Source organism: Tenrec ecaudatus, chromosome 2 (assembly GCF_050624435.1).
Source record: "Tenrec ecaudatus isolate mTenEca1 chromosome 2, mTenEca1.hap1, whole genome shotgun sequence".
In the NCBI taxonomy this organism is placed as follows: domain Eukaryota; kingdom Metazoa; phylum Chordata; class Mammalia; order Afrosoricida; family Tenrecidae; genus Tenrec; species Tenrec ecaudatus.
In genome coordinates this window covers 35135970-35280148 of record NC_134531.1, presented here as the reverse complement: position 1 = coordinate 35280148, position 144179 = coordinate 35135970, and the positions used below count along the sequence as shown (strand labels likewise).

The window sequence follows — 144179 nt, the reverse complement described above, 5'->3', positions numbered from 1 at the left end:
TTTAGAGGCAAAGATGGCAAGACTTGGTCTCACATACTTCGGAGAGATTGTCAGGAGAGATCAGTACCTGGAGAAGGACATCACACTTTGAAAAGTGGAAAAAAAGAAAAGGCCTCTATGAGATGGAGGGACCCCGTGGCTGAAATAATGGGCTCAGGCAGAGGGACAATCGGAAGGACGGCTCAGGATGCGGTGCTTCATCCTGTTGCCCGTAGGGTCACCATGGGTTGGAACCTACTCAGTGGCATCTAACAACATCACAGGAGGCTGCTTTAGAGTTTTCCAGATGAGTCTTAGGAGCAATTACAAGTGTCCCTATAAGAAGAAGGCAGGGATGTATTTACTACACACAGAAGAGAAGGCACTCTGCATACAGAGGCAGAGATCGGAGGGACGCAGTGTGCTGGCAGCCACTAGAATAATGTGGTCAAGTGATGATGATCCGGGTTCCAATATAATTCCCATCAATTCCTATAGAGCTCTGGTGATGTAGCGGGTGGTGAGTTGGGCTACTAATGATGAGGTCAGTTGTTCACACCCACCAGCTGCCGTGTGGGAGAAAGAAGAGATTTTTTGCGCCTGTAAAGATCTACAGCCTTGGAAACCCATGGGAAGAGTTATTCTCTGTCCTATAGGGTCGCTATGAGTTGGAATCAACTCAATAGCAGCGAGTTTGCATTTTTTAGTTTGTTTACTTGTTGGCTCTGCCAGCTAGGGCAAATAACAGTTCTGAGCTCCAGTTCTGATATCTGTAAAGTGAGAAGAACAATGCAGACCTCCCGGGTTGTTGCTATTGTTGCTAGGTACCGTGGAGATGATTCCTACTTGGAGGGAATCACTCCTGGTCCTGTGCCTTCCTCACAGCTGTTCTTATGTTTGAGGCCCGTGTGGGACCACTTTATTTTGACCATGAGGGGAGCTAGTGGTGAGACGAGGTAGCATGGGGCCTATCAATGTGGTACTTCAGGAAAATAAATGTGGTGCTGGTAAGTCTAGATGTTCCTGTGTGTTTGTTCACAGCCTGGATGTGGGTCTTCAGGGAGAAGAGTGAATCTACAAGAGAAGGAGCAGAGTGAAATACACCAGAAGGCATGTGGGCATAACTGTATGTATGTAAACTTGGATACAAATCTGTTAGGCATGGAAGGGAATCACATGTTTCTTCTGCTCACGTCTCTCCCTCTATTCCACTTCCTCTCTTGCTTCCTTATTCACCCTCCGCCCTCCCCCTCCCAGCCCTACACATTTCAGTCGTGCCAACCACTTTTTGCTCAAACTGTCATTGTGAGCCTCTTTTTGTGGAATCGGAGATGCCAGATACTCTTTAACACCAGACATTCGATGTCAGGCTTGGAATTCCAGGGTGGGGGCAAGAAGTCATTACAAGGGGTCTCCCAGCCCCCTTTTAAAGGTCCTTTGACATCATGGACTGAAGCCAATGCTCAGGGACACTGAGGATAGCCAGCCTTCTGCAATAGAACCATGTTCCACTGCTGCCTTGGCTGTGGGAAAGCTCTCCCCCTGGGTACTCTGTGTGGGCATAGTCTCTAATGTCTACAATAGCATAGTATCTCTTCCACTCTGGGCCTGCATTCGGCAAGCAGACGAGTGGCTAATAGATGAGACCTCATACCAATATGAAAACGCACCTTCTAATCTTAGGCTATGTGGGATTCAAAGTGCTATGACTATAGGCAGAGAGAGCCGTGTTCACAGCAAGAAAAGATAAGCAGCAAGTGTGGGGAGAACATTTTGTTAGCTTAAGTGGTACTCCATATTTTTATTATTATTATTATTATTATTATTTAAAAAAATTTATTGGGGCTCATACAATTCTTTTCGCAGTTCATACATATACATACATCAATTGTATAAAGCACATCTGTACAGTCTTTGCCCTAATCATTTTTTTTCTCTTTTCTTCTTTTACATTTTGTTAGGGACTCATACAACTCTTACCACAATCCATACATATACATACATCTATTGTATAAAGCACATCCATACATTCCCTGCCCCAATCATTCTCAAGGCATTTGCACTCCACTTAAGCCCCTTGCATCAGGTCCTCTTTTTTCCCCCTCCCTCCCCATTCCCCCCTCCCTCATGTGCTCTTGGTAATTTATACATCGTTATTTTGTCATATCTTACCCTATCCGGAGTCTCCCTTCCCCCCTTCTCTGCTGTCCCTCTCCCAGGGAAGAGGTCACATGTGGATCCTTGTAATCAGTTCCCCCTTTCCAGCCCACTCACCCTCCACTCTCCCAGCATCGTCCCTCACACCCTTGGTCCTGAAGGTATCATCCACCCTGGATTCCCTGTACCTCCAGCCCTCATATGTACCAGTGTACAGCCTCTGTCCTATCCAGCCCTGCAAGGTAGAATTCGGATCATGGTAGTTGGGGGGAGGAAGCATCCAGGATCTGGGGGAAAGCTGTGTTCTTTATCGATACTACCTCACACCCTAATTAACCCATCTCCTCTCCTAAACCCCTCTATGAGGGGATCTCCATTGGCCAACACTTGGGCCTTGGGTCTCCACTCTGCACTTCCCCCTTCATTTAATATGATATATATATACATATACATATATACATATATACACATACATACACACACTTATATCTTTTTTTTTTTTGCATGATGCCTTATACCTGGTCCCTTGGGCACCTCGTGATCGCACTGGCCGGTGTGCTTCTTCCATGTGGGCTTATTTGCTTCTGAGCTAGATGGCCACTTGTTCACCTTCAAGCCTTTAAGACCCCAGACACTAACTCTTTTGATAGCCGGGCACCATCAGCTTTCTTCACCACATTTGCTTATGCACCCATTTGTCTTCAGCGATCCTATCATGGAGGTGTGCAGTCAATGATATGATTTTTTGTTCTTTGATGCCTGGTAACTGATCCCTTTGGGACCACTCGATCACACAGGCTGGTGTGTTCTTCCATGTGGACTTTGTTGCTTCTGAGCTAGATGGCCGCTTGTTTATCTTCAAGCCTTTAAGACCCCAGTCACTATCTCTTTTGATAGCCGGGCACCATCAGCTTTCTTCACTACATTTACTTGTTCACCCACTTTGGCTCCAGCCGTTGTGTCGGGAGAGTGAGCATCATAGAGTTCCAATTTAATAAAAGAAGGTATTCATGCATTGAGGGAGTGTTTGAGTAGAGGCCCAAGGTCCTTCCGCCACCTTAATACTTGACCTATGAATATAGACACATAGATCTATTTCCCCATCCTCCTATATATATTTGCATGTACATGTCTTTGTCTAGACCTCCATGAATGCCCTTTGACTCCTAGCTCTTTCCTCCATCTCCCTTGACTTTCCTCCTGCCCTACTACCATGCTTCATCACCACCTGGGCTAGAGTATACCTCTTCTCTAAGCAACCTTACCCTTGATCATTTCCCACCAGGCCTACCACTCCCCCTTCTCTACCATTTGGGGTCCCATGGTTTTCCCTTGTCCCTGGGTTTGTTAACACCACTTCCTTACCCCGCCTACCCCCCACCCCAAGTCCCCCCGGAACTGTCGGTCCCGTTGTTTTTCCTCCAGATAATTCATCCAGCCTGTCCTATTCAGACAGACCTGTGGAGTCACTAACATGCACGAAAACAAGATAGAGGAAAACAAAGCAACAGTATACAACCAGACAACAAAACAACAAAAACAAACCACTGACAAAGAACAGAACAAAACAGTTCACAAGAGAAAAGCTTGTAGTTAGTTCAGGGATCGTTTGCTGGCCCTTAGGAGCGTTTTCAAGTCCAGTCTGTTGGGGCACCACGCCCTGGCCCCAAAGTCCACTTTCAGAATTCCCTGGGGACCTTGCCACTCCATTCCCTTGCTGTTCCGCTGCATTCCCCCAGTGATTTGCCTCGGTGTGGTGGGATCAGGTCAGGTGCAATTCCCACACTGTGTCTCCGGTGCTGTCCCCTGTATCGCCCTTAGTCACTGAGGGGCATCATGTCTCATAGTAGGGCCAGCCATGTTGTTCTCTCTGTGAACTGGCTGCTCTACTCAGGAACATCATCATCACGGCCTGGTGGGCCAGGCTGTGCTCCACTCTCTCCTCCTGCCCCTTCATCTAATCCCGTGTGCTCTGATCAAATATGTCCATCTCCCAGAGCTGCAGAGTCAATGTCGTCCTTTGGAACAAATTCTTTTCGGGGGAGGGGCAGGAATCCACTTAATTTATGGTGCTGGGGCCAGCCTCCCAGACCTCTCCACTGGTTCCCTACTCCACGCCGGGATATTGCATTCACACCTTGCGACACTGGGTGGTACTCCATATTTTTATGACCATTTATGATAGCAAAAGGAGCCCCGGGGGAATAGTGGGCTACACACTGACCTGCAAACCATATGGTCGGTGGTTCGTACCCACTGGCTGCTCCATGGGAGCATATTTCAATACAGATTCAAATTCTCAGAAACCCAAAGGGACAGTTCTACCCTGTCCTACAGGGTCGCTGTAAGTTGGAATTGACTTGACGGCAGTGAGTTTTTGGTTTATTATATCAGAATGTCAGCATGTGTTGATTCCTTTCTTGCCATTGTTGACTCTCTGAAAATGCCCAAGCCCATCTGTGGTAGTTACATAAGCTGTTGTCAATTTGAGAGGATTAAGAGTGAAGGGGTAGAGTTTCCCCTGTCAATCAGGGGATGACCTCATTTGGAGGCACTAAGGAGACAAATAGCTCACTGGAGGCAGAACACAAACTCACTCCCTGGGAGACATTACAGCTGACAAGACACATGGAACTATGCTAGTGCCCCGAGCTGGAGGAGCCACATGGAGACCCTGCCAGTGCTGAGATGCTTACAACGCCACTGGATCCACAAGACTTCCCACCCACTGGCCTATGATCTTCCTGCATTTGGCATCATTGCATGTGTTTCGTAAGTCTGAAGAGGACTTTGTAGATTAGTATCAGATATATGGGCTAATATTGGACTTATGGACTCAATCTGGACCGGGCTGGGATGTTTTCTCAATATTCAATTGCTCTTGTATAATAAGCTTTTTCTTATATACATAAGTGTCTATAAATTTTGTTTCTCTAGTCCACCCAGACTAATACACCATCAATGGCTGCAGAACCAGAAAAGGATATTTCAGCTTGTTTCTGATATCCTGACTTGATGATTTGGATTGACACGAAGGACCAGAAGTTCACAACAGAGCATGAGATCATGATCAGATACCAATCATTAGTCTGGAATGCACCACGCCAGTCTTAATTAGTATGGCTATTTGTGAAACTCCTATTTATTTCAGATTTCTATCACTAACGTAATCCTCCTTCCTTTCTTTCTGTAATCCCTCCCTTCCTTCTGTCTCCAGCAAGTGTATAACTGTGTCAGGTTCTGCCCGGGATGTCTCTGGATGGCACAAACTGGTAGCCAACTGTGCTTACCTGTTAGCCCAAATGGTTGAGAGTTATATCCCTCCCAGGGGTGCCTTGAAAAAGGTCATGACCTTGAAAGCCCATGAGCAAGCAGTCTTCTGTGCACCCACAGGGTTGCCACCATGGGCCACAGTCAACATAATACCATCCAGCAACGGCAGCATGCTCAGATTGGCTCGGGAGCTAAGATCCATGGAAAGGCAGAGCTCTGTTAAGAAGAAGCTGAGGCCACAAGCCCACGTGTCTGTGCTTCAGGTCTTAAAGAGTGGACCGATACGAAGTGTCATGAGGTGCATGACTGATGCAGCTTGCAACAGACTGACTGCAGTGTACAAATAAAACCGAACCTCACCTAACTCTGTTTTCAAATAGCTCTGAGTTGTTGCTTCAACCTCGGCTACCATCATTCTTAAAATGCTCCTGGCCAACTTTCATTCTGCACGTAGAAGCTGCCAATGGAAGCCTGCCAGATGATTTCTGCCAAGAGTTCCTGTGCCTGCTGCTAACCTTGGTGTGTTCAGGCAGAAGCTGTAATGTGTCCACACGCACCTGTCACTTGGGAATGCTACTCCTGGAGGCAGAGCCAGGAGTTTAACCAAGTCGAACCTGCATGCTTAGGCAGTGCCTCTGGAATGGAAAGGGAAGAGAAACTAGCCCTCTCCTGAATGTCTATGCTGTACTGGGTGCTCTGTGAATAACTTGCCTGCACATGATTTCATGTCATGTTCATGACAATCCTCCAAACTCGCCATGACTTTCCTAGTTCTGTGGCTGAAGAACATGGAAGCTCAGCGTGGTTAGAGTAGGCTACTCAAGGTCACACTGTTTATAAATCATAGGAGTTAAACCCAGCTGGCTGGTTTCAACGGAAAGGCCCATACCCCCATTTCAGACCGTAATGTCCCGTGGTGACCCACACCTCGGGAATCGCGGGCCTCCACTCTGCTGACAGGGGCGTGGTGTGCTGTGAGCTGTACCACCTTCTCTCCAATCTTGCTGTCTTCTCTCTTGAACCCTCTCCTACTCCTTGCTCTTATTTTTCTTTCCACCTTTTAGTCATTTTGTTCTCCTCTTTTGGTTTCTTTAAAACGATTAATTCCCTGGGTTCCCTGGTAGCACACACATTCCGTGGCCCTTTGGCACTGTCATGTCAATTCCAGTTATTTTGCATGTGTCTTTCTGTTTTGGTTTTTTGCCCTCCTCTGAATTTCCTGAGAGGAAGGACGGTGTCTTGTTTTTCATTTTGTTTCTCTCTGGTGGCTGCTATGCTGAGTGTGAAATAGACAATAAATGATTGTTTCTTGTGTGATTTTCCTCACACAAGTCATGACAGACTCTCCTCCTAAGGTGTTTCTATTGTACCCCGCTCCCAGTCCTACCCACCACTATCAGCCTACTGCATCCTGAGCTGAGACAAGGCACTGGATGCAGACCCTTGCCCAGGATGGCAATGTTCTCTATGGGCACTGTCCAGCATGGTGGCCTTTTGAGTCGGGACCAACTTGACAGTACCTAACAACAACAGTTGCCCAATGTAGGTAGCAATGTTGTGGCCACTGTGTCAATCCATCTCACTGTGGGCCTACCTCTTTTTCTCCATCCTTCTACTTTACCAAGTAGGATGTCCTTTTGCAGGGACTGGTCTGTCCTGATAACGTGTACAATGTACACGAGATGAAGTCATACCATCCTTGCTTCTAAGGATCATTCTGGCTGTACTTGTTCCAAGAGAGATTTGTTTGTTCTTCTGGCAGGCCCTGGTACTCTCAATATTCGTCATCAGCACCATACTTAAAAGGACATGAATTCGCCTGTGGTCTTCCTTCCTCACTCAGTTTCACATGCATATCAGGAGATTACAAACACCATGGCTTGGGTCAGGCGTACTTTGTCCTCAAAGTGACATCCTTGCTTTTGAACATTGTAAAGAGATCTTGACAGCAGATCTGTCCCATGCAATACCTAATCTTATTTCTTGCCTGCTGCTTCCATGAGCATTGCTTGTGGATTCAAGCAAGATGAAATCACTGACAACTTCAATCCTTCCCCCATTTGTCAGGATGTTGTCTCCTAGTCCACTTGTAAGGATTTTTGTTTTCTTTACACTGAGTTATAGTCCACACCGAAGGCTGCAATCCTTGATTTTCTTCAGCACGTGCTTTAAGTCTACCTCACTTTCAGCAAGCAAGGTGTGTCAACTGCACTTCACAGGTTGTTAATAAGTCTTCCTCCAATCCTGATGCTGTGCTCTTCTTCATATACTCCAGCTTCTTGGATTATGTGCCCAGCACAAAGATTAAATAAGGATTGTGAGAAATACAACCCCGACATACACCTTTTATGATTCTAACCCATTCAGTACTCTTATTTTGTTTCAATGACTGCCTCTTGGCTCATATACACACTCTGCACGAGCCTAGTGAAGTATTGTGGAACTCCCATTGTTCTCAAAGCTATATATAATTTGTTATGATAGACACAGCCAAATACCTTTGCATAGTCAATAAAACACAAGTAAATCTTTTCTAGTCTTCTCTGCTTTCAGCCAAGATCCTTCTGACGACAGAAATAATATCCCTTGTGACATATTATCTCAGGAACAGGGGCGAATTTCTGGCAGCTTCTTGTTGATGTACCACTGCAAGCGTTGCTGAATGACCTTTAGCAAAATTCTACTTGCATATTATGTTAGTGATCTTTCCCGGTGATTTCCACATTCTCTTGTATTACCTTTCTTTGGAATGGACACAAGTAGGAATCTCCTCCTGGTGGTTGACCAAGCAGCCACCTTCCAAATTTCTTGGCATTGGCAAATGAGTGCTTCTAGTACTTCTGGTAAGGTGGGCACTCAAACTATATTCAACTTTGGCCTCGTTATCATAACAGACAACTCCTTCCAAAAATGGGTGATGGCTATAAAGGTGTAAAGGTCAGATTTTACAGTATACCGCAAAAGGGAGGATTATGGCCAGAAGGGTCATATGTAGTCATTAATTCTCAAGGTCTGCGATTGGGCAGCTCATTTCCAGGCAGGCTGCTGTCCATGTTTGTTCTCAGGTTGTCTTGAACAAGGCATTGTGCAACCCGTCAGGGACTAACCGTGTAGACACTGTCTACATGGTCTATTGCATTAAAGTCACCTTTCCCGCTATGGGGTGGGAGTGGGGAGATGCTGAGTGGTCTCTTACTGAATTGTCCTAAAGTCCTTCCAGACACTAATAGTGTGACGGGGGAAAATTTTTTTCTTTTTTTCCTCCTCTTCATTCTTGTCAAATTTAATTTTCTTGTTTTCTTTTCCTGAAACTCAAATAACTGTCAAGAATGCTTTACTGAGAGCCAGATTTGTCATTTCATTGTCAGCAGTTGAAGAACTTCGATGCTTCTTTTCTTTCCAGGGGTAATGTTGCTCCACTTACACAGTGGCAAAGTGAAAACGGTTCATCCAAGACTAGATTTGTTCTGCTGACTTCCTCCAATTTGTCAAAAAGACAAAATTGGCACCAGCCTCACTTTGTAATAATGCCTTGAAATTACTTGAAATCATCTCTTACTGACTTTTCTTGTCTTTATTATCTAATATACGTAGCAGGAAAGAAGAAAACGAGCACATTTACAATGTAACGTTCTGCTTATACACGTAGTGTCAACGCTAATTGGTTTAAGCAAGGCGCTTCTATCTTTGATTACAATAAGCAGTGCCTATGAGTACGCAGGATGGTAGCTTTTTGCACGTTGTTTTCATAATAGAGTCCCATAATGATCATTTTTATGCTCTGACACTGATAATCAATACCCAAGACTTGGCTTAAGCAATAGTTATCTTTCAAATAGGAAAGGTGAATGAGTACAGTCATGAATGAAACTCCGTAATATTCCTCCTTGCTCTACCCAATGAGACAGAGAGGCACTTGCTTGTTGGTTTGTGGTTATGTTAATCTTTAAATTCCCATTTGCAGAGGAGGAAAAGAAGGCCATCCATTAGTCAAAGAATTTTTACTTTCCCAGCCCAACTGCATAGCAGTAATATTGAATACAGAACATAATTAGTAAATCTCCTACGTTTTGGCACCATCTCTTCCAGATAGCTAAGGAGTGTTGGTGACAGTGTAGGTTCTGCCTTGGACTGCTAACCACAAAGTCAGTGGTTCTAACTCACCAGCCAACCCTTGGGAGAACGGTGAGCCTTTCTGCCCCCGTAAAGATGAACAGTCTTGGAAACCCACTGGGGCAGGTCTCCCTTATCCACAGGGTTGCTGTAAGTCAGGATTGACTTGATGGAAGTGAGGGAATGAGGATAGCCATTTGTTCTGGACAGTGTCCTAATATCTGTTGCGTACATATTTGATGTTAAATGATGGATGCGCTTTTAATGGTCTTTACAAAGTAGGCCAAGTAGAGAAGGGGACAGTATCTCTTCCTTGCCCTGGAAATATGATCAATAATTCTGTCTTTTTATTTCCAGATTTCTCTTCTTCCTCATTTCCCATCCCTGTTATGGACAAGATTGTCATCACAACATTATTGCTAGGCAGCTCAAGTTCTCTGTCACTCAAGAGGGTCTCCTGAAGTGTCTACTATGTCTGAGGACCTGCCCAGTGCTGCTTTTTAATCCTCATATCAGCCCTGAGAGCAGGTGACATTTCAATTTCACAGATGAGGAAATTTGAGGCTTAGCAAGATGCAGTGAGTTTCCCGTGAAACAGATGTAAAGTTACAGAGTTGAGCTTGGGAGAACTGTTCTTTGCCTCTAAGGCACCAAGCGGTGTTTCCCTCACATCAGAAAAGAAAGCTCCATAGCATCCCTGGTCTCATGAAACTTCAAGGGACCATCCCATTCGAAGAGTAGAGCTTTAAGAAGGAAAATCCCTTGCAGGAGGAAATCTGGGCTAGGCTTGTCTGGTAGGTGAAATAATCCTCCACCAAAGATGTTCTCCTCCTTACATATGAATAAGATGCATGCTTATGTATGTTTTCAGATGTAATTAAGTTCAGGATCTTGAGTATTGCAGACATGATTAAGTTAAGAATTAAAAAAAATCATTGTATTGGGGGCTCATACAACTCTTATCAAAATCCATACATCCATCCATTCTATGTCAAACTTATTTGTACATTTGTTGCCCTCATCATTCTCAAAACATTTGCTTTCTACTTAAGCCTTTGGTATAAGCTCTGCTGTAGTGAAGAAAGCTGATGGCGCCTGGCTATCAAAAGACATAGCATCTGGGGTCTTAAAGGCTTGAAGGTAAACAAGTGGCCATCTAACTCAGAAGCAACAAAGCCCACATTTAAGAAACACACAATTCTGCATGACCATGAGGTGTCGAAGGGATCAGGTATCAGGCATCAAAGAACAAAAAATCATATCATTGTAAATGAGCACGAGTGCAGAGTGGAGACCCAAAGCCTATCTGTAGGCAACTGGACATCCCCTTACAGAAGAGTCTCGGCTCGGGGAGGAGACAAATCAGTCAGGGTGCAGGGTAGCAATGATGAAACACAACTTTCCTCTAGTTCTTAAATTCTTCCTCCCCACCACTATCATGATCCCAATTCTATTCTACAAATCCGGCTAGACCAGAGGATGTACGCTGGTACAGATAGGAACTGGAAACACATGAAATTCAGCACAGATGATCCCTTCAGGACCAGTGGTGCGAGTGGTGATACCGGAAGGTGGAGGGAAGGTGGGGTAGAGAGTGGGAAACAATGGCAAGAATCTACATATAACCTCCTCCCTGGGGGATGGACAACAGGGAAGTGGGTGAAGGGATACACCAGACAATGTAAGATATGACAAAATAATAATAATTTATATGTTAAGAATTAAAAAAATATATATGTTGGGTTATCTGAGTGGCCCAGAATAATCACAAAGGTCTTCCATTTAAGGAAGCAGGAAGATCAGAGTTAGTAGCATCAGTTGTGGCAATGAAGCAAGAGGGGTGTGAGGAAGAGGCCAAGGAATGTGGGTACCCTCTAGGAACTGGCCAGGAAGCCATTCTTCCCTGAAGCTGTCAGAAGGAACACAGCCCTGTCAATTCTTTGGTTTTAGACTTTTGACATCCAGAACCTAAAAGAATAAACTGTGCCAGTTTAAGCCTCCAAACGTATGGTAATCTGATGTAGCCGCCAGAGTAAATGAATCGTCTGTTAGCAAAGCTGTCTACTACCAGGGAGAGCACTGTCTCCCAACTGTTGACCCAGACTGCCGCCAGCCTGTTTATCAGGGATAAGGACTCCTGCACTTGCTCTTTGCCCAAAACCCAGGAGGGCTTCTTGTATTAAATGTACGTGTGCTTAAGCCCTGCCACAGTGGGAACTATGAGTAAAGGCCTGCATAGATCCACAGGCTAAACTGCTGAAAGAGGGAAAGGGAGCATCCCCACCCCAAATGCATGTGCATATGTATAGTATTTGACAAAGGTTATTTGTATATGTGTATTTACTTTTGCTGCAAATATGCCTATGAACGTGGTGGGGCATACAGGAGATAGAGTGATGAAAATGTGTTGTTGTGGTTGCTGTTGGGTGCCATTGAGTCAGTGATGACCCATAGTGACCTTATGCACAACCGACTGAAACACCGCATCATCCTGCATCACCCTCACAACTGTTCCTCTGCCTGAGCCCATTGTTGCAGCCACTGTGTCAATCCATCTCCTTAAGGCCTTCCTCTCTTTCTTTGCCCTTCCACTCTACCAAACACGATGAAAACTTCTTAGACGTAACCAAAGACCTTGAGAAAAGGAATCATTGGGCTTGGGGGATCCAGAGTATAGTCTTGGGGTCACCAGGATAAATTGTCAGATCCTAGTTCACAAGGACCATGTTTTAGGTGCAAATTTGGTGAGTTGTGTGTGAGCAGCTATTCATCTTTCCCTGTCTAGGGCGCCACAAGAAGGAGACGAGAATAACTGGCTGGAGCCTGGCCACCACTACTAGCTACTACTCTGAACAAGATCACATTAGAAGGTTCCCGATAGAGTGGGAGAAAAATGTGCAATGGACTCCAAGTCATATGAGAGACCAGGTTTATTGGCCAGATAGAAACTGGTGGGACCTTCAAGATGGTAGCCCTTACCCTTCAGGTCTAGAATGGAGCTTACTTCATCAGGACCATCAATCTTTTAAGATCTAAAGGACAGCACTTTTACGAGGACAAAGCTCAGAGGTTTAGGAAGGAATGACGACTGGAAACAGGAAACACAGAGAAGGAGTGGAATAAGTGATGTTACATTGAGGGGATTAAAAGGGATGAATCGAAGCAGAATGTGGATCAATTGTTGACTGTAAAACTATGATCTGCTCCGTAAACCTTTACTTAATTCACAATAAAGAAGTCTCTCTCTCTCATACACATGCACACACACACACATACACACTAATATATGCACACATATTATATATAAGTGTTGTTATGGTTAGGTGCTATTGAGTTGGTGTCTCCTCATAGTGTCCCTATGTACAATAAAACAAAATACTGCCTAGTTCTGTGCCACCTCATAGTCTCTCCTGTGTTCAAACCCACTGGTGCAGCCATGTGTCAATCCACCTATTTGAGAGTCTTCTTTTTCTCTGACTCCCTACTTTACCAAGCATCATGCCTTTTACTTGTCCAAAGTACATGAGTTCAAGTCTTGTCATCCCAACTATAAGGAGCATTCTGGCTGCACTTCTTCCAAGACAGATTCATTTGTTTTTCTGGTAGTCCATGGATAGTCAATATTCTACAGCCACCTCCTGATGTAAACGTGTGAATTGTTTTTTCTGCAATTCTTTATTGTCTCTCTTTCAACAGCCAGATTTGGAAGAGGATATGTCATGAGGGCTATCCTTGCTGATGTCAGTTGTATACTCTGTGCATACTAGTACATACCGAATCGACCAAGTGGACCGAGGAAAGACCCTGAAGGCAATACAAAAGGAACCAAATTGATCTCTAAGTTTTAGTTCTATGATTTCACAAAAGAACACAGGCTCTTGCATGGTTTCATATATCTTACACAGTAGACAGGACACAGTGCCAGGCTGGAAGGAGCTTGCAAATGTGAGGTAACTAACAAAGGGGTTAGAGATGGAATGTAAGGATACAATGACCATTGTGAGGGCTTGATTCAGAGGAAGTATATTTCTCCCAAATCAAAGCCATCTTTCTCGATCTTGGGAAGGTCCTTCCCAGGAGTCATTAAAAATGTGTGACCGTTATTCTTGATTGTGACAGCAATACGGCTGGAGGTGGAGAAATGAGGAGGGATGGTGATCAAGGGTGGGGGATGGGCACAGAAAACTACCAGTATTCGGTGCCAGCCCCCCCCCCCCCCAAGTCAAACCCACCGTTGTTAAGTGGATTCTGACTCCTGGGAACTCTATAGGGCAGAGTTGCGTTACCTTATAGCAGTGGTTCTCAATCTACCTAATGCTGCGGCACTTTAATACATTTCCTCATGTTGTGGTGACCCCCCCAACCATAAAATTATTTTCATTATTAATTTTGCTATTGTTATGAATTGTCATGTAAGTATTTGATATGCAAGATATATTTTCATTGTTACAAATTGAACACAATTAAAACATAGTGATAAATCACAAAAACAATATGTAATTCTATATTGTGAAATATTTTTTCTAATGACAAATAAATGAAATGTTATCTTGAAGCATGGTGTAGCATGGGTAACGGTATTCACACAGGGTGCTCCTATGTGGGCGTATCTGCATGTGGGAGGACCCGCCTGGAGATGGAGAGAGGAGCCGTGTCTCCGTTCCTAAGACCATCGGAAAGATGTGCTTTCTGATGGTCTTAGGCAACTCCTGTGAAAGGGTCGTTCGACCCCCAAAGGGGTTGCGACCCACAAGTTGAGAACCGCTGCCTTATAGGGTTTCTGAGGCGTACGCCATTACAGAAACAGACTGCCTCATCTTTGTCCTGAAGAGTGGCTAGTGGGTTCAAACTGCTGACCTTTTGGATAGAAACACTTAACCCACTGTGCCATTAGGACTTCACAGAGATGTCAAATGGATGTAGTTTTCAGGAAGCCCCACCCCATGGAGAATTGTCTCATCAAAATACTAATAAGGCCCAGGCTGAGAAACATTGAAAGAAAAAATGCCCAGATAGATAGCAACCCTGGCTGTTTGGAATTCATTTTATATCGATGAATGTAAGTGTATATTAAGAGTTGGTTCTGTGGTAGGATTTTCACTGTCCATGTGGGAGACCCAGGGGAGAGTGCTGGTCAATGCCCCTGTCAGAGGAAGCGTGGGTATTACTGTGATGCTGAGCAGGTTTCAGCAGAGCTTCCAGACTAAGTCAGACTAAGAAGAAAAGCCTGCCAATTGATGGAAAACCAGCTCTTAAAAACACCAACTCAAGATGCACACCGATCATGGGGAGGGGCGGGGCTGGGCAGGGTTGGGTTTCGGGTTGCACAGGGTCGGCATGCATTGTAGTGAGCAATAACAATAGCAATATATGTGTTGCTTGCTCTATGCCTGGCACTGGGAATGTCATAGTGAACAATAGTCAACTTTGCCCACAAGAGGTGGGCGAAGGAATTTAGTCATGGACCCACCAAGAGTTGTGTCACCCAGAAAAGACCCCTACATTGATGCGAGAGCCCGCCAGAAGAAGGTGGGTAGAGTGGTCTAGGGCAGTGGAGGCAACTCAGATGGTGGAGTTTAAGTTTTAGTTTTCTGACCCCATGATCTTGGGCATCTTGCTGAAACTCAGCCTGGAGCCTTTTCCTCATCAGTAAAACAGGGGTTGGCAACAGTCCCTACTTCAGAGGGCTGAGATGACTTGATTGTATGTAACCTGGTAAATCTAGTAAAACATAGTTTCCCAAACTTATTTGGCCTACCACCTCTTTTTCAGAGAAAAAAAAAGAGACAACATTCCCCTGGCAATGAAAAGCCTATGTATTATAGCACACGGTCCATGTGCTTTCGCAGCGTCCCTGGATTGTTCCAGTGACCCCGAGGGGCCTGTTTTGCAGGACAGAGAGAAAGTGGTCCATAAACATTAGCTGCTGTTGTGGAGTGAGCCAGGCCAACAATGACAGGAAAGAAGTAGCAAAGTGTATGTGTATGAGGGGGCACCCCCACCCCAAACTGGAATTGCCCTAGGAAGACCTTTTGTAGTATGCATTTTTCCCCGCTAGGCGAGCATCTCACTCTGATTGAGTGCATCCAGTGGCATTGCCTGGGAAGGTTCTCTGGTCACAGTGAATTTTTTCATAAAAGCAGCTTCCCTCCAACCTCATTTTTTTGTGATGGTTGATTTAAGAGAACAGTGTGTGGCTGAGAAATTTTGTTTCCTGCTCAGGAAAAATGCTGCAGAAACTGTTGTGATGTTGACCACAGCCTACAAGGGCAGCACTATGGGGACAACTCAAGTGTACAAGAGTGGTTTTCTTGTTTCAAAAAAAGTGAAATGTCAATGGATGGCAAACCTCATTGTGGACATCTGTTGACTTCCCTAATAGATGAAGATGTTGACTCATAGTGCAATTTTAGTTCATTCAACCAGGGCAGACTGTTAATCAAGCTTTCTATTCAGAGGTTCTGAAAAGGTAGGTAATAGTGTATAACAAAAAAGTCTGATTTGTGGTAGATGGGGGACTGGTTTTGCCACCATGACAATGCACCTGCTCATGCAGCCATCTGAGTGTACTTGTTTTTGCCCAAAACAGCATGCCTCTCTTGCTCCATACACCTTACTCACTTGACCGCTATGTAATTTTTTTTATTTGTGCAAGTGCAGAGGGACATGAAAGGACAGCAATTTGATGACATAGAAGGAGTGAAAAAAATGAGGGAAGTTGCTGTCAGCCATCCAAACAGATTAGTTTGAAAACTATTTCTAAGAAAGGAATTACAGATTTGACAAATGTATTAAGTGTAATGAAGAGCACTTCGCAGGTGATAAAGTTGTTTTGTAAAAAAAAAAATTTAAATACATAGCTTAGGAAAAAAAAATTTTTTCTTTTTTCTTTTTATATTCCCCCCTCCCCACATGTGTGGCATGTGCGCGTGCACGCACATGTGTTTGTATGGAATTTTCAGTTTAAAATCAAAGAATTTCTTTGAGGATTAAATAAAAATGACATCTTGATACCCACTGTTGATTCCAGGGTCTCTTACCTCACTTATGAAGCTGAGTCTAAATATTTTGCCAGGTTCCCATGATAGGTGAATCCTGGCTTTGCCTGATTCTAATCCCTGGTTCTTTCCTTCCACCTGTCCGAGTCTAGCTGGGGAGAGAAGAGAGATGGCTCAGAAAGGGTGTGGGAGACAGGAGGAATACATTCGGCTGATGTCTGGGTCGCTTCCTGGTTAGATGCTTGGCTTCAAGTTCAAGATGTTGTCATGCTGACATCTCGATGACCACCAGGTGTCAGTGCTAACAAGGAATTTTCCCTCCTGGTTCTTTTTCCACAGCTAAGTCCTGGGGTGCATTTCTTTTGGCAAAAGCACCAGGTGATCCCTAGTGTTATCATAAGTAAGTGTCTGACTCCAAATGGAAGGTCAGCAGTCTGGACCCAAACAATCTATCACGGGAGAAAGAAACCCTTACAGTCTAGGAAACCCGACAGGACAGTTCTATTTAATCCCATCTGGTCACTCTGAGTTGCAAGACATTTCCCAATCTCCTTCCTAAGCTTAGCATGCTTGGAGAACTGGTCACAGGAGTTGATATGAGGGAGATCACTGTAGGAAGGGCTGTGAGCGACAGGAAACCCATCTCTACAAGCCAGGTGTGTGGAAGAAGGGAAGCCAAGAGCAAGGGTGTGTGTCAGCCCAGGAGAACCCGGTGAGCAGAGGGCTGGCTCTCCCTTGCCTGGTGCTGGGCTGTCCTGAGCGGAGGCTGGGGGAGTTTGTCTGGAGGAGTCTCGCCTGCTTCCTGCAGTGAGGGCGTTAGGTGGAGGGGCCGCAGATGGGACAGATGCCCTAGTGTGGTGGAAGCAAGTTCAGGGGCCAAGTGGAGAATATGGACAGGCTGGGAGGAAGTTGCATAGCTAGGAGAGTCTAATGCTTAAATAGAAATGGGCTAATTCAACATTCCCCCTTCCCCCGCAAATAGATTTTATTAAAATGGATAAAGACAAGATTGCCAACCTGGAGACAAAACAGAGAAGTTAGAGATACAATAAAGAAACTCTTGGATCTCAAAGTCTTAATAGAATTCTATCTCTCTCTCTCTCTCTCTCTCTCTCTCACACACACACACACACACACACACACACACACAGTCTGGAGTCTTCATCGTGGTGTGGAAAACCTTAGCATCCATACTCTTCCCCCTCTCGGCAGTTAGCAGCCCACTTGTAAGCACTTTGGCACGGGGCTCCTATGTAGATGCAAACCCGGGTCTGTGAACTCCATGGGTCTGTTTCTCTTTAGACTCCACACCAGTGGTTCTTCTGGTATCAACCGAAATGCTTCGGATCTCTCACTGCCGCCGAGTCCATAGGTCTTATAAGGACCCTCTAGGACAGGGCAGAACTATTCCTGTGGGTTTCTGAGACTGTCTCTTTACATCAGAGCGCAGAGTGGTTTTAAACTGCTGGCCTTGTGTTTCACAGGGAATTGTTAAATCGGAGTGTGGGAAGTTACCCTCCCCCTTTCTGATTTGGTGGGGCTGAGGATCTGCATTTGTATCAAGTTCCCAGGAGGTGCAGAAAAGCAGGGCTCTAGATCCGGGATGTTCCCAGTGCTTTTTTCCTTCCGTCTTGGAAGCTATTTTCTGCCTCTGTAACCTGAGCGAGTCCAACAGTAATAACTTTCCAGTTCCAGGCTGGGTGCTCCCACATGGCCTGATCAGCAGCGCGGTGGGCCACCTGGAGCCCAGAGACAGATGTTGGCCGCAGGGTGGCAGCAGCACCCCAGGCACAGAGTGACATCCCCCCCACCCCGCGGCCTCCCCCAAACACACACACACACACACACACACACACACACACACACACACACACACACACACACACACTCTGTACAACTAACTCATTAGCACACGGGCCCTAGGTTCCCACGCGCTGGTCTGGCCGCCCTGGCTCTGTGTCCCCTTGGCAGGGAGGAGGATGGCCAGAAAGGGCCTGGCAAACGGGAAGGTCGCTGGCACTCAGAGGGGCAGTTTTGTTCTCCGGGAGACTAGGGAGGAAGCTGGGTGGTCTCCCCAGAGCATCGGATTGTGTCCTTGACAAAACCACCACGCAGCGCAGAGCTGCTGGGAGAGCTGGTCTAACAAAGGGCGTCAAGCCCACTGCCAGGGCCCGCGTCCTGCCCCAGGGAGGCCTGGACCGCTCTGAGAGGCCGGCTGGCATTTTCTCATGTCGCCCGTTACCAGGGGAGACGGCCTTCGCAAAGCCTGCCTCCCAGAACATGGAGCTGTGTAGCCGCCTGGGGGGTCCGTCTTGCTCGCAGCTTGCCTCGATGGCCCCAGACCAGAGTCCCCCCAAGGTCCTTTCCATGCCCCTGCCTCTATCTGAGTCAGTTCGAAATACCCAAAGAACTTTTCCACATGCCAAAACTGTGCTGAGAATTATACACTGTGTCATCTGCTTAGGGAGAAAGAGGAGGCTCTCTGCTCCTGTGAAGAGCCACGGTCTCAGGAACCCACGGGGCAGTTCCACCCTGTCCTAGGCTATAGGGTCACTGTCAGTCACAACCGACTGAGGGCAGGGGTGCGGTTTTGTTTTTGAGATCATCTGCATCGTTCTCCTTCTGCCCACAGAGGAAGCCATTGTTGTAACCATTTTCGTTGAGGACATTAAGCGTGACCTATCATTTGCCGATCTTATTTGACCACGAATTGTCATTCTCATGTCCCTCCCCTCCCCCCTTTCCCATCTGACTCCGAGGAACCCTCTGAGACAGCATAGAGCTGCCCCTGTGGGTTTCCTGGACTGGAACTCTACCAGAATAGAAGGCTTTGCTTTTCTCCCATGGAGCGGCTGGTAGTTTCAAACTGCTGACCTTGTGGTTAGCAGCCCCAGGAGTAACACCACATATGGCAACTTCATATGCAAATTGGGCTGGAGGTTGTGGGTTCAAATCCAATCTTCAAGTACCGAGGAAGATGCTGTGTTTCTGGGGGAGGGACTGAAGGATTAAGCCACAGTAGCGCAGTGAGGGCCCCTGTGGTTTGATAGTGACATTCTCTGCCCCCTCCACGGGGAGACCAGGCTGGATCCCCAGCCCGTGCACTCCTGCGCAGCCACCACCCGTTTGTCAGGAGACATTTGCACGCTGCCATCGTGCTCACAGGTTTGAGTGGTGCTCCCAGATTAAGGTAGACGAGAAAGAAAGGCTTTGGTACTCTGCTTCTGAAAATCAGCCAGTGTGGACCTGGTGGGGGCACCACTGATCGTGGGGGTGCAGCTGGACCGGCGGGGTTCTGTTCATTTGCTTATGGGCTGGTCCTGAATTGGTTGCCAACTCGGTGAGAGCTAGCAACAACAGCAGCAGCACTTGGTAAGCTGATACAAAAAATTGGGGTGGCAAACGTGGGCTTAATCCAGCCTTCGTAAAACACATCAGGACACGGAATTCCAGGAAGGTTGTGTGCTTAAACAAACCTCACAGTGACAGGCAAGCCAAGCCCCGGGCCGGGAGATTGTGTTCTGGGACTTAGCAAGAGCGTCCAGGGACCCTGATGAGAATTCAGGTGTCGCTGGCGGAAATGGATTCTACCCAGATCTGCGTGTAACTTTGAGCTCAAGCACCAGTCCCGAGCTGAAAGCCCTTGCATTTCAGGATGCTTGCAGCTATCTTTTAAAATTTAAAACACTCTCAGTTCATTCTGATTTTCCGGATTTTGTTTTCTCCTTTGGCGATTGAGGAAAAAGTCTGGATGTCACAGTGGTTAAGGTGCTAGGCTGTGAACCGAAATACGAGTGACTTGGGTCTGTGTCTGGCGAAGACAGAGGTGTCTGTCTGCTTCCATAAAGATTTATACCCTCCAGGGCAGTTTGATAGGATCCCTGTACGGCAGAATGGCTATTTTGGTTGGTTTGTTTGGTTAAACTAAAGAACGCCTCATGGAGGCAGTAAGATTTGGGTGATGGTTTTCAGACTCTTGTTGCTGACAAAAATCTTGTGTTATGTTCTCCCCAGGACAAACCCAGCATCCATTCAGTGCCCTGGGCTGTGCAGACGCCTGAAGGCGCTTTATTTTTGCCAGTGTCTGGAAGCTCCTGGCTGGCTGCCTTTAGGATGTTTTATGATCCTCTGAACCTACAGAGTTGGAAAAGCAATCTGCACGCTGTAACCCGACACTGTCTGGGAGAAGCCTCCTCCCCAAACCCTAAACACGGCTACACATAGGTGATCATGGGCTAAGAGTTTATTATTTTAAGAGGCACATTTTGTCCTCCTCCCGTGGCATCAGTTGGACCCTGCTTTCCACATCCTTCAGCCTCAACCCAAAGAAGGAATCCTTGGATTGAGGCTGGAATTCCCTGAAGAGGCTTTAAAAAAAAAAATCCTCATTCCCAACTTCACAGTGCCTGGGAAAGGATCATATTTGAATGGCATGATATGAAAAAAATATGGAGGTTTCTCAAAGGAGCACCCCTGATTGAAAAAAAAAGTGCATGCCTCATTGGAAACCAGTATGGGAATATAAAACTTTTTAGCTCTGTAATGGATTATAGGAAATAGTTTATGCTGTGTGTGTGTGTGTGTGTGTGTGTGTGTGTGTAGGGGGGATGATGGAGGAATGAGGAATGAGTGAGAGAAAGAAAGGAGGGAAAAAGGAAAGAAAAGAAAACCAGATGTGAATATTGAAATGTTTCAAGGATGAATAAGGGAAATGCTAGTTAATGTATCTCAGACAGTTCTCTGAACTCTTTAAGAGGATTGATCAGGTTTCCTTAACTGTAGCCACATGGTTTCTGAGCACAGAATGAATGATAGCATTCCTAGAACAAATAAATAGGACAGGTCCCCAATTTGGACTGCCTTTTTTGAGGCATGATTTTGCCTGCAGAGAGAAATTATAAACGGGATGATTCTTTTATAATGAGGACTCTCCTCATACAAATTCTTTTAGGTTCCTATAATATCCACTTTGTTGAGACAGGGGTGGATTGCCTTGAATTTTTTCAGTTTACTTCTATGAAGGTTTAACAAATAGAACATGTAAGAACATATAACATATAAGAACACCTAACTGTGCTCATATGGAACCTGTTCATGGATCAAGAGGAGGTTGTATGAACAGAGCAAGGGAATGCTGCTGCGTGGCATGGTATCAGGAAAGGCGTGTGTCGGGTTGTCTCCTCTCACCGTACTTGTTCAGTGTGCATACTGAGAAAAGAATCCGAGAAGCTGGAGTTTATGAAGAAGAATGTAGCATCAGGGTTGCAGGAAGGCATGCAGTTGAAACAACCTTCCTTGCTGAAAGGGAGAGGGTACTTGAAGCACTTGCTGATGATGATCACGGATTGCAACCTTCAGTATGAATCCCAACTCAATGTAAAGAAAACAAAAATCCGCTCAACTGGACCAATAGACCGCACCCCATCATGATAAATGGATAAAAGATTGAAGTTGTGAAGGATATTGTCTTGCTTGGATCCACAAGCAATGCTCATGGAGGCAGCAGTCAAAAGCTAAGAGGATGGATGACATGAGGTCCATCTGCCGCACAAGACCTGTTTCAAGTGTGGAAGCGCAAGGTACCCCTTTGAGGACTGAAGTACCATGATGGCAAAAGAACAACCAAATCTGTCTTGAAAGAAGTGCAGCCAGAACGCTCCTTAGAAGCAAGAAGGGCAAGATTTTGGACACATGCTGGACCTGTTCCTGGGGAAGAGCCTCGTGCTTGGTACGGGAGGTGGGCTGAGAAAAAGAGGAAGCCGCTCCACAAGAATGACTGGCACAATGACTGCCACGGTGGGTCAAACACAAGAACAATTGTGAGGCTGGCTCAGGACTGGGCATTGTTTCGCCCTGTTGTCCGCAGGGTTGCTAAGAGGTGGAAATGATTACACAGGACTCAACTACAACAAATAACACCGGGGACCTATGCAATCTTTGGGGACATGTTGTAGGTTGATGTTGCATTGACTCTGACCATGGCAATCCCATATGTAACCCCTGCTCCATCCCCACAATCTTACTCCTGAGAACACGGTTGCCCCTACTGTGTGTTTCACAAGCTTTCCAACCTACGGCTCATCTTCCGGAGTGATATAGGAAAACACTGTTGTGATCCATCGGAATTTCACTGGCTGATTTTCAGATAGAAATCCCTAGACTTCTTCCTAGTCTGGAAGCGGGGTTGAACCTGGTATTGGAAATACTGGTGGCATACTTGTAACTTATAACTTGCAAACCACCCTAGTCGGCACACTGGTTTAGGAGATTTTTGATATTGAAGATATTTGCACCATGGTGTCCTGGGTATCCAGTGTTACGAGGACGTTCGGCTCCTACTCGCTCTGGGGTGGGGTGGGGGTTTCTCCACGGAAACAGCCGGGGCTGAACCCGGGCTCCCCTTGGGGGCCCCGATCACTCATGTATTGCATTCTCCCCCCCCCTCCCCCCCCCCCCCCCCCCCCCCCCCGCCGTTAGAAACACGGCGCATCAGCGCCCTTCTCCCTTCCTTCCTCTGTCCTTTATTCATTCGGAGACTGCCCTCCACGTGACACCTTCCAACGGCTCTGCTCCCCAGGACGAGGCCACACAGAGCTGGGCATTGTTGCCTCTGTCCTGGGACCACCCGGGTGGGAGAAGAGAGCGGCTGAGTGACAGCAGCGGGGTCAGGGCCAACAGCGGGGGGCCTCGGAATGCAGCCTCGTGCGCTGCGGGGGCGGCGGGAGGGCGGGTTAGCAGCAAGACCGTCCCCTCCAGCAGGAAACCGGCCCTTCCTCCCACCTTCTTCCTGACCCGTGCAATTAACAACACTCAACTTTCTGTTTCAATGTGGTGTTTATGAACAAAGGCTTAGAGAAAAAGACGGATTTTACTGGGCAAGGGGATTTTATTTTTTCCCCAATCTGGGCCGGGGAGCCTACTTGGGGTGGGGGCAGAGGTGGCAAAGGGATGAGGATGGCAAGTGGAGCACCCAGATGCCCACTTCTCAGTGGAGGGACTGGATTTACTTATCAGGGTATGTAAAATGTTCACTTGGGATCTTTTATAGTCCCGTTTGTGAACAGATGGGTGACGACAGTAAGGGCTCGAGTCCCTTCCACCTCATCACAGGCTGACAGAACTGCCCTGTCCCAGACCCTAATGGTGTCTTCATAGATTTCCCACGGTGAGCCCCCATCGAGTAGTGGGCAACACGCTGGGCCGCTGACCTCGTCCAACTCAGCAGTCCAAGCGGGAGAAAGAGGAGCTTTCTGCTCTCATAAAGATTTACAGCCTCAGAAATCTAAAGGGCCATCTCTCCCCTGTCCCATTGGATTCCAATTTATTTGCAATATACCCTGAACTGGAATCCACACGGTGTTAGAGGCCTGTGTCTCCAGGACAAGGGCAAAATCCAGTGTAGGCTGCAAACCCGAGGACCAGTGGATTGGAATCCTAGCAAGGCATTGATCTTTCGGGGTGCTTCTCAGTGTCAATGTCTCTCAAGTACCCACCGCTGTCCAGAAAAGAATCCCCTCTGCTTGACCAGCGCTGATGTGGTCCCTCAGAACACGGGCAACTCTTTTCTGTGAGTGGCCACAAAGGGGACATGTGGATTCTAAAGTTTGGATGCATTTCCAAAGTAGAGCTATTTGCAATTTAATTTTTCCCCTTTAAATCCTAGAACAGGATCCTTTAGAGAATCTGCTGGACATGAAAGATTTCATTCTAAGGAGAAGGCAAATGAACATCACTCTGCCCATCCTTTCCAGGGCTCGATAAACCGACCCACATCTTCCTGCGGGTGGCGGAGGCATCCTAGGAACTTCTTTAGGTGGCTGCCACCTGCAGGGAGAGGTCCAAAGGCTTCCTGGACTCAGCTCCTCTCTGGGGCTGGGGGCCGTGATCACGCTGCCTCTGCCAATTCTTCATTAAAAAGCACCATGGGAAAGAGTTCATCTTACTGAACGGAGCAGTTTCCTAGCAGCGTGGCGGCTGCGGGATTATCCCTGGAGATCTTAGTGCGGCTCTTTTCACAAATGGCAATCGTAATCACAGTGCTGAATCTGCCTCATTTAAGGGCCAGACAGGAAATTACCTTTTTGGCAGAACCATCGGTGGCATTCCACTTTTTGAATCACAACATGGAAAATGATCAGCATGATTCAATTTATCTGAGAAATTTGAACCCGCGGCGGCACATAAGCACAGATTGTTGTGGCAAGACATTTTCTCCGACTCCTGTTTTCTGATCCAGCTCTAGGAACTGGGCCGAGAGGGCCCGCCTTTGCTCCCCTTCCTGTGGCCAACTCCTCCCGTGACTACGGGACCATTTTACCTCCTCCATCCCTTGGGCAGGAAGCTATCCCTCTGCCCTGCCCTGGGGTATCCCCCTGCCTGGCTGTGATGCATCCCTCTGCAGGGCCTTGAGCTCCATAGAGATGAAGAACAGCACCATGACACAGATCTAATGTAAAACTATTTCTTTTCTTTATTGAAAATACATCTACAAAGTAATGCTTCTCAGTCCACACCTGGGATGCGCGACTGTGCAGAGCCTGTGGTGGGCGGATGAGAGAATCACACCTAGAGGACCTGGCACGTTAGTATAAAAAAGATCACACTGTGTAAACGAGTTAATTCACCACGATTAATTTTGCTCTACTGGCGTCATAAAATGCCAGGCATGTGCATGGACTTTTGTAGTGCCTACACCAGAGCCTCAACAGTAAAGGTGACTCCTACCACTCTCTAATGTTAACTCGTAGACGCACAGAAGGCTTGGGAGCTATATAAAAATATCTCTAACTGTCTATCAGAGAATGTATGTCTAGGTTTCCAGTCTGTTAGCATAATTAAGCCCATGTGTCATTGTTTCTTGGTCACAAACTTAAACACAGATGGTGGTGTCCAACAGCTTCCACTTGACCCCTTAGACTAGGATATTCCTTAGGGGGTAAAAATTAATTCCTCTAAACCTGGGAGCTGCCGGCTAGAAATGAATGCCCTCCCCCCAAGCCCCTTGCTTTCACTTACAATGAAATTCCTTGACACTGCCTACTTCATACCAATTCCTCTTCTACCACTTCACTCACGGCAGACAAAACACAATCACCACAAGCCCACTCCCGCAGGAGCTTTGGAATCATTTGGTACATGGAACTCCAACACAAAGAAATACCTTGTTTCTAAAGAAAAAAAATTTTTTTTTCAAAGAAGAGACCACCCGTTCAGTTCACGGACCCCTGTGAGAGAGCTCATTCAATTTCCTTCACATATCTAGGGTGTGACCTCATGTTTTGATATGCACACTTCCAGGGGGAACGAGTTTAAACTGGAGAGAAGAGGGTTCTTGGTTAAAACACGGATGTTCTAAGGATTGCCCTCCCCCACCTCTTTTTAACCTCACCTAGTCTCCTTTCTTTCCCCACTAGCTCTTTAGTGATCCCGAGTAAGACCACGCACACCCTGCTAGCTGCTAGTCTTAACGGTTCATTTTCTACAAGTCTCCAGTCAGTTGTATGGGACACCGCCTCCCCAGAGCAGGCCCTTCTGTTTGGGGAAAGTTGAAAAGAAGGGCGTACGTACTTCCCCAGGTGGGAAGAATTGGGTAGTCTCTCTGCTCCTGGAATGAATGGCCTCCTCCCTGGTGACTAACATAAGTGATATTTTGGATCAGGACCTGGTGAGCTGCACAGGTACCCCACCATGTTCATTCTCAACTAAACGTCCTTTCCCTGTGTCTGGAGGAAGGAAACTTGGTCCAGGCTGTCCCAAGTGAAAATGGAGGGCAGGCCTTCGATGGTGTCCCGGATGTTGGTGCTAAAGAAAGCAGGAAGGGAACTCACTCATTTTACAGTTGAAAGACACTGCGGCCTAGAGAAAAGACCGGGCTTCTTCAAGGCCACATGGAAACATCATTGTATGCCTCTTCTCACACTGTGCTAGGTCTGCATGTCCGTTCCTGCGACTCAGACAATAAGGACCCAAGTCAGATAAAAAATGTGGGGGAGTGGAACCCCAAACTCTACTGTGCAACTGATCTCTGATTAGAGAGTATTCTGTTTGAGACTCAAACTCATTCTGTTATGAAGGGCTTTTAACTTGATTTAATGCCTTTGGCTCACTTTTTGTTTGACTCTCTAAGTTTGAGACAAACCAACTTCACATTTACAGTGCCACGTCAGAGTGTAAGAGCTGATCACGAATGTTTTTAACCTCACGTATCTTAGAGGTAAGAACCGAAATGGTTGCTGGTTTGGAAGTGAGGGATAAAAGCCAGACCCTTTGGCCACTGCACAATTCTCCCTTCTTTTTGGAGTAATACTTCCAATACTGTCACGAGTAAGGGGCTGGGGAAACCGAGCTCAGGGGCTTACTGGAGAAAAGGGGTTGTAATGGGCTGGAAGCATCATATCGGTTGCAAATCCCTGGTGCTCAAGAAAGCCTTTCTTTCGGTGTGTCTACATCTTGGTCTCGCTGTCCAGCGGTTTCTCATTCTCGTGCTCCTGGGCAATCAGCTGATAGGGCTTCTTCATTTCATTCTCCTCAATCACCGAGTTACCCATTTCCACATCTCGGTTCTTCAGTTCATGTCGAGACAAGTGCTCAACAATCCCAGCTCCAAGGGAGTCGCCCAGCACGTTGGTGGTGGTCCGGAGGCGGTCCCTGTGGGGCGGGGCAGGGAGGAAGGAAACATAAGGCTCGGGTGGACGTGAGGTGACTCCCGAAGATGCTATGCATTGGTCGGCTGCGCACTTGGAAACGTCTCTTAAGCCTCACCAGCTGTGCGGGTTGCACAAGGAACACATACCTTGAGGATAAAACCAGTTGCCATGGGGACCCAAAGAAGGGGCTTCAAAACGTTCACGAAAAAAAAAATGGAACTCAAAGATGATGGCATTTCCCCATAAACTTTGTGTGGAGCCCTCACCGGTGTGCCAGAGTAGAACTGAGCTCTGTGGCGTTTCCAAGGGCTGCTTTACCTGAAGCACACCGCCAGGCCTTTCTTTCCAGGTGCCTCTGAGTGGACTCAAACCACCAACCTTCTGGTGAGTAGTCGAGGGCGTGAACAATTTACATCCCTCGGGAGCACCCTTACTAATCAAAATGAAAGCAAAAACCGGTTGTCAATCCTTGGATTCTGACTCCTGGTGACCCTGATTGATGATCTGCTGCTAACCTGAAAGTGGACAGTGGGAAGCTACCCAGCCACTCTGCAGAAGAAAGACCTCGTGGTCAGCTTCCCTCAATATGACAGCCAAGTCTACCCTATCACCTGATAGGCCATCTAGGTCATGGCCATCCAGTCGATAGTGACTTGTAGTAACCTTATAGGACTGTGTAGACCTGCAGTTCACAGCCCAACAAGGAACCACACTGCCACCAGGGCTCCTGTGGAGTAGAGATCAACTTTGGAACACAGCGGGTGTGGGGGGGTTGGTGTGGGGGTGCCCTTCGTGGTACTCTCACAGCCATCGAGTAGATTCTGACTCATAAGTGACCTTATAAGGAGCAGGAGAGAGTTGCCTCTGTGGATTTCTGATACTGTGACTCTTTAAGGGAAGAGAAAGCTTTGCCTTTCTCCTGAGGAGTGACTAGTGGTTTCGAACTGCTGACAGCTATCCAATGCAGAACCACTAAGACACCAGGGGTCACTGGCCCTTTATGATAGCATCCATTTCCAGGGCTCCTTCCATATATGATTAATTTTTGGTTACTATCTGTTAACTAGCTCTTAAGAGAACAAATGGATCTGTGTTGGAAGAAGTAATGCCAGAGTGCTCCTTAGAGGCAATGATGGCAAGACTTGGTCTTACCTAATTTGGATATGTTGTCTGGAGAGACCAGTCCTTGAAGAAGGACATCCTGTTTGGTAAAGGGGAAGGGCACTGAAAAAGAGGAAGGTTCTCATGGAGGTAGATCGGCACAGTGGCTGCAGCAATGGGCTCAGACACAGGAACAATGGTGAGGATGGCACAGGAGTGTGCAGTATCTCACTCTGTTGTGCAGAGGGTCACTGTGGGTTGGAGCTGACTCAATGGCACCTAACAACAATAGCTGTAAACCAAAGGAGTCCTGGTGACATAGTGGTTACCCATTGTGCTGTTAAGTACAAGGTCAGCAGTTCAAAACCACCAGCTGTTCCTCTGGAGAAAGATGGGACTTTTGACTCTGTAAAGAGTTAAAGTTTCAGAAACTCACAGGGGTAGTTCTACCTGTTGTATAAGGTGGCTAGGAGTCGGCATCTACTCAATGGTAGTGCATTTGGTTTTAGAGAGTACTAAGAGTACAGAAGTACACTTCTGCTTATTTAAAATTCCTCTTCGATTCTCTTTCCTGTAATTTACTAAACTGATGATTCTGAAAGTATGATCGAGAAACCTTTGAAGGTCCCTGAGGTTACAATTATTTTCGTAATACTAGGAAGATGCTATCTACCCTTGTGTCACTCACTAGTGACCATGTCGTGGGTTTTGCAAAGGCTACATGTGTGACATCTCAAAGGGTTGAATGCGGAAGTCGCTGGGAGACTCCAGCTAACTTGTAGAAAGTTGGACAAAGGGATTGCCAAACATTTATAATGATGCCATTCCTTCTACCAATTTGGGGGCTTAGTTTTATTTTTTTGTGAAAAATGTTATTCACGTTAACATGCAACGTATTTATGATGGTAGCTTTTAAAAGAATTTCAAATTAACCAATTCACCGAAATACCAACTTTTTGGATTCTTTCAATCTTTTTGGGTGTAAAGGGTTCTGAGATCAAAACCAGTGACCAGCACAATGCCATTAGTGTGCTCACGTTACTCGGGTGTGGAATGTGGGTCAGAGAGCAAGCAAGCTGCTTGCTTCCTACGGTGTTGTGTTTGCATTTCTTCCTGAGAGCACTCCTGGGAGGTCGAAGACATTGCCACCCCCATTGGAGAGAGGAGGAAACCGGGGTAGTTGGGACACCTGTCCAGTGTCACACAGGCTCAGGATGGATGAAAACATCCATCCATCCTCATGGGTGCCCCAGCCACTGCTCAGGGGTCCCCTCACATCTGCACAGCGCCAGGCTGGTCCATTCCGACACATAACCACCCCGCAGGGCAGAGTACTGGGCCTTCAGGTTTTGAGACTGCGAATCATAATGGGAGCGGACGCCCTCTTCTTACTCTTTTGGATTGATGGGTGGGTTTGAATCGCTGGTATTTTGGTTAGTGGCTCAACGCTTAACCTGCAGCGCCACCGAAGCACCTCCCAAGGTCTTTCGCTCTAGTCACGTCAACCTGTGTTGACTCCAGTGCTGGAGCCTGGGGGGCGGGCAGACAGGGGAGCCCCTAGACCGCAGGGTGTGAAGGTGCTCAGGGCCTACTGCTCTGAACTTTCCCCACAGCCAAAGGGCGGTCCGCTTCTCCCACAGTAGCGGCCCCGCAGGCACGTGGGAGGCCCCCCCTGGGAGGCTCCCCCCTGGGAGCCCCCCTGGGAGGCCCGCCCCTCCCCCTGCCCCCCTACTGCCGGCTGTCCCTGCCTCGGTCCAGCCTTATGGTGCAACCCAGAGCCAGCCCAGCTGATTTATGTCGGCTTTGCAGACAGGAGGCTTCCGGCCTCTGCCGGGCTTTATGGAGGAGAGGTGTCACAGCCCGATGGGGCCGGGGTGGGCGTGGGGCCCCGTTAGAGGTCCGCTTCCGGATAAGATGAGGGAGCAGGAAATGAGGACAATTTCATTCCCGGGAGCTGGCCGGCCGCCTGGCGCCCAGAGTGACAGCGGCCGCGGGGCCAGCGCGGTACTCACAGGAACCAGTCCACGGCGATGATGAGCGTGATGTCGTCCGTGGGCAGCCCCACGGAGGTCAGCACGATGACCATGGTGACTAGGCCGGCCTGAGGGATCCCTGCAGCCCCGATGCTGGCAGCGGTGGCAGTGATGCTGTGGAAGGAAGGATGGCGTCAGAAGCGTTTTTTGCAAAACCTCCCCAAACAGAGGCTTCCCGGCACACAGGCTCCAGGCGCCAAGGGCCGTCCAGGTGTGTTAACCCCTAGCGGAGGTGCTTTGGTAAAAACCTAAATGAAAAATTTAAAAACATGACTGAACTCAGGATCACACTCCACGGATACTTACCAACACTTGTTACGTGTGTGGACCTTGGTGGTGTGGTGGGCTACAGGTTGGGCTGCTAACCGTAACGTCACTCGTTCGAAGCCCCCGGCAGCTCTGCAGTAAAGTCTTGGAAACCCAACGGCAGTTCTACCCTATCCTCCCTAGGTGTTGGAATCGACTCGATGGCAGTGAGGTTTTTTATTTTTATTACTACGTGTTGTCTTATATGCTAAGCCAGGCTTAGCTTATTAGACCTCACAACAACCCCTATTAAGTTGTTTTTATTATGTTAGTCATTTTTGTTAAATGATGAAACTGGGGACTGTAATTTTTCCTGTATAAAGTGTAGGGTAAGGTCTTGAATGCTACATTTCTTTCTAATAAGTCACCTATCCAAGTGGAAGTTTGAAGTGCTATTGGATTTGTATGATTCATGTGGTCAGAGGGGGAAAAATCAAATTTATGATTTCGAAAGTATAATGGCTTATGAACAATGTTTTGCATATACACACAGATTTATGGAGGCAGCGTTGACTTGGTTTGCAAGGTACTAAACGTTAACATTTAGCTGAATCTGGGACTTGGTCTGTGAAACATCGATAGAGTGTGAGGAGAACATAAAACCATTTCATAAATAGTAGAACACCACACAGATATGTCAATTTTTGGACAAAGTCATCCGTCTGTGGCCGAGGCTTGCTGGAAGGTTCTTATCTTCTCTAGTCCTACAATTCCTAGCTGTTGCATGAGGGGCCTTCATAAAAGCTGTGGGAAAATCCCGAGATGTTTTTGTTCCATCAACTTGTTGAATGGCCATGCAGAACAGACTGCATTTCCCAGCATCCCTTGCAGCTTAGACTAAGTTCTGACAATGCCAGGAACCCTGATGTGTCACGGTGAAGCATTCGGTTGCTAACAGGAGAAATCAGTGGTTCAAACACCCCGTCTCCCTGGGGATCTTCTTCCATAAGGATCACGCACACACAAACACCAAGCTCAAGTTGATTCTGACTCATATCCACCCGAGGATTCAGTACGGCAGGGTAGAACTGCCCCTGTGGGTTTCCGAGCTTTTAAATCTTTACAGGGGTAGACAGACTCATCTTTCTCCTGTGGAGGGCCTGGTGGGTTTGTAGCACTGACAATTTGGTTAGCAGCTCAGTGCATAACCCATTACACCAACCAGGGCTCACAAAACCCTGTGAGAAAGTTCTACATTATCCTCTAGGGTCCCAGTAGGAGTTGGAATCCACTCACAACACACGACAATATCAGTGAGACTTCAGTGGAAGTGACTGAACAACCTGCATCCTGTTGTAAAATTCTCCACTTAAATATGTATATGACAATTTTCATGATAAAACGTGGAACTAAATACTGAAGGGTCTGACTTGATTTCTAAAATAAGCTGTCTCAAATGGTTATCAAGGTCTGGCTTAACTGTGAGGAATAAAGTCCTCACAATAAGCACACTTACTTGTATACTTACACTTGTTTTGGATGATATTTGAGCATAGTAGCTGTCTACAAACAGAAAAGGGAGATTCTATTCACAGGTGCACATGGTTGTACAGGGGCGCGTGCTGGAAGGGTGGGGAAGAAACTGCCATGAACCCCTGGCTGCTCTGGGGAAGGAAACCACAGATGGGGAAAGACCTGGGTGGGAAAGTGACTTTTCCCTTGTTAGTGTGTGCTGTGGATGGAAGACAGCTCAAATATAACAATAAAAAAACTCTCCAGAGGAAGCAAACTCTCAACTGATCTTTGTTAAAGTTTGGTCATCTAAAAAGTGCAACCCAAAGAGAACAAGTGAGGCCAGTGTTCAAGTGTACTTTCATTTGAATATTAAAAAAGCGCCATGTGGCCCCAGTTTCTTTAAAAGAGAACTATCTATATATTCTCTCTCTATTTCTTTTTTTGAGTGACACTTTTAAAAAAGAGCAAGTCAGGTAGATTTGTAGATAGTATGCTGATAGGTAAATCAATCAAATGGAAAATTGTCTGACTGCATACATTTAGAAGCAATAAACTTATATGTAAAAGCCTGCACAGAGAGGAGTTTTCACAGAGCAAACCTAACCGGCAAGGACGGGAAGGAAGGGGTGGGTGGGTTAGTTTCACCTCTTGCTTATGTTTCCCTCTTTAATATTAGAATTTTGTCACTAATGAGTGTGCATACGTGTAATTAAAAAAAAAGGAACCCAACTACCAGAAAACAAAACTCTCCCCTCAAACTCCAACCTCTTGTTTGTGTGTGATCCCTTTCCCACCCGTTTCTTCACCAATCTCCGAGCACCATCTTTCTTTTAAAGTCATTCCCAAGAATAATGCAGTGTAGGACTCTTTCCTCCTACCTGATTGTGATAATCTGTCCAAAGTTCAGTTCAAAGTTGTTGACTTGAGCGATGAAAATGGCAGCCAAGGCCTCATAGAGGGCAGTGCCATCCATGTTAATGGTGGCCCCCACGGGGAGCACGAATCTGGTGACGCGCTTGTCCACGCCGATGTTCTCCTCCAGGCACTTGAAGGTGATGGGCAGGGTGGCGGAACTGAAACAGTGAGACAGTGGTGTCAGCTGGTGTCCTGGTAGTCCCCACCCTGCCTGTGTGTGTGACCCCTTGGACAGAGAGGCTCTTCCTCTCCGAAGACCCAGCTTAAAGGGACCAAGCACTTGGAGACAGAGGGGAGCAGACTCAGGAACACTGTGCTTCCCTTATGGGGTCCAGTTGGTAGTTATTTTGGGGATCCTCTGTGAAGTGGTGTAGCGGGTCAAATGTTAACCTGTTAACTGCAAGGTTGGCAGTTTGAACCCACCAGCCACTCCCAGGGAGCAAGATGAGGCTGTCTGTTTCATTAGAAATATACAACTCAGGAGACCCAAATGCAGCTGTCCTCTGCTCTCGATGGCAGTGGGTTTGTTGGGAAGGCACCACTTGTGACTCTGACCCATCACAATCGCCTGTGCCAAGTCACTTTGCCACTTTTCCTCAGGCAAATGTAACCTGGAAGATGGAGGTGCTAATGGGCTTTTACCCACGGCTGATTTCCGGTTTGTGCCCCCAGAAGGGTGTGTAGTTGGCCATGTCCCTGTATCCCAAGTAGGTCTGAACAGCATCCTATACCTGAGAGGTTACAACCCGAGACAAAATGCTCCCCTCTGCAACCAGCCTGGAGTTTCAGCTGCAAACTGAAAGGCGGGTGGATCGATCCGCTCAGAGACTCCTGGGAAGAAAGGTTTGACGATCTGCAACTAGTTTGGATTGTGGCACCTCCAACCAGCGGGCTGGGGTTCAAAGGGACATTCCAGACCCAGGCAAGGGGAGTAGGACGCTGCATCTGTAAGCAACCATACCTCGAGGAGGTTCCCAGAGCGGTGATGAGCGCCTGCAGCAAGCCTCCGATAAAAACCCAGGGGTTTTTGCGGGTGACCAAGAAGTAGAGAAGAGGCAGGACCACAACTGCGTGAATGAGTAAGCCGATGATGACTGTCACCGTGTACATGGCAAGCTGCCCCCCGATCACGCCCATGTCTTCCATCTCCACAATTTTCCCTGCAATCAGGAAGAGGATACCCAGAGGGGCGTACCTACAGAAGTAAAGACAGGGCACAATGGGAAGGCTACTCTCCAACAAGCTCTTCATGACATGTTGTTTACCCAGTGATCGGAAAAGCGAGGCTTGATTTGCAAACCTTTCTGTCCAGGACACTGTTGCTGTGAGCTGCCCTGCCCAGCACCGTCACATCCCATGACTGCTTGTTGTTCAGATGGTCGTGAGTGAGCTTTCATTGGCGAGTAGGAAGCCAGGCCTTTCTTCCTAGTCTGCCTTAGTTTTGGAGCTCTGCTGAAGCCTATGCGGCACCCCCACAACACCAGTGCCAGATAGGTGGTGCCCAGGCAAGTGGCGGGTCCGGGATGGAATGTGGGCCTCTGGCATGGAAGGCAAGGATTCTACCACCGAGCCACCAATGCCCCCAGAATATTGTTGGCATTTCTTAACACTGTGGGCTTCTTTTTAAATGTAAAGCCCCACCCCCTGATTATTGCTGAATGAAGCGCTCCTTTCACTCACAATTTTTTCAGGACATGTTACTGCCCGCTCTCTTCACTTTAAATCAGTGTCAAAAGGCAGATCCATATGTTTCCTTTATTTTTTTTCCTGGATAAGTCTTCTTTCATTCACTACACTCAGGTCATTTTGGGGGGCTCTCGGGTGTCCCCCCTTCTCCCTGCCTCCTGCTTCCCAGCAAGTGCCCAGAGAACCCCCTCAGAGCCTGAGTCCTACTTTAACTGGAGAGCCAATCAATGCCTCTGCAGTGTTTTCGATTTGCAGCCCCGGCCCGCTTCTTGGAGGATCACTTTAATTAATTGTGTTTCTACATCCACATACCACTTACCATAGAACTTAACATTATTCCAATCACTGTATGTACTTAAGTACTCTGAGGGAAGATATTATATTTGAGCACAAATGGAAGAGAATTCCACCTGCCGTAAATAGCAGGCAGTCATAGACTGAATTCAGAGCCATTAAAATGAGAAATGTGGTCATCTGTACTACCACCGAGGAGCCCTGGTGGCTCAGTAGTTATGCATTAGGCTGCTAACTGCTAGGTCAGCAGTTCAAAACCCCTGCCCTCTGAGGGAGAAAGATGTGCCTGTCTACTCCCACAACAAGTTACAGCCTTAGACACTCACAGGGGCAGTTCTACCCGCTCCTATAGGGTCACTATGAGTCAGCATTGACTCAATGGCAGTGTTTGGTTTTTGGTGAGTTTACTGCCATCAGCCTGCTAAGTCTTCTGATTGAAGCCATTATTATTCACGGCTACTGTCACTTGAGACTTTTCCCTTCACAACTGGGCTGAGAAGGAGCAACTGAGAGAGAGAACATGATTCGAACATATTGAAATAGTCCTGTTTTCCTAGGGGATGTCTTCCCTACCCCACCCCTCAACTCCCTTTACCCGACACGTTCAATGAACCAAACTCATGCTGCCCAAACCAGAGAAGCCGACCATTCAGAAGGAGGAAGCCCTGCTGGGAACACCGAGGACTTGGTTTAAGTGGAAATGTATAATGCTTCTTTTTAAAGGCCCCTTTAAGACACAGGCCAGGAAATTATAGGAGTACCTGTTTTCAGCAACGCAATAACTCAAGCTTGAATGTGCAGGCGCGGGTACGGCTAGCAGAGCTACATGTGAGGTTCATTCAGGGGCTGTGAATGGGCTTCTTTCATAGCAGAGGTGAAAGGTGGAGGCATTTTAATCATAGGAAGATAAATGTCCATTTTCGGCGCCACCAGGATTTCAAGGGAGCCTTCCAAGCGGGGGCTCCGGTGGAGACCACAGTCTGCTCAGCCTTTGTGCCCAAGATCATATCCATCTTGGATAAACCTCTGGAAAATGGATTTCCCTGAGTGCCGCTGGCCATAATGATGAGTATTTCTAATCATGTTGGCGAGGGAGTTCTTTTTTTAGAAAATGATGCCTTCCTGCCACAGGTGCCAAGGAGGAGTTTGGATGAAAAATCATGAATAAATGAAAATTATTCGCTGTCACCCCCCCAGCACATGAGCACGTGCGCGTACACACACACACACACACATACACACACACACGGCCTACTGCCATGAAAGGGAATGCTTCCTGTTGGGGAAAATGTATTTCTCCAAGGTTCATGTTCCTTTTTGAATTCAGTCTTCTCCTTTGTTTTCTTGTCTCCACTTTATTAAGGGAAGTTTGTTATAAATGGTCTCTTGGCATTCTTTCAGACTTCCCATGCATCTTTTAGGCTTGTGGCAAAACTGCCTTTTCTATTTCTTTCCTAGGGCTGAAGCAGAATAGGACGTCCCAGGCTTGCCAATGGCCCATGGCCTCTGTGAGGCATTCGTGGAATGCTCACCTTCCAAGCAGAAGACCCAAGTTGGAGTCCCCAAGAAGCCTATGGTTTTGAGCATACTCACCCCCTTCCTGTCAGTGGAGGGTTTCATGTTGCTAGAGTGCTGGGCAGGACTTGGCAGAGGTCTCAGACTAGGAAGAAAGACCTGACGATATACTTCTGAAGTTCAGTTAATAAAAACCTTATGGTTCACAGTGGTTGAGATAGTTAAAGTTTATTGTGCCAACCTGGTTGATAAGCACATGTGGGGTTAATTGTAGGGCAGAGGGATAAATGGCTAGGTGAACTTCACCTTTCTAGTTCTCGGGTCTCTTGTTTTGTGATGGTCAGAGCAGAGTGCAGCTGCCTTAGATAGTTACCTGCTTCAGCTGGCAAAGCTCACTTTCTGTAAGGCATCCCTGAGGAAAAGCCACATGGTCCTACCCCGATGCAGCCCTGGGTGCTGGAGAAGCCGTGTGGAGACCGCTGCCAGCGCTGAGATGTTTACACATTCACTGACTCAGCTTTCCTCCTGCAGTCGGCACCATAGTGTGTGTTTTGTGAGATAGAGGAGGACTTTGTGGACTGGTGTCAGATTATGGGCTAATGTTGGACTTGTGGGCTTGGACAGCACTGGGTTGGGATGTTTTCTTGATGTAACACTTACCCTTTATATAAAACCCTCTCTTATATACATGAGTTTCTGTGGATTTGTTTCTCTAATGTACCCAGACACAGTTGGCCAGTCTATAACTGGATGGGTTAGGGCTGGGCAGCATCTAGAAAAGTTCTTTTGTTGTTGCTGAAAATGCGTCCAGCAAGCTAGCAATTCACCAACTGCTGCCTGTACAATTCAGTGATGTTGGTGGCATGACATCCTGTTGGGCGCTGTACCCAGTATCAGAGTCCTTTTCTGAGTTGTGCCTCCCCCAGTAACACAAAGCCACCGGCCCCTCAAGTTCCCATTTTATCAAGTTGATCCCCTACAGAGAGTTCTTAAAAGGGCATAACGCTCAAGGCCAACAGTCTTTACTCGTGAAGCTAAAGCGAGTGTCTGGCTTTAAGGAGACTTCAAGTGTGGGGAGTTCTGAATGTTTCTTTGTTTAAGGTTTAAAAAACGTCTCAGGACTAGTTTTAGGAGTTCACCCAGACTTCGTGGTCCCAGAAAGTCTGCAGTTCATGAGAATTTGATTTTCTTTTCTGCATTTCCCTCCTTTGATCATGATTCTTTTACAGAATCTTTAGTCCCGTTCAATCACGGCACCCAGGCACCATCCAGTTCTTAACGTCTCATGATAAAGGTGACGCTTGTTCCTGGAGGAAGTTAGCCACACACTCCTCCGACTCTTGACTCTCCTTCTTCCTCCATTGGTGCAGGTGAGTAGAGACCAACTCGTATGCCTGGAGGGGCTGCTTCGGGAAGCATTCCCTTCTATTGTGCATAGTCACCACGAATGAGTTGTGACTTGACAAGAGCTGACAGCCACAGGGGCCTTCACATTACTGGTCCCCAACTAGCAATGTTCCTTTCTTGATCTTTCGTATCTTGGCAAAAGTTTCATTGCCCCAGAACCCACTCGACACCGCCCAAGGCAAGCTTCATGGCTGCCAAATCCCCGGTACTTAGCATGTATGCTTGGCACATAGTAGACGCTCAGCACCTATTTACTGACTGAATAACAAAACAGAGGGATGAAGGATAAGATCCCCTCTCATTGGGGTAAAGGAGTTAACACTTTTCCCAAACAAGCAAGTAAAGTTACTAAGGTAGGCTTGCGGGTAGATTCAAGACCTGTGTAGGCGGGGAAATCATTTAATTATGTGCACTTTCTAGAGTAAGATCATTGTAATGGGACATCCTTGCCCTTTAGCCTGGTGGCCTCTTCCTCCACCCAGAACACATGCAGATGGCAATAAGCATCATGCACTGGGGTCCTCTGGTGGTGCAAAGGTGCCCAGGTGCTAACCAAATGGCTGGAGATTCGAATTCACCCAGAGACACCTGGGAAGAAAGGGCTGGTTATCTATTTCTGAAGAACCAGCCACACTGATGACACGTGGAACACAGTTCTATTTGGACACACATGGGGTTGCCATGAGCTGGAGTCAGCTCTTGGGCAACCGTTTGACGGGCCTCTGGAGTAGGTGGTGATACATACCACATGATCACGGCGACCAGTCTCATGATGGCTTCATTGAGACAGTCAAAGAATTCCTTCAGGGCCTGCCCCTGCTCCTTCATGTTGCCGATCACAAAGCCAAAGCACATGGAGAAGACAACCAGCCCCAGGGCGTTGATTCCGTTCACAGACCCTGGAACGGGCACCAGCTCCTCTTTGAGTCGAGTGAGTGTCTCCATGGCCTCTGACACATTGTTAATCACAGTCCCCACCAGCGTGTCATTGGGCTCAATGGGCACTTTAAAGCTCCGCTTCTCGTAGTTGGTTTTGAACTTCAAACAAAAGAGCACAACAGGAATTAAAAGTGACTTTCTTCACATTTTCAACAATCACGCACCTTATTTTGCATTGAGAGAATAGTTGATAGAAAGTACCCCTATGAATCGTTGTGTCTATCTAGTCATAGCCCCCTACAACTACTCAAGACAAATGGGTAAAAGCACAGTCAATACACAGAACAGGAAAGGAGTAGCTGAGTAAAGATGGTGGACATTCATATGTGTTTTTGTTGTTTTCTGATATCCGATTAAAATGATTAGAATGGATATTTAATGCAAACAATTGAACAAACAAACCATCCATTCAAATACAACAGTCCCTTTGATTCTTCAGGGGGTCACACTACGAGATCCTAGAATTCCCTTTCCATCCTCATATTTGGCGGCTATGAAAGAAAAAAAAGACCAATAACAATATTTAAAAAGCCAGAGAAGAAATTTCTGTTGTGGAACTAGCAAAAAAATATTTGGACCTCGAGCCAATTCAGCTGGGGGAGGTCAATTGGCTGAGTATCATATTACATTGGTCCGATCCACCATGATCAAGGTTACAATAGTCTCTGCCTGATAGTAAAGCACTAGAGTTCTTGACCTGTGCCTAGAAAGGCTCTGCTGGAGGCTTCAGGAGACTAGATCTTCTGCAGGGGGCAGTTGGGCTCTCATGGTCCTCCACAGCCTTCTACAAATTGGGTCACATATCACCTTAGGCAAGATTCATTTTCTTATATCTTAAAAATTGTGTATTATCCTATGTTGAGATACAGTTGGTAGCTGCAGTGGGTTGAATTGCTTCTCCCTAAAAGATGGGTTCAAATTTTAAGAGTGCCTGCAATGTGAATGGTACTGTGTTGGGAAATATGGTCATTTCCTGTATGCTCTGGTCATGATGAAGTCATCCTGGATTAGGGTGGGCCCTAAATACAAGGACCGCTGTCTTCATGTTGTCGCTGTTGTTGAGGGCTATCCAGTTGGTTCTGACCCACAGAGACCTTATAGGACAGTGTCAAACTACCTGACAGGGTTTCCAAGGTTGTAATGCTTTACAGGAGCAGATAGATAGTCTATCTATCTTTCCTCCTGCAGATCCTTAACTTCTGCACACACGCACACACGCACACACACAGACAAAGCCAGGTGCAGAGCGAGCAGAGGTTAGAACGATACAGCTACAAATCAAGGGTGGCCAGGGGCCACCAGGATGGAGGAAGAAGCCATGAAGGTGTCTTCTCTAGGGCTTTTCTTAAGGGGAGTTCAGGCCTGTCGACAGTTTGATGTTGGCCTTCAGAAGCACGAGAGAACACATTTCTGCCGTGTTAAGCCACCTCGTTTATGGTAATCTTTAGGGCAGTCCTAGGAGACAAACATAGCGGCCTACATGGAAATCGCAACCTTGTTTGCATTCTGCTCTAAGCCCAAGAGATCTGGGAAGATGTGAAATCCTGTGAATGCTACCTAGAGAGAACGACAATAAATCTGCAGGAGCCAGCATGTTTCCCATTGGAAAGGTCTGGAAAGCAGCATTTCTGCCATCACCCAATGTCCCCAGATTGACTGGAACAGGAAGCTCCGTGGTGCTGTGGCTGGCTGGTGGGATTGAAAGGGGCTTATTATTTATGGTCACACATGGTTTTGAATTTTAAAAAGATTTTGGCTTCTCAGACTTTTTTTCTTTCTTTTTAAAAGACAAATGATACTCCATGAATTTTCAGTTTCTGCAAGGAGTATCTATTTGAAAGAGTCTTTATAAACATTTAAAAAGGAGAATGAGAAGCCAAGACTGACTTATAGGCATAGACTCCTGTTCTCCCAAGGTCAAGGTTTTGTTTGTCATACAGGTTCTCAGTGGAGGCTCAGCAGATCACAGAGGGCGGACTGAAGCCATTTGGAGCAATGCAGGAGTCCCTGGGCAGCACAACATTTTACATGTTCGACTACCCACTGAAAGAAGAGTTGATGGTCTGGATCCATTCAGAGTTACCCCAGAAGAAAGGCTTGGTGATGTGCTTCCACAAGGCCATTGCCTTGTAGACCTGATGAATCGGAATCAACCAGACGGCAAACTTGCTTGGAGAAATGGTTGAGGATGTTTATTTAGCCCCAAACCCAAACCACTGCTGTCGAGTCCATTCCAAACCCTGGGAGCCCTACAGGACAGAGTAGGCCAGCCCTTTAGGGTTTCCAAGGCTGTCAATCTTTACAGAAACGGACAGCCTCATCTTTCTCCCACAGTCTAGCGAGTAGGTTTGAACCACCAACCTTGAGGTTAGCAACCCAATGTTTAACTCCCCTAACCCTTTTACTAGGGATCCTTCCTAGTTAAAGAATGTTGAATCTCTCCCTACTTTAAAAAATAATTTTAATAGTAAAGCAGCAAAGTGTACTTATTAAAGTGGCATAGGCATTGACTCGATGGCAGTGAAAATACATAAGATGGATGGATATGTGGATTGTGCTAAGAGTAAGATCCCCTAATAAAATTATTTTTAATAAAAAAGTGCAAAAACAAAAAAATTTTGTTCTTGAAAATTTAACAAATGTATTCATTTATAATAATGTTTCCCAGGTGAGGGTGGAGTGGGGAGGGAGGGGAAAAAAAGAGGACCTGATGCAAAGGGCTTAAGTGGAGAGCAAATACTTTGAAAATGATTAGGGCAAAGAATGTACGGATGTGCTTTCTACAATTGATGTATGTATATGTATGGATTGTAATAAGAGTTGTATGAGCCCCTAATAAAATATAAAAAAATAAAAATAATGTTTCCCAGGCATGTCAATTGTTAGAATGTGAATGAAAATAAAGCATGACTTTAATGAGAAGAAAAAAAAAATCCCAAACCAAACTCACTGCTGTGAAATCACAGCAACCTTATAGGGCAGGGTAGAACTGTCTTTGTGAGTTTCCAAGACTATAAATCTTTACAGGAATAGAAGTCTCTGTCTTTCTTCTGGGGGGTGGCTGGTGGAATAGATCTACTGACTTTGCAGTTAACAGCTGAATACCTAGCCACTATGTCACCAGGGCTCCGATGGTGAGAATAGTAAAGCATATTTGTATACACAACACAGACGCCAGGAGTTGCTGGCTCTGGGGCTAAGAGGAACTGGCTGCAATACCACCCTGGGGCTAGTTTCGAAGGGAGCAGGAGAGAAAGGACCGATTCAGAGCCAACACAATGAACTTGGACTCTGGGTCTGCCATGGACTGACTACCTGTGAGGTCTTGGGCTGGCTACGTAATCCTCCTGAGCTCTCAAGTGAACTGCCTCATCAATGCGGTGAAGACAGTTAGACTCACCATGTATGTATTTGTCATGGCAGATCAGACAATACTAGCTTTTGGACTCCTACCTAGCATCCAACACAGGATGGTGTCACTCCCTTCTGGCCTGGCTCTCCTTTGGGAATACGGAAGAGTCCCTGGGTGGTAAAAGTGCTTGGCTGTGAACCAGAAGTCCAGGCATCCCAGAAGAAGGGCCTGGCCACCTACTTCCAAAAATCAGCCCTGTGGAGCACAGTTCTCCTCTGACCCACTACTGGTCAGAGTTGACTTGACAGGAGTGACAAATAGGTTCACAGATTCTTAAGGCTTTTGTAGTTTAAGAAAAACCAAAACGGCCATTGATTTTAAATCTCATCCAGTAACCTAGAGAATTTCCCTAGACTTTTAAAAAGTAAGCTGTAAATGTATGATACTTTAGAATTGGCTCGCTCAGTGGGGCCGGGGGAGGGCGGTTTGCAGGGGGTGGTGGCAAGAGGGCAGGAGAGGAAGCAAAAGGGGTATCTTCTAATTCATCTTCACAGGAACAGAGACTCAAAACACTGTTTTCATGCAAGACACAGTGCAGGGTAAGATGATAGTCTTAGTGGTGGAGTGGTGACGTACTCGACTACCAACCCAAAACGGTGTAGTTCATATCCACCAGCAGCTCCAAGAGGGGAAAATGTGGCCATCTGCTTTGTAAAAATCACAGCATTGAAAACCCTTTGGGACCGTGTTGTCCCACCTAGCATTATCCTATAGGCCTGTCCTGAGTTGGAGTCAACTCACAGCAACTGGTGTGGGTTTTTAGTTTAAGAACTTCTCCTCCTTAACTTCTCCACCCAGCAAGCCTAGTGTTTTCTGCCTGGTTGGTAAGAAATGTTCCCTATTGCAGAAAGGTGATGGCAGGTGGGGAGGGGGGAGGGGGTGTTGGGGAAAGGGTCCTGTTCCAAAGAGGAACTTCACAGGTGAATTAGTGGCTGTAGAATATTTACCTGTTTAAAGCAGGCTTCTACCAGGTTTGGCGGGAACATGTTCCTGCAACGAAAGCAATGATCACTTGAACATTTTCCCCGATCATGTTTTCTCCTTAAAGATCATTTCAGAATGCCTCAAATTAAGAGAGGCCAGTGCCTGAGGAAGGACACCACACTCGTAAAGGGGAGGGTCTGCAGAAAGAGGAAGATCCTGCACAAGGAGGACTGACACCGTGGCTGAGACAGGGGGCTCAAGCACAGCAATTGTGAAGATGGCCCAGGCCGTGGAAGGGCTTCAGCCTGAGGTGCAAAGAGTCGCCTGAGTCAGGACCAACTTGATGGCAACCCGACAAAAACAACAAGGTAAAGATTGCCTGAAGCCAACCAAAGGAAAGGATCAGGGTAGACTTGAACTTGCACATAGGTGGTCCGTGTTTTTCAGGGAAATCCCAAATTCAACTCATCTGTCCTCTTGTCAGTTCAGGTGAATCTTGGTTCAGACACGTATACCATCAAAACTCAGTCCCTAGGGGATATCAAAACGAGACTGGAAATGTCCTGTCTCCTAAGCATTCTGGATAACTGGGGAGCTATTTAATAGTAGCAACAATAAATAGCATTTAATTTTCCATGATAGGAGCTTCTGAGGCTCACTGGTGATGGTGTACAATATATGAATTTGAGGCCCATGTGGCAGGATTTGTGGCCTTCTCAGAGACTGTATCAGCGCGGTGATTTAGTTCACTGAACTAATAGGAGTAGGGGCATCTATTGATTGATGAGTCTCTAACCAGCTGTGTGACCTTAGGTCTCAGTTGCCTCATCTGTTACAGAGGAGACTGACTTGAACTATTAAGGTGTCATGACTGAAGATAGCAAGAGAAGGAAATATGTTCTGGGTCAAGTGAAGAGCCCCAAATCCGAGAAGTTGTGTGTCATCAAAGCCCTATTTTAGGTTGTACAAGCGTCTCCATTTCTTCCTCCCACCTAGGCCACGCTTTGTCCTATTTCTTCTCATCGGTGCTCCTTGGGTTTCGTTTTCTAAACCTCAATGGAATTACAAGTTCAGGGGATTCCAGGATACATGCTTGAGTCAAATACATCTTGTCACTGAAATGAGTAGGGGCGGAAATATAGGCTCTGATTGGTCAAACCAGCCTGGGACTGAGAAGTATTAACTAACTACTGGACGGTATAATTTGTGGGAAAATGATAACAGATCTTCCATTAACTGTGTGAACCAAATTAAAACATAGTGATTGGGTGACAATCTGGTATGGAATCATTCTGAATTCTAAAGTCAAGGGTCTCAAAACCTGTATTGTCTCCTCGCTACACTCCCTTCTTTCACGAGAGATCAGAAAAGAGAATCGTACTGTAGTTTCTGGCAGGAAGAAGGGAAGGCGTGGCCTTCATTCAAGCCCAGCCAGGCTGGTTCAGTATGATAGCTCTTCTGGGGTCTAGATGACTCCCCAAGATAAGACGTTCAGAGATCAAAATCTACCCACAGGGTCTGGCTGGCAAGGACATACCTGATCAAGTCCAGGAAGGCATCCGCAGCCGTCACTTGTACAATTTTGCCTTCTCTGTGCATGTTTTCCTTTGTGCCTTTCCCAGGATGGATGATGACGACAACGATGATGCCAATGATCACAGCAATGATGGTCGTAGTCATGTAATAGACTACAGCTCGCATTCCCATCTTCCCCGAGGCCTTGCTATCTAGGGCCGCCATTCCTGGTGAAGGCAAACAGAAGGAGATTTTCAGAAAGTCAGCCCGGGACAATCTCCAGTGGAAGCCAATGGGAACAAGGGTGCTTCCCTACCCTCATCCCACCCAGCAAGGAGATTTGGTTGTGTTAGGAGACCTTGGCTCCAGATTTAATTCGGACATTGAGGAGCATCAAGGAAGAAAGCTGTCCATTCACTTGGGCAGCAGTTGGGTCAACAAACATGTGATGACCTCTTTTCTCCTCACAGAATGGATTTCCCATAGTCAACTAAAGGCTTCTATCTACTGGTGGACAGTGAAGTCGCATTCTCTCCCGGCTTGTTGAGAAGCTGCAAGGGTGAGTAAGTAGTATGTGCATGCTTGAGTCAAGATAGAGTTTAAGAAGCGCTGGCAAAATACCCCAAGCTTACTTCAAAAGTTCAAGCACTGAGGTGATCACACAAATGAATTGCCCAGTTTAATTAAGCTAATTAAGTTCTTTCAAAGTGGTTCTTTTAATAGGAAAAGGGTTCTTATTATTGTGGCCCCTCGCCCCCGCCCCCCTCATTTTAATGCAATGGAAACCATTATTCCGATCACCTTCAGTTCCAACTACACTCAACGCAGACCTTGGATGATAAGGGCCAAGGTCTTCAAATGGTATCTCTGCTGCTTAATTTACTCTCATCTTGACAAAAGAAAAGTTACATTACTTTGGAGAGATTCTTCTCATCCTCATCCCCTGCCTTCCTCCACCTGGACCCAGGCCCGGAGACACGGTTGCAGGTTAAACATCCTGCTCCCCTCATTTTCAGAGATCATCTTCCACGTCTCCCTTAGCAGGATGTCACCCTGGGTAAGGAGAAGACATGGATTTACGGCTCCCCTAACCACTCCAGCGAATGGAACCCATCTTGATGCCCTTGAAGGTGGACGACCAGCGGGAATGACATACGTACAAAGAAGTTTGGATTCACTATCTTCCATCAGCGGTGTCTTCCCTTTACGTCCTTCTTCCCCCCTCCCTCCACCCCATGAAAACCCAATAATATGGACTCTACTCAATGTCCTGCTGTCCATAGGGTTGCTATAACTTGGAATCGACCTAACAATACCTCATAGCTAGTTGACTTAAAACCAAACAAAGCAACAAACGATTTGAAAGCGTGCTTCGCTGGAAATTACTGTGGACTGCCTGAAGAACAAACACCATCGTCTTGGAAGACGCCTGGTCAGAATACTCCTGAGAAGGGAGGATGATGAGACTTTCTTTCATGGACTTTGGCTATGGTATCAGGAGAGACCAGTCCCTGGACAAGGACGTCATGCTGGGGAAAGCAGAAGGCGGGTGAAAAGGAGGAAGACCATTGACAAAAGGCGCGGACACAGGAACCGCGGCAAGAAAGCACGGTGGTGCGGATGGGCAGGCCTGGCGGTGTTGGAGGAACAACAGCAACACAAATGCGTCAAAAGTTAGACTGCGATTCCATGATCGAGACCGGATTCTAAGGGTGGTTGGACCGTGATCACACAAACATGCCTATGGGAAGATAAAGTATTGAAAAATAATAGTGTCTGCTATTACCAGATCATAGTTTGCTCCCAAATCACGCAAAGGTTATTATTTTATATGGGGATCAATACCGTGACCTTCAGTTTAGAATTTCATTCATCTTTGTACCATATCATTCATAATGTTTATAATAATCACTTGTCCAGCAGCTGACATATTCCCATTGTAACATCCCCAAAGGCAAATGAAAACAAACCAAAACAGCCATCTAAGGTCCGGCTAACAATGCGTAGAATGAAATACGAACTAGAACCCAGATCTTCTGTAGCTAAGTCTAGCTTGCATTCTGCCATTGAGTAAACAAATGCGGCGCCTACAAATGAGAAGATCTTAACTTTGGCTTAAATGTGGGAACAAAGCCTTTTACTGTTCTGGCCTACTTTCTTGAAACCCGGTGGCCCACACATGCATTTACTGGATGGCACCGTTTAGCAGTTTGCCCACACTGGAGATGGGCTAACCCATTCTCAGTCAAAGTCTCTCGTCTCCACTGCCAACCCCTTCCCTTTTCCTTCTCTCCTCTGAATCACATCTCATAACATCTTAGCCTCCCTGTTCTTAGAAATGATGGAGCCCACAGGCCGGCGCTCTCTGCTCGAGGGTACCAGGCAGCAGGCTTTCCTTCCTCTGAGGAGCTTTCTCTCTCTCTTGCCTTCTCTTCGGCAGTGCTGTTCCATCCTCATGACAACTTTTCTCGGCTGTGCCCATCGTGAGCTATTCAGAGAGGGTGCTAAGGGTCCAGGCAGAACACTAGAAACCAAGGGGGCAAACAAAGGGTGCGGCATTGTCCTCCCCCTTCCCCAGTTTCCACAGGAAAAGGAATTAGCAGGGAGTTATCCAAGCCCCCATCCAACACCAGGACAAAATGTTTTGTTGGTTTTGTGTAACTTTTAAAACTATTTTAAAAATGAAAACCCTTACAAAAGACTTTACCCATATTGACTAATTCTGAAATCGCTGAAGATGACCATCCAGACAATTTTAGTCACGAGAGAATCTATTCAATAACAGGCCTCACCACCCACTACATCTCGGCCCTTTGAAAAGCGAATAAAGCCGCAGCCACCTTTGTTCAGTCAAAGAAGGTCAGATGTCTTTAAGGAGCAATTTCCCAATGTAGGTCATACCCCTAAAGGGATCTCATAGACCTTCGTGGGGTCACATGTCCATGTCTCCCCCGGGTACTACAGCATCCCCACTCTCTGTCCTTCCAATGACAGCAATTCCCTTTCCTCTGATACAGGCCTGAGAAACGAAAGGACCCACCAGCCACAAGGCCAACACTAGCGTCAGAGCAGCTGTAGTCAGAGGTGAGCAATGTGTTACCCCCAGGGTCACAAGGAGAACGAGTGGCCTTGATTCGGGTGGGGGCCAGGACAGTGGAGGAAGGACCCTGGACGACCAAACTCCAGATGAGCAGGATATGTTGTTCCTTTCCCTTATCCCCACTCCATGACTTTCTTTTTCCTTTTCCAACCCCATGATATGGGGGAGAATAAGCTAGTCGTCAGAGACTAATCAAGAACGTCACAGTGTCTGGGGCCAGGGGAAAGTACTCCATCACCTTGTGTTAAAGGGAGCTTTGGCCGCAAATGCCCTGAATGTTTAGGGAGGGGAAACTCTGCAGTGACCCTTGTTACTTGAAAAATATATGGCAGATCAGGGAAATGGGGAGATGGGGAGATAGGAGGTCATTTGGGTGTAGGGCTAATTGTGGGAGTGTGTTACCACAACCACACATTAATCTCCACCAATATTTGAACAACACATTCCAGCATAAGTAGTAAAGATAATGATCTTGACTGATCTCTTTTTCTTCATTTGATCTGGGCTTAGCCAAGCCACTTGGAGTTGGAATGGACTTACTGGCAGCGCAAGCCAAAGTAACTAAAGCTGCCCCCTTCAAGACGTTCTGATGTCTCTGTTATGAAGACAGCCTGTCATCAGACCCAGGGCCCTCTTGAAGCAAATAATTATTATTCATACGAGTACTATGATGATGCTTCTGATTATGATGACATGCTTTGTAGATTGTGAGTTGGCTTTTACGTTGGCCCACTGAATTGATTCACTGCATCCTGCCTGGGCTGATAGCACGTATTCATTTAATTTCCTGGCAGCTTTATGATGCAAGGATTGTTTTGAATAGGTAAAGAAACAAGAGGCCCAGACAAGTTCAGTAGCTTGCCCAGGGTTGCATAGCTAATCGATGGCAGTGCCAGGAATTGACTCCATACCCCCAAAGTGAACCCTTTCTACTATTCCTCTCTTCGTGTGGATGACTAAGAGTTCTCCACATTGCATTTGCTTCTTATCCCTGCACGTTCTCTAATCTTGCATTTAAGAGGAGCCAGTTGGCTCAAGGAAAATTCCATGAAGGGATGTAATCGAGATGAAGACTCTGCCACATTCCCCAGTATTCTCTGTGGCTGTTGTTGTAAGATGCTGTCCAGTTGGCTTCCAACGCACACGACTCAAAGCAAACCCAATGCGTAGCAGGATCAGATTGTTGTGATCTGGAGGTTTTTTTGTTGGCTGATTTTCTGAAGTGGATTGCTAGATCTTTCTTCCTAGGCTGTCTTAGTCTGGAAGCGCCACTGAAATTTGTTTGGTTCATTGACCATGCAAGCTTCCATCGATAGTGAGGAGGTGACTGCATGTGAGGTACCCTGGCAGAGAATTAGAGGCCAAGTCCCTTGCATGGAAGGTGGCCATTCTCCTGAACCACCACCCCCTCTGCTGATCAAGCTATGCAAATTCTCCACCACGCCTAGAGCGCTCCACCACAGCATATCCCACCGGAGAGTGGAAGGCTGTGGACACTTGCTAGATGTGGGCTCTTGGGCCTAATTTTCCTTTCTAAAAACCCACCATGCTGTACAAACCAGTCATCAACCAAACTCTTAACCAGTCACTTCTGCAAACATATTATATGCTCACAGATGACTTACACATCTAAAGGAGACTGAACAAGGTATTTTTTCTGGAAGATGAAAGATTAAAACTCTGTTTCAGAGACCTACAGTGTTTTAGGCAACAGTCAAGCTGGAGAGAGGGAAAAGGGAGAGAAGGAAGTTTTGAAGCAGATGGATAATTACCTCTTTGGTAATAATGACAATCTTTTGGTAATAAGTGTCTCCAAAACAAACAAACAAACAAACAAACCTCACTGCCATGGAGTTGATTCAGATGCATAGCAACCCTACAGGACCGAGTAGAACTGATCCAGTGGGTTTCCAAGGTTTTAAATCTTTAGAGACAATCTCCTCTTTCTCCCTAGGAGGGCCTGGTAGGTTTGAACTGCTGACCTTGTGATTAGCAGTCCAATGCATAACCCACCGTGCCATCAAGGCTCCTTAATAATCAGTTTGATGTAGCACAACAGCTCTGCAGGAGTCTATCTATCTATCTCTCTATTTATCTATCAATCTATTGGTGGGGAACGTCACCTATATATGTAGGTGGGATTCTGAGCTTGCAAATTAGTTTTCTTTTGGTGAAATATTTGGTATGAGTTCTTCTTGGAGAAATGAAATGTGTATGGCCTCAGCCAAGTATTAAAGGATAACATACAAGTAACGTTAAATTTCCAATATTCTTTGCATGGATTGTATTTTGCCATCTGCTGATCTCTTACAAACAGATATCTCCTACGTTAATATACCTCTACATCCTTCCCCCAGTAGTTGAGGCCTCGTCTTTGGAATATCTAATCTGTTACGAGTTATCTTTCCACGGTTCCCCATGGCGTTTCCTTGTCCTTCCAGGGCCATTGGGCCAGGTCCAAAAAGATTGGTAAAAGGGTGAAGGCAACAGCTGGCTGATTCTAGATTACCGTTTGGTTCCGTTTGACCTCATTTCTGATGTATTCCTTCTCCGTCATGTGCCTTTCACAAGCTCAGCTAATGAACGCCGCCTGCCCCCAGCCCTCCTAAAAGGTCAAGACTGGCACACTTACAACAAGGACAAGTTCTAATACACCTGCACTCATCTGAACACAAGGTGGCGAATGTTTTAAAAACAAAAACTGCACTCTTAGAAACAGACTTCATATCGACAGGCTGAAAAGTGGGGTTCCCCCACAGACACTGTACCCCTAAGAAAAGAGGGAGGAGGAGGACTCAGAAGCTCCCTGATAAAAAGGCAGCGGGGCCTGGAGTGGGCAGTAGGGGTTCCTGCTGTCCACTTCTCAGTTCATAGACAAGTGCTTCTCCACTGTACCCCGAGGCCTCTCTAATCCGATACCACGTTCTCCTGCACTGCAATCTCATCTTCTGGCCCTTGTTGATTGCGAACAAGTGAAGTTCTAGCATTCGATGGGTTTGGGAACTGAAGGCAAACATCTACAACTCCGGCTAGACACTGTTAGCAAAAATCATTGTATCACAATTTTGAACCACAAGTAGTATGTTGGCTTCCAATATGATATTTGCACGACGTGAGGCCAATTGCAGGACATTTTAGAAGCGCATTCTTTCTTAAAAATGATGGCACAGTGGGTGGAGTTCAGCCGCGAGGCGAGCGTATCTGAGTTTTACTGCCGTCTCTCGGACCCCGTGACATTAAGGCTCTGTTTTCTCGTTGCGGAGTGGAAACAATGAGCGCTCCCTCCTAGGGATTTGCTGACCTCCAAGTGGACACCGCCCAGAGGACACGTGGTATATTCAACAGATGTTACCTGTTGTTGCCATTATAAATGAAGTAGATAAATGAATTAAGACGATTAGCTCCACTAAGCCTCTATTTCTCACCTACAAAGGAAGCTAACAGTATCGGCATTATTATGAAAGTTAGAGAAAACGTACAGCAGATAAGTCAACAGGCATTGCTATTAAACACAGTTCATACAGGAATGGGTTTATTCCAAACATGTCACATTGAAATGTGTCTGTGATCAGGGGGTGACTGCACAAAGCTCTCTCAGCAGTATCCTTGTCTTCATCTCCTTGGGGAACCTTAATAAAAAAAAAAATCCAAACAGCGCCTCTGAGGGCATCAGCTGGCCAAGTTCAATTCAAGGCAAAAAGGTCAGCACACAAGGTTAGGACAACTATTACTTGGCATTCCAAAGAAGTAATCTTCATAGATTTTTCTCAAAGGACAGAGAAAGAGATAGGGACTTATTATGAAATTTAGAGGAAAAAAAATAAAGGAAAACTGCATTGGCTGAGAACAAGCCAGAAAAGTTTTGCTGAGGAATTTTTATTTTTCTGTTGTGACAGAAAATTTTACTTTTTCTGATGTTTATTCATCGAAGGTAGCAGTGCTATCGTATGAGAATTTTGGGGTAAAACCTGAATCCATCTACCTTACAGCCCTGATCTTGCCTCTTCAGACTCGTTTTTGTCCCTGGCGTACAAAGAACACTGAGGAGGAGCGTGATTGAGGAGGAGCGTGATGGGAGCCCCTCCAAGATACTCACACTGCCGGGCTGATGTGGGAAACGGCGGAGCACGGGATGCTTGAGCAAAGGGCTAGAGAGATGGAACCACTGCCTTCAGACGGGGATTGGCCTAGACGGAGGATGCCTTAGGAAACAATGACCTCACCCTTTGATATTCTTCATAAATAAAGACTGCTATGATTTTGTTGCAATACTTTTTGTCTCACTCGCACACTGTAGCAGGTCCTTGGTAAACGATAGGCTCATTCCACGTCTCCCTCTCCTAGCCCTATAACGCCGAGCATGATATTTTCGTAACAATTAAATGTACATATTAATATATATTGATAACTATGAAAGTAAAGAATAAAACAAACAAAAAATTTTTTGCTGAAATTAAAAATTCAGGCATTATAGGGCTAGAATATTTGAGCAGGACTACCTACTCTCATTGCTGTAGCCTCGGAGCCCAGAGCCAGACTGCACATGGCAGTTGCTCCACAATAATTCATGAGAATCGCTTTTATTACTGTTTTTCTCTCAGGCCACAGAGAGTTCAGGGTGTATGTTTGTTTGTTTTCAGTGCTTAAATTAGGGTTCTGTACTAATTTTAGGTACTAAAGCTGCCTTAAAAAGTATTCAGATCTACCAGTTTTGCTAGCTCTTCCCTTAATTAGTTAGAAACAGTAACATTTATGTGGGCACAGCGAGCAATGAATCGACCTGCTAATCTTAGCGTCAGCAGTTCAAATCATATGAGTGGGAATCCACAGGAGGGCAGTGAGTTTTCAGTGGTCTCATGTGCATGTGAAAGATGGAGAGCCAATCAGGAAGCCTGGAGAAGAATTGATGCATTTGGATGATGGTGCTAGCAAGGAATCCTGAAATTACCATGGGATGCTAGAAGAACAAGCACATGTCTTGGAAGAAGGACAGCCAGGATGCTGCAGTAGGAGCAAAGATGGAGAGATATTGCCTCACGTATCAGGAGAGACCTAGTCCCTGCAAAAGGGCATCATGATAGGTCAACTAGAGGGTCAGTGACAAAGAAGAAAACATCGGATGAGATGAATTAGCACAGTGGCTGCAACCATGAGCTCCGATACAGCAGTTATGAGGATGGCACAGGGCTGGGCAGTGTACTGTTCCCTTGTACACACGGTTGCTCTGAGTCAGGCCTGATTTAATGGTGCCTGTGGTAGTTAGGTTTTGTGTCAACTTGGCTAGACCAGGATTCTCAGCTGAGGCCTTGGACTTGTTGTTGGGGCAAGATTAAGGTGGAGTGCCACCCGTTAATCAGCTCCCCGCCTGATGCTGTCTCCTGGGAGTGTAGTGTGGACCACTCCCTTCTTTCTTCCTGCTGACCTACAGCCTGCATTGACTCACGAGCTGGGCTGAGCTTGTTGGGTTCTTCAGCTGTGTAGACCGCTCTCTCTTGAAAGACATTTCTTTCTTATACCTGTGGAAATGACACCGGTTTTGCTTTTCTGGAAGTCTCAGCCTAACAAAACAACAAAAACATTCCATCTCTTCACATGTTAATAAAAGAATGAGTGAGTACTGGAGATCCCCTCATGGAGAGGTTTAGGAGAGGCGATGGGTCAGTCAGGGTGCGATGTAGTACCGATGAAGAACACAGCTTTCCCCCAGATCCAGGATGCTTTCTCCCCCCAACTACCATGATCCAAATTCTACCTTGCAGGACTGGATAGGGCAGAGGCTGTACACTGGTGCACATGGGAGCTGGAGGCACAGGGAATCCAGGGTGGACGATACCTTCAGGACCAGGGGTGTGAGGGGCGATGCTGGGAGAGTGGGTTGGAAAGGGGGAACTGATTACAAGGATCCACATGTGACCTCCTCCCTGGGAGATGGACAGCAGAGAAGGGGGGGAAGAGACGCCGGATAGGGCAAGATATGACAAAATAACAATCTGTGGATTATCAAGGGCTCATGAGGGAAGGGGGAGCAGGGAGGGAGGGGAAAATAAAAGACCTGATGCAGAGGGCTTAAGTGGAGAGCAGATGCTTTGAGAATGATTGGGGCAGGGAATGTATGGATGTGCTTTATACAATTGATGTATGTATATGTGTGGATTGTGATAAGAGTTGTATGAGCCCCTAATAAAATGTAAAAAAAGAAAAGAAAAAAAAAGAAGATGATTAGGGCAAAGAATGTACAGATGTGCTTTATGCAATTGATGTATGTATATGTATGGATTGTGATAGGAGATGTATGAGCCCCTAATAAAATGTTAAAAAAAAAGAATGAGTGAGTAAATGAATGACTGAAAAAAAAACCCAATCAAATGCACAAGGAAAGGGAGAAGTGGAGTGAAGTCTAAATGAATGCTTTCTATGCAGGCCATGAAAGCAATTTAGTGGGTCATGACTGGTATTTAATTATTTAATGAAAGAGACTAGAATAGAAAAATATTGGAGTAAAGGTCAGGATTGCTTTGTGTAGCCTTTGTTTCAACAGTGTGTGTGTGTGTTTCTGAGTCCAGTCACAGGATAAAATATGTTTACTATTGGGAGTCTGGTTAAAAAAAAAGTTTGCAAGCCAGATTTGTAAGGTAGAGATGGGGTCATGATAGTATGGGGGGAAAAGCATTAAAGAACTAGAGGAAAGTTGTATGATTCATCGGTGTTGTACTGCACACTGCCTGACACATCTCTTCCTTGTGACCCTTCTGTGGGGGAATGTCTAATGGGCTTTGGGTCTCCACTCCACCCTCATTCACAGGGATCTAATTTTTTTATTATGGGTCTTTGATGCCTGATACCATCAATACCTCATGATCACACAGACTGGTGTGCTTCTTCCATGTGGGCTTTGTTGCTTCTCAGCTAGATTTGTTTATCTTCAAGTCTTAAGACCCCAGATGCTATATATTTTGATAGCCAATCCAGCTAGACCAGAGCATATACATTGGTATAGATAAGAGCTCAAAACACAGGGAATCCCTATGTACAGGACAGATAAACTCCTCAGGACCAATAATGGGAGTAGCGATACCAGGGAGGTAAGGGGAAAGTGGGGGGAGAAAGAGGAAACCTGTCATAATGATTGACATATAACCCCCTCCCAGGGGGACGAACAGCAGCAAAATGGGTGAAGGGAGATAGCGGTTGGTGTAAGACATGAAAAAAATAACAATTTATAAATTATCAAGAGTTTGTGAGGGAGGAAGGATGGAGGAGGGCGGGGGGTGGGGGGAATGAGCTGATACCAAGGATTCAAGTAGAAAGAAAATGTTTTGAAAATGATGATGGCAACATATGTAAAATGTGCATGACCCAATGGATGGATGTATGGATTGTGATAAGAGCTGTAAGAGCATAATAAAATGATTTGTTAAAAAAAGTTGCAAAACACTGCTCTGTATCCCCTATAAATTAACAGAAGAAGCATGACAATAACCTTTCTGTCTTCCTTTCTACGACCCTGGTCTGCCCACCATAAGCAGTCTGATCCATCCAATTGATACCGACTCAGAGTAGAACTGCCTTATGAGGTTTCCAAGATCGCCATCTTTACCTCATCTTTCTCCGGAGGAATCACTGGTTAGGGGGTGAGTATTTTCATCATTTCACCAAGATTCCTTTCTGCCTACCATCCAGAAACCAAACCCCAAACCCATGCCAAACTCAGTGCTGCTGAGTGGATTCTGACTCCTGGTGAACCTGTAGACAGAGCAGAACTTCCCTTTTGTGTTTTCAAGCCTGAACATCTTCATGGGAGCCAAAAGCTTCATCCTTTTTCCATCTGCGCATCATACCAGGAAATGATTTCGTGTTGATAGTAGACACTAAGGAAAGGAGGGCTCTGATCATTACGTCCTGCCAGCTCATTCACCTGGAATCCAACTGCACATTGTGGAAGAGAGGCAGGAAGTTCTAGGAAAGCCTCCGTAAAAATTTAAGCAAAAATGCTCTTGGTTTTCATCAGTGAGGCAAGCCATCTCGACAAGTTTGTGGAGTTTACAATCAATTAAATCACAAGCATTTTCACCTGGGTTTTTGCCCGGCCAAGCCTTCTTTGGCATGATGACATTTCATTAGCCGGTAACGCCACGGGCTTCAGGAGTTTCTGATGGCATGAACATGACAAGTGAAACTTCCTTGAAAATGTGCAGCTTGTGATGACATGTAATTTATTAGGCACTCTGATGTTTTAATTTGACCTGTACAGCTTGTCAATTAGAGTCAGACTTTAGTGTTCACGGGTAGGAATGAAGAGTTGGAAAATCAGAAGGGAAACATTGTCTTTTAAAAGACTTACATGGAAAAATCACGGACAATCTCATTAGTGACAGAAAGCAGTCAAATAATCATCTTTTATTCTCTGCCTGGTGGAGGAAGCAGATGATCTCGCTCTCTCTCTCTTCTTTTCTGGCAAGTGGTGTTCTCTGGAAAGGAACTTTCAAACAAAGAAGCAGTCAGGGGAAATGAAGGACGACTTCAACAGTGTTGTTATTGGAACTTGCCATATGGTTGGTTCCAACTCACAGTGACCTGTGTACATCAGAATGCAAGACCCCTCAGTCCTGAGACATTCTCACAATGGTTCTTCCGTTTGAGTCTATTGTTGCAGTTGCTGTGTCCATCCATCTCCTCGAGGACCATCCTCCTTGTCACTGCCGCTCCACTGTCTGGAGCATGATGCCCTTCTCCAGGGAATGATCTCTTCTTAATACTATGCTCAAAGTACACGAGATGAAGTCTTGCCATCCTCACCTCTAAGGAGCACTCTGGCTGTCCTTCTTCACAGACAGATGAGTTTGTTTCTTAGCAGTCCATGGTACTTTCAATATTCTTCCCCAGCACCATAGTTCAAATTCAGGCTTCCATGAGCATTGCTTACAGATCCAATAAGACAAAATCCTTGACAATTTCAACCTTTTCTCCATTTATCAGGATCTTACTTATTGGTCCAGTTATGAGGATTTTAGTCTTCTTTATATTCATTCATATTTCATACTGAAGGCTGTAATCCTTGATCTTCATCAGCAGTGCTTTGAATTCTCTTCCCTTTTAGCAAGCAAGGTCGTATTATCTGCACATCGCAGGTTGTTAATAAGCCTTGCTCCAATCCTGATACTGCATTCTTCTTCACATAATCCAGCTTCTCTGATGATTTGCTTAGCATACAACTTGAATAAATCTGATCAGATGACACACACCTTCCCTGATTTTAAGCCATGCAGCATTCTCCTGTTTTCTTTGCACACTTGCCTCTTGATCCATGGACCGGTGCCACACGAGCACTGAGGAAGTGTTCTGGAATGCCTATTCTTCTCATAACTAACTTTATCCATCGTTAGTGATGATCCACAGTCAAATGCCTTCTCAGAGTCCATGGCACACAACCAAACATCTTTCTGGTATCCTCTGCTTTGAGCCGAGACCCATTTGATATCAGCAATGACTTCCCTTGCTGCACGGCCTCTTCTGAATCCAGCCTGAATTTCTGGCAGTGTCCTGTCAATGTGCTGCTGCAATCATTCTTGGATGATCTTCAGCAAGATTTTACTTTCATACGATATCAATGATAGTATTGTATAGTTTGAACATTCTGTTTGGTTACCTTACTTTGGAATGGGTACAAATATGGATCTCTTCCAGTCAGTTGACCAAGTCACTGTCTTCCAAATTTCTTGCCATAGACAAGTGAGTACCTCCAGGCTTCTTCAACTTATCGAAACATTTCCATTGGTATTCACTCAATTCCTGGAGACTTGTTGTTGAGTTATGCTTTCAGTGCGGTTTGGATTTGTTCTTTCAACACCTCTGGTTCTTACTCATATGCCACCTTCTGAAGTGGTGGAATGTTGATTGGCGCAGTGACTCTGGGTTCTTTCCATCTTCTTTTGCTGCTTCCTGCATCATCAATATTTTGCTCACAGGATCTTTCAATATTGCAACTCAACAAGGCTTGAATTTTTCCCTTCAGTTCTTTCAGTTTATGATATGCTGAGTGTTTTCTTCCTTTTTGGTTTTCTAACTCTAGGATTTTTCACCTTTCGTTATAAAATATGACTTTGCCTTTTTGAGATTCACTTTGAAATGCTCTGTTCAGCTCTTGGACCTCATCATTTCTTCCATTTGTCTTAGCTACTCTGTGACTAAGGGCAAGTTTCAGATTCTCTTTTACTTTCCTCTTGTCCCAGAGGAAAGAATTAGGAGGCAAAGGGCATTTATAGAGGTTTAAATACGGGCATGTACATATGTAATAGATTTATATATGATGATGGGGAAATAGATCTATGTGCATATATTGATGGGTTTAGTATTAAGGTAGCAAATGGACATTGGGCCTCCACTCAAGTACTCCCTCAATACAAGAACATTTGTTCTAATTAAACTGGCATTCCATGATGCTCACCTTCCTGACACGATCACTGAAGACAAATGTGTGAATAAGCAAGTGTGGTGAAGAAAGCTGATGGTGCCCAGCTATCAAAAGATATAGCATCTGGGGTCTTAAAGTCTTGAAGGTAAACAAGCGGCCATCTAGCTCAGAAGCAACAAAGCCCACATGGAAGAAGCACACCAGCCTATGTGATCATGAGGTGTAGAAGGGATCAGATTTCAGGCATCAAAGAACAAAAAATCATACCATTGTTAATGAGGGGGAGTGCAGATATGGGACCCAAAGTCCATCTGTAGAAAGCTAGACATCTTCTTGCAAAAGGGTCGTGGGGAGGAGACGATTCAGCCAGGGTGCAGCGTAGCAACGATGAAACATGCAACGTTCCTCTAGTTCTTAAATGCTTCCTCCCCCATCACTATTATGATCCCAATTCTACCTTATAAATCTGGCTAGACCAGAGGATGTACACTGGTACAGATAGGAACTGGAAACACCAGGACAGATGATCCCTTCAGGACCAGGGTCGAGAGTAGTGATACCAGAGGGTGGAGGGAAGGTGGGGTAGAAAGAGGGAACCGATTCCAAGGATCTACATATGACCTCCTCCCTGGGGGACGGACAACAGAAAAGTGGGTTTAGGGAGACACTGGGCAGTGTAAGATATGATGAAATAATAATAATTTACAAATTTTCAAGGGCTCATGAGGGAGGGGGCAATGGGAAAGGAGGGGGGAAATGAGGAGCTGATACCAAGGGCTCAAGTAGCAAGCATATGCTTTGAGAGTGATGAGGGCAACACATGTACAAATGTGCTTGACACAATGGATGTATATTTGGATTGTGATAAAGGTTGTAAGAGCCCCCAGTAAAATGATTTAAAAAAAAGTTTCAGAGTCTCTTTTGACATCCACTTTGATCTTTTGTTTTTTCCAGTCTTCTTCATATATGATGCTTTCTTCAACCATGGTTACCTCCTATATCAAAGAATTTTAATGGCTGTCCACCTAAACCTTTGGGAGGAGGTAGCCTCTCTAGGGTGACCTGAAGTCTGGACTACTCAATAGTCTGACAGCCTAATTCAGCCTTACAAACGCTCCTGCAAGGCCGTTTGCCAGGGAGCCCACTGCGGTGATTTCCTCTCTGGCTCAGCAAGGCCCAAGGAAACTTCAGAAGATTGCTCTGAAATGCGCTTCTCAGAGACCCACAGCTGCCCACGGTGCAAGACCCACTGTGGGTGATTTCGATACCCCTTTACCCTTCATGTGAGCCCGCCCTTTACTCACGGTATTGGAATGTGCCGCACCATGTGCTCCTTTGAAGGGCCCCGGGGAGTCATGCATCTTCTTTATGTGTGCTCAGCAGAGCACAAGGGAGAGGCTAGCGCGACCTACGACAGGCTGGGGAGCAGTGATTAGTAACAGCTGACAGCCTCAGATCAAGACCCTTTCTTTGGTTTACCTCATTGTAACAGTTGAGCACAAAGAAATGACTGTCCTCTTGCCAAGACTTAGAAACCCAAGACCACAGAGAACAGCAGCTCAAAGAAAATGTGTGTGCTGGGCAGTGCGGGGAAGGGGCTGAGGGGACCAGCTCTTGGTTAGACTACCTATAAAGCCTGACTTTGAAAGGGAGCCTCTGTGGTGTGGACAGAAGTATTTCCAACACAGTGGACTCATCCATTGGCACCACCAGGCCCATTACAGTTAATGGGGGAAGGAGTGATGCGTGAATGCATTAATTTTAGAGACAATGTGATGTGCACCGCAAAGCGCGTTGGTTTCATTAAATTGGCTTCAACAAGGGCTCAAAGATCAGAGCTAGTGTGAGGATGGGCCAGGACCAGCAAGTGTACCCTTCTGTCATATATGCAGTTGCTATGAGTCAGAACCCACTTCATGGCCCCTCACAATGAGGCGAAGAAGTTCTTTGAGGGCCGGAGCCCCCTCTGTTTCTCCCTTTCCCCCCAAAGAATCATGACCGCCAACTCAGAGCAGTTTGAAATTTCAAAAGCCCTCTTTCATTTGGATTGCTTGCACTATGGAAAAGAACTGGATGTTCTAGGCAGCACAAGACTGTCTTAGGCAGATGATGGGAAAGACTGTTTTGGAGCTGGCAGAAGTCTGGATGCAACCGAATCCCACCACTGGACCTGACTAGTCTAAAGTTAGTAAAACGTAGCCAGACAGAACCCTCGGGTAGGAGTGGGCAGGGTGCAGGTTTGGGTTGAGAGGAAGGGTAGTAATGAAGGAATCTTAACATGAAAGGGAGGTGGAGGCACACGCCCCCACCCTCTACCTCCCAGCATAAAGAAAGGTGACGGGCAGATGAGATGCATTCCCTTATGAATGAAAGTGATGTAGAAAGTGAAAGGGGGTGGGCAGGGAAAGACAGGATAGTCACACAACCCCACAGGGGCCGTCGTGGTTCCTGGTGACAAGGAAGCAGCATGCACTCTGGAGGCCAGGGATGCACGGACCTGGAGAGGAGACGGAACACAATAGAAAGCCGGCCAATAGCAGAAAACATGTGATAAAACCAGCTAATTGTCACAGGTTTGCCATCAGCTGAAAAAAAGTGAACTCTTCCTTGTACTACGTCCTCGGATTAGCTAGAGCCAACTTGGTATTCCATGCAAAAATACTGCCTAAATCAATTCACTCGTTGAAACCTTTTGCTGACGCTGGTCTGAAAGCTGTCCCCCATCTGAATTCTGTCTGGTGAACTGGACAAGAACTAAGGAAGGAGAGGTTCAAAACTGCGAGTTGCCTCTGGGTAACGAAAGGGTGTCTCAAGTGATCCTCAGAACATGTCAGATTCTAGAAGTTTCTTTAATCTCATTAAAGACGCCTCCTTCAGAGACAAAAAGGATCTGAAGCAAAAACAATGCATGGCCACTAAAACCCAAGTTGGCCCGCCCCTGCTTTCCAAAGGACCAGTTGAAGTAGGAGTAGGATGCTGGGTTTTACAGTGAGACAGGGAAGCAGCAGAGATCTCTGGGACCCAAGGAGCTGCCCCCACCTGGGTAGTAGAAATCTTGGCCCCAACAAAGTAGGCTCACTCCTGTTTCCTTAAGGCAGGGGTGCTCAATAGTCCATCGCGAATGCAGTGTGGGGAGATCACATGGCATTAATTGATGTACAGCGCAGCCAATTAGACGCAATCTTGTGTCAAACGCATGTGCAAACAACTGCGCTAAGTGCAGCAAAACTGACAAGCTAAGTTATCGCCAATGTTTAGACCTTGGTTTTTCTCTCTTAAACGTAAGAAAGGGTATTAAAATGAGTGGGGGAGATGGATCAAGTAAGAAGACAAAAAAGTATCAGTTTCATACGGAATGGGAGAGTTTGACACGACAAGCCGATATTCAGCTCAAGTCCAGAGGCATGAACAGTTCTGGAACTTACTGGCAGAGGGAAAGTACCCAAACATGAGATCATGTGCTACCTCCTTGACTGCATTGTTCAGCTCTACTTATTTATGTGAGTCAGCCTTTTCCCACAGAAAGATCATCAAATCCCAGTGCCGTTCCACCATGACAGATGATCATTGGGAAGTGTGCTTGAGGCTGGCTGTCAGCAGCTACTGTCCGGACTACGCATCCCTGGGGCATTCCATTCAGTGCAAATCATCAGAGTAAACTCTGGTCATGACAAAAAATGGACAGTTAATTGTGTTGTGTTGTGCAATATGGGCTCATGCGGTTATGCAAGGTACATAAACATACAATGCACATATAAAGAACTGTCAACACATTTATGAATAAATGTAATAAATAAATAAAAATAAATATGTTTTGCACTTTTGTAGTTGGGAGATCATTTGGACTTGGTGAGTTTGTAAGTAGCTTGCATGCTGAAAGAGTGTGAGCACCCTGCCTGAAGGTCTGGAAACTCAAGGTGGGAACTTGGAAATGAACTGAGGTTCAGTTTTGATTTTTCTTCTTTTAGAAAGATTGGTTTCTTTAAAAAGAAAAATAGACAGTAACATGTGTTTAACTTAACTACTTAAAAAATTAAATCCAAGGTGTAGACTCTTATGTACCATGTAAAGGAATTAAAAAAATAACCGTATATACTCCTGTATAAGCCGAGTTTTTCAGCACATTGTTAATGCAGTTTTTGTGATAAAATTTGGGGTCTTGGTTGATATTCAAGTCGGCTTATACTCGAGTATACTCAGAGATTGGCCTGAGTCGGAAAGAGTGATTAAAATGAAACCCTTTGGACTAGAGTTGGTGGTGGTGGTGGTGGTGGGGTGTCTGAGGAGAAGAGGAAGGGCGAGTTGTGGACATGAGATAGGAGGTGAGAGAAAACAGTGAAAGAAGGGGAAAAGGCAAGTGAGAGACCCAGAGAACTAGACATGGAAACCAAGTTCAGTCAGTGCTTTTATCTCAGTCAGCAGATTTCTTGGGCAGTGGCCAGCACACCTCTTTGTAGTTCAGATTAGTTTCTCAACATTTAAAAAGCTCATCAATTGTTCTTATCTAATCTATAAAGAAAGAGTCCACCCAGGGAGTGGGGGAATTATTCTTCCAGCTACCTCTTCAAACAATGAAGTGCTATCACTTCACAGAGGGAGAAAAATTGTTGTAGGATCTGAAATCAGTCGGTTTCTCTCCCAACTCTGCCTTACATGGAGTAAGAGAGCACTCTCTGCCTGGAACGGGAAAAGTTGCATTTCCCCCTCTTTCGTCCAATGGCAACAATCGAACTGAATTATTCCTGATACTCCTCACAGGAGGGCTTGCTGGGGCCATGTTTTCACCACCTCCTTTTCCTTCTTCAGATTGGGGGGTGCTTTGCTTTTCTATCCTCTGCTTTGCTTTTGTGACATCAAAATATTTCAAGTATTAACATGGGCATCACGTCAAATCAATGTTCATTGATCCTTTATTGACTTCAGCCATCTAGGAGGGTGTACAGGTGGGAATGACTTTTGGCCAGTGGCCAGCACACCTCTTTATAGTTCAGATTAATTTCTCAGCATTTAAAGAGGTCATCAATTGATCAGAGCCTGAAATCCCATGGGATGGGATGATAAAAATTATTCTTTAACCTACAATTTAGACAACTGCAACTAGTGAATGGGGACATCTGAGTAAAATATAGCCACAATATTTAAAGATCATTCAAGTTTGAGATAAAAGGCTTATAATGGCAAAGTAATGGGGACGGGGTTGAAAGTCATTGATTTCAAATGAATGATTCAAAGAGCTATGACTGCTTCATCACAGTGATGGTGAGAGTTAGTAAGACAGGGTAATTTGTCACTTTAAAAATGACTATATTTATTGTTTTCACAATTAGGTTTTTCCCCACTTATTCTGTTGAACATTTTTAAAGGACTTTTCCAATGATCATATCAAAAATATATGGATTAAGCCCCTAATCTATTTATTATAATAAGTATTCCTTAAAAGCATATTGTTGTGAAACAGCTCTCAACAGCACTACCAACAACAAAGGCAAAGACAAACAAAGAAAAAAATATCCAACAGAGTGATTTGCAATGAAATTGAGTGTTGGGGTGGGGTGGGTGGGGTGGGACAGGACAAGGATATTTGTTGGGAATCAATTGGAGGGAAATGATTGGAATAAACAACCATAGAGTTGGCTTGGCTTGAAGTCTGTCTCCCCCTCTTATTAGCTTGTAACTTTGACCAAGTTATATAACCTCTCAGGATCTCAGTGTGGTTGTTCAGTGCCATCAAGTTGGTCCTGCCTCACAGTGATCCTATGTTTCACAGAATGAAACACAATTGTTATGTTTGAGCCCATAGTTGCAGCCACTGTGTCAATCATCTAGAGTCTTCTTTTTTACTATCCCTCCATTTTGCTAAATATGATGTCCAATAAATTCCCTGCCATTGAGTAAAGGCTGACTCAAAGAGACACCCCTGTGGATTTCTGAGACTGTAATTGTTTGTAGGAGTAGAAAGTCCAGTCTTTCTCCCTCAGAGATGCTGGTGGTTTTGAACTGCTGACCACAAGGATCGAAACTTAACTCGTAACCACTACGCCACCAGGGCTCCTTAGGATAACCATTGGTGTGATTCAAATAATTTAACAACTGGTTTGCTGCCCTAATGATCATTTGAAGTATATAAAAAAAGATATACTAAAAGATAGTTTATTATTTATACAGTTCATACTTAAGTAAAGACAATAAAATAGGCACCCCAAACTAGATTATGTTATAAGAAAGAGTTCTAGAATAATGAGAAATATTAAATGATACCTGAAAAGTAAATAAATTTGTTATTTAAGATATCTCCATATTGCTTCTTGAGTGGCATCCTCACTTGCAATATTCTTTGCTTTTATTGGCATCATCGGCAGTGTAACTTATCCTCAACCATCATTTTACTGTAAGAGTAGGAGCCCAATTCTACGATGCTCACCCTCCTGACACAACTGCTGAAGCCAAAGCGGGTAAACAAATAAATGTGGTCAATAAAGCTGATGGTGCCCGGCTATCAAAAGAGATAGTGTCTGGGGTCTTAAAGGCTTGAAGATAAACAAGTGGCCATCTTGCTCAGAAGCAACAAAGCCCACATGGAAGAACACAGCAGCCTGTGTGATCACGGGGTCCCGAAGGGATCAGTTATCAGGCACCAAAGAGCAAAAAATCATATCACTGGCTGCACACCTCCATGATACGATCACCGAGGACAAACGGGTGCATAAGCAAATGTGGCGAAGAAAGCTGATGGTGCCCGGCTATCAAAAGAGATAGTGACTGGGGTCTTAAAGACTTGAAGGTGAACAAGCGGTCATCTTGCTCAGAAGCAACAAAGCCCACATGGAAGAAGCACACCAGCCTGTGTGATCACGAGGTGCCAAAGGGATCAGGGATAAGGCATCATTAAAAAAAAAAATCTTACCATAGTGAATGAAGGTGGAAGTGCAGAGTGGAGACCCAAAGCCCATTTGTCGGCCACTGGAGATCCCCTCACGGAGGGGTCTAGGGGAGGAGATGAGTCAGGGTGTGATGTAGCACCGATGAAGAACACAGCTTTCCCCCAGATCCTGGATCCCCCCCCACTACCATGATCCAAATTCTACCTTGCAAGTCTGGATAGAGCAGAGGTTGTACACTGGTACATATAGGAGCTGGAGGCACAGGGAATCCAGGGTGGATGATACCTTCAGGACCAAGGGTGTGAGGGGCGATGCTGGGAGAGTGGAAGGTGAGTGGTTTGGAGAGGGGGAACTGATTACAAGGATCTACATGTGACCTCCTCCCTGGGAGATGGACGGCAGAGGAGGGGGTGAAGGGAGATGCTGGATAGGGCAAGACATGACAAAATAATAATCTATAAATTATCAAGGGCTCATGAGGGAGGGGGGGAGAGAGGACCTGATGCAAAGGGCTTAAGTGGAGAGCAAATACTTTGAAAATGATTACAGCAAAGAATGTATGGATATGCTTTACACAATTGATGTATGTATATGTATGGATTGCGATAAGAGTTGTATGAGCCCCTAATAAAATGCTTTAAATAAAAAAAAGAGTAGGAGCCCGTTGCTTTAGAGGCAGGTCAGTTAGACAACAGTCATCGTGTGTGATACGTTAGAAACAGGAGCTTTCTCTTCTCTGGACATCCTATGTTCATCTTTGACAAACTCCTGCTTCTGCTGAACTCACAGCAATTGTTCTGTCCATCTTTGTAGCTCTTTCATCACTTTCAGAAATTGCGTACTTCACTCATAAGATCTCGTGGGAATTTTGGGCGTAACACGAAGTAGAAATGTACGACAGCGTGTCGCTCTCTGGTTATCCGGCATCTTTACTCTGTATGTTATATGTTTGTTTACTGAAGTAACAAATGCAAGGAAATAAAAATGTAGTATTTCATCAAAAGTGTAACAATTATGAAATCAATCAACAACTAATACAAGCATAGTTATGTCTAATTTTTTTAATCAATGGACGGAATGAACATTACTATGGGTGCTCAAAATATGCTGTCATGCAGATGAGCATTAAAAAGGGTAATGAATATGAATTTGTGATTTCCACAGTGGACGGCTGCCCAGTCACCACCTTAGAGAGAACCTTGATTTCACGCGCTATTTAACAAACATTTCAATGAAGTCAACAAATGATTAGGTATCAGTTCTACCAAACTGGTGTGAACCTGCTGAATCCCACTCTTTCTGATGACCCTTTCTAGGGACTGGTGTCTTCTGATAGCATGTGCACAATACATGAGATTAAGTCTCACCATTCTCACTCTTCAGGCACATTCTGTCTGTACTTTTCCCATGACAGATGTGTGTGTTCTTTGGCAGTCCACAGCACTTTCAATGTTCTTCTCCGATGTCATGATACAAATACCTGAGCTCTTCTTTGGCCTTCCTTATTCCGTGTCCAACTTCCACATGCACGAGAGGGAAGTGAGTATCCCAATAAGTAAGGGATAATAATATTATTTACTTGATGAGGATTAAATGAATTAACACTAATGTCTTAGGATAAGGGCTGGAATGCATAAGTCACCCACGTTGACGGTGATAGGATGATGCCTTATACACGGATTTACTTGAGCTCAGGATGACCCCTTGGACTGCTGGTGAGAGCACAGCACACAAACTCATACCCTGCACTGGGAAGCAGTGCACCAAGGGGAACTCCGTGGACATTGTGAGCAAGCAAAACGTTTTCAGAAATACTCATTTCACGCTTTATTGGATTCCATCCGCCCCAAGAGCCCTACAAGGACCATGTTTTGTAGGTTAAGAAAGAGAGGGGATGAATTACTTGCCCAGGGTCACACAGCTAACAACGGGCCTTGGTGGCATTTGAACTCAAGTCCTTCTGACTCCAGAATCCACTGTTTTTATCACCACACACATGGCTCTGGAGAGTCCTTGTCTTATTTCCACTGGATTTGTATCAGCTGCTGATTTCCACTTGATCTATCTGAGGAGGGACTATGCCAAGAGGGGGCTGTGGATCATAACACAAAGCAGGATGTACATGTCGTCAGATAAAGCAGTGGTGAGTGATGAGTGGCCACTCCAATCCCTGGGAGCTCGGCACTGGAGTCAGCCCCACACCTCATTGAAGCAAACCGTCAGGAGTCGTCAGCTGTACTCGGAAGGTGATCTACTACCTGATAGCCTAAATCAAAGAAGAAAACAAAGAAACCCTCCAAACCTCCACCCTGCCAGAGCCTTGAGTACGTTCTGTTGTTACGAGTTGCCATAGAGTTGGCCTCCAATTCATGGTTCTCCCGTGCGCAACGGGGAGGGACCACTGTGATCCCAAAGGGTTTTCCTCGGCTGATTTTCAGAAGGAGATTGCCAGCTTTCTCTTTCTCGACTATCTTAGATCAGAAGCTCTGCTGACACCTGTTCAGTTCAGCACACGTAGCTGACACTAGGTGGTCACTGCATGTGAGGTGGACTACCCAAGGGTCAAGTCCTGGTCTCCTGAAAGACACAGACTTTGCCATGGAATCGCTATTGAGTAATTCTTCCAAGGACAGAATGTAGAGGTGGAGGGAATTCCCAGACCACTTGGTGAAGTGACAGGAGTTGCTTTTTTACATAAACAAGCTCTGGCCAGTCTTATTAAAGAAAAATATTGCAAAAGAAGAGAGAAAACTATTGCAGGATTTATACCGGAACAGTCTATTCTGGCATGCTTCTTAAGATATCAAAATTACCTGGATCAACAATGGCCAGTGTGCATACTCTGGTACTTTATACATGGGATGCCCAACTCCATATTATGGGCACTGGAGGGATGCAGGGAGAAAGATGAAGCTTTCTACTCCTGTAGAGAGTTATAGTCTTGTAAACCCACAGGGACAGGTCTACCCTGTCCTATAGTTTGGTTATAAATCAGAATTGCCTTGATGGCAGTGAGTCTATACTTTTTATATTAAAAATGTATTTGGGGGAGGCGAGGAGACACAATTCTATCCATAACAAGCAAAGTTGATTAAAATACTGGTACTCAGAAAAAAGATTGAAATTCAATTCCTTAAAAAATACTTTCTCCTTGAGGTAAATCCGTGTTTCTGAAGGAACTCGGGGCTCATTGGGTCTGCATTTATCAGAAGGACTTTTAGTCTTCTCTTCTCCAAACGCAATACAGATCGTTTCTCTGATTGATCCTTGTGTATCCCGATTTGCAGATCCTACCAATCTACAATGTTGCCCGCTTCCTGCCAGTCCATGCCATGCTCTGACCCAAACCTTGGTTTTGTAGCTTCGTTTCCAGGCCCACAGTTTAGCAGTTTGAGTTCACCCAGATGAGTCTTGCAAGAAAGGCCTGAAGATCTATGGAAAAGCAGCCACTGAACAGCCGCTGAAGTGCACAGTTCTAGAATGATTCACATGTGCCACCAATCCTTGGAAATGACTTGATGGCCACTGATACTGGTTCACTCTTCTGGCAACACCCCGCTGGCCTACTCACTGTTTTCATAGATGTGTCTTGAGATTTCCTTTCCATGAATCCTTGCTTTTAATGCAACCTCTGTCCTCCCCTTCCCTTGTTGAAATCCTACCACCAGTGCAGCCTCTAAAACACCAAAGCACTTTGGGCTTCTCTGCTTCAGAGTCATCTTACAAAGTCGTTTGTTTACCTCTTGGGTCTCCATTTAAAGTCCTTGAGGCTAGAACCTGGCAATGTTTATTCTCCTACATTGGTTAGCACAGGAGTACTGGTGATGCAGTGGATCAAAGTGCTCAGCTGCTAACTAGAAGGTTGGTGGTTCAAGCTCAGCAGCTGCTACATAGGAGAAGCCCTGGAAACCTGATGGGGCAGTTCCAGTCTGGTCCAAAGGGTCATTATGAGTTGGAATCAACTTGATGGCAGTGGCCTAAGCTTAATTTTTTGTAGTTATTCTGGTTTGCCAAAGTCAGTTCTGAATAGACTTGGAATGACTAGACACGTCTCCCCATAAAGTGTGGCCAGAGCAGAGTATAGAGAACTCTTACTACTACTAGCGAGGAAGCCACAGCCACATAAATACATACATTCTTTGTTACATACATGCACGCATTCTTTGTTACATACATACAGGTACTCTTTGTTACATACATGCATACATTCTTTTACACACATGCACACATTACATACATGCATAATAATGTTACATACATGCACAATTCTTTGTTATATCCATGCATAATTCTTTGTTACATACATGCATACATTCTTTGTTAGCTGCCAAATCCTACTGTTGGTTCACATTAAGCTTCTGGTCACACAAATGGCTGCCAAGTTCGGTCATTTCCCAGATGTAATTGCGTAATTGCCTTTGGATTCTAAGAGAAAAAATGTACATTTGCATACTATTGTTTTCCACCCAGCGTGACAGCCCACTGAAATCATTTTGAACTGTGACTCCAGGCATCTGTGGCAGAAGTCATTGCATTTTAGGCTTAGGTCATTTGAAAACACAGTGCAGATGCTTTCGCTGTCTACCCAAACAGTTCACTTCCATTGAGTCAATTCGACTCATAACAATCCTATTTAGGGGTTCTGAGCTAGAAATCATTATGGGTGTTCATCTTGCTCTCAGAGAGCATCTGATAGGTTTGAACCCCCAGCTTTGTGATTCGGAGTCCAACACTTAAACCATAGTGCCACCGGGGCTCCTTCCTCTAAGTTGCCTCTAAATCTAGTGAGCAAACCCACCCAAACTCACTGACTTTGAGTTGATTTGTACTTACACAGACCTGATAGAGCAGAGTAGTGCTGTTCCTATGAGTTTCTGGGGCTGTAACTCTTTAAGGGAGAAGGGAGCCTCAGTGTTCCAGCAGAGCAGCTGGTGGTTTCAAACTATTGACCTTTTGATTAGCAACCCAGTGAATAACTCCTACTCCACCAGGGTTCTTGCTAAATATATTGAATATGAGGAGATTAAAAACAAAACACAACTCATCAGATACTTTACCAGGTGTTTTTCCAGGTTGAGGAGGAGCCATACACATTGAAATGCTCTCCCAGTTTGACATAGGTCAAAATGTAACATCTTATCACTTGATCTCCCCTTTGACCATGTTAAAGTTGTTTCGTTTTTGTTTTTTTTTAAGTGAAGGGGAAATACACTTGTATGAAGGCCCTGGTGAATCCCCTTTGACCATGGACCGGGGATGTGAACAGCCTGGCTAACATGCAGACTGCATTGGAAAGCGGATGGTTGCAGAGGTGGTTAGGTTAAAATTTAGCACCCTATTATTTGTCCTCTCTTACAATCCATTTAAATTTGTTCTAGTTTATAATAGTTCCTGCTTTCTTTTCAATTGAGGTTTTCATCTGTTATACTATGCTATTTGTGCTGGTTTTTAAAAATTATTTTTTCATGTTTCTGTATATGAAATCTAGGACAGGTAAATCAATGGTCCGTTGGAGATATGACAGGGGAGGCCGGGGGGGCAATGGGGAGCTAATCATGATGAGTACAAGAATGAATAAAAGTCTCCATTTGATTGCAGTGATGGTTGTACAGTCTTTCTTGATGTGCTCAACCTGTTGGATTGTATGATATGTGAATCATATGCCAATAAAATGGTTGAAAATAAACAAACAATCCAGCTGCCAATCCACTCCACAGGCTGTTATTGTAAACAGTGTAGCAGAAGACTCAAATGTTTTCAGAATAATCCAAACAAGTTGCACCAGAAATTCTATAGCTAGCCATTGTTATAGGCACAGGGTATTTTTATTTTTCATTTTTAGAGGATATTTAAAAAAAGGAATATCTTACTTTAAAATATATGCCTTTACTTCACCTTCCCCTAACTCTTCCCACAATGACATCTCTGCTTGTGCGTTTTCAGGTTACAGCCCTTTAATTATAAATATACATGATAGTCTATATCATCATATGCCAAGTGACCGATACAGTAGCGGGAAAATTCACGCCCATGGAGATCATTCCGATGCATAGGGACCCTACCTAAGGTTCCCCGCCTGGAAGTCTTCATGGGAGCAGATAGCCTCAACTTCCTCCCACAGAGCAGTTGGTAGATTTGAACTGCTGCCTTTGCAGTTCGCAGTCCAACACTTGCCTGGTAGCACCATCAGGCCTCTTGGTTCACAAAGTAGAGGCTCAATATATATTTGTTGAAGGAATGATGAATGGCAGAGTCTGCAAATTCAGTAGCAGGTAAGAAAACTTAACCGACTGTAATCCACCGGGAAGGTTCCACCGTGGAACCTCGCTCATCTCAGCTGCCTGATGTGGCACTCGTCGCGCGTGAGATGCCAACCAGCAAACTATCATGTATGCTCTCAGGGGGCACTTTTCATAAGTAATGCATCACATCCTCACCAGACAAAAAGAGAATAAAGTAGTGTGTAACCCAGTGTCAGGGTATACATGATGTAAGAAGTTAAATGTACGAAACTCAAACTCACTGCCATCGAGTGGATTCTGACTGTGGTGACCCTATAGGACAGGGGAGTATTGCCCCTGTGGGTTTCTGAGACTGAAACTCTTTAGGAGAGCTGAAATCCTCATCTTTTCTCCCGAGGAGAGGGGAGTGGTTTCAAACTGCTGACCTTGTGGTTAGCAGTCCAACTTTTAATGCATTATTCCACCAGGAGCAAATTGTGAGAAACCCTTAACTTATGTGGAGTAGAGGCTGACATAGGAGACAAAATTTAAGCCACTTACGTACTTGAGCATTTTAAAGTGATTCCATGAATGTCGAGAGGTCACACAGAGGGGTTTGGAGTGACATATAGGCCTGAGAGTGAATCCAGACTCAGCTGGAAGGGAGACCTTGGGTAGTAATGTAACATCTCTGAGGCCCTGTTTTCTCATCTGTGAGGAGAACGTCAATGACTCTGTACAAGAGATAACAAGGACATATGTGTGAACAATAGCCAGCATGCCTCCCATTATTATTAAGGTAGGTAAAAAAAAAGTTATTGGCCAATCCTCCTATCAACCGTAAGCTAGATGATCATTCCACCTACTTTAAGGGGGAAGAGAGTAAATGGAAGTTTATCTGCAATAGCGGTGTTCTCATGTAGTGACAACTTCAGATGTAAAACGCTCATTATTCAGCTAATTACTGATGGCCTAATGGTGAATGCACCTAGCAGCTTACTGAGAGTTTGGTGATTCCGGTCCACCCAGAGGTTCTGGGGGGGAAAGGCTGGTGATCTACTGTAGAAAACTCAGCCACAGGCCACCCCAGGGAGCCCCGTTCTCCTTTGACACACATCAGGCCTTCAGGAGTCAGAACTTACTGGCTGGCAACTGGTTCAACACTGCCCGGGCTCCACTACAGGCCACTTAGCACTGTCTAGTGTGCACACATCCTGAGGTTAGGGGAAGATGGTTTTAGAGACGACCATCCCCCAGGGAATCTGCAAACATCCTTCAAAACAAGTCTGCTAACGAAATGTCCAAACTCAATCCCAAGCACTGAGGTTGAGTGACAGCCTGGCCCATTCAAGTTTCAAGGAGGAAGACCAGCGAGATCAGGAGGTTCAATGATGTACAAATGAACCCAACCAGTTTGCATTGAGGTTAGGACACAAGGAGAGGTTCACAGCCTTTCTGTTCATATCAGAGTTGTACACACTGGTGTTAGTGTATCAACTTGAAAGTGGCCCAACTTTATGACAAAGGAAGTTCCCTTCATCCAATTTCTTGCCAAGCAGGTTTTTTTTAAATTTTCATTCTCTCACAGGAAAATTTGGTGACTCCATGAGTTTGCTCAGGGTCGCCCATAAGCAGTATTCTCATTCAGAAACAAAGTACAGTGACCATGACTTGAGGCAGTAAGTCAGCTGAAAGGAGGTAACAGTATCATGACCTCCGAAACTGGCTACCAATGACTGACAAAGCCAAGTGTGGCCAATGAGAACACCATCAGGTCACGGGGGCCAAGACTGAGAAAATGATCCTCTCTGGGCAGATCCTAGATGGAAATGTAAGGAAGGGCCTGGCATCGGACTCTGGCAGGAATGCCAAAAAGGCCTTTGAAGTCGGAGGTCAGAGCCACCGAAGCCAAATCTCGGCAGAGTAGTAGATGTTGATGTTGACTCGGTTCTGCCTTGTGGTGTTTAGTTTTGTGAAACAGGACTACCTGTTGCATGGCTCTGCGCCGTCTTCATGACAGTTGGGATAAGCGAGTTCATTGTTGTGGCTATTCTGTGGTGACTTCCAACCCATGGGACAAATCTTCCAGCACTGTATTGGACAAAACACGTTTCTGATTCACAGGGCATTCATTGGCTGGCTTTTTGCCTGGCCATTTCCCCCTAGTCTGTTTCAGTCTGGAAGCTCTGCTGAAACCTGTCCACCATAGGAGTCCTTGTAGGTCTTTGAAATACCTATAGTACAGCTGGCAGTGTCACAGCAACACTCAAGCCACCCCTGTATAGCAGACTGGGAAACCCTGTATAGCACTGGGAAACAGACTGGGAAACTGTGTAACAGACTGGGAAACCCTGTATAGCAGACCGGGAAAGTGGTGGTCACCACCATCATCTAGTACTTCCAGTTCACACAAAGCCTCTGTGATTGCAGCTGACCTGGCTCAGGATCTCCCACGAGGCACGGAGAGTATGCTTATTACTTTTTGTTATTATGGCCACTACTATGAATGTCTGAGTGACCTTCCTCATAGTCTAAAGCTAGTCTGTGCTGTAGCTGATGCAGACAGCAGTCTCTTGTCTGCAAAGTTTGTGCTCATGAGAACTTTCTATGCTTATGCCGAAAACAAATAAACACAGCCAGAGTGAGCCTCTTCTTCCTCCAATCCCCAAGTGTATACTCTGCACTGCTCACTGGCCCCTCCTCAACAGTGCAGCTGTAAACCTTGCATCTCTCTGAAGAGCAGGACCTAGAGCCTATGTTTAAGGCCCTTCTGCAGCACCTAGCACGGCTGACTGAGGATCTCAATACAGAATGAATTAGCAACCTCTAGTGGCATAGTGGGTTATCTGTTGGGCTGTGACTACAAGATCGGTGGTTCAAACCCACCAGGTGCTCCTTGGGAGAAACATGAGGCTTTCTGCTCCCGTACAGATCCATAACTTCAAAGACTCACAGGGACAGTTCTACTCTGCCCTTTAGGGTCACTATGAGCCAGAACAGAGTCCATGGCAGTGAGATTGGTTTTGATTTGCACTAGACAGTAAAGAGTCCTGGTGGCATAGTGGTTAAGGTCTTGTCTGCCAACTGGAAGGTTGGCGGTTCGAATCCACCAGCCATGTGACAGAGGAAAGATGTGGCATGTATAATATGGCATGTATGTATATGAAAGATGTAGTTTTCATAAAGATAGACACATATGATGGCTCCTGGCTACCATTGCTGAGTGTTCTGAAATGACAGTAGAGGCCCCTGAATAGAGTGGAAGGAAACAGAGTGGGAGAAAAAACAGATAACCCCCTCAGGAACAGAAATGGGAATAGCAATACCAGGAGAGTGGGAGGAATGTGGGGGGATGATGGGAGGAAGGGGGATCCAATTGCAATGATGGACCCATGGCATCCTCCCCAGAAATGTGGGTAAAGGGAGATAGTGGTCGGTATAAGATATGCAAATAATAATCATTTATAATTTATCAAGGGGTCACAAGTGTGGGAGACGGGGATGGAGGTAAAAAAGGAGCTGATACCAAGGGCTCAAATAGAAGTAAATGTTTAGAAAATGATGATGGCAACATATGTACAAATATGCTTGATATAACTGATGTATGGACTGTTATAAGAGCTTTAAGAGCTCTCAATAAAATGATGTTTAAAAAAAAGAAGAAAGAATAACATAGACCAAAACTCAAAATCATGAACAACCAAGAACAAGACCAGGCTTACAGGTCTGATAGGGAAGTTAACATCCCCGAGGCTACCGAGGGAACGTACATGCCCTTCAAGCCTGGCGCCGAGTTCACCCTCATGGCTCAATTTTTAGTCAAAAAAGAGCCAGGCCTATGGAGTGAACAGAGGAGCTATAGTGGTCTTGTGGGTTACATGTTGGGTCACTAATATGTAAGGTCAGTAGTTCGAAACCATTAGCTGCTGCACTGGAGAAAGATGAGGCTTTCTACATCAAGAGTTACAGCCTTGGAAACACACAGGGGTAGTTCGACCCGGTTCTCTAGGGTCTGTATGAGTCTGAATTGATTCGATGTCACTGAGTTTGGTTGCTGAGTGATGAAGTGAACAGTGTTGTGCTGCTACTCATTAGGTTTGCAGTAGCTAATCCCTCAGAACTGGACAGTCTATTCCTTGCTCTTCTTCTGTTCTTAGTCTGGAAGCTCTGCTGAAACCTGTTCACCTGGGGAGACTCTGCTGGTATTTGAAAACCAGGGACATAGCTTCCAGTATCACAGCCACACACAAGCCACCAGAGTCTGACAAACTGGCAGAAACATGGTGGGCAAGTGGCAAGATTGTGTGGACAATAATAAACTATGGCTAGCCTTGAGCAGAATGAGAATTCTAGAAACACTTAATTGTGCTCATGCGGTAACTGTAGATGGAACAACGACAAAAAATCCACTTTGGGAACAGAACAAGGGGCTGCTGCATGGTTTAAAATCAAGATAGGGGAACATCAGAGTTGAATCCTCTCACCAAACTTATTCGATCTCGGTACTGAGCCAATAATCAGAGAAGCTGGATTCTATGAAGAAGAAGGAGGCATCAGGATTGGAGGAAGACTTATTAACCTGCAAAATGCAAATGATACAAGGTTGCTCGCTGATGAAAATCCAGATTGTAGCCCTCAGTATGGATTACAACTCAAGGCATGAAAGACCAAAGTCCAAGAGGCAACATCATCGTAAATGGAGAAAAGACTGCAGTTGTTCCAGATTTCATTTTGCTTGGCTCCACAATCAATACTTGTGGAAGTAGCCAAATGACACATTGCATTGGGTAAATCTGTTGCATGAGACCGCTTCAAGCGTTGTAAAGCCAGGATGTTACTTTGAGGTCTCAGGTGTGCCTGACTCAAGCCATGGTATTTTCAGTTGCCTCAAGTGCATGCGGAAGTTGGCCACTGAAGACTGAAGAAGAATCACTGCAATTGAATTGTGGTGCTGGCAAAAGAATGTTGAAAGTCCATAGACGGCCAAGAAAACGAACAAGTCTTTCTTGGAAGAAGTACAGCCAGAATTCTCCTTAGAAGCAAGAAAGGCAAGGCATGGTCTCTGCGTGGACGTATTCTCAGGAGGGACCAGTTCCTGGAGAAGGACATCCTGCTTAGTAGGAGAGAGGCCGTGCAAAAGAGGAAGACCTTGGGCAAGGGAGACTGACTCAGTGGCTGCAACAATGGGCTCAAACATAACAACAATTGTGAGGATGGCGTCAGATGGGGCAGTGCTTTGTTCTGTTGTGCCCAGGCCTGCAGTGACGGCACCTAACAGCCACAACACGAGCTGAGCAGGAGCGCCCCCGGGATACTTGCTCCTTCTAATCAACAACCCTAAGAGATGATGGGGCAGCGCTTGTCTGGGAGAATACTCAGGAGGCCCAGGCTGTACGGGAAAGGAGAGTGGAAATAGCACACACAGGAAGGAAGTGGGAAGAGTCGTGTTACATTGTGGGAACTGCAATCAATATCATAAAACAACACGAATATGAATTGTTGGGTGGAAAATGGATCTGCTCAGTAAACTTGTACTCAAACCACAAGAAACAGGATCGACAGCTTTGGAACCCCCCGGGGCAGTTTTGCTCTGTGCGTTGGAATGGACTCCACAGGAGGGGCTAGTGGTTGGAATCAGACAGTAGGAGCTGTATGTGAGACGGAGCACACAGGCCATGAGGACTAGGAAGGGGGTACAGCGTGGAGACCTGTGGCCCATGCTGTCAGGTTTATTTACTGTCTGGCCTGTGGCAGGACAGAACTAGCCACGGCTGGCGGGGTCAAGGAAGAACGCAGATGCGGTGCAGTTGGCGCCCTGAGAAGGGGAGGGGGCTCTAGGTGAAATGCTGGTGCATGCTTCTTGGAGACAACTCCAAATGAGTAGAGATACAACCTATTTGCAGTAGGGCGATGCACTCTGTAAAGAAGGGAAGAGATGGGCTCTCCCTCCAGCAGCTGCACGTCCGTTCCTTCCTTCTACTTTGGAACACTACCACTTGGGTGTCATCACGGCGGCAACAATGGGCTCAAGCATGGGAACAATGGTAAGGCTGGCATCGGACAGGGCAGTGTTTCATTCAGGTGTGCATAGAGGGTCGCCGTGAATTCGAATGGAGCCGATGGTACCCGCCAACAAAACGACACCTTGGAGTAGATTGAAGTCTGAGGACACTCATTGGCCAGCTCACTGTGGCTTCCCTGTTCCCCAAGCCATTTTCTGTAAACTCCTGACAGCCCCGGGGGGAGCACAAGAACCCCGCTTGGAGTGGATTCCGAAGCTTCTGCTGCTATGGCCACCTGACAAGTGGTGGGGTGCCTTTGAATTGATGCTGACTCATGGCGATCCCCTGCAGGCAGAGCAGAACTGCTCAGTAGAGTTTGGAAGGCGGTGGCCTTTTGGAAATGAATCCCCTGGTCTGTTTCCTGAGGTGTCCATGGGTGGGTTTGAACGGCCAGCCTTTTGGTAGTGGTCAAGTGTTTAAGCATCGGTTCCACCCAACAAAGTGGTAGCAACTGCTCATAATCGAGAACCTACAGCTGATATGCAGACCATGGAAATCGTGGATGCTGGGAAATCTGAACGCATTCCTTTTTCCTTATTTATAACTCACCCCCTGAGCTCATCAGACAAGCATTGTTGTGCACTTACTATATAGCAGGCCCAGGACCGGGGAACAAGCCCGAGCGAGGTGGGCCCAGCAGGCTGGAAGGCAGGGCAGTGTGTGTATCAGCGCCGCATACCACGACTTGGGAGAGACGGGATAAAGGGAGATCTGAGGGGCCCTGGAGACAGAGACTTGACTCCGTAATAACCAATAAAACCAGAGTTCTGGTGAAGCCTGAATTATTGTCCCGGACAACTGGAAACATTTATTTAGAAGGAAGGAGAAAAGTTAGTGCCAAATGGGATCTGCCTGTTCATGTTGAGCAGATTCAGCGTCGAGAGCCAAGGATGTAAGAGAGGTGTGGTCACAGCCAATAACTAGGAGAACTGTGGCCGGGGAAGTGTGCAGTCAGAGGGGAAGCGTGTATGCGAACGCTGGAACACGCCACAGGCCTACAGGCCATTGACCCTCTGTTCGCGACACATGAAACAAGCCCCATTTTGGCAGCAAGTGCCCCCCTCACGGGGCTGCCTAACACCTACCATCTGCTCAAGTCTATTGTGAACGATTTCCTCCGAGAGAGACCGTGAGCGAATTCTCAACGCGGCGGAGGAGGATGTGAGCAGGGGATGCTGCTTCCAGGCTGCGAACACGCGCCTGGCCCTCTGTCCTGAAACCAAAGCCGTGATCGTGCTCACCGCGATGCTGCCACTCACGTGAAGAGTCCCTCCTGAAGCCTCCAAGCGATCACGAGATAACGCCCGAAAGGAAACTTGGAAAATGCATTCCACAGCAAACTAGCCAATCCGCCCCACCGCTAACGTTTGGTTTACAAAGATGTACTTAATACTTAAGGGAATCCCTTAGATTTCCAGCGTTGTCCCCCATCCATTTCAAAGCCTGCAATTTGCAAGGCCCATATGTGTTCAGTTGGTTTGGTTTCGTGATGGCGACCGTCCGGGATACGGCTGCTAAGAGCTGTTTGGGTCAAGCTGTGCCCCACTGTGTGTTCGCATCCTGCGGTTGCCCTGGGAGATGAATAAAGCCACGTGACATGGCAGCGTTGGAAACACAGAGCTCTATCAGGTTGCTTTCCTTTTACTAAACATTTTGGGCCCAGTTCTCCCCGGGTAACTCTGGAATTCTCTGGGGCTGCGCAGAAGACGAGAATCTAGTCCTTTGTGCCTGTAACTGCACACCTGTTATTGAGACGAAGGATGAAAAGAAAACACCAAACGCGCATTGTTCTATTTTTAAGCTCTCGTACTCAGCTCCGGGGAGGGAAAGATGTCCTTTCTCCCCTTGAATGTTACCACGAGCCGGCTGCTTAGCTGTAGAGTAAACTCAAACTTCTAAACTTTGAAGACAGATGATCTTAAAGTCCCAAGGGAGACAGTATGGAGTGTGTGTGTGTGTGTGTGTGTGTGTGTGTGCGCGCGCGCGCGCTGGCTGGGTCCTGGTTGCCAAAGTAAATCTTGGCTCATATCCGGAAATGGCTGTCAGGAAAATGAATGAGATGGCAATCAGAAAACTCCATGTAATGCTCACAGTTTAAAAGGCACACACACATTCCCCTGCCCTGGAGGCAAAACCGGCTGCCGCGGCTTCTGGTAGGCACTTGACCAAATATTAGCTGAATGACTAGGTCTTTCCAGGAAACTCATGGAAAAGCTCGATTTGCCTGTTTTTATTTTCTTAAGTCAACTGGCAGAGTGTAATATTTCTCTGTCAAGAGGCCAAAATGTTGGCGTTTGGGATCTGATCTTGCCCAAAGGAGTAGAGTAAGATAATTTCAGGACGAGCTAGGCCACCTTGGGATTTTAACCCTTCATCCTTCGATAGTAACTTCGAAACAGTATGCAGCACCGATTACGTTTTTGACACTACAGCAGAGAATTTCTAAAATCATTGAAGACTGTCTCAAAAAAAAAAAAAAAGATTGCTGCCAGCCATTGTGGATGCTGAATGGAGCAAAATCGTCCCCGCTCTCTTGGAGCTCAGTTGGCTACAGGTGGTGGTGAATGACACACACGGCAGAGGTAGGACAGGCTTCCCGATGGAAGTGAAGTCAAGGTGGGTCCTTGCGGTGCTGTCCAGACAGATGGGACGGCCATAGTGCGGGGAGGAAAATGGAGACATGGGCAGGAGCGATGCAAGTCAGCTTCAGAAGTTTGGGCATTGTTTGAGAAACCTTGCAGTTGATAAGCTCAGAGTTGCTCCTTCTTATCACACTTTTTGTGAAAAGTGGATCAGAAGGGAGCTAGACCCAGAGTGGGTTGTGGGGCCGGGAGACAGGTATGGGATTTCTTGTAGATTCAGAGTGAGATGCTGCTGGTTTGGCCTAGAGTCATAGAAAGATATCAGTAGATTTAAGGAAGTAGAATCAACCAGCCTGGGGTGGGTGGGTGTACGGGTGGGGAAAGCCGAAGGGAGACCCAAGCTTAACTCTCAACTCTCACTTTTTACATTGATTAAAAAGAAAATTCAAATTGTTACTAATCTATTTTCCTTCTTCCCTCTTTCTTTTTTTCTAAATCTAAACTTACTAAATGTTCTTCCATACGTTTGTTCTTTTTCTAGAAATACAATTATTGTCCATGCACTGACCATCAGCATGGGAATGAACCAGTTGTAAAAAATGTAGTAACTGGAATGAGACCAATGCATTCTTTGACGAGGAGGAGGTGAGACTGGCATCATGAAGTCTTCACTGTGACTGTATGTTTACTCTGAAGACCATTTTTGCTTATGTGTTCGCCTGAAAACTCATCTTGAAACTCTTACACCTTCGAAACAAAAGGCAGTGTTTGTGTAGCTCTAAGAAGTAGCCATTACACTCCCAAAGGTGGTCTTCTGATAGGATCTGTGTGTATGTGTGTGTGTGTGTGTGTGTGTGTGTGTTGAACCACCAGATAAGGGGTCAGAAACCTACAGAGATAAAGAATACCAACAAGACCCAGTCTTTCCCAAAGATGGTGGAGAGAAAGTCCCTATCCTATATTCAGGAGAGCTAGGGGTCAAGGAAGAAATAGTGGGAAATTCTCCCAACATCGAATCTAATTCCCTCACTGTCCTTTGCTCTAGGAATTGGATGCTCCCAGTCAAAATAGTAAGTTGGCCGACATTCCCAGACTCTGCCCCTCTACTTACTCAGCAGGGTGCTCCTGAAAGTGAGATCAGTGCTCCTTAAAGTTTGAGTCAAATTTTAAATGTACAAAAGTAACCCATGGTAGAAAACTTATTATTCATAATTTGGGGGAAATTTTTACACACAGTGATTCTCAATTAGGAATCAAGTATCAGGGTATCTGAATAATCTTTAACCCCCACTGACAGAATGTTAGTTCTGACTCATAGTAAAACCATAGGACAGAATAGAGCTGTTTCATAGGATTTTGGAGACTAAACCTTTATAGGAGAAGATAGACTCCTCTTTTTCCAAAAAAATGACTAAATGCATTTAGCTGATAACCTCAAGGTCAATGGTTCAAAACCCCCAGGGATCCTAAAAAAGCAAGCCCACTCTCATCAAGTCAGTTCCAACTTGTATAGCATTTCTGAAGCTATTAAGTCTTTATGGGCACAGGTAGCCTCAACTTTGTCCCTTGAGGCAGTTGGTGGATTTGAACTGCTGACCTATGGTTACCAGTTCAATGTTTACTTGAAAGTATTATCAGGGCTTCTTAGAATCCTTCAATAGTATATACATTTATGGAGCACTCTTTTTACCCTTCCCCTCAAGAAAAATAAAACCAAGAAGTTATATTAACTGCTTTTATTTAGAAGGGTTTTTTTTTTTTTAATTTTCTTGAGAGTAGGTTGGGGCTAGAAAATTCTGAGGACCACTGCACTGCATTTTTTGTTAGGGTACTTTCTTGAAGTGAGCCATGCCTTGCCCTTTTAACACAGCCAGGAATTGTTTAAGAACAAATCTGTTGGAATGAAATTCCTGAAAAAGATGAAAATATCTTTCTTTCTAACAAGCAAATAACAAGCTACATGCAAACCTATTCTCCATGTCACTATTCAATGTAGGTTTTGTCAACCAGTAAAAGATAGAATTGTGTTTTTTGGGTGAAAGCCTAAAAGTAGGAATTTAAGTCAATTGTCCTCTTTTTTTTTAGATTAGAGATAAAATTCTCAGGAACTTACCAAAGAGCCAATCAGATAAATTTATTCAGTTGGGATCAACTTGTGACTTACAATTACACAAACATAAAGAAAATCATGACTAAGCTGTCCAGCTAGGATTGTTCATTATATGTATTATCAATGGGCGTATTTGTGAGGTTTCTTTTGAGTGGTTTTGTTTTCTTGCTTGCTTTTTTTTCTACTGGGATCTTAGCAACTCTGGAACCACCGGTTGCTAATGCAGTTAGGGTCATGAGAGATCAAGCCCTATACTTCCCCCCTTTGCTTCGTTCACAGTGACATGGCTGGAGGGAAAATAGCACTCACTGCTATCATGAAAGAGCAGCCACGCGCTGGGCCTGTTCATGCTGGAAGTCAGTGTATCTCCAGGCTCTCTCTCATCCAACGAGCCTGTGCTCTTGAGTGCAGGGTTTGATTATCTGTGCACTGGGAAGTCGGTACCAGTAGTTCAGCGTCACAAAAGGATCAGGGGTTATTCGACAAGAACACTGTGATTATGAACAAAGTCTATTGAAGCCCCCACACCTTCCAAGGGCAATCAAAGGGCGTAAAAGTCAAACTCAAATTCTGCAGAGAAGAATACAGCATTAGGTGTGGTATTGAATGCTGAGGTTTTCCACAGATCAGATTAATTAATGATGGAAATAAAATGGTAGAAGTAGGGGAAAAATGAGGAGCTGATGCCAGGGGCTTAAGTGGAGAGCAAATATTTTGATAATGATGACGGCAATGAATGTACAAATGTTCTTTACACAATTGATGTATGTATGGATTGTGATAAGAGTTGTATGAGCCCCTAATAAAATGATTTAAAAAACATGAATAAAAACAAAAACCGGTAGAATTTTCAGCTTCTAATGAACTTCTAATTAGCTTGAGAAGTAGCTCTGATGGCCTAGAGGGTTACAAGATGGATTGCTACTAACTGGTAGGTTGGAAGTTCAAAACCACAAGCTGTTCCATAGGAGAAAGATGAGGCTCTCTACTCCCGTAAATATCTCATTTCAGAAAGCCACAAGGGCAGTTCTACCCCATCCTATAGAGTTTTTATGAGTCAGATCGATGTGATGGCAGTGAGTTGATTTTTATGATGAACTTCAGAACTGGGTTCTCAACTGCATGAATCACCAGGAAAAGGGGTTTATGTATTCATGGGGCAGCTTTCTTTGACACGTTCCTAAGTTCCAATTTTGAAACCCAGGTTGTTAGTTTTTTGCAATAGATGGGCATGGTTCTTCTTGTAAGTGAAATAATTGAACTGCACATTTACATCAAATGTAATTAAAGAGCAAGAATTGGAAACCTAAGACCTCGTTATGCAGGCTCACGATGTTTGCTCTTTCATCTCCAGGGTGAGTCCCGGAGGATAGAAGCTAATTCCATTGTGGACTCTTGCAAGTGGGTATTTGGTTGTTAAAGTGCTTGACTGTGAACCGAAGGCCAGTGGTTTGAATCCACCAATTGCCCCAAGGAAGAAAGATAGGACAATATTTCCAACAAAACCCATAGTGCAATCCAGTGAGTCATGTGACTTTTCTGTTTCCCAGTGCACATAAAAGTTAGGCTTACATTATACCAGAGTCTAGTAAGCGTGCAGTGCCATTATGAAAAAGTTTGAGATACAGTGAGAATTACCAAAATGTGATTGAAACATGGGGTGAGCATTGTTGGAAAAATGGAAAACTGACTTGTTAGAAGTAGAGTTGCCACAAAACTAACCTTCAATTTGTAAAACAAAAAACCAAACCAAAACACTACCCCAAACGTCTGCAAAGCCCAAGAAATCAAGGTGCACCTGTAGATGGCTTCCATGAAAAATAGCTCATGGGACCACTTTGACCCTTGACCCTAACACTGCAACAGCACAATTAATGTGAGGTGTAGAAGCCCACCTTGGAATGCCCACCAGCACTTTTGCTTCCCATCCACGATGATCTTGCTACCACAAGGTCAGCAGGGAAACCATTAACTGCTCCTAGGGAGAAAGACGGGGCTTTCTTACTCCTGCAAAGAGCATTCTCAGTAACCCACGGGGACCACACCACTCTGTCTTTAAGGGGTCTCTCTGAGTCAGAAGTAACTCGATGGCAGTGAGTTTGGTTTTCTTCGAGGCGAGTATTACATGTACTCCAACATTTCCAAGATTCCTTTCCTCAAAAATATCCCTTTGAGCATTAATTGTGGGCACTAGGAAAACAGAACGCTTTCAAAGCTGTGAGAGACACTTGTTGGAATTTTCTCTCTGACAGACCACACTTCTTACTCAGCAAATTGTTCCCCTTCTAGTACAGGGACCCCATTTCCCCTCTGGGGAGGTTTACCCTTATTCACATGAACACACCCACCCACAGAGCACCCACTGCCCAAGTGGCCCATGTAATCAGAATCTTGCCTGCACAGTTAAATACAAGTAGATCCGTGGCCTCTGCCTTCATGTAGCTTACAGCTGGACAGTCAGTGTTGGCCTTAAACACCAGCAGCAAATCACAGGGCTAAGGAACACAGCAGACACGCACACCACAGGGGGGTTTGCCCAACCACGAGAGCACACTTGGCTGGGTGTTTCCCACATCAAGGTTTCTAAAAAATTGGGGCTGTTTTGTTTGTTTTCTCCAGGGTTTTGATTTCATGCCCCTCGTGTGGATTTCAACACAGGGAAGAGAATCTCAAACAGCAAGGTAAGTAGAGGAAACGATCTGAGAGAGTAAACCCACCATGCCTGCCATTGTTCAGGGTCGTCTAGTCGGTTTCCATTCACAGCCATCCTGCGTGGAAGCAGAGAGGGAAACGCTGCCCCCCCCCCCCCCCCGGTCCGGCGTGTTGGCTGCAGCCGCCGTGCCAATCCACCTGGGGGAGGGTTTTCCTCTTTTCCACTGTCCTGTCCACTTTCCCAAGCATGGTGTCCTTTTTCCAGGTCTTTAAAAGGGTAACAGCGGAACATTCTGAATAATGTTCTACCAACACATTTGTTAACCGAAACGAAGGAAACAAACCCTTCAAAAGACACACATCACTGAAATGCCTTCAGGAAGGAAGCTTTCTCTTGTGGGTAGGTCTTGTCTAGTCCATTGCCACGCGGAGCTACCCCAGGGCCAGCAGAAGGGCCTGAGCCATGCTCCCGATTGTTCCAATGTTTGGGCCCCTTGTTGCAGTCACTGTCAGTCTGTCTGTTGAGGATCTGCCTTCCCTGCCCCCGCCCTCCCCACCCAGCTGCCCCTCTGCTTGACCAAGCATGATGCCTTTCTCCCAGGGCTGGTCTCTCCTGATGACAGGTCCAAAGTAGGTGAGATAAGTCTCGCCATCCTCCTTGCCAAGTGGCATTCTGACCATACCTCTTCTAAGAAGGATTTGTTTGTCCTTTTGGCGGATCGTGGCATTTTCAAAGTTCTTCTCCAGCAGGGCTCCTGTTCTCAAGGTTCCTCTGTGCAATATTTGATTGGTGTTCTTCGAAATTCCACGCTGGCTGGGTTCAACCAGTCCTGCCTCTGGCAGCATCCTCAATTTGGGTGCGTTTGAAGCATGACAGTGCTGCCCTCCTTGACATCAACATCCAAAGACTCAATTGTCTTAGTTTTCCCTGAACAATGATTGCTCTGTGTCTTAAGAGAGCAGCCAGTGTCTCAGATTTAGCTTAAAAGAGCCTTTTGGCGGTTTCCTTTATTGAGCACAAAAGCCTGCCTTGTAATGATGTTGTTTAATGCCGTGTACTGTGCTGCTTATATATCTGTAGGAGGAATGCCAACACTGATGCGGCAAGGGGCTTGAACTGCAGTCCCATTTGCTGTTGTTGTAATTGCTGTGTGCTGTCAAGTCCCACTCATGGCGACCCTATAAGGAGACAGAAGAATTGCCCCAGAGGGTTTCCTAAGCTGTCACCTCTCCAGGTCCTCTCTCTCTCAGAGCCGCTGATGGGTTCAAACGGCTGAACTTTTGGTCAACAATTGAGAGCTTAACCATTGATTCACCAGGGCTCCTTATACTCCCATCAATGATCAATAATCGTTACTACCATACACTCGTGCCACAAAGCACACTTTGTGCAGTGCCCACTGTGAGTTCAAGCTGGATCAAAGAAGCCAAAGGTTCTCGAGCCTCGTCCGTTTAGAAACTCCATTCTGGCCAGCCTCACCTTGGCCTTTACTGATGGTCAAAAGGCAGACAAAGTTGTTTTTTGAAAATGTGGAGTTCAAGATTTGGGTGTAAGATCACTTTCAAATCAGCATTGATCAAAGATATCAAAATGGCACTGTCCAGTAATGATGTTGTAAACGAGCATTGAAAAGCCCATGAGCACAATTCTATTCTGATGTTCAAGGGGTTACTGTGAGGTCAAGTGAGACAGACAGGAAGCTGCTTTACTGACATTTATCCCATCTGCTTTTTATGGAGCGGTATATTGGTTACACATTGCTAACTTGTTACAGGTTGCTAAACATAAGGTCTGAAGTTTGAAACCACCAGCCGCTTCCAGGGAGAAAGGCGGGGACTCTCTACTCCCTGAAGAGTTACCATCTTAGAAACTCACCGGGGGCAGTTCTCTCCTATCTTATACGGTTGCTGTGTGTTGGCATCTATTCCATGGCTGTGAGTTTGCGTCGTATCTTTTATTTGTCCTAGCAAAAGATGACCTGCTTTTGCTCACAGATAGGCGGTTTAGTTAAAGCTCTGAAACCATGAGTTTTATAGCCTGGATATCATTGTGGAGCATTTCACATCTCACAAGTGGTAAAAAAAAAATCCACATAGTAAGTCTTTGGCTTTATAAAAACAATTGCTGAAAGAACATGTTGTTCTATTAAATTGGCATTCCAGGATGCATACCTTCCCGACATGATTGCTGAAGTAAAAGGTATGCATAAGCAAACATGGTAAAGAAAGCTGATGGTGTCCGGCTATCAAAAGATATAGCATCTGGGGTCTTAAAGGCTTGAAGATAAACAAGCAGCCATCTAGCTCAGAAGCAACAAAGTACACATGGAAGGAGCACACCAGCCTGTCTGATCATGAGGTGTAGAAGGGACCAGTTATCAGACATCAAAGAACTAAAAATCATATCATTGGGTGCCCACCTTCCTGATATGGTCACTGAAGACAAACGTGTGCATAAACAAATATGGTGAAGAAAGCTAATGGTGCCTAGTTATCAAAATATTTAGCGTCTGGGATCTTAAAGACTTGAAGATAAATAAGTAGCCATGTACCTGAGAAGCATCAAAGTCCACATGGAAGAAGCACACCAGCCTGTCTGACCATGAGGTGTAGAAGGGACCAGTTATCAGACATCAAAGAACTAAAAATCATACAGTGGGTGCCCACCTTCCTGATATGATCAATGAAGACAAATGTGTGCATAAGAAAATGTGGTGAAGAAAGTTGATGGTGCCCGGCTATCAAAAGACATAACATCTGGAGTCTTAAAGGCTTGAAGATAAACAAGTGGTCATCTAGTTCAGAAGCAACAAAGCCCACATGGAAGAAACACACCAACCTGTGTGACCATGAGCTGTTGAAGGGATCTGGTATCAAGCATCAAGGAACAAAAAAATCATATCATTGTAAATGTGGGTGAGTGCAGAGTGGAGACTCAAAGCCCATCGGCAGCCAATCAGAAGGGTTGTGGGGAGAAGATGAGCCAGTCAGGGTGCAGGTTAGCAACGATGAAACATATAACTTCCCTCTAGTTCTTAAATGCTCCCCCCCCCCCCGCCCACTATCATGATCCCAATTTTACCTTACAAATCTGGCTAGACCAGAGGATGTAGATTGTTACAGATAGCAATTGGAAACACAGGGAATCCAGGACAGATGACTCCTTCAGGACCAGTGGTGAGAGTGGCGATGCATGGAGGGTGAAGGGAATGTGGGGTAGAAAGGGGAAAGTGATTACAAAAATCTAAGTATAGCCTCTTCTCTGGGGGATGGACAGCCGAGAAGAGGGTGAGGGAGACATTGGACATATGTGTAACATGACAAAATAATAATAATTTATGAATTATGAAGGGTTCATGAGGGAGTGGGGAGTGGGGAGGGAGGGGGAAATGAGCAGCTGATATTAAGGGCTCAAGTAGAAGGCAAATGTTTTGAGAATGATGATGGCAACAAATGTACATATGTGCTTGACACAATGGATGGATGTATGGATTGTGATAAGAATTGTACACGCCCCCAATAAAATGATTTAACAAAAAAGTCACAGATGCTGAAAAATGGTTAAAATGTAGATGGAAAACCCATCATCAATCACAATACATCATCCCATTGATCTATAGAGTTTATAACTTCTTCCATTGTCATAAATGGCAGTAAGACTAACTTTAAAAGTAAGGCAGGAGTCCTATTTTAGTGGACTTTTATTTTGTTTTTGAAAGTGGCATTCCAAATGCTTTCATGCTTATCATCCTCAGCCACCGCAGCGCTGGCAGCTAGTTTTAACACAAGGCTTTCAAAGGAACATTGGGTCTGAGCTAGATTGCTCTCTCTAAGCCTCCCTTTCAGAGAGGAACAGTGTAGAGAGTGGAGTTATCCAGCTCGCTAAGCTACTGAGTTACAACTCTCTAATGGAGACATTCTTGCACTGTAGCTATCTCTGTGGCTGCCCTGGAGGTGGGTGGGGTGAGGGTGGAAGTGGAGGAAGAGACTGAAGCAAGGGGACCCCTGGACTGCAGACAGGCGTTCCATCCCAGGAATGGGGATATGAAGGCTGCGTAGCTGATTCAGATCTCACTGGTATGAAGTGGGTTTTATGGACAGCTTCCGTCTTGTGGTACAGCTCAACATACAGGATGGCTGTGTTGCTGGAAATTCTCTTCAGGACTTTTACAATAGTACAGAAGAATATACTCACTGGAATTCTTTCCAGCATAAATTATAATCCCAGGTCTGTTGATTTCAAATTGGAAAGAAAGCCCACCTTTGCTTTGCTCAGAACTATTTGTTTCCGCTGTAGCTTATCATTTGCATTATACTTTGGAATAGCACTTAAAGCGCTAATTTATAGTAGCATTAAGAATTCATCTCAATGATATTGTCAATATGATCTATGAGTGGTAGTTATATAATCTGGTGTCAGTTTGGGACTTGAGAGGATTAAGGGTGAAGGGGTGGAGTCTAATCTGTCAATTGGGTCACAGCCAATGAGGCCTCTGTGTGGGCATGGCCTTGTTCTGAGGATTCTGGGAACTCTGGATTTTCCTCCTTAGAGGTGGGAGACACAGACTGTCTCTGCTCACTCCCTGAGAGATTCTCTACTGACAAGACACATGGCACAATGCTGATAGACCCTGTGCCCTGGAACTGAAGGAGCCACGTGGAGACCCCTGCCAGCACTGAGATGCTTCTACCGCCACTGGATCCACAAGACTTTGCACCCATTGGCCTGTAATCTTCCTGCATTCAGCGTCATTGCATGTGTTTTGTGAGTCTGAAGAGGACTTTATAGATTGGTATTGGACATATGGGCTAATATTGGATTTATGGACTTGATCTGGACTGGTCTGGGATGTTTTCTCAGTGTTCAACTGCTCTTGTATATAAAGCTCATTCTTATACACATGACTCTCTAGAAATTTGTTTCTCTCGTCTACCTGGACTAACACACTATGACAAGGTAGGCAGCCATTACTGTATGTAGCAAGGTTTCCAGACCTTCTTAGAAGTCCAGTCTTACTATAAAAAGAGTGATCACAACTCAACCACAATAACAAAGAATAGCCCAGTTTAAAAATCAGGCAAAGGATCTGAATAGACATTTCTCCAAAGAAGATCTACAAATGGCCAATATCATGGGAAAGATACTGGATATCAGTAGCCATCAGGGAAATGCTAATGTAAAAATCACAATGAAATACCACTTTACAACCATTAGGAGGCCTAAAGGAAATCGAAACAAGCAAACGAAAACAGGAGATTGTGTGATTGGGGATGTGGAGAACTCTGAGCCCTCATATACGGCTAGGAGAATGCAAATGGTGAAACTATTTTGGAAAACCACCTGACAGTTCCTCAAACGACTTAGCGTAGCTACCATATGACCTGACTAATACCTTCCTGCATACCCAGAAAGCATATGTTCACACAAAAACATTTAAGTATTCTCAGCAGCGTTATTCATAAAAACTCAAAGCAGAAACATTCCAAATATCGATCAACTGATGACTGATAAATAAAATGTGGCATTAGTACAACAGAATATTATTTTGCAACATGGATAAACCTTAAAAACACGTGCAGTGAAAAAAGTCACTTACAAAGGTCCATATATTGTATCATTCCAGTCACAAAAAATACCCACAACAGGTTAATCCACAGGGGCAGAAAGTAGATTAATGGTTGCCTAGGGCTACAAGGAAGAGGTGGAGGAGTGGAGGGGTAATGGCTATGGGCTACGAGGTGTTCTTTGGGGGTTATGAAAGTGTTCTAAAATTGATTGTAGTGCACAACTCTGTGAACATATTAAAAGCCATTAAACTGCATACTTTACATGAGTGAATTTTAGGTATGTGAATGATATCAATGTGGTTTTTAAAAAGTGTAATTCTGAGCTAAGTAAACAAATATTAAAAACAAACAAACACACACCAAGAGTCACAACCACCAAACCTGTCTATCAATTCCAAGAAATGAATTTAGAGACTTCCTCTAAGTAAGCGCCAGTAGCACGGGCTGCCAAAAGAATAACCGAACCCATCTGCCAGAATGCTCCACTGAAACAAGGCTGACACACAAGTCTTTGCACAGGTTGCCAGGAGAGACCGTCTCCGGAAAGGACATCATGCTTGGTGACGCAGAGGGGCAGGGACGGAGGAGGTGGACGGACAGAGTGACTGCACCACTGGGGCCAAACGTAAGAACAACTGTGAGGACACGGCGCACGGTCGGGCAGCCTTTCGCTCTGTTGTGTGTCATGTTGCTACGAGTTGCAACCGATTCAAGGGCACCTAACAAAAGCCAAACACATAAATAAAAGAACCTCTCTTTCGATGGCAACGTTGGCTTCTATCATTCTAAGGAACAGGGCCGGGGTAATAGTGGGTGGCAACGTTTGGCATCAGTTACGTTTCCAGCCGTTGAGCATCAGACATGCGTTGCTCTAGGTTCATTTCTAACATATGGGAAACGTGTGTATGTGATAACTGCAGCACTTCGCGGGCATGTTCAGGTGTGTACTTCACGGAAAGTTACAGAGTGGCTCTGGTTCAGGCGTGTCCCTACGGAACAGCTGTGTTCTGAAGGCTGAGCTCGAATGCGCCCTGCTGGAATCAAGTAATGCCGCTGATGTCTAGCTGAGAGGAAAAAAAGTTGAGCAGATTAAAAGCAGTTCTCTCAATTTTATGCTTTTTCTGCCCTAAATGTTTCTTAAGCCTCGTTGCCTACAGCTTGTTTGAGTGCCAGCAGCAAAAAAAAAAAAAAAAAAAAGCTGGGAAATTGGCGGAATATTATATCTAAATGAAGTTTTAAAATTGAAATCGTCAATCATGATTAGTTCAACAGCTTATAGTGTTTGTATAAATAAACTGATAGTGCTGGCCTTAAATTCCATAGGACATATTTTCTCATAGTAGATCTGGTCCCACTTCATGTTATAGAATTTAATATAGAACTATTTTTTAAGGAACCAAAGAAAGCATTATGAATGTTCAGATTGCTATTCCTAAGTTTCTGAGAACTACTACATGAGTGTCTGGCTCTATAACTTCCTTTGAATCCATGCCAAAGGGATGCTTTCAAATATATCATTAGGCACAAGGTCCGAGGGCTATCAGATTTTACTTTAAAATAATTTTTTAAAAAGACAAAACTACAGTATAGAAGCAACTGATGCTTCCATGATTTTTCTTTAACTTAGTGTATTTCTAGCTCATATTAAGGGCACTTTAATTTTCTATGTCATTGTAGTGCAATTTAAGAAAAATGTGGCATACATTTTCAAGACAACAGCTGGAAAATAAAGAAACATCAATTCTTAGCATAAACATCCTTGAGAACACTGTGTTCATTCAACTCATAGCTCAACTAGAACTAATCTAGTTGAGAAACTTTAGAGCACAGAACCACATTCTGGAAAACTTGTAAATTAATAATAATAATCTGCCAATAGTGGTGACAATGATACTTTACAGCACTTTTCCGACCAACGAAGACTTCGGAAAAAAGAACAAAACAGACAGGGCACATAACACACTTTTATAGATCGGGCACATGACACACCTTTATAGATCGGGCACATGACACGCCTTTATAGATCAGGCACATAACACACCTTTATAGATCGGGCACATAACACACCTTTATAGATTGTGCTAGAAAGAATCTAGGAAAAGCATGACCTCACATTTTGTTCGGTTGTGGCCTCTTGTATTAAACGCATGTCAGGCCCTAGTTTCTAAAGCCTTCTAGTAATGAATACAAAGCACCGATACAAAGCTTGTTCCATCAATACCAGCAGAGTCAAGAGCTCGCTTTGTAACAATTCCTTCAAGTGACTCAGCTCTTGATGAGCAGGAAGCATGAAAGAAACATAAATACATTAACGTTTTATTAAAATATTCTACATTCTCTTACTTTTTTTGAAAAAGGGGTCTTTTGAACCTTTTAGAGGTGGAATGAACTAGCAGGTATTTCCCTCAAAATCATCCAGTGGTGGTGGAGGCGGGGTTATAGATGGAGAAGGGAGCTCAGGGGTGAAATAAGATTGTGCATGTGTGCATTTTCCTAGTGGGTTACTGACAAATCATGAATGCTATGGATGCCATGGGAGCAGGCTGGGCCTCGGGGTCCAGCCACGATCTAATGGAACTCGGCCTAAATGAATAGGCAACAGCATCTGAACAGCTTCACTCCCTGGCTCCCCACACTTACCCTGGACCACACAGGCCAGGCTCTGGCCACCTTAATACCCCTCTTTGGTAATTTAGGGTAAGCTTTTTCTTATTTGAAGCCCAGATGGAAACTCAAACAACTGTTTAAAATAATAAGCAGATATAAAAATGGAAAAGTCTATATTTCCATATGCAGACGTCCAACAATGAAAAAAACTCTGAAAGCAGCAGGGGGCACCAGTAGTGTATGTGCTGTCGGGGTCCTAAAGTGCGTGCTGTCACACAGTAAGGATCTGAGACGATGGCAAGGTTCTTCTCCATGAAGAGGAAGAAAGAAGCTTCTCTTGCCTGGTGAGCTGGATTTGCAGAAACCTAAGACTCAGGAACCTAGGTTCTACCCAGACCTAAAATTGGGTGGATCATTCCAACCCACCAGTCTTCATCACCAGCCCAAAGCCTTCCTGTATGCCAGGAGATGCACGCTCAGTGCTGAACAGAGAAAACAGGATAGCGTCCCCTGGGGGCTTGAACTCGATGAGACTGTCACAGAAAGTCTTGTCTGACTGCTGATTCCCTCTCTCTCAGTGTGTGTGTGTGTGTGTGTGTGTGCGCGCACACACACAAGCACGAGCAGGCATGCATGCGCACTAACAATAACCCTACCACCTTTTACATGACTTTAAGGGAGACAGAGAAGCCATTACAATGGAATTCCATGGAATGCAATACATGGATACTGATGTATAGTTTTTAAAAAGCATGCATTGCTTATAAATACTCTAGAAGCCCAGTGGAGGGAGGGTATGCTTAGGCTCATAAGCGGCATGGTGACTGGACTCAAGGATTAGGACGGAGCTGGGAAGCATGAGAAGAAGAATGAGGCACTGAGGAGAGGATGGAAGAGGGAGTAGAGGTTTTGTTGGGGAAGCAGAGACAAGTCTGGCCAAGTGGCTTGTGAAGGCTGCACAGGTCCGCTTTGCCACACGAAGCATTCAGACTTTATTCTGTAGTCAATGCAAGAATGTGTCATGTAAAGACACAACATCTTCATAAAGCTTTTGCGATAGAATAGACAAGCGAACAATAAATGTCACTGTGGTGCACTATTACGAGAGAGAAGTCAGCCTTTAACTTTGGGTACATTTGGGTAAGCCAAGGCAGGCTTCCTGGGAGAGGGGAATCTAAACTATGAAGGGCCTGAAATCGAGTGGTCATCTGAGGGTGGGGGTGAGTGAGCTGGAAAACAAAGAAGAGTTCTAGGTAAACAGTGAAGGGGTGTTTCTCATCCCTGGGTGCACGATTGCATCAGCTAGAGAACTAGCAGGAAGCATCAGTTCCCACGCCCGCTTTCAGACTTAATTAGTTGAAAAACTCGGGACACGACTTCCCAGCAATCTGACTTTCAGAGTGTGCGCTCCAGAAGCGTGGTTCACATGACGTGTCTCGCTTCCGAAGCTCTCTCTGGCCCAGCTCCACCCAGTCCAGCCGGCAAGCTCAAACCTCCATGCCAGACCCGTTCACCAGGAGACTTACTCTCCTGGAAACCATTATCACAGAACCATTCATTCCCAATCCTTCGCACAATGGACAGGAGGAGATTTTGATAAGCACTAGAATTGAATCAGCAATTGGAAAGAAAACCTAATTTTATCTCAGAGAATGGTTTTATTTTAAAGGAAGCATTTACATTGTTAATTTTGAAAATTGAATTTCCTAGTGAAAATCCCAATCAAAGCCACAGGCTAACTCAAAGCTCCTGAAACAAGCAGGTAAGAATTCTCGACTCAAGTGGAACCTAAACCTCTCAGAAAGTGGCAACTAATGTAGTCTTGAGCCTGGTGCCTCTGACCTTTCAACTGAAGCAGGATTTCATTTTTTAACCACAAAAATCCTTCTACAAACACTCAGTTCTGGAGGGTTTCATTGGCCACAAGTTTAACTCTTTGGATGGTTTGATAGTGCGAATGGAATAGTGGAACTGATTTCCGTGGGTATAGAGACGATTGGATCTGAATCAACGTCTCTGTTCCATTATGTGACACAGGAGACTTGGACTCATTTCTGTGCAGCCCAGTCTAATAAGGACACGGGAAAGTATGGAAGAGGCAACCAGGATTGTGAAGGGCAGAGATCAGGGAAAAAAGAAAGGGAATTAAGACCTGTCACGGATTGAATTGTGTCCTCCTAAAACACCTGTCACCATGACTGTAATGTACTGATGTAGTTAGAAAGTTACATCATTTTATGATCTTCTGCTATGAGACAATCAATGTAATGGGATTAGGGTGGGATACAGCACCCTTACTTAGCTTACATCCCTGATTTCATGTAAGCAGCATTTTCCTGGCGTGTGACCTATATAATTTTTTAATCTTATAAGAGATAAAAAGAGAGAGAAGCAAGCTGAGAGAGGGACCAATATATGAGTCTTCTAGGAGACAGACTTCAACCCAATAATTGCGATAATCAAAGACAAGGCAGTGATTCTCAACCTTCCTACTGTCGTGACCCTTTCATACAGTTCCTCATCTGTGGTGACCCCCAACCATAAAATTATTCTCATTGCTACTTCATAACTGTAATTTTGCTACCGTTATGAATCATCATGTAAATACTATCTGATATGCAGGATGTATTGTCATTGCTACAAATTGAACATAATTAAACATAATGAAAGCATAGTGATTAATCACAAAACAATATGTAATTATATATGGTGAAATCTTTGTGTTTTCCGATGGTCTTAGGCGACCCCTGTGAAAACCACAGGTGGAGAACCGCTGGGCTTACATGTTCTAGCTGAATGTGGATGGTTACTCTGGGTGCAAGAGTGCATCCTATTGCCTCCATATCCTCCTAGCTCAGAGATCCTTAAGTCTGGCTCCTTTCTCAAAGCTGGGTGACTCGCCTCCTAATACTTGAGCAGCTCCTTCCTAAAGAGAAACTTTATGTAGTTAAAACTCTGTCAAGTACTTCTCTCTAAATTCCTATCAATGAAGCTACATTCCAGAATGACTGTCTCTGGGACCCACACAAGTCCCCACTTTGGGCTCTCTCTGTATTTAATGGTGAAAGAACTGGGTATGTGGAACACAATGCAGGCCAAGAAGACTGTTTCTTTCTTCTTGCTAATGAGGCTATTTCTAGTTATGAGAGCCTGAATACACCCACTCCTCATTTACAGACAAGGTTACGTTCCAAAGGTCAGGTCATCTGCAAAAATCAGCCTGATGCAAAAATGGAGGATGACCATGTCAGTTCACAAAATAAGAGGATTAATGCTATTATTACATGATCACCAACTTACATCCTTATGAAATCTCACTGCCATTGAGTTACTTCGGGCGTACAGTGCCCCAGTGGGACAGAGTGGACGTGTCTCCGTGGGTTTTCGAGGCTGGACACTTTTACGGGAAATAGAAAACCACACCTTTCTCCCACAGAACAGCTGGTGGGTTCAAATTAATGACCAGCCTTTCTGTTAGCAGCTCAACATGTATTCTACTACACCCCAGGGCTCCTTTAACATCATTACATAACTGCATTGTGTCACTACCCAACCATTGAGAACCATGGCTCAGTCAAGTTGACACACAGCCTCCATCATCATGGCATTATGACTCTCACCTTGGTGTTTATTACTGCCCGGTATATGTGAATGCACAAATTTCTTTTTTTACCGTTGTCTATATAAAACGTCAGATAATGATATAGTGGATAGGCGGCAAGCAGGGGTACTGCTGAGGCAGAGGAGCCAGGAGGATCACATTGCTCCTTTCTTTCGTAGGTTCCCATTGGGCTCACCGTTCCAGAGCGACCAGTCCTCTGGGATATTACAATTCCGCATCTATCTACAGTCAGATACTGGACTCCTTGAGGACAGGATCCTTGTCTCCATTTTGGAATCCCCTGGCCCTTGAAAAGTTTCTGATACAAACAACAGAAAAGGCTCAACAAAATTCTGTCTGTATTGGAAAAGGACAATTTTCTTTTCTGGGTCTGTTGGATGTAAATGGTTTTGCCTATATCTCACCCAAACCCAGATTCACTAAAAAAAAAAAAAAAAAAAAAAAAGAGCACTTTGTTACCCTGATTTATTTTCTCTAGGACGCAATTTTTTTTCCCCCATTCACATCCTTCAACCTCCACCTCTAGGCAGGCACTGCTTAGCCATCCTTCCCACGTGCTTGTGAACAGCTCTGGAGAGAAAATCAAGCAGGATCAGCCTGCTGGCTTTCAGTGAGCTCTGCTGGAGCATCTTTGTGGCTGGCTTGTTTACAAGTGGGGACATGGAGAGTGGATGTATGTGAAGTTTTGGTTAGCCAGAGAGGCTCTGTTCATAGCACAAAAAGCAGCTTGTAGAATCGGCTGCCCCACAGAATCCAGGGTGAGACACATTGGGACAGAGTTTCTCAGGAAAGACTGGACAGTTGTATAACCAATGATAAGATTTAGATTTGTTCAGCTGTGATAAGGCTCATCTGATCCCATGCCCTTGCAGTGGTGAAGAAGGGATTCTTTCTGGCTCCTGTCATTACTTCATCAATTCCATGCTTTCTCTAGGTACCTTTAATAGGAAAATGATTATTGTGGGAATCAGAGACAAATGTGGTATGGACGATGGAGATTTGATTATTTGCCCCTCAACTGAAGCGTTCGCTTTTTTGCTCTAGAATTTTTGATAGAATGTGGATGTTACATTTACTGCCAATAAACCAATAGTTGTCATCACGTTAATGCTGACTCATCGTCACCTTATGTGTCTCAGAGCTGTGCTCCATGGGGTTTTCAATGGCTTCCCCCCACACCCCGAAGATCATCTGGGTCCCCTCAAACCTTAGAAGTCAAACATGTGAACTATTTTCACCACCAGGGACTTCTTCCTGCAAATAGGTGTCACCAGCTGAGCATACAGATATACCAGATATAAATCCTCACAACTCCATGACACAGGTACCATTACCTACCTACCTTCCCATTACAACTGAGTTGATTCTGATTCATAGTGACCCCAAAGGACAGAGTAGACCTGGCCCATTGGACATGAAGTCTTCAGGGAAGCAACTGGTGCCATCTTTGTCCTACAGAGAAGCTGGTGAGTTTGAGCCACCAACCTTTAGGTTAGCAGTCACATTCTTATCAACTGTACCAACAAGGCTCCTTTTATAGGGGCCATCACTACTCCTATTTTACAGAGAATGAGAGGAAGAGCCAAAGAAATTCCCCAACAAGGATGTTTCTGCAATAAAATATCCATATTAGGGGATCCACAGGTGGACCACTTGGATCCACAATCAATTCAGATGGAGTCAGCAGCAAAGAGTGAAGCAATATATTGCATTTGAGGGAAATTAGCTTCAAACATCGTCTTTAAAGTGCTAACAATCAAAGATATCACTTTGAGGACTACGGTGTGCCTGATCCAAACCCTGGTATTTTCAATGGCTTCATATACATGTAAGAGCTGTACAACGAATAAGGAAGAGTCGGGAGAAGAGCTGATGCACTGGAATTAAGCTGTTGGTGAACAAAACTGAAAGTACCGTGGGCTGCCAGAATCAAAAAAAAATCTGTCTTGGAAGTGAGGAGGGCTGGTGGCAGAGTGCTTATGTGTTTGGCTGCAATCTGAAAGGTAAGCAGTTCAAAATCACCAGTCACTCTGAGGGAGAAAGATGGGGATGGCTACTCCCATAAACAGGTACAGTCTTGGAAGCTCACAGGGGCAGTTCTACCCTGTCCTATAGGGTCACTATGAGTCAGCACCCATATAGGGTCACTATGAGTCAGCACCCACTTGATGGCAGTGGATTGGGTATTAAAATCACAGCCAGGATGCTGTACTTACCAGCAAGGCTGGTGAGACTTCATCTCAAGGACTTTGGATAGATTTCAGGAAGGACCAAGCTCTGGAGAAGGACACCGTGGTTGGCGAGACCGAGAGGGTCAGTGAAGAAGCAGACCCTCAAATGAGATGGATTGACATGGTGACTGCAACGAGGAAGCTACACATGGCCGTGACTGTGGCCTGGAGCAGGACTGGGCAGTGCTCTTCCGTCTCTTGCGCCCGGTGTTGCTGTGAGTTGGCACTAATCTGATAGCACCCGACAACCGCAATAGGGGGGAGGAAAAGAAGTCTCCAGTTCTTTCCCCCATCTAGAAGTGCTCCGTGTATTTCCAACAGATCTCAATTATACATCCGCGTCATGAAGAGCGTTTAACATGTTAAAATTTTCTAAAGTGATTATTGTGATTGTTTTCTCAAACCCTTAACAAGCCCTTCGCCTGCTCAACCATTAAGAATTGCCAAGTGTGTTCTATTTTATTTTATGTTTTACTTGCTCGTGTTAGATGGAATGACAAAACTGGAGTTCACTTTTCTTTTTCTAGAACCTCAGGGTCATCCTTTGAAGCACAACCTTATTGCTTTTATTACTATTATTTTTTTCAGGTAAGAAAGCCCCTTGCTGGCTTAAGTGGAGAGCAAATGCCTTGAGAATGATTGGGGCAGGGAATGTATGGATGTGCTTTATACAATTGATGTATGTATATGTATGAACTGTGATAAGAATTGTATGAGCCCCAATAAATTGTTTTTTAAAAAAAGAGAAAGCCCCTTGCTCGTGATCCCAGCTTGTGGGCTTCAACTATAGTTATGACCCACACTCCACTGACTTCCTTGGTCTGTCCACTTGAAAGGAAGTTGCCCAGGTGCTATGTGACACGCTCTGGAACTTGTCACATGGGAAAGGGATCACGGACAGGCAGGTGCCGTTTTTTGCTGTCTATTTGTAAATATTCCATTATGGATACAAAAAAAATAGTTTTATCATTAACACATGGGCTCCAAACATCTCTTGTTCTTGGAAAATTTCAGGCAGAAGTAGTGAGACATTTGGAAGGATACTGCAGGGATGTAAGCATCAGGCAGACAGATGCCGGAACTAGATCAGTGTTTTCCCAAATATATGAAGACAGTGGTGGCTGCGGTACAGAAACCCCATCCCAGTTACCATCAGATCATACAAGGAGAAAGTCACTCTTAAGTTCTCTTTCAATCTTATGGGTCATTGGAGAGAGGATGGCTTGCTTTGATGGCCCAGTGAATCTAACATCTCTAACAGTTGCTAGAGTACCCTCACACTGCAAATTGTAAGCACTCTTTGATGCAAACCAAGAGTTTTGGGAATCAAGTCCACCCAGAGATGACTTGGAAGAACGACCTGGTGATCAACTTAAAAAATTAAAACGCTATGGAGCACGACTCTGACACGAGGCATAAGAGACGAAGAGACAACTGGTTGCTGGTTGAGCATTTGCCAATTCCATCCTACACCTCCCCATTTTTTAAAACAACATAAGTGCAGGTATAATGCTCTCTGAGCTTTTTACATGCAATAATATCAATCTAGAATTTTATAGCATTAAAATTTCCTCTTTCTATTTCTTTTGGGGGATGGAATGGGGGTAAATGATGTGAGAGCACTGAATGAAATTGATGTCGATTTAAAAAAAAGTCTTTTGTAAAGGGGTTTAACTCATGGTGGAAAGTTCTGAACTAATTAACATTAGCATGGAGATGCTGTGGTAGCTACATCATTTCATGTCAACCTGAAGATACATAAAAGTGTAGGGGTACAGTTTAGCCTGTTAATCAGGTCACAGCCTCATGGTGCTTCCTTTTGGTGACTTCCTCATAAGGACAGTCCTGGGAACCTGCCCTTCTCTCTCTACCTTCCCCTTCCTGCTGGCAAGCCACTCTGAGACCTGCTAGAGTTCTGTCATTCTTCCACCACCAATGGATCCGCATGACTTTGCCCCCATCAGCCTGTGATCTTCCTACATTCTACATCCTTGCAGTAACTGTGTGAGTTTGAAGAGGGGCTTCTGGAGTAGTATTTGACTTAAGGGCTTGAGTTTCACTGGTCTGGGATGTTGTCTTGATATATAATTACTTCTTAGTATCAATTCTTTCTTATACATACATGAGTATCTCTGGATTTGTTTCTCTAGTCAACCTGGCCTAACATAGATCCTGTGACTCTAAGAAGATCAGATTTGGGATCCTGTTCTTAAAATCAAAATCAATCAAGTTGTTCCTTTCCTGGTGGGCATACCTATAGCAAGTCTTCCTCCCTCAGTTTTGGAACTGGAGTGGGATGTTGTGCAAATATATGAAGGGTCTTCAACAGGCTATGGAAACTTTTCATTGTATTTTTCAGCAATTTTTGGAAGCCCCCTCATACTGTAGCATTCATGATTTAAGGAGTGCAAAGAAGCCCCCTTTGAGCCCTTCCAACTCTACATATCTGCATCTTTGGACCCTGGATTTCTGTATTCCCAATGCCTAGCTCAAGGCTTGCTGTGGGAGTCACCTAATCTGGTGTCAATTTAAGGATTAAGAGTGTAGGGGTGGAGTCTAGGCTGTCAGTCTGGAGATAGTCAATAAGACTTCTGTTTGGGTACGGCCTTCTCCTGAGAATTCTGAAAAATCCAGTACTTCCTCCTTGGAGGTGGAAGACACCTCTCTTTCTCTGCTACTCCCTGGGAGTCATTGCAGAAGACAAGCCACATGGATGCAACCAGACCTCAGAAGCCCGAGAAGCCACAGAGAGACCCCTGCCAGCACTGAGATGCTTACAATGCCACTGGACTCAAAGACTTTCTATCCATTGGTTTGTGATCATCCTGCATTTGGCTTCATTGCATGTGTTTCATGAGTCTGAAGAGGCCTTTATAGATTGGTATCGGACATATGGGCTAATATCAGACTTATGGCCTTGTTCTGGACCGGGTTGGGATGTTTCCTCAATGTTCAATTCCTCTTGTATATAAACCTCTCCCTTATATACATATGTGTGTTTATGACTTTGTTCTTCTAGTCGACCCAGACAAACACCTTTGCCACAGTGAGAGCTCCAGAAATAATTACTGTGGAAGGAATAAATGTGAAAAGATAGATCTTCCTTTTATGATCCTACCCTGGCAGTTCGGTGCCCTGCCGTCGGCCTCAAACATTTCTGCTGCTTTCCCTATTGTTGACAACCTGGCCAAGCAGTTTCACTTACATTTGCGAAGGATATGAACATGCTCAACTCGGGACAGATTTTGTTTGCCAAATGCATGGTTTCCACTTCCAGAAAACTGGAGAGATGGCATGGGTGTTGCAGGAGGCTCGGCGAGCCAGGGGAACTGTACCCTCGGAGTGAGAAAAGAAGAAACCACTCCTTATCTCAAAGGAGTCAGCACTCAGGAAGGGGTCAGAGCTAGGGCCACAGGGCACAACCTGCCCGTGGGGCTTAATCATTCTCCGGTCACCCTAATCAGGTGAAGCCAGTTGAGCCAACTCTTTCTGGCCTGGGATATCAAGTTTGGTTGCTTATCTTGACTGAATCAATAGGATCAGGCGCAAAATCTCTATTTTATTGTGTGATGTGTTGGCATAGGCATATTATTCTTGAAAGAAAGGGAAGCAGTTGAATACAAATTTAGCCATCAGGCTTACTTCCAGTTTCTCTCTAGAAGCTTCTGGAATGCTAATCCACACCAACGATGTTCAGAAAGACTGGAATTTCAATGGGGAGAAGGAGAGCATCATTTATAAGGACCCCAGAAACACAACTCACAAACTTAAGTGTTTCAAGTTCAAAGACCCAACTTAGATTTCCCAGCATGTAAATGTAACTGCAGGCCAATTAAGTGCACAGGATGCCTGCTGAAGTCTTCTCAAATAAAATTTCTAGTTGGGGAAATACAACAGGGCTTTCATTAATTTCAGTTTCTGTCTGCACAGAACCTGGGACCTTGGAACTTAAGAGCAGTCAGTCAGTGAAGCATTTTCTCATTGGGAAATACCTAGTATGGAAGCATGACCCCTGGGTTCTTATTCTGGTGTTTCGGTCTGGTGCAGGAAAGACCAGAACTGCTAGTACACAACTTCGCTGTACAAAGAAAGGTGGAGAGAAGTGGTTTCCTAGTGGCTCTTTGTTTAGTCGGCAATGAATGTGGCGTTTCAGTAGCGGGGTCCATCTTATTAGTCAAGCGTTGGCACCGAACTGCCAACGACTGAATAAAACAGCATACGGAGCCCAGCGGTAGCCTGACGTTGCCTTTCTTACAATCAATGGCACCGACCTTCAAACAGGAGCTCCACTCCTGGACTAGGAGTTTGTTCAGCTTGCAGTGTTTTTGTTTGTTTCGATTTTACACCTACTTCTCACTTAACCAATGATCTCATTACCGGACATTTTGTATTTCAGACGATAGTCAAAACTCTACTATTACTTTTGCATTTGTGACATTGTGTATCGGTAAGAAGTGCTGAGCGAGGTAGGAGGTGAGGGCAAAGGTGGCTGTGATGTCTGAGGTTATGTGTCAACTTGCCTGGGCCAGACATCTCAGGGGGTTGGCAGTTAGGTCATGATGAAATCTGGCAGTTCCAGAAAGATGTGATTTGATCGTTATGAAATGATTCAGCCACCCTCCATTTTTGCGGGCAGATGCGCTCATCCTCCGTCGTTACCCCATGCTGGTGTACATATGATGACCTGGGCTGGAAGCTCACTGTGATGATAAATGAAGAACGGGTGTGCTAACAGTGAAAAATCTGGAGGTTCTTGAAAAACATTTGGATTTCTGGGTTCTCCTGACAATCAGAGAAATTTGGCCTTTGTAGAAATTGGCAGGAGGATCCTAGACTTCAGTTTTCCAATTCATTATCCTCCCCCTTGCCTTTCTCTGACCACCCTATTCTGCAGCTTGGCCAGTTGTGTTGATTATGCCCCATGTCCCTGTTACTTCTCTCACTGAGGAGAAATCTCTTTCTGAACCCATGATTTTCAAAGTAGGAAACCCAAAAGTCACCTTAAATGGCAGCTTCATACCTGTCCATCTCCTCTCAGCCAGCTGGAGTAATTTGTGTTGGCTTATCTATTCCCAAGTAGAGCCTGGCTTTGTTCTCTCTCTTGGCAATCCATTACACCCGGGGATTCTCCCTGGGAGGCGTGTCGTTTGCAAAATTCATCTCTCTCCCTGTCACTGAAGATTCTTATGGAATCATTCATTCTCATTGCTCATGAGTATTGACATTTTCATAGCTTGGAAATTATTCATTTGACACCAACAATGTAAAATGATCTTTGGCAAATTAAACTATGGGCCCCCAGGCTCCTTGCCTTACCAGTCCTGAGTAAGGGCTGAGGATATCTGTATAGCGCCCCCCCCCCCACCCCCCAAACAGCACAGCTAACTTTGCCTTAGCTTATATTTTAAAACTTCATGTTCTGTTACTTGTTTATAACTTATAATTCCTTGCTCTTCAGAAACAATATTAAAAATGGCAATGATTTCTCCTGGGTGGACCCACACATTTCTTTTTCCTTAGGCACAGGGGCCACATTGTAATATTCTTTCGAAAATGATTGTTTTTCAATCAAAGCTTTTATCCCTTCAATAAAATTCATGTAATAAGTACTAGAAAAATCCCAGGAAGTACTATGAGTTCAGGGTCATGTCAATTGAGGCTTAATACTCTCTTTTCACTCTATTGTTAGGGGACTACATCTGACCTCTTCTAAAGAGTAACACAGTGAGTTGTCAACACGGTTGCCGGAAAGCAGCAGCTTTGGAACACCGGTCCCATCCTTGAAGAGACGATGTCAATAAATCCGGGATCCTCAGCGAGTGTGTCCCCCACCCAGGAACGCGGCAGGTGCTCAGTTCAGTAAGGGATTCTCTGACCCACTCGTGAAAATGGACACTAGGAGTTCTCTATCAATGCTCTCTGCAAAGAACTTGCTCCTGCAGCACGTGGACAATAAAAGTAGGATGTGCCCTTATGAAACAGCATTTAATATCACTTTGGTGATAAGCATCAGTGTTGCTATGGTGAGACCTGGTCAGTCACGAACCAGGCCAATTTCATAATCAAGGAACCCAAATCAGGCTGTCCACATGATGGTTTTATGGGCAACTCACCCTCCAATGGGAGTGTGTGCCTATGCGGTAACTTGTTTAAGGCCTTAGACAAGTGGAAGCCAGCAGAGATCTGCAAGGAAGGGAGGAAGAAAAAAAAAAATTCGAAATCCTTTCTACCCAAGTCATGACTAGCCCTCAAGGGGAGGCAAGATCTAGAATCTTGCTCAGGATGTTTGAGTTATACTACCAAGTTCTTGGTACACAGAGATCTCAAAAGGAGACTGTAAACCCCCCATTGGGAACTCCCCTGGAGGAAGGATGGTCAGAAGCCAGAGTGACCTGCCTGGAGGGCGCTGGGGACTCACAGGTGGGAAGAGAAGAACAGGTCGTTAATAACTGAGTTCTGGCCTTTAGCTACAAGCCCAGAAAGCATCCTGTGGGGCAGTGTCTATGGAATGCCTTCTCTGAGGCAAAGGTGTGCTCTTGGGAAAGAGGAGAACAGGCAGGAAGGGCCCCACAATAACACTCTTCTGCCACATCTTGGCGGCGTGTGCAAACACCCAGTCAGGACTCTTAACTTTTGGCCATGCAAGAGTTCTTTACCTCCTTGTCACAGAAATCAGACTCCTACCCTGCAAGCATCCACTCATGGAAAACCCAACACCCTCCACCGTGACATTCAAGATGGGAAAAATCTCCCACACCCTCCCCATTCTCCCGCCAAGGTGAGAGGTAAGGGGGGTGGGGTGGGGGCAACCAGAAAAGGAAATGAGATCATGCGGGTGGACCAGGAACAAAAGATAAAAGTGTTGATGGCAGTCGGTGTGGGTGAGCGTGTGGTGCATTACCTCTTGATGAGGCTTCCCAGAAGGCTCCCGCTCAAGTCCTGGTGGCTCTGAGAACAAGCATTCTTGCATCAATAGCTAATAGGCTGGCCAACCAGATGTTATCTGGGTGGGATAAGAGGGTGAGAAAACAGACCTGTTGTTCGCTGTTGTCAACTGCATCCCTGTGGTCAGAGACGGCTGGTGGTGTCGTGTTTAGCAGGGCCCCCACTTGCATAGCGAGGCAGCCCAGATTATGTGGCTGTTCCAATCAGTTTTCCTCTTGTGATTGGTGAACTAGGAGCGTTACAATCATTCATGCACTACTCAGGCCCCTTCTCCATCACTCTGAAGGGGCCTTGTGGATTCCTTTTCTCTAGAACGGAGCATGCATCCAACAGAAACCTAAAGCATTGGCTTTTCTAGGTGAATGATTTTTGTTTTGTTTTTTCCTCCAAGAAGCACACTTAAATGCAACTGCACGGAGTCGTTACCTGTGACAAGACTGGAGATGATGAGAGGCAACACCAGCATCTGTAACATCCTCATCAGGAGTTCCCCAGGAAAGGCGAAGTATTTGACCTCCCGGTAGCTCATTTTGTAGGGCCGCAGAGTAAATCCAAGGATGGTACCTGAAGGCAAGAAAAGACAAATGGAGGGAGAGAAGGAGAGAGACAAAAATGGAGGCTGGTCAGAACCAGAAGCCGCGGTTCTAGTTCAGGGACAAATACTTGAGCGGTGGCTATCCACACATATTCATGAAGCCTTGGGAGCAGCCGCTGGGGGGGAGCATTTGGATGACGTATGGGGCTTCAAGTTGGACTTGCAGGCAAATGTAGAATATCTTTGTCTGACTCGAATGGAGTGGAACTAGACTGACAGCATTCCAAAGGCTGGGCTGGTTCAAGGAGACAGATCCTGTGTTCAGGTGGACGAGACAAGGTGGGGAATAAAGGCCTTATTGGCATGCACTCCGAGCATAGCCACTTTAGGGCGGGTCCCACCATGGATGGCTCCGGTGGATTCTGACCCAGGGCAGCCCCACGCGTTGTAGAGTCTTTTGGACTATGGGCCTAATGGAAGCAGATTGACAGTCTCCCTTCCATGCAGGACAATTGTATTCCCCGCCCCCAGTTAACAAGACCTCTACTCATTCATATCCCTAATCCACTTCCATCACCTCTCTATCCGCACACCATACCTCCCGCCTCTCTCTCTTTCTCTCTGTCACGACGTGGTCTTGACATTGCCTTGGTAACTGCACTGTATAGACTTGTTACTTGCTGGCAAGAGACCGTTCCAAAATGAGTAAAGAGATTCCTTCCACCATGCGCCCCCTCTCAACAGACCTTTTTCTTGAAAACCTGGGGGAACTGGGGAGAGACAAAATAATGCTCCCTTCATTTTCCGTCTGCTTCTGGAAACTTTCAGACACACTTTGCAAACGATCTTGGTTCTGTGAGACTCAAATTATGCAAGGAAGTACTTGAAAGGATCGCAAGTGAATAAAAGCATTAAGATATTTGCTCTTTCTCCCCTTCCTCTAATTTCCTCCCCTCACCCTAAGAAGATCTACTCACTCCAATATAACACAGATTAAAAAATGTTATCCTGGCACAATGAGCACAGGAGTAAGTTGTAGGAAAAAGAACAAGCCAAGGGCTGAGGGGGGTGGGGTGGGTGGTAAACAATAGCTCTTCCGAAGGACCAGAGGCGTCCCTCCTTCACGGAAACGGAACCACCCTATCTTTTCAGAAAGGGGTATCTGGGACACAAAGATCATCTCAATCACTGCCCTTCCGGCGTCTGGCATTTCAGCAGCATGAGCTGTCCATTCTTTTATTCCATACTGTGATTTTCCAATAAGAATCGGAATCTGTGCAACCAGAAAATCCAGCTGACCCACTTCCCGGAGGCCCTCGGGAACCTGTTACTTCTCCACTCCAAGCGTTCCACAGCGCCACAGCACGAGGCAAAGGCTGAGTTGAAAAATGAAGAAATGGAGGGGGCAAAAACCCTGCCCATATTAGGTCTACCACACACCCTGCTTATTAGGAAATTCTTGGCATGTACAAATGGGTTGCATTTGACCACTAACCTCAAGGTTGAAGACTTGAACCCACTCAGCAGGGCTATGGAAGAAAGGCCTAGTGATCTACTTCCCTTCAGGTGAAACCAAACTCACTTCCAGTGAGTGGATTTAGACTTTTAGCAATCCTCTAGGTCAGTGGTTCTCAACCTCCCTCATGCCGCAATCCTTTCATACAGTTCCTCATGTTGTGGTGACCCCCAACCACAACATTATTTTCGTTGCTACTTCATCACTGTAATTTTGCTACTGTTATGAATTGTTATGTAAATATCTGATAGGCAGGATGTATTTTCATTGGTACAAATTGAACATAATTAAAGCATAGTGATTAATCACAAAACAATATGTAATTCCATATTGTGAAATATTTATTTCTAATGACAAATAAGTGAAATTTGTTTTGAAGCATGGTGTAGCATGGGTAACAGTCTGCACGCCCGGTGCTCGTTATGTGGGCGTATCTGCATGTGGGTGGACCCGCCTGGAGACGGAGAAGGGGCATCTCAGTTCCTAAGACTGTCTAAAACAGGTGTTTTCAGATGGTCTTAGATGATCCCTGTGAAAGGGTCGTTCAAACCCCCAAAGGGGTCACGACCCACAGGTTGAGAAACACAGCTCTAGGCTAAGGGTAGAACTGCCTCTGGATTTCCAACAGTAACTCTTTTTTAAAAAAAAAAATCATTTTATTGGGGGCTCATACAACTCATGACAATCCATACAGACATCATTTGCCAACACTAACTCTTTACTGCTCAGAAAGCTTCATCTTTCTCCTGTGTAGCAGCTGGTAGTTTTGAACTGCTGACTCTGCAGTTCACAGCCCACTGTATCATCACGACTCCACCCTCACCATCAGGGCTTCCTTAAGGTTGAAGCCCAGAAAACCCTAGGGAACACTTCCATTTGGATCCACATGGGGTCACCTTGGATCAGAATTGTTTGTCTTTGGTTTTAATGCTTATCGATGTCTTACTGTATGCCAGGAATTGTGATTAGGGGGTACTATTTTACTGTTCATTTTCTTGTGGAGAAACTTTAGCTTAAAACTCCCCGAAAGTCAAGTAGCTACTTGAGTGGCAGAGCTTGAAGCCAGGTGGTTTGGCCTCAGATCCCAGGCCCCATGACGGCATCGGCCTCACACGTTTCCAGCCCATCCTGCAGGGCCAAGGTCCCAGCGTTCCTGCATCATGGAGGTTCTTCCCAGAAGGCCCCAAGCCAGGGTGAATGGATGGAAATCTCCCAGAAGGCACTGCTTCCTAAACGTCACGTTCACACCGCATGATAGCAGATCCAATGATTATATCTGAATTTATTTATTTTTCCTCTGCTGTTAAGCACTGAAGTTGGTTTACATTTATTTTTAGGATGAACTCCATGATGAACATATGAAAGCCGCTGCAAAAGCTGTAGAAACAAGCCCAAATTTACTAATGTAGTGAGTAAAACCCCAAATCCAAACCCACTGTCTTCAAATTAATTCTGCCTCATAGCAACCCTCGAGGACAGAGTAGAATTGTTCCATTGGACTCCCAGACTCCGAATCCTTATGGAAGCTGCTGTGTCACCGCTCCCCTGCAGTGGCTGGTGGGCTATAGAATCACACCTCTGATGAGCCATTGAGAGCACAACACACTGCACCATTGGGCGCCTGACCACATGGACAGTGGATGCATATCTGTTTTCCTTAGTATTAACTCGACATTGACCATTTCTCCGTTACAGGCATGCTAGTATTATCTAAGAACCTACTAGGACACGAGCAATCATAGTCTCTTAAGAATTTATAGGTTTATGTGTTTGGTATAGGTTTTTTAATATGATAATGATTCTTTAGCGTATATATTTGCTATATCCATTTCGCTAGATTTTCCCTTATAACAGTAATTTTACAACTGGAAAACAAGCAGACGTTTTCCATTTTTATAAAGCCATATCTGTACACTTTTTAAAAATTAGTTTTATTGGGGGAGTCTTACATCTCTTATTACAATCCATACATTCATCCATTGTGTCAAGCATATTTGTACATACGTTACCATCATTTTCAAAGCATTTTCTTTCTACTTGAGCCCTTGATATCAGCTCTTCATTTCCCCCCTCCCTCCCCTGCCTTCTCTCTCTCTCTCATGAACCCTTGATAAGTTATAGATTATTATTTTCTTTAAAAAAATCATTTTATTGAGGGATCATACCACTCTTATCACAATTCATGCATACATCAATTGTGTAAAGCATATTTGTACATTCGTTGCTTTCCACTTAAGCCCCTGGCATCAGCTCCTCATTCCCCCGCTCCTCCCTGCTACCCCTCCCTCATGAACCCTTGCTAATTTATAAATTATTATTTTGTCATATTTTACACTGTCCGACAGCTCCCTTCACTCACTTTTCTCTTGTTCATCCCCCTTGTGATCAACTTCCCCCACTCTCCCCCCCACCCGTCCCCTTATCCTCCCAGTATCTTTATTCTCATTGTTGGTCCTGAGGGGTTTATCCATCCTGGATTCCTTGTACTTGGGGCTCTTATCTGTAGCAGTGTGCATGTTTTGAGCTAATGTGATCTGTGAGGCAGAATTGGGGTCATAATAGTGGGATGGAGGTGGGGGCCGGAAGCATTAAAGAACTAGAGGAAAGTTGTGTGTTTCATCAGTGCTATACTGCACCCTGACTGGCTCATCTCTTCCTTGTGGCCCTTCAGTGAGGGGATGTTCAATTGTCTACAGATGGGCTTTGGGTCTCCACTGCGACCCCTTCTGTTGTCAATATGATCGTTTGTTTTCCATTTTTATACAGCCATATCTGTACACTTTTTACTAGAGGGTTTCCAGTAAGAGTTATAAGCTTTCATTTCTCTCCCCTTCCCAGCTTTGATGAGCATTTGTCTTCGTTCCCTCCTTTAGTCACTGTGGTTTTGTTTGTTGACTTGCTTGGTTTTTTCACATTTAAACTTCCTGACACTCAGTTGGGGCTCAGCCATCGACGTTCAGTTTTCAGTAGATTCTATTCAACACAGCAGCAGAGACAGAGGAGTGGAATGATTAAGAGGCTTTGGTTACAGCTGGCTCGTTCCTCCTTGTGATTATGGAGGCTAAGTCACACTGCGCCAGTGCTTTATCTTCGACTAAATGCAGAACTAGACAGACTTTGCTTTCTTTGCCATCAAATGCAGACCTGATTTTACTGGTCTTGGTGATCTGTTTTCCTTATGCACTTGGCTTTAAACATTTGTCTCCGACAAAAATGGACCTAGTAAACATAACAAACCCATTTTGCTCAACCAGAATTTGAATAAATCAAGTGGTGAGGAATCTTCTTGTTCTTGCTAGTTGCTATTTTGTTGATTCCCTCTCCTGGCTCCCCTGTGTGCCCAGCAGAATTGCTCTGTAGGGTGCTCACGGCTGTGCCTTTCAGAAGCTGATCACCATGTCTGTGTTCTGAGGCTCCTCTGGGTGACTTTGAACTGCCACTCTTTTGGCTATTAGATGAGTGCTTAATTGTTTGCACCACCAAGGGCATCCCTAGGAATATTGTTGTTGCTAGGTGTGAGTTGCTTCCAACGCATTTTGACTCTATGTACAACAGAAGGGCACACTGCCCGGTGCTGTGCCATCTGAGGGTTGCTCTGTTTGAGCCCATTGGTAGAGATGCCATGTTAACCCATCACATGCAGGGTCTTCTGCTTTATCTTTGATTCTCTGCTTTACCAAGCACGATGTTCTTTTGTAGGAACTGTTCTCACCTGAGACGTGTCCAAAGCACATGAGACAAAGTCTCTCCATCCTTGTTTCTGAGGAGGATTCTGCCTCTCGCTCTTCCAAGACAGATTTGTTTGTTCTTCTGACAGGTCATGGGACTTTCAGTATTCTGTGTCAACACCATAATTCAAGTGCATTAATTCTTCTTTGGTACCCCTTAATTCATGGTCCAGCTCTCCTATGCATATGAGGTGATAGAAAAGACCTTGGTTTGGTCAGGTACACTTTCATCCTTAAAGTGATATCTTCACCGTTTAAGACTTTAAAGAGGTCTTGTGCAGCAGATTTTCACCGTGCAATAAATACATCGTTTTATTTCTCGACAGCTGCTTCCATGAACATTGATGTGGATCCAACTTCATATACAGATGAGGAGATTGAAAAGATCATGGCTGGGATCAGGTGCGCCTTTGTCCTAAAGAAACATCTTTGTTAGTCAACACTTTAAAGGAGTCTTGTGCATCAGATTTACTCAATGAAATACCTTGCTTGATTTCTTGAGTGCTACTGCCTGAGCATTGGTTGTGGATCCAAGCATGATGAAATTCTTCTTCTGCTTTTTTTTGGATGAAATTCTTGACCACGTCAATCTTTTCTCCATTTACTAGGTAACATTTATGTGGTGTTACCTATTTATCCACTTCAAGGATTCTTGTCTTCTTCATTTCTTGAGTTGTAATTCCTACTAAGGCTGCAGACCTTGATCTTCATCAGTGAGGGCTTCAAGCCTTCCTCCCTTTCAGCAAGCAAGGTTGTGCCATCTGCATTTTGCAGTTTGCTAAATAAGTCATCCTCCGATCGTGATGCCACATTCTTCTTCATATAACCCAACTTTTCTCAGTATTTTCTCAGTAGGCAGACTGAACATAAATATGGTGAGAAAATACAACCTTAACACACACTTTTCTTGATTTTAAATCACGCATTATTCCTTTGCTCTGTTTGAATGACTGCCTCTTGGTCTATGTTCATCACGTGCACATTGAAGTGTTCTGGAATTCCCATTCTTCTCAATGTCATCTATCTATAGATGGTTATGGCCCATATTGTCAAATGTGTTGCAAAGCATAAATAAATATCCTTCTGGTATTCTCTGGTTTGAGGGAAGATCCATCTTATGTCAGCAGTGATATCCCTTGTTCCATGTCCTTTTCTGAATCTGGCCTGAATGTCTTGCATTTCCTTGACGATGTACTGCTGTTACTCTTTCCGAACTATCTATAGCAAAATTGTACTTGCAAGTGATACTAATAATATTGTTCTATTCTTCCTGCGTTCTGTTGGGTCACCTTTCTTTGGGATGAGTACAAACACGGGATCTCCTCCAGTCTGGTCACCATCTAACTGTTCTTCTTGATGTCTTGGTGTAGACGAGAGAATGCTTCCAGTGCTGCACCAGTGTGTTGAAACATCTCTATCGGTATTTTGTGAAGTCCTGGAGCTTTGTTTTTGGTAAAGGTCTTTGCGCAGCTTGGACTTTTTTCCTTCAATATCACTGATTTTACTTAAATGAAGGCAACTGTTGGCATTTCTCAACTTGTCTGTAGAATGCATCGGGGGGGGGGGGGGAAAAAGACATTTTCCTTCAAATCCAGCTTTCTGTCCCAGCAAGCAGCATCAGAGGTAAAGTCCATGGTAAGGCCAGCCAGCTATCAGCATCAAATCAAGAGGAAACACTCTGAATGCGGAGACTGCTGGTTTGGGAAATCAGTTCGGGTTTCTGATTATATTCTAGCCCAGCAATGGAAAAAAACCTTCCTTGGAACACATTCCCACAGCCGAGACTTCCCACAACGCTCTTGTGTCTACCCTTCCACCCAATGAGAGGGAGCAGGGCAAGGTCGCCACGGTGCTATTTTGCATTGGCCAGACAGCCTGTTGCCCCTCTGGCACTCAGCTCCATTAATGGACACTGATTGATAATGGCCCTAGCCTTAATAAAAAGCTTTATGGGCACCAGATCCTTAGTGCAAAAGACCAGATTATTATTTTTCTTCTGATTGATTGTTCTCGAGAAAATAAAAATCAAGAACAAAGCACTGTTTCTTTCGTGTCTTGGAGGCATAGCCCGTGTTACGTGTCATAAAAAAGGATCCAGATTCTCACTCAGCAGCAGCCTTGCCTCACGCCTGCTTTAAAACAATAGTTAGAATCTAGGCAACATCTTACTAGGATATTTAAGTGATCAAAATGGACCGTGCTGGTGCTTTGGCAATACAAACAACTCAAGAAGATGGTACTTGAGGGGCTCACTGCTTCCTTTTACAGGATCTGTACAACAAACACCTCTTTGGAAGATGAAATAGCATCTCACCGTCTAAGCTAGGGCACATTTTACACACTGGAGTCCCAGGAAAGATACATCATGGGCTTGTGGTTTAAAGTCAAACATGGACCACAAAATAAAAGCAAAAGACCTACTGCAAGAATTTGGTTCCAGATGCAAACTTGCTCACTGCCATTAAGTCAATTACAGGACACACCTATTCTGGGGAGGTTTCAAGGTTGTCAATCTTCCCGGAAGTAGAAAGCATCATCATTCACCTGAAGCTCAGAGCCCCAGGTGTGGCCCACTAGGCCTGCAGGTAAAGTAGAGCTTTAACCAAATCACCATGCCATAAACTAGCTAAGGCCCCTTTCATCTGATAAAATGGTTAAAAACATTAAGGAGCCAGGAGATATTTAAGAGTAAACAGATGAACAGTAATCTTAAGTCAATTTGGACCAAATTGCCTAATTTAACCTTGGATAAACGTTGAGGCCTGAAATAGTTTTTAAAAAATTATGGAAGTTCTTACTTGATCGATTCAATGTCACAAACAGAATGGCTTCTAGAATTATAACTCCTAGTGCAGAGTTCTCCAGAAAAAGAGAAGGGACCTGGAATGAGAGTCAAGCACTCAGCTTCTAATTGCAAGGTTAGCTCCCAGCCAAGAGCTCCGTGGTGGACGCCCGGTGTTGAAGGGTTCTTCCCACAAAGAGAGCAGAAGTCCTGCTCTGTCACTTGGAGTCACTGTGAGTTGGAATCGACTTAGCAATCCAGAAAGATCCCAGATGTCAAAAAGGATCTAAAATAATAGAGGTGTTGACATGGAGAGAAAGACTTCCCACGCTATGGTCAATAGTAAGAAAGCTACCGAATGCACCAGTTCATCCAAGACGAGCACCCAACGCACACCCTCCTAGTCACCCAGAGAACAATCAAGCTACCACTGCTCGGGACAAGCTAGGCTTGCACCCACTTGAGGGACACAAGAGGTAGAACTAACAAATATTGCGGTTTTATGTGACAAAATTCCACCTTATCTAAGTTAGACTCCTTTCATTCTTAGAGCGAAAAACAAAAATACAAGCAAACCAACTCCAAACACAACAAACAGGGTTACAACAATCTGATGGAGAGTGGAACACACACGGGAGTGTGAGCTCCCAAGACATTTGCCATACTTTGGTGGTTAGGAGCAAGTCACAGACGTGCAGCACGTCATTGATGGAACTTGATTCACCATGCAAAGGTCGCCAGACCTCCTCACCAAAAAACTTCTAGTACGATATCATTATCACCCGCCACGTCACGTACACTATGACCCCGCTCTTCTAACTGGTTTCCTCACTCTCACCCTGACCCCCTGTGGTGCTGGTGGTTAGGTGCAATCGAGTTGGTTCCAACCCACCGCGACCCCGTGCATGACAGGATGAAGCACTGCCTGGCCCTGCGCCATCCTCACAATAGTTCCTGTGCTGAGCCCATCGTGGCAGCCACGGTGTCAGTCCGTCTCGTTGACATTCTTTTTTTGTTTCCCCTCCACTTTACCACCGCTTACTATGGGTCAAACGGCACCTCCCAGCCCGAAACTCCCTCTCCCACCACACACACACACGCACTCACACACACACACGCACTCACACACGCACTCACACACACACGCACTCACACACACACACTCACGCACTCACACACACTCACACACACACGCACTCACACACACACACGCACACACACTCACACACACGCACTCACACACACACGCACTCACACACGCACTCACACACACACACGCACTCACACACACACACACGCACACTCACACGCACTCACACACACGCACGCACACACACACGCACACTCACACACACGCACTCACACACACACACGCACTCACACACACACACACACTCACACTCACACACGCACTCACACACACACGCACTCACACACACACGCACTCACACACACACGCACTCACACACACGCACGCACTCACACACACGCACTCACACACGCACGCACTCACACACACACGCACGCACTCACACACACGCACACACACGCACTCACACACACACGCACTCACACACACACGCGCACACACACACGCACTCACACACACACTCATACACACACACGCACTCACACACACACGCACTCACACACACACGCACGCACTCAAACGCACTCACACACACGCACTCACACACACGCACGCACTCACACGCACTCACACGCACGCACTCACACACGCACGCACTCACACACACTCACACACACGCACTCACACACACGCACTCACACGCACTCACACACACACACGCACTCACACGCACTCACACACACACGCACGCACTCACACACACGCGCACTCACACACATTTTTGTTGTGAATCCTCTATGCCTATGATTGTACTGCCATCCATGTGGCAATGGGTTGTCTTTGCTATATTAATGAGGCAGGGTAAGTATAGGGAGTATCTTGAGTCAATCTTTCTTAAAAAATGATACAAAAGAGATTAAACCAGCCAAGGAGAGAAGCAGACCTAGGGTAAAATAGACGCCAAGACATGTGGGGATCTCTATGGAACCAAGAAACAGGCCTGCCTCCAGGGCTGCAGAGAACAAAAGTCTTTCCCTAGATCGATCACTCTGACATTGGACTTCTAGACTCCCGAACTGTGAGAAAACAAATTTCTGCTTGTTAATGTCAACCACGTAACGAATGTCAACCACCAGATAACGGAGGCACCCTCCATAGTCTAGTCCCAACCTCATACCCAGAACCCCAAATAACGCCCAGCCATTGAGCTGGGTCCAACTCACAGTGAACCAGAAGGACAGAGCAGGACTGTTCCCTAGGCTTTCAGAGACAGCAACTCTTTGCAGGAACAGAAAGTCTCATCTTTCTCCCATGGAGCCTCTGGTGGGTTTGAACTGTAGACTTTGTAGTTAGCAGCCCTGTGCTTAACCCGCTATGCCACTCAGACTCCTCATACCCAGGGAGACCCTTTAAGACTGAAGTCAGAATGTCATTCCTCCCGTGAAGACTAAAAAAAAAGCCAAATGCCATGTAGTGGCTACCTGAGGCCTGTTCTCCTGGCCTCATGGTGCTTTGGCACACACCTCCTCCTCTGCTCCCCCTGGCTTGCTCTGTGTCGACATTGGCCTTTTCGTTGTTCTTCTGTCACCTGTGGTCCCACGCTCGGGTCCGTGCACGACTGACTATTCCTTATGCCTTCAGCACTCTTCCCAGAGAGTCACAAGGTTCATCTTCAGGGCTTAGCTCAAATCTTGTCTTTTCACAAAAGGCCTGTGCTAACCTCTCTCCCCTTCCCTTGCTTTCTTTCAACAGTTCTCATCACTTTGGAAAACATACCCAAATTTATGATTTATTGTGTTCATTATTGTTTCCTCCTGCTAAAATGTAGGCCCCATGACATCAGGGGTTTTTGCCAGTGTGTCACTGATGCCCATCAAGGCCTCCAAACAATTCTTCTTTTTTTTTTTTTTTTGGCAAACGTTTTCTCTCTCTTTTTTGGGAGCTATTTTTTGTTCGTTTGTTTTTTTAATCATTTTATTGGGGCTCATACAACTCTTATTACAATCCATATATACATCAATTGAGTAAAGCACCCTTATACATTTGTGCCCTCATCATTCTCAAAATTTGCCTTCCGCTTGGGTTCCTGGAATCAGCTCATTTTCCCTTTTCCTTCCCCCTCCCTCCCCGCTCCCTCCTCCCTAATGAATCCTTACTAATTTATAAATTATTATTTTATCTTATCTTACACTACCTGACGTCTCCCTTCACCCACTTTCCTGTTGCCCATCCCCCAGAGATGAGGTTATATGTAGATCCTCAAGATTGGTTCCCCCTTTCTACGCCCCCTTCCCTCCCGGTATTGCCACTCTCACCGTTGGTCAGAAGGGTTTCATCTGTCCTAGATTCCCTGTGTTCCAGTTCCCATCCGTACCGCTGTGCATCCTCTGGTCTAACCAGGTTGCAAGGTAGAATTGGGATCATGATAGTTTGGGGGGAGGAAGCATTTAAGAACTAGAGGAAGGTTGTGAGTTTCATTATTGCTACACTAAACCCTGCAAGGGATGTCCATTTGTCTACAGATGGGCGTTGGGTTCCCATCACACACTCCCCTCATTCATGATGATATGATTTTCTCCCCGCCTTTGTTGCTTGAAACCTGGTCCCCTTGGCCCTTCATGATCACACATGTTGGTGTGCTCCTTCCATGTCAAAACAGCTCTTGTACGAAACCAGACAACCAGATTCATAGCTCTCAAGGTGATTCTAACTCACACTGACCCTCTAGCACAGAGCAGAACTGCTCCCCGGATTGTCTGCAGCTGTATATATCCCAAAGTCAGCTGGTGGGTTTGAACTGCTGACCTTACATTACTATTAGCAGCCCCAGAGCACAACCCACGATGCCACCAGGGCACGTGTTGTTGTTAGGTGCCATCAAGCTGGTTCCAGTCTATAGCAACCTTATGTACAATCGAATGAAACACTGCCTGGCCCTGTGCCAGACTCATGATCGCTAAGCTCGAGCCCATGGTTCCAGCCACTGTGTCAAACCATTGTATTGAGGATCTTCTTTTTCCCTGACCACGCATGAAAAGCCATCCCTTTCCTGGGTCTGTCCCTCCTGCTAACATTTACTCAACGTCCTGAGTAAATCATGCAAATCAAAAGCATTACAGTCTTGCTCAGGGTCTGAATTTAGCGTGGATCTTCTAATCGATTGCAAACTCCTGGAGAAAATATGTGAGAACATCGAGTGACTCCGACAAAAACTAACAAACACTTGATCAACTGCACCATCCCAGCTATTATGGCAGGTATGCAATAAATAACCCCAATTATTCTGATGGACCGACTGAAAGCTTCCATTTCAGGATTTGGCCAGATTGGACAATTTGGGCAAGTCATAGGTCCATCTCATGCCAGCTTGACGGGGTGGGCGGACATAAAGTTCCACTCACCTGACCAGGAGGTCTGTCTGTCCACTCTTTGGTCTTTTGTCCCAGCCCAAACTTCCAGGCATTTCCTGGTGAGAAGCGACTCTGTGTTTGTGGCCACCTCCACCCTCCCCCATCTCCTGTTCCCACATCCCTCAGAGATTTGGGCCCTGGCTTGGCTTGTTCTTTTGTCCTTTGGTATTTCCTGTCACTGTCGCTAGAGGTGGAAAATACCTGCCCCAGCTGTGTTCCACCAGTAGTGCCTAGAAGAACCAACCCTGGGAGATCAACCAAGCGAGTAAAACATGGGCACACACTCAAGTTCACACGGCGTGCGACTCTGACGACAACTGCGTCAGAAGAACTCTGGTGTCAGGAAGCCCAGTGCTGGTCCTCAAACTCAGCTCACCAGGATTAGGAAAATTTTTGATTTACAAGTAATCCATTCGGGCTTTTGAATGTCCAACCCACTCTCATTAAAAAAAATAAAACCCTCTCCTTCCATTCCAAAGACAGCGGCCTCAATCATCAGAGCCTCTTGCTTTCTTCCTGACTTCAGAAAAACTCATATGAGTGAGTAGGAACTGGAAGTGAAGTACCTTACGTCGTGCATTTCGCTTGCAAATCATATGCTCATGTACAGCAAGTGAGCGACTTCCATCTGCTCCTTCTGTTCTTTTCAGAGCTTCTTTCTACTATCCTATGTCTCTGTGTAGGATGACCAATAAACCAAAAACTTACTGCCATCAAGTCGTTTCCAACTCACAGCGACCTTACACGACAGGGTGGAAGGACCCTTGTGGGTGTCCGACACTGTTTACCTCTTTGTGGAGTTGAAAGCCTCTTCTTTCTGTCATAGGAAGAAGGTAGCAGCCCAACTTCAACCCAGCTCGGTGCCTTCGAGTCCACGCCAACTTAGAGTGCGCTTATAAGACAGGGTTTCCAAGACTGTATCTCTTCACGGGAGCAGCAGTAGGCCCCTTCTCTCTTACTCTTCTTTCCTGGTGTTACTTTTTACTCTGGAGTCCAGCGGTCTCTGTGTTCAAGTCTTCAGGTTATCAGCACTAGAATTCTGGGAAATGATTTACGGATACGCAGCAATGTCCAAGACTATATCTGAGAGAGCTAACGCTAGATTGGAGGCTACTGGAATATTTTGATATTTTCACTTATAAGTGCCCTTAAAAAGTTGCTCATTATTCCCGTCTCTAAACATCTGCTATTAAACTTGGGGATGTTGGTGTCGGCAGGTGTTACTGAGTCAGCTCTGACTGATAGCCATCTTATGTACTTCAGCGGAAATACTGCCCGGGTCTGTGCCATCCTATAATTGTTCCTGTACTTGAGCCCATGGTTGCCGCCGCCATATTAATCCATCTTGTCCGGGGTCTCCCTCTTTTTCACTGACCTTCTGCTTTACCCAGCATGATGTTCTTCTCCAGGCATCTAAAACTTTCTTCCATCTCTTTTACTGTTGTGAAGATGGTAGATAAGACATTTGAAAGTACTTCCAACACTCGAATGTACTGTGCAAGAAAAATCTTTGAGTATGATAGGAATTAATATGAATTAAATCCATATTTTTGAGGCAGAAAGGTGGAGTCTACTTTATTCTCTCTTTTGCATCTACTTTATTCTATTCTGAAATTCTGTTTTTTCCCCCAAGTAATTTTTTTCTTTAAGTTTATTGTCTAGCCAGCTCACACAAGTCGAAAAACCCAGTCATCTTTCTATCTGGCAGCAGAAGTCGCTTGGCTAGCTTTTTTGTAAATTCCACTGTTTGGGAGAGTGTATTAGTAAACGTTCTACAGGAGAAAGTTTAGCAGTATCATTAAAATTACAAACGAATATACCCTAAAGCGTTACAATTCAAATTCTAGTGATAAGATAAATTGTATGTAAGTGAAGTATTCTTTGTCTAAAATTATTCAAACACCTTTAAAAATTGTCTAACTGTTGGAAACAGCCTCAGTGTCCATCAGCATACATGTGGCTTCAATGAGTCATGAGTGCTTTGACACTGTGTGCTACTGAGGGATGATATGAAAGGTGGACTACATAAGGTATGAAGTAGATATGGACGCTACGGACCTCTAGCATGTGATCGCCAACAGCATTTCTGCCACCAGAGGCATACGTCCTGACTGCTGATCTTTCTTCTTGGTTTCTGACTTCTGCATCCCAATCATCTGTACACATCAACGCATCTTGATTGCACATTGAATAAACTCCTCACTGGGGTGTTAGGCAAAATCCTCAATTTCTTCATATTTGGCATCAGTGGTTTGTGCATACATTTGACTAATGGTCACTCACTGGTCTTCTGCGTGGGTGGACAGATAGTATCACCTCACTGAGACATTGCACTTCAGGAGAGCTCTTGAAATGCTCTTTTTGACAATGATTGTGATGTCATTACTCTGTCATTCCTGACAGAGTTGACCATATGCTTATCTGCTCACGCCCAGGAATACATGTATGATGTGCAGAGGATATTTCTCCTTCACATTTATGTGTGCTGCAAATACACTCGTGAATAAAGTAGAGCATACAAGAGGCAAAGTTCAGAAAACTCCGTAACCATCACAAAATAACTGGGGGGCTTGAGTCACTCCAGTCCCTGGAGAAGGCCACCAGTGTTGGTAAAACAGGAATCAGTGACAAAGAAGAGGACCCGCAACATGACAACTGATGACCGCGGTGACTGCCACACTGGGCCCAAGTCTAGTGATGATGCTGAGGAAGGCCTAAGACTGATCGGGGTTTCCTTCCTTCTGTGGGACACGGGGTCCCTAGAAATCAGAACTGACACAATGCCACCTAACATCGACAACAACAGTGTAACACTACAACTTGAAAAACGCCAGGGAGTTGAGTGACTCTCAGCTTTGATTAGATAATTATTTTGTTTCCTTAAAAAAAAAAAAAGGACGATTAAAAAAAGAAAATGGCATTGATCACATAGGCGGTCTCTTAATCAATTCATAATTTACTTCTTACTGTTTTCAGCTCATCAGGGAGGCAGGAATCCCAGCGTGTGGCGAGTAAAGCCCACGTGGCCCTGGGGTTTTGCTGGACTTGCTTTAAAGATGGAATTTCAAGCGATTCCATGTGTTTAAAAGCAGGCACCATCTTTTTTAAGGGTGAGAGGGCAGCAAGTGCACATCCGTCCTCTCCTGAGGGATAAGCGAGCCTCGTCTTCCATGCCCGCGGACACAAGTCTCCCACGGTCTCCCTCTGGGCGATAGCAGCAGTTAGGAGCCTGGAGTCACTGTTGGAGAACAGAAGACGGCTCTTTGGGAACAAGAAGAACGAAGGCCCTCCCTGGAGACAGGCGCTCAGTCTTGAAACTCAAAACTCAAGTGGGCCTTACTGCTCCGAAGTTTTCCTTCAGATCTCTGATATAAAACAGAAGGAGAAAGTGGGGATGGTTTTTGTTTTTCTTCTCCCTGGTCTTAACCACTTATCCAGGGCATAGGAGGGGTTTTCAAAAAGTTCATGGGAAGTTCCATTATCTTCCAACTTCCCTTTTTCCGCAAACTTTTTGAAGCGCCCTAGGATCTTCCTCTAACATTTGGGGTCTTCACCGATCTCTCTTTCTTTGATTTCAAAACCACGTGAGCATGTCTCTTGAATGATGGTGGAGGCCCAGCGGACTCCTGGTTTCTGGGGTAAGCTCTGTGTAATTTTGTTAGCGTCGAAGCTAACAACTATAACATAATTTTTATAGATGGTGAATGTAACGGCCAAACTTTGTGTCCTGGAGTGCTCTGTGTCTTTCGTCCTCTGACAATGCAGCACAACAATGACACTGCCGACCTAGCTGCCTATCCGAATTCCTGCTGAATGACAGATCCCACTGTTCCATAAATACCCAGCACTCTAGCACCTGGCACAGACAACTTGGACAGGGTGGCGCTTCAACCCTGGTTACCTCCTCCAAACTGTGCATGCGCTTTCTCGATCTTGTTTACACTCCAGCCAAAACAAAGGCCCGCCATTCCACCCACCACCCCCTTTGATTTATGAGCGACTGAGAGATCTGAATGGGAAAAGTATGTTCCACCATGACATCAAAGACTGGCTGAAAAAGAATCATCTTCAGACCTAAAGCCAGACCCTGGGGCGCTCTCTGGGGGTGCTCTCTTGGCTCATAATCTAAAGACAGGGTTAGAACTCACCTGCTGCTCTCCGGGAGAAAGATGGAGCACTCGGCTTCCAGGAAGGTTTACACTCTTGGAAACCACTTCTACCCTAGTCCACAGCATCAGAGTGGGAATGAGCTCTGTGGCTGTGGGTGACCTCAGGGAGAGAGAAAATGGCTAGGTATTAGTTTGGATGGACTTTCTAGCGTGGGGTGGGAGGGCCTCACTATGGAAGGCTTCAGTGTGGTTAAGGAGACACCTGTGTATCCCAGTCTATCTACTCGGATGCTTTTTTAGAGGAAGGCAAAATGAGACTCAAAAGTATGATATGTGGGGTTGGAAGGGGACACTAGCTCAAATTTAGTTCGCTGCTGAGAAAGTGGGAAGCCCAGGGCTTTGTCTAAAATCACACGGCAAATTAGCTGGTAGTGCACCCTGGTCTGTACCCCGGGGCCTTTGGCTGGCATGGTCATCTGAGCTGCATCCCAGACCTTTGCAGATACTGATCAGAAGGTGGACACCCTGGCCAGGGCCTTATCTCGCTGCAGAAAGTGCTTTGCCACTGTAACACCACCAAAATGGTTATTACTGTAAGCAATTGTTCTGAACACACCGCTGGATAAAGGAGCCAAGGTGAAGCGGCTGACGCAGTCTGCCCAAGGCTCACAATGAACAAGAAGAGAGAAACAGAGAAAGCTAAAATTCAGCAATCCTCTTTGGAGGACTCTGAGCTTTCAGCGACGTCCTACCTCAAGGTAACCTTGTCAAATTCCGTTGGGAAACAACCACATGTCCCTCACCTCCCCGAACCTGTCTTGCCCCATGCCGATGGGGCTGGCAGTTACTGGGCAGCAGACACCAAACCAAGGGTTCCTGGGTGGCACCAACTATTGAGTGCTTGCCAACTAGCCCAAAGGTTGACAGTGTGAACCCCGCTGGCGGCCCGCAGAAAGAGGGGCCTGCTGATGAGGCTGCTGAAGTCAGAGACTGGAGAGCAGTTCTGCCCTGCACACATGGCGTTGTCATGGGGTGGAACTGACTCACGGGCAGCTCACAACACCCGGCCACCAAACCCTGGAGGAAAGGAGCCAAGCACAGGGAGGTAGATGCCCCCAGCTGGGTCTTGAGCGGCCCGAACAAAAAATACCCTGATGATTGTTCTTCAAACATATATTAACAATATTTCTTCAATTCTTCTGCTCTGTAAGCCTTTCACCAATTCACAGTAAAACACACATAAAAAAATAGGCAAAGATAAAAACAAAAAGAAAACTTCTTTCTGATCCTCAGTGACGTCACTCTTGCCCCTCATTAGTCTGCATCGTGACAGCAACTCTTTGGCGATCGCTCTCGGGTTTGTCCCAGGAGCCCAGGTCGGTCAGAGACAGATCTCGATGCTATCACGGACTCGGTGCCTTTCATCTCTGCCTCTCAAAGCCCTTTACGACTACTCAGTCTCTTCCACCCACTCTCCTGGCTCTCCTCCCAAGCCCCAGAAACAAGATCCATTTCACTCTGAACGAAATGTGACCACCTTTCCTTTGCTTCGACCCCGGGTCTCCGAGGCTCCAGCAGGCTGGCAACACAAAGTCAGCATCTGTTCCATGGCACGACCGCAAGGCCATACCCAAAGGGCCTTACAAAAGGTGGAGCACTTATAGCCTCTAAAGATAGTTTATAGGCGCCCTGGTGGCACAGAGGTAATGCCCTGGGCTGCTAACACAAAGGTCGGCAGTTCAAAACCACCAGCAGCTCTGGGGGGAGAAAGATGAGGCTTCATAAGAGTCCAGTGTCAGAAACCCACAGGGGCGGTTCTCCCCTGTCTTATAGGGTTGCTATGAATCAGAATCGACTCGATGGCGGTGAGTGAGTGGAGACACGTTACCTGCTGGACAATTAAGGAAGCTGGCTCAGGCTTCAAGGTGCATGGGTGGCAGAACTCGGCTATGCATTTAGGCAGAGAGCTTCTGTAATCATTTAATTTGAGGCATGAAGACGTGGTGGTTGCTTTCAGAACTGGGACCCAAACCCAGGTTAGCTGAGTCCAGAACCCAGAGTTCTGATCCACTGCCCTGGATTGCACCAACTTTACACTTGCAGTAGGCAGTGCCTGGGGACAATGTGGAGAGACAGAGGGGGCGGCCATGGGCACGTAGGTCAGGAATGGGCATCTCTGACCTAGACAAACTTTTGATACTTCTCCTGGGAGAAGATGAAACAAAGGAAAATCATATTCTAGCTCTTATACCCTCTGCCTGCGTCACTTTGGGGGCACTGTTCGAGTGGTTGGTGCTGCAAACTCACTGTTTCTCAGCCTCAGAGGTCTAGTCCTCCTGCCCAGTGCTCTGCCCAGAGCTTGTGCTGGCAAAGTTCCACCGGGGTTGGGCCTGCCTCAGGTGTTAGTCTTCCTCCATCTCTGAGACGCACACCCTCTCTCCTGGCTAGGACGCGCTAAAGAGCCTGGAAATCCACCCACCATCTGTTGGAGTCCGGTTATGTAATCTCCATGACAGGGAGACCTGGCGGCACCGTGCTTCCATGCTTAGCTGCTAACAGAAAGGTTGGAGTTTCGAGCCCAATGGCAGCTCTATAGGAGGATGATCCGCCCAGAAAGCCTCAGGAGGCAGTTCTGCTCTGCCACTTGAGTCATGAGAAGCTGCCATCGACCCCTTGGCACCGAACCATAACAACCGCCTCAGACATGCCCCTCTGCCGGAGGCTCTGCTAATGGAGACGTATCAACGTGGTGCTCTCAGGCCACACCCGCTGCTCTAATCCAAACATTTGGCTACTTTGGTCCCTCGACCAGTCCGGCAGCTGAGAATAAATCACATGTATTAATCTGTTTGGCTGAACTGAGTCAGATAGGTAGTAGGTAAATGTCCGAAGCAGACACCATCAGTGTGTCATTTCTAAAAGATGGTGGCTTTCAGGCATGCAGAATAGGGCCTGTGAAAGAACACGATTATGGAAGAGGAGCTTGGGTCGTGTTGTTCTTTGGTGCCATCCACTTGGTTTTAACCCAGAGCGCCCTTATGCACAAGAGAACGAAACGCTGTCCGGTCCTGTGCCAGCCTCACCATTGCCCCCGTGCTTGAGCCCATGGCTGCAGCACTGCGTCCACAGAGTTTGCCCAGGGTCTTTCTCTCACGCTGCCCCTCCACTTGACCAAGCACAATGTCGTTCTCCAGGGACGGGTCTCTCCTGACAACAGGTCTGGAGCACGGAAGACAAAGTCTCACCAATCCTTGCTTCTAAGGAGCAGTGTGGCCATACCTGAGTCAGTGATCCTTAATCACTTCTACATTCAAAAACGCACCTGGGTCTTGTTCAGTCTGGAGATTGTTCACAGCGAGGCCTCTTCTATAGCATCTCCAGCGAAGCATTTTAAATGCAGTATGGACATTTTATTGCCGTCCCGCTCCCACCACTGGAGCCAGCAAATGGGTCATCAGCTGGCAGTCTGCCCCCTCTCCATACTCAATCACCAGGTCTCATGGGTGACATTCTAAAGAGCTTTCAATTCAACCTCTTGGGGTCATTTCTGTGGTTGATGCCGCAGTGACTAATTGCTCGGGAAGACTAGGAGGGCGAGGACCAGCACCCACAGCCAGGCAGTGCCTCTCAGCCAGAAGGATGGCTTTGAATCCTACTCCCTATGCATCGACCCTATGGTATGTATCTGAGCTTGGTTTCCTCATATGGGAAATGGGGACACTAAGACGAGGCTAATAGGATACTTCCCTTCCTGGATTCTTATGAGGATTAAGTGAAGGCAGCATACTTGCAATTCTTAAAGCAATACTTGGTCCAGAGTATGTGCTTTGCATTAGCAACATATTATTTATATCAAGACAGATAAGGAAATGGAGACTCAGAACTACTAAATGGCTTCCTTAGGATCACCCAGTTGTTAAATAATCTGGCTGGTATATGAATCCAGGTCTAGTCCTCATCAAAACGCACACTTTTGTTTTCTCCCCACTATGGCACGCACCGGAGTCCCAGCACAGCTGCTAATGAGAACTTGGAGTTGTTCCTGAACACAGAAAGTGGGATGTTACATCGGATAGTGGGCATAGTATGAGCTCATTTGAAGATGTTTAGAGTTAATTGCAGGCTTCTTTTTGAATACCTTTGAGCCTCACGTGGCCTTTCATCACCTTCCTTGTCAACCGTCTCTCTGAGGAAGCAACCCGAGGGCAGGACAGTGCCATGGCATGCACAGCGCACTCAGTACTTGTCAGCGTGCAGCGGGCATGGGTTTTTCATTTTAAAAAGGATAATGCTTTCCTTTATTTAGTGGACAATCAGCTATATTTTGAGATAATCCAGGGCCATCATAGAACAGCATTCAAACTCCCCCAAATAAATTGTTCAGAGGAAAATAATATTCCCTTCACTCCATTCCTCAGACATTGGCTTGCATTCCCTGCAAAGAAGGCAAGGTGAGCAGTCCCTTGTTTAGCCTGCCACAAATATTCTAGAGTTTCATGGAATTTCCGTTCAATTCAAATTTACTGCCAAAGAAAAGCAGGAGGCTAGGGACAAAGTTTATAAAGAACTGGGCAGTACATGTCCTTTCTTGAGAAATCACCCATTTCAAGTTCATAAAAATGACAACCTAAATGTAAATTGAATAACTAACTCTGTGCGTGTGCGTTAGGACCAATAACAGAGAAACCTGCCACCTGATTCCACGGAGTTATCGTTACAGCTTCCCAGTCCTGGAAGTACATCTTAGGACCCATTCCTTCCCGTTTCTGTGGCCGGAGACTTCCTTCCAGCTTGCATTCTGTGCCTTGAGCATGACAAAGGTCTCTCCCTCTCTTTCTGAGAGCTGTCCTAGGTCACGCTTTCCCAGAGTCCCAGAGTATGACAAGAGAAAGTGCTCTGGGAGACAGAAGACTGTGTTCCCCAGGATGTTTTTTGTCAGACAGATGTCTACAACAGCCCTGGAGGACACCTTCCTTGATGGTTTAAAGGTGCACCCACTTAAAGAGGCTTGGCTCTGCTTTGTCTTGGGTGGTTAACCTGTCCCTGTTGCTTTTATCATAGCATGGTGCCTTCAGATTTCTGCTTAAAATGACATTAGAAATGTCTTTCTCAGCAAAAGACACCACAAGCGGTTCTATGTCTGTGCTTATAGAAGAATTGATATTCAAATATTAATGATGCTCAGTTTTACTCTAAAGTTGAGATTAATCTTTCCCTACTCCTTCCAATGAATGTTTTCCTGGTTTGTACTTCCACATAATGCACTCTCATTTTACTTCCCAAAGATAAAACAAAGCAGATTGGACAGAAATGTACTCCGATCTAGTGTTGTTATTGTTTTTTAATTAAGAATTAACCCAAACTCAGAATTGGAATTCGAATAGCTACAGTTCATCACATCTTATCCCTTATCCTCCAGGAAAATAACTACATTTTCCCTCTTTGATAGCATATTTATTGTCTCCCCACCCCTTTAATGCTGTAAGAAAATGAAATGAAAGAGTGATGTCTAGGCATGGTACCCCTAGTATTTGGGGCGAAAGGCAGAGGGAGACTGGTGCAGGCATGTTACCTCCTGAGATAAATGAAACGGAACCTTTGTTTCCAGTGGGCCCTCATGCGAGACCCATTAAAGATAACTGGCTGGTCTCTTCTTTTTCTCCTAAATCTGTTTGCCGTGAGTTGTCTGCTAGCTCGTCCAGTCTCTGGTGGCGACTCGGTGGTCTCCCTGACTGCCAACGAGTTCTTTTCAGTCCTTTCCTTTGTTCGTGTGGCCCCCTTGTTGCATCTCTGTCCGCAATTTCCATCAGTAATGCCAACCACCAGGGCACCCAGCCAACTTATCTTCCCCAGCTCAGCCAGCTCTTCCGGCAGTTCTCCCAAATCCAGGGAAAAGCTGCACAAGGTTTGGAGAAGAGCCGCAAACTCCTGGAAAAGTGGACTTGCCATTCCAGGTGTACCCTTCTTCTTGTGAGCGCCGCCGTTTCTTTGTGATAGTCACTTGGGAGCTTCTTTCTCCACAGACCTACTTTCCATGTGTAGCTCTCAGTCCTACAGCAGAAATATTTCTGTTCTAGAAGGTGAACCCTTTTGGTGGTACCCTTGGGCATGGTGTGTCTGCATCTCCCCCTCCCCTTGCCTGCCCAACATGCTGAGCTATTGGGATGTAAGGAGGCCTGGCGGCATTGTCAGGTACGCTTTGCTCAGAGTCCACCCAAAAGGTTGGTAGTTCAAACACACCAGCCACTCCGAGGGAGACAGAAAGAGTTACAAAGCTTAGGGAACCCAATATAAGAAGGCTATCCGTCGGAGTCGACCTGATGGTAGAGGGTTTGTTTATTTGATTTTTAAAAATTTTATTATATACTTGGGATTTCATTAAAAAAAGCAAATAAGTTTCATTAAAAAAGCAAATAAATTCAAGGAATGAGATCATTGAGGCCTGACCCTCTGTAGAAGAAACGTTCAGTTTTCTGTGCAGTGTGATTAGGTAAATCAGAGAGTAAACGATCATGCTAGATGGTGGCCCCTTATCTAGCACCCTGGACTAATTAGCCTCCAGCAAGACATAGCAGCATGTCTCTTCCTTGCACCTCTCACAAGATGTCAACTAGTCAGCAGAGCTGAGAAGCAGGGGGCAGAGAACGGCCATTGGTGCTCGGCCGCCTGGCTTTGCCTTCCAGCTGTAACATTTCCGAAACGGTGTGATTTCTGGGGAGTTGGGTGTCTCACCATGCTAGTCCGCACTCTAAGATGCGGACGAGCGTAGTTCCTGCACCCACCTGCTCATTTCATCGGCTTGTTGCACGGTGAAGTGAGCAAAGGCAGCGGAGACTGTGAGAGTCTGAATGCGGCAGGACTGCCTTGTTTTTCTGGGTCTCCCAAGTGTGCTGCCTTTGCCCAGGTGCAGTCTTACCCTTCTCTAGTGATCTCAAGCAGGAGATCGCGTTTGAGACTTCCCTCTCTGGCAGGAGTCTGCCTTACCCACATTCTGGCTTACGCAGGTTTTACTGTATATCTAGAAAGTGTAGTCAGTGAAAGCTACTCTGTATGCAGCGAAACAAGACTACTGAGAAGTGGCTGGAACGGTAAGATTACATAAGTGCTTGCTATGTTACCATTTAGCTACAGCTTGGGTTGGCCATTATGATTGCAAAAGCAAAGAATGAGGTGAGGCTACCACAATTTGCATAGACTTCAAGGACAATGGCATGGTCCTGAAATACTTCTTCCAGGAATATATTCAAACATGTGAACCTCTTTAAGAAGAACTTCTCTGGGTCAGTCAGGCCATTTTCTCTTACAATAGCTTTAACATGAATGGATGATGAGTAATCACAAGGATTACTAAAAGGAGCCAAAAGGTTGAGATGGGATATATCTGAAGTCTTGGGATGATTTCTGCCCCCTCAATGCCACCGAGTCAATTCTGACTCATAGCGACCCACAGGACAGGGTAGAACTGCCCTTGTGAATGTCTAAGACTGTAACTTTTTACAGGAGTTGAAAGGCCCTTCTTTCTTCTGTGGAGCAGCTGGTGGTTTTGAACTGCTGATCTTGCGATTAACAGCCCACTCATAACCACTACACCACCAGCACTCTTGGGTCCCCTGCTATATTTCTATTCATTTACAATGTAAGAATCCCGTTGTTTGGAGGAACAAGAATGGGAAGGCAACATTCTAATTGTATTTCTATACTACATGGAAAGCTGTATATTACATATACCAGTAAATCCTCCTTTTAAGAGAGTCACAGTTTGGCACCCTTGAGACAGATTCCAACTACATGCATGGCTTCTAATAGCAAATTAGCAGAAACAACAGAGGATTTCTGATAAATGGCATCGGCTTCTACTTATAGGTTCACTAACCTACTGATTTCTATATTGGTTTCATCAAACTTTCCAAGTAAGTTGTTTCCCTGGCCCCCTGCCAGCGATTTTTCAAGGTATTGTCAATGTTACCCTGTAGGCAATGAATTATAACTTCAGGTTCCAACAAGGCAAACAACATCATAATGTCTGATTTGTACAGATTGCTGTCATCAGTGCTTCAAAAGGGGGACGGTTGTGGGCGGCAATGAGTGAAAGAGAACTGTGTTAATGTTTCTCCTGGTCTACTTTCCAATGCTTACCTGACAGCACCACCAAGCTTCCTTAATTAACCCTACCCGGCACCTGCATCGCATTTTGAGTATACTAATTATATAAACTAGGGTGAAGTGAGCGTGACATACTATAATCATTACCCTTTGATTAAATCTAGGCTGGTTGCTTGTTCTTGTTATTTAACTGCGCATGCCTAATGATTAAATATCATCATTCTTTTGTCCTTGAATGAGATTGGGGACGAAACCACAAAAACCATTTAATTTCTTTCCCATCCCCACACAAACTCTTAATTTGCATTATGCCTAATGATGTTTCTTTCAGATTATCACATGTTTATCATATAATGCTCCAAACATGTCAACAAACTGTCACTATTGTAAAAATCAACATCAGAAAGCTGGGGCCATCATCCTGGATCCCCACAATCAGTCCACTTGATCATGCGCTTAAGCAGCCTGATGCCCGAGAGAAACAAGATACACTTGTTATTATATTATTCGATCGGATGACTTACCCACAATGACAGCCGTGACTGTGAGCAGCACAAAAGCATTCCGAAACAGGTAACTTTTCACATCCTCCTTTGTGATGTTCTGCACTTTCTTCTTGGCCAAGAGCGTGCGCTTTCGGACCCCTTGCTGTAGCCTCTCCATCCTGCCCCCCGTCGTCTTGGCCTCTTCTCCGTTGCTTTTAGTCATGTTTCACTTCTTGGGGAGTGTCTCTTCTTTGCCCTCTAATGCCTCGGAATCACCCCCGAGAGTCGAAGGTCCTTTTCGGGGTTGGAGAACACTAGAATGGGAGAGAAAGAGAGTGTGACAGCCTCTAGGGGCGAGAAATCCGCAGAGCTCCACAGCAGGGAGAGGGGCTGGTAGACCTTATGAACTTGTAGGAATCTGGAGCGGGTAGAGCGGCAGGGGTGGGGGTGGGGGGTGTCCAAGGCTTCAGTGCGCATGTTTTACAGAACCACGTGTGAGAACTTTGTACTCAGAATATAGGCGCGGAAATTCCTGCTTTCTTTCTTAAATCTGCCCACCTCCCTCCAATAAAGCTATAAAAGACTGGATGTGATGGACCAACCTTTAGGCATAGCCCCCAGAAGCAGAGGAGTGCTTTGGTCAGTCAGTGAATGTCCAGAGGAACTCACGTCCAGGAAGTGCTGACCAGTTGCTGGATGATTCATATAATAGACACGGGAAAGCTCACCGTGTGGATGAAATGTGGGCCTTGCTAATAGATAGTGTCTCTTTTCTTCATTAGGAACCAACAGAGTGATCATATCAATGGCTACAGGTGGTAGATACACATCTGTGCCCTTAAGACCCAGGAAATACACCAGCGTATCTTACAGGGTGGCTAGGAAATGCTTCCCCCCTCCCTTGGAAATACACAATGCTTTGGGCACATTTGCAAATGATCAGACATCATCATTTTCGTTTCTGTCTTTATTTCAAGTACAAAGTGGCACTTTTCTTGGTGGCAAATCTACCAGTCTTCCCAGGACTCCCCCACTGCCTTGTAAGTGCTTTCATCCCCTCCCTTCTAGAACAGAGGAGCAGAACGACCCAGCTTTCCTGCTTAATGTTACAGCGCCCGCGTTCTCGTTTCTTTAAAGTGCTCTTAGGCGATTCAAACAGCGCTCAGCACATCTTTCCCCTTGGTGGAGATCAGAGGTCGGAAGAGGCCAGGGCTTCTCCTGCAGCTTTTCAAGATTTCAAATGCCCAGTCTTTGCAAGCGCACGGAGGAGAGCCAGGCGCCCCTGGGGACATGTCTCTGGCCAGGGCAGCCACCAGCCAGCTTGCTCTGCCAACGGGGTGGGGGCGGGGGTTGGGTAACTGCAAACCCAGGGGCGCCTAGGAAACTTTTGGCACACACCAGTGTGTGTGTGTGTGTGTGTGTGTGTGTGTGTGTGTGTGTGTTGGGGGAAGGGGACGGGAGGACAACGAGCTGGTCTTCACGTTTGTGCCTTTTTCAGTCAAATGACAGGTCGGGGGTCAGTCGAGCGAAGACCTTCAACTTGGCTAAGGCTTCACACTAGATTCAAAGCTGAGCTAGGAGCGCCGGGGAGAAGGGAGAGCGCAGATTTGCCTGAATCTCGCTTTCCGCGCGTCCCATTTACAGCGAGCAGCTGGGCGCGGACTGGGCGAGTCCCCCAAGCCGCCGCCGCGGCGACCCCACGCTCCAAGAGACGAACCGGCACCGCGCGACACCGCGTTGGATGGCCCGCAGGGCCTCGACCTACCAAAATGGCTAGCTTTAACTCCCGCGACCCCGCTGCCTGCGAAACAAACTCGTGGGGAGCGTCGGTCTGGCAAAGGCCGGGGGCGATTGCCACCAGCAGGACCGGCGGGCCGGGCACGTACCTTTTCTGGGTCGGCGACGGGTGGGGGCACCGGTGCACAGGACCAGGTGCGGTCCCCGCGGGCTCGGAGGCGCGGGCGGGCGGCCGGGCTCTGACAGTCTGCATGTGCTTCCAGAGGGCACGTTACTAAGCAGGCAACTTGAGGAAAGGGGAGGAGCCTGCGGCGGGCCGCGGGGCGTGGGCAAACCAAAACACCCCGGGAAGGAGGGCAGAGCCGAGCTTTCTGGAATACGGATGCATCTTGGCTCCTGGGAGCCCGCTGGCTGGCTCGGTCAGTGTGCGTCCAACGGAAAGCCAGAGCGGCTCGCCTCGGGCTCCCGCGGGCAGGAACGGCAGCAGAAAGGCCAGGCGCGCCCAGTTAGGCTGGAAGTCTTCATCCCAACGTCCAGGAGCCGGCATTCCTGGGGCTAAAGGGCCTGATCTCCCTCTAGGGCAGCTTTCCTCCCCTTCAAGGGTCCCGAGAGCCTGTGCCCTTTAGCCCGGTTGCCCAGCGATTATGAAAGAGCCCCTCATTTGTAGCTCCGGGGAAATAACTGACACTTCTTGGGAAGATTTGGAAGGCCATGGAATATGGAGAAAGAGGGAAAGAGAGGGGTGGGGGCGGGAAAGGCTGACTGCAATTCTCTCAACTTTGCCCAAAGTGACTCAAAACGCAAGATGAGACATGCCTGTATTTTAAGCAATTGCAGCTCCCTTACAACAAATCCGCGTGAGCCCAAACCGCCTGCCTGGCCAAGGTGAGAAACACAGAGATCAGGACTGCTGCAAACTCTTCTGAAGGGCATTGCCAGACCCACAGTGCGACGGGAAGTTTCCTGGGCTCCACGGTTGGTTCACGAGGCCCTACAGATGTCTCCATTTTAAAAGATGCTGCCTTGTTTCTGGCTTTCTCTCCCTCACACCCATTGTTAGCATTTAGAACATTCTCGTTGCCTGGAAATACTTGAGTCCATTTTCCTTAAGATGAAAAAAGGATTTTAAACATTAAAAAAGTCATTGGGGGTGGGAGGGGGAAAAATGGGGAGCCGATCTTAAGGGCTCAAGTAGAAGGCAAATGATTTGAGAAGGATGATGGCAACAAATGCACAAATGTGCTTGACACAATGGATGGATGTATGGATGTGATAAGAATGTGTACGAGCCCCCAGTAAAATGATTTTTATTAAAAGTCATTATTATTTTTGAGCCCGACGCACCTCCAAAATCGGCTGGCCAAGCAAAAGATGAGTCGAGTTTAATAGAAACCAGGACTCCTGGCAAAAGTTAGTCAGAGTTCTGCGTTTTTGATCATTAAAGATCATATTCCCCGTGCGAAACCTGCTCACATCTTGGTGTCTGCTATCCGCTAAGGAAATACGTCTTCTCCACCATTGGCAGAGCCAGGGAGCTTATAAAGTACTGCCTCCTGCCAGCTTCAAATGCTCCCCAGAGGTCCCTTTTGTGTGTGTGTGGGAGGGTGGTGGGGCTTGAGGGGGGTGGTGGGAGGGTGGGGGCCGGGAAGCTACTGGTTGGAAAGCAAATGGCGATCCATGAAAATACTTCAATATGACAAATTAGCACACATTATAGCAGCTCTCTAATTTGACATCATTTTAGGACTTATTATTTTTCAAAAGTACACGCTTTCAGCAGTTTCCGTCTCTAGCCATCTTTCCAGGCCTCTGCATGTATAACTTACCTTTTTAATAATCATGATACATGTTGCCTCCTGAACTAAGTCGTTAGTTCGCCGAGGGCAAGGGGCTGTGTTCTGCCTGCTACGTGGTCGCTGTTACACAAGTCCTGTAGCTGGACCCGGTGGTATAAGGGCCTGCAGCAACATTGAAGCTGAGCAGAGAAGAGGAGACCTGCAATGACAGGAACTGACACAGTGGCGGCCACAGTGGGTAGATGGTACAGGACGGACCGGGTGATGCTTCTGCTGTACGCAGGGCCTCCATGTCGTCCCTCACAGTAACAACAGCAACGACATAATGCTTTGCCACCGGCCTGTTTCTCTTGGTGTCCCTGGCCTCGGCGCATGGACAGACCTCCTTTCGTAATACCATGGCGGCCTTTTAAAGCTCTCATAGGAACCAAGGCTTTCGGATGAACTTGCCCACATTCCTAGTGGAAGTGACTTGTATTTCAAAGGAACTTAAAAGAGAAATCTGATGATTTTAAACGGAGTTTCAAGCTGAGTGGCATTTCCTTTTCCATTTTTTTAAACCTAGGCAACACAAAGAGGGGTGGAGGGGGGAGCTGGAAAACCACACTTGACTTAGCGGAGTGATTTAGAAGGTCATCAGGCCCCATTTCATGTTGCTTTGTTGCTACTGTTTGTTTCCCTTGGTTGATGTTCGGAGTCCTGGAGGCCCTGTGTACGACAGAACGCGCCACTGCCTGGGCCTGGGTCGTGCTCCCCAACTTTGCTATGGGTGAGCTCGTTGATGCAGCCACTGCGCCGCTCCCTCTGCTGAGGATTTTCCTCTTTTCCGCTGAGCCCTTGCTTTACCAGACACGATGCCCCTCTCTTCTCCAGGGACTGAATTCTCCTGACCACAAGGCCCAGTATGAGAGACGAGTACAAACACTGTGGACAATGATATGGCGCTCCCCCGAACAGCTGGGAACAGGAATTCCATACCACTCACCAGTCCTTCTGTTGGGTTGATATACTAAAGAACCAAGAGTCAGGGAACGAGCAGGGATAGACACCCCCATCTCACCACAGCACTCTGCCCAACAGCAAGAAGATGGAAACAACCGAAACATCCATCAACACAAGAATGGACAAAGGATCTTTGCTACATAGACACCGTGGAATACTCTGCATGGCTAGAAAAACTACCAATCACCTCATGACGTGGCTGAACCTGGAGAACACTGTGCTGAGTGAAGTCAGCCAATCACAAAAGGGCAAATATTAGATGAGACCACTGGTATGGCGAAAACAAAACTAGAGCAAGATAAAGACTTGCACACCAAGGACGCAGACTTTGGAGTTTGCCAAAGGGGCGGTCTACGGAGAGAGGGTAAAGCAAGGGCTTAAAGTGGAGGATTGTGAATCACAGGAGGGAGTTGGGAAATCAAGGACTGGGGGAGGGGTACACTATTGGGAGGGTTGATTATTAGTTTAGACTATGGAATATCAATGTTAGCGATATGAAAAGAAAACCAATAACCAAACTCACTGCCATCTGGTCAATGCTGACTCATAGCAAGCCCTGTGGGTTTCGGAGACAGTCACTGTAGAAAGCCCAGTCTTTCTCCCTCAGAGCTGCTGGTGTTTTTGAACTGTCGATCATGTGGATTTGCAGCCAATCCATAACCACTACACCACCAGGGCTCCTATAAAGCAAACCCCTGCCTAACGTACTATAAAAAAACATTAGGAATCAGACAAACATATGACTTGAAAATACCGCGGCTTGGCTAGGGCACACCTCAGGTCTCAGGGCAGCATATTTGCTTTTGAACATTTTAAAGAGGTTTTGGGTTATTTTTTTTTTAAGTTTCTTTGCCCGATATTATTTGATTTCTTGACGGCTGTTTCCACGGCCATTGTGGCTCCAAGTGAAAAGAAATCATTGACACCTTCCATCGTTTCTCTGTTTATCATGGTGTTTCTTCCTGGCCCCGTTATGAGGATTTCTCTTTGTCCCTTGTTGAGCTTTAATCCACACGGAAGGCTTAGACTTTGCTCTTTGCTTTCAATAGGCCAGATTGTGTCTTCTGCAGACTGCAGGCTGTTCAGGAGTCTTCTTGTAATCCTGATGCCACATTCTTTCTGCAGTCCAGTTTCTAGGCTGATTTGCTCAGCCTGCATATTGAATAAGCATGGGGAAAGGATACCACCCTGAAGCACACCTTTCCTGACTTTAAATCATGCAGTATCCCTTTGGAATGGCTGCTTCTTGGTGTATGCACAGCAGCAAGTGTTCTGAAGTGGTCACTCTTTGCGATGCTATACACAACTCGTTCTGATTCACACAGTCCAGTGTCTTTGCACAGTCAATGTAACACAGGTAAACATCTTTCGATCCACCTGATGTCATCAATGATAGCCCTTGTTCCACATCCTCTTTGGAGTCCAGCTAGAATATCTGACCATAATCTGGATATACTGCTTCAAATGTTTTTAATGCTCTTTCAGCAAAACATCACTTGTATGTAATATTAATTACAATGTAGCCTTTCCATCTTTTTTTGAATGCTTCTTATGTCTCTCAGGACCCTTCAGTATTGCAACTCGACGTTTGAAGACCTCTTCAGTTTGCTTTCAGGTTGAGGCGCCAGAGTACTTTCTTTCCTTTGCATTTTCCAACTGCAGGTCTTTGCACATTTCACCATTACAATACTTTGCCCTCTGGACCCTCCGTTTGAAGTCGTCTGCTTTACTTTTTTACTTGATCATTTCTTCCATTCACTTTAGCTCTGCTATCCTGGAGAGCAAACTCCAGTCTCTTTTACTAAAACTGCATTAAAAGCATTTCATTATTTTCATTTGTACCAACTTTATGGGAGTCTGGTGTACCCTGGAGAAGGGAAATACTTCCTCTCTGGAAGTTTTGTTGGCTCTAATAAAATCTAATGAGAAAATGAAATTCCCTGCGTCACAGTTCAGAGTTCATCTGAATTATAAGGTTTTAGTCCATAGGAAATGTTGGGGATTTCTTCTCTTTTTTAAGAGCACCACTTTCTATTTTGAAAAGTTACAGCACAACTGCCCTGGGGATAACCTGAACTGACTCCACACATTTCAACCTTTTCCTTTCCTTTGTAAGCATGCCTCATGAGCTTTAAAAACCTTTTCCCTTCATGGAGACACTATCAATGAAAGATCAAGAAATTGTGAATATGTCTCCATTATGTGTATAAGTCTCTGTATGTAAGTCTCTCGATATATAAGTATCTCACTTAAAATGACTCCATGGTAGTGGACACAGATTTGGGGAACCATATAATTTCAATCTTTCAGAATAAGGAAAAACCATAGCAAATGCTGCTCCTTTGGGAAACTTTGATAGATTTGAAAACCTGTCAAGATTTTGCTTGGAAACTTCTATTATTAAGTAGAAATTAAAACCAAGCTCACTGCCATGAAGTTGATTCCAACTCATAGTGACCCTTTCGGGCAGGGTAGAACTGCCTCTGTCAGTTACTGAGACTGTAAACTTGCACTGGAATGGAAAGCCTTGTCTTTTTCCAGTGGAGAGACTGGTGGTTTCAAATGGCTGACCTTGTGGTTAGCAGCCCAACACATACCCACTAGGCAACTAGAGCTCCTCATACTCTGTGTCGGGGATAAATGCCAATACAACATGACACAAAGTCCCTAGGTGGTGAAGATGGTTAATAGACTCCACTACTAACTATCACGATCGGAGGTTTCACCAAGAGGTACCTCAGAAGAAAGGCCTGGCTATCTGCTTCCAAAATGCCAGTCATCAGAAACCCTGTGTAGCACAGTTCTACTCTGACACCATGGGGGCACCACAAATCAGAGTGGACTTAGGACCAACTGGAAACAATGATAACGAACCAATTTTTCAGTGAAACATCCTCATTAATTAATCTTCAGTATGATGAATCATTATAATAATCATTTGCTGATCTTAAGATAGTATAAAATGGTTACATCTTAGCATTCAAGATGAAGATCTTCTGGTTAATTGATTATTTTTAAAGAAGAAGCTTGATCAGAAACCCTTAAGGGCAGAAGTGATTCTAATTTTTTAAATTTCATGAAGGAGTTTTTCAATGTTTATTTAAATGGCTTGTATTTTAGGATCTTAAAGGTGGCATATTCTCCCCCTACAATTTGGAACTTGTAAGATGCTTACATAATTGATACCACGGTAGGACAGTGCAGGTAGCAGCAGTAGAAGAAGTAGCAGATGGGCAGTAGGCCTTTTGTTTGTCTTAAAATTTTTCTGAAGTTTCAATGTAGAAATCAGAACAAGAACAACAATAAGAACAAACCAATGGTGAATTCTGGCTAGTTGGAATTTAATGGGCAACGTTTTGTTTTAAACCCATATGAAGCATGAAAAACCCAACTGCAGAGCAACAAACTATAATTAGCCTTTATAACATTCGTTCATTCACTCAATAAACATGGGAATCTACTCTGCTTCCCAAATGAGTTCCATTTGTCAAGGAGCTTAGCAACTCACTGGTAATTATCATGTCGTGGGCAATGGGCATTTGGAGCCCTGGTGGCACTGCCAGGTAAGTGTGGGACTGCGAACTGAAAGGGCTGCCGTTCAAACCCCCCAGCTGTTGCCCAGGAGAAAGACGAGACTATTTGCTACCATAACGTTTGGCAAAGCTTCAAACCCTGACAATAGAGGCACTGTGAGGCAGAGCGATTGGTTTGGGGTTTGGCTTTTTAAGCAATGAGTGTGGGAACCCTGATGGGGCACGGGCTACGAACCAAACTATTGACAGAAGAGCAGCGCCCTGGGAGAGAGCTGCGGCAGTCTGCTGCTGTCAAGATTAAAGGCCTTGGAAACTATGTGGGGAAGCTCTCCTCTGCCCTATGGGGCTGCTGTGGGTTGGGATCTCCTCACTGATAATGGCATAGCTCTGTCTTCTGTTAGGTGATGGCAGGTGCTGCAGAGAGTGATGGGAACTTTGTGTGTTGAGGCCTGTGTACCAGTCAGCCTCTCGACTAGCTGAGAACGCATTGAAGAAAGGACGGAAGGCGCTGGGCTCGACACACCTTTGTGAACACCATACCTAGCATGGTGCCTGCACAGAGCAGGTCTGGCGTGGCATGGCACGGAGAGGCAGAGATCTCATAATGGGAAAGCACGTTGGGAGCTCTGATAGCATCAAACTGAGGAGCTTGAACTTTATGCCAAAGCAGTGGGGAAATCACAAGATCCAAGGGCAGAAGCGATTTTAATTTTTGCTAGATGCAAGTATGGATTATTCCTGGACAGAAAGAAAAATGAAAATCCCCACAACTGGATCAATAAACAATATCATGATCAATAGAGAACAAAAACTGCAATGGTCAATGAGTTCATGCTGTTTGACTCAACAATCAATGTCCATGGAAGCGGAAGTTTAAGAGACCAAATCGTATTTGTAAAATTTCCTGGAAAAAACCTTTAAAAAAACAGAGATGCAAGATAGATAACATCAGTGGATGGTGTAAGCTATGAAAATTAAAATAATTTATAAATCATCAGGGGTTCACCAGGGTGGTAGGGTGGGGGAGGGAGGGAAAAATAGGGGAGCCGATACCAAGGGTTAAGTACAAAGAAAATGTTTCAATAATGATGATGGCAACATATATACAAATGTGCTTGATACAATTGATGTATGGATTTTGGTAAGAGCTATAAGAGTCCCCAATAAAGTGATTTATTAAAATCAGAAAAAGGAAAATTCATAATATGAACAAAAAACATAGAGTACTAATCTAGCAATAAATACACAATATCAATCTAACAATAAATATGAAAAAAGAAATTTAAAAACACAAATGCAGAAAAACAGAGATGCCTCTTTGATGACTACTGTGTAACTGACCCAAACCGCAGTATCTCCAAAACCCTCACATAGAAGCACATACTGAGCAATGAGAAAGAAAGAGTTAATATATGTGACTTGTAGTGTTGGCGAAGAAAACAGTAAATATACTGCAGACTGCCAGAAGAATGAACAAGTTAGCCTTAGGATGTTCCTAAGAAGTTAGCCTTAGAATGTTCCTTGGGCATGAGGGTGGTCAATCTAAGGTGTAACTATTTGTCTCTTCCAATCAGGAGGAAAGAAGAATGATGAAAATTGAAAGATTGGAAACAATGAGTCCAATGGGCTGATGGACCATGCAGACATCAGTCTCCACAGCTGAGACTGTAAGAGGTAGATAGCTGGTCCCTGGATACCACTACTAACTACTTTGAAAATAATTGAATGCCAAGGTCCTGGGTAGAGGGGGAGAAAAACATGGACCAGCGCTCAAATTCCTAAGAGACCAGGCTCGGTGGTTGGACAGAGACTGCAGTAACGTCTAAGACCATGGCTCTTCACCACCTCCCAGGTGTGCATGAGACCAGCTAACCAGCTGCGACCACAAGGGCCGCGTTAAACCGAGGACAAAGTTCAGAGGGTTGGGAAAGCAGGAGTGGAAACAGGGTGCACCAAACGCACTGTGTGGAGTCCACTTTACCTCATTGTGAGCCCAGAGAGCAGAGCTGCTCCCAGGGTTTCCAGGTCGTTATTTTTAGCGGAGCAGAAAGCCTCATCTTTCTCTCTCTGAGAGTGGGTGGTGGGTTCAAATTGCTGACCTTAAGCAAGCTAGCAGCCCACAAAGGAAGGTTTAAAAAAAAAAGGTGTTTATTTTTTCTAGTGAGTGTATTGCTTACCTTGTGTATCATCATCATGAAAGGTCAATGGGTAGATCTTTCATAAAGTATTGATAGTCTTCTCTGTCAACCATTCGATTCCCAATACAAAGTGAAAAACCCGAACCGGTGAAAGCTAAAGAGACTGCTTTATGGTGAAGATTTCATAAGTGTTTTATTAAATCTTGTGAGATGGCATTTTCCTCAGTTACCCATCAAGAGCCAGTCTTCCGCAGATCTAGAGTCTTGGTTTAGTTAGAAAGATCATATAGGTTCATTGGAATTCAAGCCTTTGGCAGAAGATTGACCATAATAATAACCAATAGAGAGCTCCTTGGGAGAAACAGGAGGCTGTTTGCTCCCATAAACACGAACAGTTTCAGAAATCCTACCTAAGGGCTCAATGAGTCAGAAGGGACCGTCATTAAGAAAAATAGCTTTATAATTGCTTTAAAATGCATTATTTAATGTAAACTCCTTGATAACATGTTGAGGAACAGTCTGTTAGGGTGTTCACTATATTGAATGTTGAAATGGAGTTTTCTTTAAGATTTAGCAATCTGCCCAGGATTGCACAATCTATGACAAGGGCTCTGAAAATTCTTGGAACTTGGATTTTCCACTTTTCCCCCAAAGTAGTCCAGTAGCTTTTATTAAAGATGAATAGAAAAGAAAGAAAACCTTAAAAAGGCAGACCATGGGCATAATACCTGGCTGGTGCAAATGACTAATGTACTTGACTACTAGCTGGAAAGTTGGGAGTTCAAGTCCACTTAGAGATGCCTTGGAAGAAAGGCCTGGTGATCTACTTTTCCCAAATCAACCACTGAAATTTCTATGGAGCCCAATTTGACCCTGGTCTGCATGGGTCACAATGAGTCAGAATTGACTCACTGGAAACGTTTTAATTTTTTCTTTGTTGATAATTTTACCAACTGCATACCAACCATCTGGAAGATGTGTGGGGAGCAGAAATGTTGTTCCCTAGGCTGTCCCCCATAATACATGCCCAACCTAAGGTGCTGTTTATAAACACATGGTTACTGACTATACACTTGGATGTCAACTGCTTAAAAGTTTTCTGCCTGAAGGTTGTCAGCCATCTAAGGCAATGAGGTCGTATTGTCTGTCTCACTCTAAGTAGAGCCCACTCCCTACTGATAAGAATAATGGATTGTTCCCCTGAAGGAGAACCCAAAGACATCTAAGGTCAAGCCAACTCAGGGACGACTAAGGTTAGGCTCTAGAGCCCACCTAGCTTTTTAGGTGTATGGCTTCTTGTCACTCATATGGCTATTGTACAAACCCTTCCTGTAATGTATGTGGTTACCTGTAATTAGGGCAACTGGCATGCCTCTAGGAGGTATATAAGCCTTGATTGGAAATATATTCGTTCTCTCTGTGTGGATCTGGCTCCTGAAGTCATGGTGGTGCTGGACATGAGCACTTGCATGCTCTATCTTGTCTGATGTCTCTTTAATTTACCCCTCAATTACACAACCGCCCCTTGCAGCCATTCAGTTGTGGAGGCTGGTACCCCACAAAGATGGTGTAGGACTCGCAAGGTTTGCCTACTGCACGTGGGGTCGCTGTGAGTTGGAGCTCACCGAAGGGCGTCAACAACAACAGCTACCCCATGATTTGCATGGAGGCTGCTGCCTTCGGACTGAGCACACTCTCCAGGCAAAACAACTGCAAGCCTTCCCTCTCCTCAGGTCCCTGACAGGGGTGCTCAAAAAGCCCTCTGGATTAAAATTTCCAGAGGGATTACCATTCTGTGCTACCACAATCCCTGTCCAGCCCGTGCCCCTTTAAGAACAGGACCTGTGTTGATAGCTGCTGTCCACTCAAACCCCGAACCAGACGCACTGCCATAGCTGATTCCAACTCATAGTGACTGTAAGATGGGGTAGACCTGATGCATTCTCTAAACAAGTAAAGCCAGTGATATAGATGATGAATCAGGAAACAAGAAAACGAAGCAAGAAGACCACAGCTGGTGCATGCAGTGACTGATTCATCCAGGGTTACAGGCTACAATGGCTCCCAACATTGGCGAGTCATTGACTGGAGTACAGAGATCTGCAGGCCTGTGAGCCAGAAGCAGAATCCAGACCAGCAAGAAGGGAAAATGCTCTGCACAGGATCTACATGTATAAAAAGTGGGCCACACCCAAGAGAACATATTATTAGGGTCATGACCCAAGGAAGGAGTTGAAAACCTACCCCAGTCTTTTCACAAGTGCTTGGCTGCTCACAGCAGATCCCATTATGGGATTGTTTATATTGTGTACATTCACACTATGGGGTAGCCTCAACTGCCAAACTACTGAGAATCTTGGCCCAGCCCAGGTGACATAGAACCTATCTAGCACCTGGTCCTTTGGGTTTCTGATGAGAGTATTATAAAACTACCTTGCAAGACGTTGAACTACTTTGCAAGATGTAAACACAAGAAACTCCATTTTGGAAAAGAAAGGAAGTATGATATTTAGGTCCAATTTAAATGTTTAGCCAATGCCAAGAACCAACAGATG

At 45.5% G+C, this 144179-nt stretch overlaps 1 protein-coding gene across 1 annotated transcript; it reads right to left on the bottom strand.

Moving 5' to 3' along the window:
* Positions 1 to 24989: 24989 nt before the first annotated feature.
* SLC1A3 (solute carrier family 1 member 3) lies at positions 24990 to 133456 on the bottom strand. Its single transcript, XM_075540938.1, has 10 exons — positions 133305 to 133456; positions 131458 to 131732; positions 106087 to 106224; positions 44691 to 44895; positions 43177 to 43219; positions 38624 to 38916; positions 33938 to 34171; positions 32940 to 33134; positions 30280 to 30414; positions 24990 to 27167 (listed from the first exon to the last, which is right to left on the bottom strand). The coding sequence occupies exons 2-10, from the start codon at positions 131639 to 131641 to the stop codon at positions 26963 to 26965; spliced, it is 1632 nt and encodes a 543-aa protein (XP_075397053.1). The 5' UTR covers positions 131642 to 131732; positions 133305 to 133456; the 3' UTR covers positions 24990 to 26962.
* Positions 133457 to 144179: the final 10723 nt, after the last annotated feature.

What these genes read in the sequence shown, in the direction of transcription:
- SLC1A3 (XM_075540938.1), bottom strand. Translation starts at nt 131,641, where the DNA reads ATGACTAAAAGCAACGGAGAAGAGGCCAAGACGACGGGGGGCAGGATG. An exon ending in TAGAAGCCTGCTTTAAACAG is followed by an intron (nt 38,917 to 43,176) that starts GTAAATATTCTA and finishes TTTTGTTTGAAG; the next exon opens with TTCAAAACCAACTACGAGAA. An exon ending in GGACAGATTATCACAATCAG is followed by an intron (nt 30,415 to 32,939) that starts GTAGGAGGAAAG and finishes TTCCTTCCACAG; the next exon opens with CATCACTGCCACCGCTGCCA.